The sequence below is a fragment of the Budorcas taxicolor genome, chromosome 7 (assembly GCF_023091745.1).
Source record: "Budorcas taxicolor isolate Tak-1 chromosome 7, Takin1.1, whole genome shotgun sequence".
NCBI lineage: Eukaryota > Metazoa > Chordata > Mammalia > Artiodactyla > Bovidae > Budorcas > Budorcas taxicolor.
The window spans coordinates 49127000-49239747 of record NC_068916.1 but is presented as its reverse complement, the minus strand read 5'-3'; the positions used below and the strand labels follow the sequence as shown (position 1 = coordinate 49239747).

At 39.7% G+C, this 112748-nt stretch overlaps 4 protein-coding genes, 1 non-coding gene and 1 pseudogene across 6 annotated transcripts; 4 read left to right on the top strand and 2 right to left on the bottom strand.

Moving 5' to 3' along the window:
* The first annotated feature begins 21454 nt into the window (after positions 1-21454).
* Positions 21455-37216, top strand: CDC23 (cell division cycle 23). The gene is made up of 16 exons (XM_052643324.1): positions 21455-21615; positions 21701-21773; positions 23531-23668; positions 25038-25080; positions 25593-25698; positions 25793-25925; positions 27707-27884; positions 27968-28065; positions 28205-28286; positions 32807-32960; positions 33215-33334; positions 33929-34004; positions 34307-34368; positions 35762-35840; positions 35918-36037; positions 36239-37216. The coding sequence occupies exons 1-16, from the start codon at positions 21455-21457 to the stop codon at positions 36407-36409; spliced, it is 1794 nt and encodes a 597-aa protein (XP_052499284.1). The 3' UTR covers positions 36410-37216.
* On the top strand, positions 23942-24056 carry LOC128051834 (small nucleolar RNA ACA64). The gene has a single exon (XR_008199763.1). It is a non-coding gene; the product is annotated as a small nucleolar RNA ACA64 (small nucleolar RNA).
* Positions 37217-37936: 720 nt separating the features above from the next.
* On the bottom strand, positions 37937-45571 carry KIF20A (kinesin family member 20A). The gene is made up of 18 exons (XM_052644163.1): positions 45410-45571; positions 43983-44072; positions 43762-43881; positions 42778-42916; positions 42490-42677; positions 42275-42404; positions 41901-42095; positions 41681-41792; positions 41508-41576; positions 41147-41290; positions 40839-41004; positions 40563-40727; positions 40294-40433; positions 40049-40151; positions 39581-39776; positions 39244-39335; positions 38877-39014; positions 37937-38254 (listed from the first exon to the last, which is right to left on the bottom strand). The coding sequence occupies exons 1-18, from the start codon at positions 45569-45571 to the stop codon at positions 37937-37939; spliced, it is 2667 nt and encodes an 888-aa protein (XP_052500123.1).
* A 1027-nt stretch (positions 45572-46598) lies between these two features.
* On the top strand, positions 46599-76566 carry BRD8 (bromodomain containing 8). 2 transcript variants are annotated; one of them, XM_052642725.1, is made up of 27 exons: positions 46599-46632; positions 47830-47926; positions 51930-51999; positions 53610-53659; positions 53895-54017; positions 54133-54213; positions 54659-54723; positions 55360-55496; positions 56637-56781; positions 57637-57846; positions 58229-58509; positions 58837-59289; positions 59602-59698; positions 59904-59950; positions 60728-60942; positions 61116-61208; positions 61396-61464; positions 62413-62590; positions 64750-64854; positions 65331-65375; positions 69890-70165; positions 70964-71230; positions 71850-72007; positions 74354-74443; positions 74542-74610; positions 75819-75996; positions 76516-76566. In XM_052642725.1, exons 1-27 carry the CDS (start codon positions 46614-46616, stop codon positions 76564-76566), a joined length of 3669 nt encoding a protein of 1222 aa, XP_052498685.1. In that variant the 5' UTR covers positions 46599-46613. The 2 variants fall into 2 exon arrangements, with proteins under 2 accessions (XP_052498685.1, XP_052498686.1); XM_052642726.1 differs by lacking the exons at positions 69890-70165; positions 70964-71230; positions 71850-72007; ... (2 more) ...; positions 75819-75996; positions 76516-76566 and adding exons at positions 56025-56243; positions 66958-67339.
* A 1244-nt stretch (positions 76567-77810) lies between these two features.
* On the top strand, positions 77811-101273 carry NME5 (NME/NM23 family member 5). The gene is made up of 5 exons (XM_052644371.1): positions 77811-77939; positions 83520-83725; positions 84677-84777; positions 91527-91645; positions 101199-101273. Exons 1-5 carry the CDS (start codon positions 77811-77813, stop codon positions 101271-101273), a joined length of 630 nt encoding a protein of 209 aa, XP_052500331.1.
* Positions 101274-101917: 644 nt separating this feature from the next.
* LOC128051020 (high mobility group protein B1-like) lies at positions 101918-102416 on the bottom strand (annotated as a pseudogene).
* Positions 102417-112748: the final 10332 nt, after the last annotated feature.

The window sequence follows — 112748 nt, the reverse complement described above, 5'->3', positions numbered from 1 at the left end:
TTGTCATTTCCTTCTCCAACGCATGAAAGTGAAAAGTGAAAGTGAAGTCGCTCAGTCGTGTCTGACTTTTAGCGACCCCATGGACTGCAGCCTACCAGGCTCCTCCACCCATGGGAGTTTCCAGGCAAGAGTACTGGAGGGGAGTGCCATTACCTTCTCCGAGATATACACTACTATATATAAAATAGATCTACAAGGACCTATTGTATAGCACAGGGACCCATATTCAGTATCTTATAATAACTTATAATGGAATCACTTTGCTATACATCAGAAACACTGTAAATTAATTAAACTTCAATTAAAAAAATATGAAGTCAAACTGGAGAAGGGTGAACTTCTAATCCAAAAGCTCTATGTCCTTAAAAAAAGACAAAAACTGGACATAGACAAGCGCACAGGGAGAATATCAGGTTAAGATGAAGTTAGAGATCAAGGTTGTGATCCTAAAAGCCACGATCACTGAAGATGGCTAGCAAATCACCAGCTAGTGGAGAAGCGGGCAACCCATCCTCTCACAGCCCTCAGTTCAGTTCAGTTCAGTTGCTCAGTCGTGTCTGACTCTTTGCTACCCCATGAATCACAACACGCCAGGCCTCCCTGTCCATCACCATCTCCCGGAGTTCACTCAGATTCACGTCCATCCAGTCAGTGATGCCATCCAGCCATCTCATCCTCTGTCGTCCTCTTCTCCTCCTGCTCACAATCCCTCCCAACATCAAAGTCTTTTCCAATGAGTCAACTCTTCGCATGAGGTGGCCAAAGTACTGGAGTTTCAGCTTTAGCGTCATTCCTTCCAAAGAAATCCCAGGGTTGATCTCCTTCAGAATGGACTGGTTGGATCTCCTTGCAGTCCAAGGGAGTCTCAAGAGTCTTCTCCAACACCACAGTTCAAAAGCATCAATTCTTCGGTACTCAGCCTTCTTCACAGTCCAACTCTCACATCCATACATGACCACTGGAAAACCATAGCCTTGACTAGATGGACCTTTGTTGGCAAAGTAATGTCTCTGCTTTTGAATATGCTATCTAGGTTGGTCATAACTTTTCTTCCAAGGAGTAAGCGTCTTTTAATTTCATGGCTGCAGTCACCATCTGCAGTGATTTTGGAGCCTCAAAAAATAAAGTCTGACACTGTTTCCACTGTTTCCCCATCTATTTCCCATGAAGTGATGGGACCGGATGCCATGATCTTCATTTTCTGAATGTTGAGCTTTAAGCCAACTTTTTCACTCTCCACTTTTACTTTCATCAAGAGGCTTTTTAGTTCCTCTTCACTTTCTGCCATAAGGGTGGTGTCATCTGCATATCTGAGTTTATTGATATTTCTCCCGGCAATCTTGATTCCAGCTTGTGTTTCTTCCAGTCCAGCGTTTCTCATGATGTACTCTGCATATAAATTAAATAAGCAGGGTGACAATATACAGCCTTGATGTACTCCTTTACCTATTTGGAACCAGTCTGTTGTTCCATGTCCAGTTCTAACTGTTGCTTCCTGACCTGCATACAGATTTCTCAAGAGGCAGGTCAGGTGGTCTGGTATTCCCATCTCTCTCAGAATCTTCCACAGTTTATTGTGATTCACACAGTGAAAGGCTTTGGCATAGTCAATAAAGCAGAAATAGGTGTTTTTCTAGAACTCTCTTGCTTTTTCCATGATCCAGCAGATGTTGGCAATTTGATCTCTGGTTCCTCTGCCTTTTCTAAAACCAGCTTGAAGATCAGGAAGTTCACGGTTCACATATTGCTGAAGCCTGGCTTGGAGAATTTTGAGAATTACTTTACTAGCATGTGAGATGAGTGCAATTGTGCGGTAGTTTGAGCATTCTTTGGCATTGCCTTTCTTTGGGATTGGAATGAAAACTGACCTTTTCCAGTCCTGTGGCCACTGCTGAGTTTTCCAAATTTGCTGAGCCCTCAGAGGGAACCAACTCTCCTCATACCTTGATTTTGGACTTCCAGCCTCCAGAACTCTGATACAATGAATTCCTGTTGGTTAAACCACCCAGTTTGTCGTACTTCGTTACCACATTTGCTAGGCAGCCCTAGCAAACTAACATTAATATGTGAAACAAACAAATCCAGAAATGCCGCCCCTCTGGCTTTCCCTGTGGCAATTCCTGCCCAAGCCCAGATAGTTAGACCTATATGAGCTTGCCCCAAACCACTTGTGTTAGAACAACTCTTGCCAGGTAGGCTTCCAAGCAGCAGGCAGAATGATGTGGAATGCCGTTGACCTATTAGTCCCAAGGAACACAGTAGTTTTAAGTCTGATCAACTGCAACCATGCAATTAACAACAACAACAAAAATTCCTGGCTAGGTCTGAAGAGCTTAAAAAAAGTTTGCAATTTAGCTATTTTATCCTAATGGTATTTTAATAAGTAATAACTGCTATACATTGATTGATTATTATTATGGGTTAGGGAGTTTGCTAAACACTTTATACCCATCATTTCTTTAAACCTCTCAACAACCTTAGGAAATAAGAATTATTATTATTTACATTTTATCAAGGAAGAAACTGAGACTCAGAGGATTAGCTTGTCTGTAAATGCATAGCTAGTCAGTAATGGAGCTGACCTCAGACCCAGAGTCCATGATTTTTCTTACCACACTCTTCTGTCTCCTGAGAGGGTACTGGGCCTCTATGCAGAGAAAGCGTATGGAACACTAGATCCCTCTCCTGTCTCCTTGTAATTGACATAAAAGCTACTGCTTGTTTTGCCTGCAGTTTCAAGCTCAAAATGAAAGAAAAGTGACTGGCACATAGTAAGTGCTCAGTAAGTGTTAGCTATTATTACTATTAATATTGCATTGTACATATTCTTCTCTGGCAAGGGAGGTGAATCCCTAGTCTATTGCTAACAATGAGTACTTAGAATTTTTCCTGAATGAACAAGACAAGTGGAGTGGGGGCCTGGAAAGTTAAGTTGATCTAGGAAGAAAATGAGAAGTGAGGGTAGGGAGCTTAGGGCTGGGGGTGGGGGGTGGTGAGGGACAGAGAAAGTAGTTGGCAGAAAGCCAGACACCACTTTGCTTTTGGTGTGGCTACCCCTGGGATTTCAGAGGTGGGGGTTGTAAAGCCTTTCTACTTCTGATTGGTCAGTTCACCTTGTTTTATCCTGTATTTTCTCCCTGTTGGGGTATTGAGAAGGCTGCAGCTTGAGGTTACTTAAAGCTTCCTGGAAGAATTCCAAGAAGAGGAGACATGCATGGGGTGCTGACAAAGGTTCTGGGAGTGAAGGACTGTGTGAACAAGAGTGATTGTGCACTGTCCATCTGCACCATGGCAAGGCCAGAGGGCAGTGGAATCAGGCAGATTTAGGTGGAAATTCCAGCTCTCCCATTTTAGCAACTGTGTGACTTATCTTCTTGAGTGTGTTTTCCACTTCTATAATAAAGATGGTAATGGTACCTATTGCATAAGCACTTAAAAGCCTAGTAGAATGCCTCATAAATAATAGCAGCTACTACTGTTATTGTTATTAAGGGTTAGAGTTTAATATCCTCTCTGTCTCCCAGCCTTCTCCTCTCCCTCCTATTCCCTCAGTCCTAAAAATTTGAGTCAAATACCTCCAAGTGCTCCTTGATACCTCTGCTTTCCCCTGGTCTTTCCGGTAGGGCCAGGATAATGGAAAGCATCCCTTCATTACTCTGGGATGGTCCTTTCTCCCTCACAGCCTAGGGAGGGTTGATAAAAGTCTTATCTGAGTCACATTCCATTACAGGATTAAATCAGACTTGCTCTGGGGCCTTCTGTCTGCTACCCTAGGCTGCATACCAGCAGCTCCTTGTTACTGCCTTTAGCCCAATCTGAGGTCATCACACTTCTTTGGGCCCAAGGGACCCTTGGAGGCAGAGGCTGAGGAGAGGCTCTGGTCGCCATCTGGGATCCATTTCAAGTAGCAAGGATTGACTAAGCATGGAGTTCAACAGCCCCGCACATACTAGGCACTTTGGTTTGCAGACTAGGAGGAAGGATGCTCACCTAGTCAGGTCCAACCTGAGGATAGAAATGGCAGGCTCCACGAGGGCAGTCGACAGGGATGAAGGAGATCAGCAAACAAGAGGTAATGGGGCAAAGGAATAATTGTGTGACTGTAGGCAAGTTGCTAAATTTCTCTGAGACTTAGTTTCTTCAACTCTGAGCTCATAATATTAGCATTTACTGCAAGAAGTTAATTTAGATGGATATACGTGTTAAAACAACCAGGTTTTAGAGATAAACCTGAGTATGGATTCTGGCTTGGCCACCTTGTGCCATAGCTATTAACTTCTCAGAACATCAGTTTTCTCATGGGTAAAAAGGAGGAAATAACACTTCCCTCTCAGGGTTGTACAGGTTAGAGAAATTTATGCATAGCAGTTAGTACTTACTGGTGCAAATGCATACCCTATCCACTGTGCTAGAACTGCTCAATGAATGAATACTCATGATTCTTCTTAGGCAATGTAGGTGGGAGTGGGTTTAGTCTTCTCGTCTACCTTCTCAATTAGAGAGGCAGCAGAGAAGATCCATTTCTCTTGCCCAGGTCTCAAGTGTGTATGTATGGGAGATGATGGGGTTTGGGGGAGAAGGTTGAGGATGGGATGCATGTCTCTGTGTGTCCCCTGGCAGAAAGAGCCTGGACTGAGCCAGATGCCACCTCAATGTGGGATCAACACCATGATATGTATACTGGACTTGGGACCAATCTCAGCTTGGAGGGCACAGCAGGAAGAGAGAAAGTGGGATTTCATTAGCCTCCAACACCCAGGCGGGCCTTAGAATGAGTGTGTACTCAATCATGTCCTATTCTTTGCAACCCCATGGACTGTTGCCCTCAGGATCCTCTGTCCATGGAATTTTCCAGGCAAGAATAGTGGAACAGGTTGCCATTTCCTCCTCTAGGGAATCTTCCTGACCCAGGGATTGAACTCGCGTCTCCTACATTAGCAGGAGGATTCTTTACTACTGCACCACCTTGGAAGCCCAGGGCCTTGGAGTGGACAGATGAAAGCTGGAATCTGTCTGTGAGACTATCCAACAACAGGGAAGGCCTGAATGCTCAGCACCCAGCTGCCCCAGCAAGGGCTCATTCCCGAGTCTGAGGTGCCACCTTAGGAGCTCCCAGCTAGTACTTCAGTCTCTCTTTGCTCAGATCTTTCATCTTTCTGGCTCCCTTTTCTTTCTTACTTCTTATTTTTATTTGCCACCACTCCATAATTTTATTGTGATTCTTTCCTGATCTAGGCCTAGTGGGTATCTGGCAAATGTGAAGGGACATCATACCCTATGCCTGTTGGAAACACAACAATCTTGGTGTAATGACTGTCTGCATGCCATGACCTCATCTCATTCTCAGAGTAACCCTATGAGCAAATTCTATTACTACCTTCCTTGTAGTTGAGGAAACTCTCATTCTATGAGACAAAACAACTTTCTCATGGTTATTTGGTTACAAAGTGGTTGAAGCAAGACTTGTTCACAGATGGAGTGATTTTTCCGCTCCAACTCCAGGTAAAGAGCATTCTTAAGTCTAAGCTGCGCTTTCTACACTCATGGATCCTGGGGAAGTGTGAGAGCTGAGCTGTTTTCTCAGGGGGACACCGCAACCTCTGTGGAGTGGGCACTGTGCCTCTAGAAACAGTGGGTTGATGGAGGGTCCTCTGATGTCTTCCTTAGGGGGCACTGAGCTCACAGGAGTGGGTATGCTGAAAGTGTAGATGTCTTCATCCAAGTTTTAAAAGGGAGCCCAGAGGTTCCTGAGGAACAGAAGAAAAATAAAGCAAAAATGGTGGAGGCAGTGGGTTACTTTAAAGTGAAGCCAGTGGATGCCCCCTGTTGTGGTAGCGATTGGGCTTCCCTAGTGGCTCAAACAGTGAGCATTCCATGAACAGAGGAGCCTGGAAGGCGACAGTCCATGGGGTCCCAAAGAGTCAGACACGACTGAACGACTAACATACACATGACAGTGGTTAGGCACATGAGCCTTGGAGTCTAACATTGGATTCGAGTGTCACATTGGCACCTGCTTCTGTGGGTGATCTTTTTACAAGGCATTTAAATTCTCAAAGCCTCAGTTGCTCCATCAGTAAAATGGAGATGATAGTGGTACTTTGTTGTTAAGATCAAATGATATCATGTTCCATAAAGCTCTTAGCCTAATGCCTGGACCTCAGTCAATTTATTTATAAAGATATTACTATTAATAAAATTAGACTAAGAGTAAATACCTATCAGAAGTGTTCTTTATCTTGATCTGAGTGATGGTTATATGAGTGTGTGTCTATGTAAAAAAAAAACACCTTGAATTGTACACGTAAGATCAAATTACTTTTCATGTGAGAAAATTAGTACATTCTATATTTTACTGTACATATCTTACACCTTATCAAAAAAAAAGAATGAGAAAAACAAAAGGAAGCTCTTGCAAGCTAGAATTAATAGAATGAAATGGTTCAAATAAAAAAATATTGCAGGCTAAGATGTAGAAAAAATGTATTGTGGAGGTATGTCAGGAAGTTAATAAAAACATTTTCTTCTCCTCAGATTTTGTAATGGTTATGGGATTTATCAGGTTTTTTTGTGTGTTTTTGACCACACTGCACAGCATGTGGGATCTTAGTCCATCCCCTGCTCCCAAGGATTGGACCTGTGTCTCCTGCAGTGGAATCAGGAAGTCCTAACTACTGGACCACTAGGGAAGTCCCTGTCAGTTTTGGGTTTTTTTTTTTAATGTGTAATTTCGTGTGTTTTCTTTTATTATCCTAAGTAAATATTCACTCTTGTAGTGAAAAAAAAAAAAAGTGAATGAGCCCATCTTTGGTAGTGCTGTGCATGGGGCCCTCTTGGGAAAGGAGAGAAAGCAGAAGTTGCTAGGCTGGATAAAGACAGAGTCACACCCAGCCTGCCCTTATCCCTCAACTGGTTGGAGCCAATAAATGGCCTGGATGTGGCGTCCTGTGGTTGTCCTGGGGGAAGCCTGCCTGATGGGAAGCCTGCTGTGATCAAGCTCAGCTTTTTGCCCCTAGAGAAGGAGCTCCCACTGTATCATCTTCCCCACTGGGAACAGCATGAGCAACACTGTGATGTCAGCCCAATCAATTCTCCCTCCTAACAGCTCTCAGCAGCGACCTGGGAGGTGAGGCATCCTTAGGGGGACTTTATTGAGTAATAGGAATTAAGAACACTGAGAAGAGGGGTCACCCAGGCTCTGGGCCCCTGATTAACAGGGCTGGTAGCAAGGCCTCCCATTACATCCTGGAGCTGTTACCTCGGGGAAATGGAACTGGACAAGCCTGCCTTCCCATTATGCAAAGAAAGGGCTTTTCAAGTAAATTTCCATTAAAGTATGAGCTTAGATCAGTGAAGATGGGGCCATAATAGCTGAGATGGTCATCACGGCTATTAAAAATACATTTTTTAACCATGTGCTCAGGCTGCCTTGTCATCTTCATATCATTTATCCCCAGAAGACTGTGACTCAACCTTTCCCAAGTTTCTCAGAGGCAGGTTAACATCCATCTGTATTTTCAACTTTTTAATTCTTTGACATACATCCTGAGTGAAATTTACATCCTTGACACAGCATATGGATATATTCAGAATGTGATAAAAAATTGGTCCTGGATTGAGATGTAGATGGGTGGTGGGCAGTAAGTAAGGCACTCCACTCACTGGTCATCACCTGTGGTGCTGGGCTTACATCTCCATTTAGACCATCTTGTTCTGCTGTTCCCTACACAGGACCTCAGACATACATAGTTCATTTTTAGCTCAATGCCTTCAAGTGGTTGTCTCTGCTGCCCTGGATACTCTTCCCCCATGCTCTATCAGGCTGACTCCCACTTATTCTCCAGGTCTTAGCTTGAACCTGTGTCTTCAAGGATGCCCTCTGACTCACTCCCCACCCCCAGACATGGTTAGGACTTTCAACTGGTTTTCTATCTTTGAGTAACAAACTCCCCTTAGCCATTTGCCCATGATTCTGCAGTTTGATTGGCTCAATCTTGCCTGGATAACCACTGTAGCTGCAGTGAGTTATTGAGTTGATTGACAGCTAGCTATTCCTGGGTAACTTTGCTCATATGTAGGGAGCCTCAGTCAAATTGGTGTAAGCAGCTGGGACAGCTGGAATGTCTGGGAAGCTAGGATGCTAACCTGGGGCTTCCTTACATGGTGGCTTCAGGGTAGCAAGAGAGTGTAAGTAGAAGCTGCCAGATTCCTTAATTCTGAAGTTCAGAAGTCACATAATGTCACTTCTACTGCATTCCGTTACTTGAAGAAAGTCCTAGGGCCAGCACAAATTCAAAGGCAGAGAAATAGACTCATTTCTTGATGCAGAGTCACCTTGCAAAAGGGCAGGTATCCAGGGATGGAGGGCTTACTTTGTCCATCATTTAGTACAGACTTAGTTCCCTAAGCATTTCCTTCAATGCTCTTATAACTGGTGTTGACTAATGTCTTGTATGATTGTTTACTTGTCATTTTTATTTCCTACTAGACAATAAGGTCTATGAATGTAGGGATTGACTATCTTGTTCATCACTCTATTCCCAGAGCCTGGAACATAGGGCTTAGTTGCTCAGTTGTGTCCGACTCTTTGTGACCCCACGCACTGTAACCCGCCAGTCTCCTCTGTCCATGGGGATTCTCCAGGCAAGTAAACTGGTGTGGGTCGCCATGCCCTCCTCCGGGGGATCTTCCCAACCCAGGGACTGAACCCAGGTCTCCCAAATTGCAGACAGATTCTTTACTGTCTGAGCCACCAGGTAAGTCCTAGTGGAAACTAAGTAGTTGTTAAATGAACAGATGGATGAATGAATGAATAAATAAGGTTCCAGGTGTCCCAAAGTTGCAGCTAAGGCTTTGGAGATAGTCTTGGGTTTAAATCCTTGTTTTATCACTTCCTAGGTGTTTGACCTTAGACAAGTTAACTTGATCTCTGAGCCTTAGTTTCTTTATATTTACAGATTAAAATAAACTGCACCTCAGAGTCCAGTCCTAACCAGAGGGTTTCAACTCCATGCTTGCTATCTTTCCTCTTCTTTGTGACCCTCTTAGCTTTCATACTCAATAGGTGAGGTTTCAACAGGTGCTAGTTTCCTTTCCCCAACTCCCAAGCATTGGAAACTGGGCTTTCAGGGCAAGTGGCCCTCAGAGTACCTCCTTTGAAGGTCCCCAGGAGTCTTTTTTTTTTTTTTGCAGTGCCGTGAGGCATGTGGAATCTTAGTTCCCTGACCAGGGATCAGACTAGTGACCCGTGGAATGGAAGCACAGAGACAGGAGTCTATTCTATATAGACCATTGCCCCAAGACTATTAATGGCTATAAACCAGTGGTTCTCAACTAGGAGTGATTCTGCCCCTCAGGGGATATTTGGCAATGTCTGAGACATTTTTGGTTGTCACAGACATTTTTGGTTGGGGAGAGGCATGCTCGAATCTAGAGGCTAGCAGCTAAGGATGTTAAACATCTTACAATGGACAGCCCTCTCCCAGCCCCAACAAAGAATTGTTGATCCAGGGGATCTTCTCAACCCAAGGATAGAATCCAGATCTCCAGCATTGCAGATTCTTTGCCGTTTGAGCTACCCGGAAAGCCCCAACAAAGAATTAAATGGTTGAAGGCAGGAGGAGAAGGGGACGACAGAGGATAATATGGCTGGATAGCACCACCGACTTGATAAACATGAGTTTGAGCAAGCTCCCGGACTTGGTGATGGACAGGGAAGCCTGGCGTGCTGCCCTCCATGGGGTCGCAAAGAGTCTCGGACACGACTGAGCGACTAAACTGAACTGAAACTGAAATATCCGTAGAGCTGAAACCATGATAGGAACTGACTGTTCTTTCCATCCTTATCGGGTTTAGATGTACTCGATTTTACTTGGTAGTAGTCAGCCTTCATCCTTCTTTAGCTCTGGTGTCTGGTGATGGCTGCAGTCCTGGACCTCACAGCTTTTGATTAACGGATTTTCTGCTTGGCAAGTTTGTTGAGGGGAAGGAGGAAATGACTCCATCTGCTGGCCACAGCTGGGATCACAGAAGGAGAAGGCAATAAGAGTTTTTTTCTGGCAAAGGCCTCATGTGTGTAAACCTTCAGTTCAGTTCAGTCACTCAGTTGCATCTGAGCAAGCGTCTTTTATGACTGCAATCACCATCTGCAGTGATTTTGGAGCCCAAGAAAAGAAAGTCTCTCACTGTTTCCATTGTTTCCCCATCTATTTCCCATGAAGTGATTGGACTGGATGCCATGATCTTAGTTTTCTGAATGTTGAGTTTTAAGCCAAGTTTTTCACTCTCCTTTTTCACTTTCCTCAAGAGGCTCTTTAGTTCCTCTTCATTTTCTGCCATAAGGGTGGTGTCATCTGCATATCTGAGGTTATTGATATTCAACCTTCACCGTGTTACAAACCCCTAGGGTTCCTGAAGAATGCTAGTTGGGACAGCACACAACTGGACGAAGTTGTTACTGAAGATGTTGTGTGTGACAAGCTTGGGGTTAGAATCTAGAGTTGAATTCAGTAACTTCTTGTTCTTTCTTCTTTTTAAGAAATTGTTTTAAAAGTTATCCCAGGGGTCCAGACCCAGGAATGGACATGATCCTAGAACTTCATTTTCTCAAAGGGGGTTAGTGTCCTGGGTTTAGCAGCACTTCAGCGAGGAAGGTGCTCATAGCTGCCTGGTGGGTGCTTGGTACACAGTTGCTGAACTGAATCCAGAGTTTAGGAGAAATTGCACCAGCATGCAGCTGCTTTTAATAGCCCTGTTGGGAAGAACATTTACTCAACCAGAGAAAGAAGAAGAGAAGGATAGAGGGAGGGAAAGGTGTTAAGTGATGCCTGGGTACTATATGTGTCATTTCATCTGATCCTCGTAACTACTTTGTATGGTCAATTACTGACCATTACTATCATCACCCCCATTTTATGTAATAGATGGAGAGGTTTAGTGACTTGCCTTAAGCCACTGCTAGTATATAATGGAACCACAGTTTGAATCCAGGTCTTTCTGGGCCAAAGAGACTAAAGTCCTATTTCCATTATACCACAAAGTTCTTCCATAACAGAAGTGGGTTTTTTTTTTTTTCATTTTTATTTATTTTTTTGACCGTGCTATGTGGCAAGCTTGAATCTTAGTTTCCCAACCAGGGATAGACCCATGCCCCCTGCAGTGAAAGTGGGGAATCTCAACCAGTGGACCACCAGGGAAGTCCCAAAATGATTTTTAAGTAATAATAAAAATGTAAACAACTACTATTTATTGACTTCCAACCATATGCCAAGGTCTGTACTAACATTTCACACAGATTATCTCATTTGAACCCTCTTATTAAATCTCACCATGAGCCTGTAAATTAGGTATTGTTCCTATTATTCCCATTTTATAGATCAGGATACTGCTGAAGTTCATAAGAATTCAGTGTCTTGCTCTAGGTTTCATAGCTGTGAAATAGCAGAGTGCAGGGGAAAAAAAAGGAATTTTTTCAAAGGATCAGAATGGAAGAAAGAATGTAAAGAAGAAGGAAAGGAAAAGAGCAAAAGGAAAGGAGGGGAGGTGGAAAGAGAGTGTCACTGGAGGGGCTTCTCAAGAACTGGTCACCTCTTTGGTCTTGGCCAGAGCAGAGGTGAGGAAAGCGATATCAACACTGGGAAAGCATCGCAGTAAGGTGCACACACTGCTGCCTCCCACCTTCAGAAGTTGACCTGCGGCAAATGTGGCTACCTGGTCAAGTGGAAGAGAAAATACAATGGAATGCCAAGTCTAAAAGACGAAATACTGCCTCAGCCAGTGAATGAGGCACCTAAAAATTGTATGATGAAGATTCAGGCATGAATTCCATGAAGGAACACTACCTAAACCTAAAGATGGCACCTTTGCAGCATCTTTGAAGCAACTTTCGCGTTTCAACAATTAGTCAGGAATTGAGTGTTCTGACTTTAAATTTTAAAAAAATAAATAAAAATGAAGATTAACTGTTGCTATATACTATATGTTATGTATAAGCATATTTATATACTATATCTGACATAATTGTATCATATCCATAAAATAGGGATAATAATATCTGCTTTGCAGGGTTGTCATGCAACGGATGGGCTTCCCAGGTGGCTCAGTGCTAAAAAATCTGCCTGCCAACGCAGGAGCCACAGGAGATGCAAATCTGATCCCTGGGGCGGGAAGATCGCTTGGAGGAGGAAATGGCAACCCACTCCAGGATTCTTGCCTGAAAAAAGTCCAAGGACAGAGGAGCCTGGTGGGCCACAGTCCATGGGGTTGCAAACAGTCAAACATGACTGAGCAACTGAGGAGACACACATGCAAACAAGTGATCTGATATGTAAAGATGCCAGCAGAGAGTAAGTGTTCAGAATAGCTTACATGTATCCAGTGTTCATTGTGTTAACAATTGTTCTGAATATATTACATGGATTATCTCATCCAGTTCTTACCCCAAATGAATAGCATGAATTATTGTTAAGATCCTCATTTTACAAACGAATGACCTAAAGGACATAGATTAAATGATACTCCCAAGATCTTGGGAATGGTGGAACTAAGGTTTGAACCTAGTAATATGGCTCAGGGCCTGAATTATATAGCTCTCCACTCAACTTGGAGAAGGAAATTATATAGCTCTCCACTCAGCTTGGAGAAGGAAATGGCAACCCACTCCAGGACTACTGCCTGGAAAATCCCATGGATGGAGGAGCCTAGTAGGCTACAGTCCATGGGGTTGCAAAGAGTCGGACACGTCTGAATGACTTCACTTTCACTTTCCACTCAACTATCTTCCAGTAAAGAACTCACTATTACCAGCATTTTACCTCCTGAGAGAGAAGAAGGTAAAAGGAAGCCTAATGTCAATTTGGAAATAAAATACCTTTGAACTGGGCTGAGACTGGTGATGCTGGAAGTGGAAGGAGATAGACATTAGGAGTTCACAAAGGTGTTGGGAAGGGGTCCACATTACTAAAGCTGATGATCATGATTTTAATTTTTTAAAAAACATTTAACAAATAAGATAATTATTTAAATTTTTTCTCTTGATAAAAGGGAACAGTTTGGGTCTTGAGTGAATGAAAGAATGAATGTGGGGTGGTTCCTGGTGATCAGAGGAACATGGAACAGTTTACAGCTGACCCTTGAATAACATGGGGGTTAGGGGTGTCGACCCACTAGTCAAAAATCTCAGTATAACTTTTGACTCCTCCCAAACTTAACTGGTAATAACCTACTCTTAACTGGAAACTTTATCTGTAACATAAGCAGTAGATTAACATATTTTGTATCTTATAGGTATTATATAGTGTATTCTTAGAATAATGTAAGTTAGAGAAAGAAAATGTTATTAAGAAAGGAAGTGAAACACATTTTACAGTACATATATGTATTTATTGAAAAAAATCTAAAAAAAAAAAAAAAAGATTTGCATGTAAGCAGACCTGCACAGTTCTAACCTATGTTATTAAAAGGTTGGCTGTATTACTCAACTGAACACTGGAAGCCTCCATGGTGGTTTTTACTGTTGTTCTGTTTAAGTCATATATACATTAAAAATTTACCCTTGATGGATAATGGTTAAAGTCTCCAAGCATAAGGAACCCTGATACTGAAATACTAGTTAATGAGGAGTTTACAAGTGATACTGCTACAGATTTGCCTTAAGGTACTCTTCACATATATCTGTGAATTGTATTCATCTAAAAAAAAAAATCTTGTGTAACACAAGAAATCTCTGGGGCTTAACAAAGCAGTGTTGCAATGAGAAATATATCCAGGGTCCACAGGGAGGGGAGAGTGGGAAGTGATGCCAATGGGTAGGAGGATTCTTTTTGAAGTGATGAAAATGTTTTGGAATTGGATAGTCATCATATGCTAAACCACTTACCTTTTTACTGTCTCCTTAGTTTTGCCTTTTCCAGAATGTTACATAGTTGGAATCATACAATATGTAGCCTTTTCAGATTGGCTTCTTTCACTTAATAAAAGGCATAGAAGTTTCCTCTCCAAGTCTTTTCATGGCTTGATAGCTCATATCATTTCAATGCTGAATAATATTCTATCTTCTGGATATACTAGTTTATTTATTCATTCACCTTCCAGAGGACATCTTGTTTCCAACTTTTGGCAATTATGAATAAAGTTGTTATAAACATCTGTGCACAGTTGTTTGTGTCAATAGATGTTTTCAGTTCCCTTGGTTAAATACCAAGGAGCAAGACTGCTGTGTCACATGGTAGTGTATGCTTAGTTTTGTAAGAAACTGCCAAACTATTTTCAAATGTGGTTGTACATTTTGCATTCTCACCAGATATGAATGAAAGTTCTTGTTCCACATCCTTGCTAGCATTTGATAAGCAGCAATCTAGATTTTGGCCATTTCAACAGGTATGTAGTGATATATTTATTTTTATCCATGAATACTGTATTTTTTAAGTTTTCTGCATTGACCATACATTATTTTTGTAATAGAAAAATGTGCTATCAAATAGTAATCTGCAAAGTCTTTGTAATAGCAAGGAGTGGCGGCATGGTGGAGAAATAAAAATTATATAGCATTACAGTGAGAAACATAATACAAAGTAATGATAGTATCAGAACAACTATGGCTTTAAAAATGGTTACAAACATGTGACAGTTATATCTAATTTATCCTTTCATTCACTGGGACAAAACACTCATTCACTGGCTACACCCAGAATGTGTTGTTTGTAGAGAACTGCCCGCCAGAAGCATCTTGAAATCATTTCTATTTTCTTGTTACTTAAAAACAAAACATAAAAATTATAAAATTATAGACGATTATAAAATAAACAATAACATATTAAAGGGCAAAGTATAATAATTATAAACAAGTCATAAAAGCATTATCTATCTTACTACCTATAATACCATAAACAGTTACATTTCATATTTATTCAATTTATATTCAGTACAGTCCATGGAATTGCAAGAGTCGGACATGACTTAGTGACTAAACCACCACCACCACCATATATCTATATCTATATCTACACACACACAGATAGATATGTGATATACTATAATTTTTGTGTTTGCTAACAAATCATTTTGTTAAATTATAAATTTAAAACAAATACAGTGTGAAACACTTGAAACAAGAAAAAAATAGAATTTTTACCTCATGTACTATATAGTATGGTGGGAAAAAGTTGACTTTAGAATAGTCTTTAATTATACACGTTAGGGACTTCCCTGGTGGTCCAGTGGCTAAGACTCTGAGCTCCCAGTGCAGGGGGCCCAGGTTCAATCCCTGGTCAGGGAGCTAGATCCCACATGCTACAATTAAGACCCAGAGTAGCCAAAAAAAATAAAATAAAATAATAATAATAATACAAGTTAATCTAAACATGCTTTACATAATTTCACTTATATATAACACACAAAGAATGGGTTCAAGACATTCCCAAGGGAGTTCAAAAAACCATATATTACTATGAAAGTGTTAAAGATAAAACAAGGTTGAAAATGTTCATGTAATACTTAGTAATGTTCACTTAATATTTAAGGGTTTTGGAATCAGAGCAGGGTTATAATCTAAACATTCTCCTTGGAAGACTGATTGAAATTCTGAACTTTCGTCTTGTTTTATCTGTAAAATTGGGATGGTGCAAATCATGCTGCTGCTGCTGTTTAGCCGCTAAGTTGTGTCCAGCACTTTGTGACCCCATGGACTATAGCTTTTCAGGCTCCTCTGTCCATGAGATTCTTCATGCAAGAATACTGGAGTGGGTTGCCATTTCCTTCTCCAGGGGATCTTCCCAACCCAGGGATCGAACCTGGGGCTTCTGCATTAGCAGCCAGGTTCTTTACTGCTAGCGCCAGCTAGGGAGCCCTCAACAAATATTAGTTATCTTCTCCCCTGCCCCGGGGTAAGAAAGAGGCTGGATAAAAATAAAAATTCAGACAAACTGAAGAAAGTAGGGAAAACCACTACACCATTCAGGTATGACCTAAATCAAATCCCTTATGATTATACAGTACAAGTGGGAAATAGATTCAAGAGATTAGATCTGAAAGACAGAGTGCCTGAAGAACTATGGATGGAGATTTGTGACATTGTACAGGAGACAGAGATCAAGACCATCCCCAAGAAAAAGAAATGCAGAAAGGAAAAATGCTTGTCTGAGGAGGCCTTACAAATAGCTGAGAAAACAAGAGAAGTTAAAGGAAAAATATATCCATCTGCATGCAGAGCTCCAAGAATAGCAAGGAGAGATAAGAAAGCCTTCCTCAGTGATCAATAAAGAAATAGAGGAAAACAATAGAAAGGAAAAGACTAGAGATCTCCTCAAGAAAATTAGAGATACCAAGGGAATATTTCATGCAAAGATGGGTACAATAAAGGACAGAAACCATATGGACCTAATAGAGCAGAAGATATTAAGAAGAGGTGGCAAGAATACACAGAAGAATTATACAAAAAAGATCATCATGACCCAGATAACCATGGTGGTGTGATCACTCACCTAGAGTCAGAAATCCTGAAATGCGAGGTCAAGTGGGTCTTAGGAAGTATCACTACGAATAAAACTAGTGGAGGTGATGAAATTCCAGTTGAGCTATTTCACATCCTAAAACAAGATGTTGTGAAAGTGCTGCACTCAGTATGCCAGCAAATTTGGAAAACTCAGCAGTGGCCGACTTCCCGGGCAGCTCAGATGATGAAGTGTCTGCCTACAAAGAGGGAGACCCAGGTTCAATCCTTGGGTCAGGAAGATCTCCTGGAGAAGAAAATGGCAACCCACTCCAGTATTCTTGCCTGGAAAATCCCATGGATGGAGGAGCCTGGTAGGCTACAGTCCATGGGGTCGCAAAGAGTCACACACAACTGAGCAACTTCACTCACTCACTCACACCAGTGGCCGCAGGACTGAAAACGTCAATTTTCATTCCAGTCTCAAAGAAAGGCAATGCCAAAGTTCAAACTACCATACAGTTGCACTCATCTCACATGCTGCCAAAATAATGCTGAAAATTCTCCAACCTAAGCATCAACAGTACATGAACCAGACATTCAAGCCAGATTTCGAAAAGGCAGAGGAACCAGAGATCAAATGGCCAACATCTGTTGGGTCATAGAAAAAGCAAGAGAGTTCTAGAAAAACATCTACTTCTGGTTTATCAGTTTAGTTCAGTTCAGTCGCTCAGTCATGTCCGACTCTTTGTGACCCCATGTACTGCACCATGCCAGGTCTCCCTGTCCATCACCAACTCTCGGAGTTACTCAAACTCATGTCCATTGAGTCAGTGATGCCATCCAACCATCTCATCTGCTGTCGTCCCCTTCACCTCATGCTTTCAATCTTTCCCAGCATCAGGGTCTTTTCAAATGAGTCAGTTCTGCGCATCAGGTGGCCAAAGTATTGGAGTTTCAGCTTCAGCATCAGTCCTTCCAATGAATATTCAGGACTGATCTCCTTTAGGATTGACTGGTTGGATCTCCTTGCAGTCCAAGGGACTCTCAAGAGTCTTCTCCAACACCACAGTTCAAAAGCATCAATTCTTCAGTCCTCAGCTTTCTTTATGGTCCAACTCTCACATCCATACATGACTACTGAAAAAACCATAGCCTTGACTAGGCAGACCTTTGTTGGCAAGATAATGTCTCTGCTTTTTAATATGCTGACTAGGTTGCTCATAACTTTTCTTCCAAGGATTCCAAGGAGCAAGCATCTTTTAATTTCATGGCTGCAGTCACCATCTGCAGTGATTTTACTACTAAGGATTTGCTCAGTCGTGTTCGACTCTTTGCAACCCCGTGGACTGTAGCCCACCACACTCCTCCGTCCATGGGATTCTCCAGGCAAGAGTACTGGAGTGGGTTGCCATTTCATTCTCCAGGGGATCTTCCCAACCCAGGGATTGAACACAGGTCTCCTGCATTGCAGGCAGATGCTTTAACCTCTGAGCCACCAGGGAAGCAGTGATTTTGGAGCCCCCAAAATAAAGTCAGCCACTATTTCCACTGTTTCCCTATCTATTTGCCATGAAGTGTTGGGACCAAATGCCATGATCTTAGTTTTCTGAATATTGAGCTTTAAGCCAGCTTTTTCACTCTCCTCTTTCACTTTCATCAAGAGGCTCTTTAGATCTTCTTCACTTTCTGCCATAAGGGTGGTGTCATCTGCATATCTGAGGTTATTGATATTTCTCCCAGCAATCTTGATTCCAGCTTGTGCTTCTTCCATCCCAGCATTTCTCATGATGTATTCTGCATATAAGTTAAATAAGCAGGGTGACAATATATAGCTTTGACGTACTCCTTTTCCTATTTGGAACCAGTCTGTTGTTCCATGTCCAGTTCTAATTGTTGCTTCCTGACCTGCATACAGATTTCTCAAGGGGCAGGTCAGGTGGTCTGGTATTCCCATTTCTTCCAGAATTTTCCACAGTTCATTGTGATCCACACAGTCAAAGGCTTTGGCATAGTCAATAAAGCAGAAATAGATGTTTTTCTGGAACTCTCTTGCTTTTTCCATGATCCAGCAGATGTTGGCAATTTGACCTCTGGTTCCTTGACCTTTTCTAAAACCAGCTTGAACATCTGGAAGTTCATGGTTCACGTGTTGTTGAAGCCTGGCTTGGAGACTTTGAGCATTACTTTACTAGCGTGTGAGATGAGTGCAATGGTGCAGTAGTTTGAACATTCTTTGGCATTGCCTTTCTTTAGGATTGGAATGAAAACTGACATTTTCCAGTCCTGTGGTCACTGCTGACTTTTCCAAATTTGCTGGCATATTGAGTACAGCACTTTCACAGCATCAGCTTTTAGATTTGAAATAGCTCAACTGGAATTTCATCACCTCCAGTAGCTTTGTTCATAGTGATGCTTCCTAAGACCCACTTGACTTCACATTCCAGGATGTCTGGCTCTAGGTGAGTAATCACACCATCGTGATCATCTGGGTCATGAAGATCTTTTTTGTACAGTTCTTCTGTGTATTCTTGCCACTCCTTAATATCTTCTGCTTCTGTTAGGTCCATACCATTTCTGTCCTTCATTGAGCCCATCTTTGCATGAAATGTTCCCTTGGCATCTCTAATTTTCTTGAGGAGATCTCTAGTCTTTCCCATTCTATTGTTTTCCTCCACTTCTGTGCACTGATCACTGAGGAAGGCTTTCTTTCTTTCTTTTTTTTTTTTTTTTTTTTAGGAAGGCTTTCTTATCTCTCCTTGCTATTCTCTGGAATTCTGGATTCAAATGGGCATATCTTTCCTTTTCTCTTTTGTTTTTCAATTCTCTTTTCACAGCTATTTGTAAGACCTCCTCAGAGAGCCATTTTGCTTTTTTGCATTTCTTTTTCTTGGAGATGATCTTGATCCCTGTTTCCTGTACAATGTCACAAACCTCCATCCATAGTTCATCAGGCACTCTGTCTATCAGATCTGTCCCTTAAATCTATTTCCCATTTGCACTGTATAATCGTAAGGGATTTGATTTAGGTCCTACCCAAGTGGTCTAGTGGTTTTCCCTACTTTCTTCAATTTAAGTCTGAATTTGGCAATAAGGAGTTCATAGACTACACCAAAGCTTTTGACTGTGTGGATCACAACAAACTGGAAAATTCTTAAGCAGATGGGAATACCAGGCCACCCTATCTGCCTCCTGAGAAATCTGTATGCAAGTCAAGAAGCAACAGTTGGAACCAGAGATGGAACAACAAACTGATTCCAAATTGGGAAAGGAGTACATCAAGGCTGTCCATTGTCACCCTGCTTATTTGACTTATATGCAGAGTACATTATGTGAAATGCTGGACTGCATGAAGCATAAGCTAGAACAAGACTGGGGGAGAAATATTAATAACCTCAGATATGCAGATGACACCACCCTTAAGGTAGAAAGCAAAGAAGAACTAAAGAGCCTCTTGATGAAAGTGAAAGAGGAGAGGGAAAAAGTTATCTTAAAACTCAACATTCAAATAAATTAAGATCATGGCAATTGGTCCCATCACTTCATGCAAATAGATGGGGAAACAATGGAAACAGTGAGGCTTTATTTTCTTGGGCTCCAAAATCACTGCAGATGGTGACTGCAGTCATGAAATTCAAAAACGCTTGCTTCTTGGAAGTAAAACTATGATCAACTCAGCTGCTGCTGCTGCTAAGTCGCTTCAGTCGTGTCCGACTCTGTGTGACCCCATAGATGGCAGCCCACCAGGCTCCTCCGTCCCTGGGATTCTCCAGGCAAGAATACTGTTGTGGGTTGCTATTTCCTTCTCCAATGCATGCATGCATGCTAAGTTGCTTCAGTCTTGTCCAACTTTATGCAACCCTCTGGACAGCAGCCCACCAGGCTCCTCTGTCCACAGGATTCTCTAGGCAAGAATACTGGAGTGGATTTCCATTTCCTTCTCCATGACCAGCCCAGACAGCAGATTAAAAAGCAGAGGCATTACTTTGCCAACAAAGGTCCATCTAGTCAAAGCTATGGTTTTTCCAGTAGTCATGTATGGATGAGAGTTGGACTATAAAGAAAGCTGAGCACTGAAGAATTGATGCTTTTCAACTGTGGTGTTGGAGAAGACTCTTGAGAGTCCCTTGGACTGGAAAGAGATCAAACCAGTCCATCCTAAAGGAAATCAGTCCTGAATATTCATTGGAAGGACTGATGCTGAAGCTGAAATTCCAATACTCTGGCCACCTGATGTGGAGAACTGACTCATTGGAAAAGATCCTGATGCTGGGAAAGATTGAAGGTAGGGGTAGAAGGGGAGGACAGAGGATGAGATGGTTGGATGGCATCACCCACTTGAAGGACATGAGTTTGAGCAAGCTCCAGGGAATTGGTGGACAGGGAAGTGTCTGGCATGCTGCAGTCCATTTGGTCGCAAAGGGTTGGACACGACTGAGGGACTGAACTGAACCGAAAGAGGAAGAACTCAACTGTGGCCATACATCTTCTTAAAAAAAATATATATATATATATATATATATATATATATATATATATATATATATATATACACAGAGAGAGAGAGAGAGAGAGAGTATATCAGACATCCTTGCTAGACACCATACCTCACTGTCATTCAGCGGCAGAGAATCTGCCCAGGAAGTACACTCCATCTTTAGTCCAATCACATCATCCTTAAAGTGCAGGGTAGGGCTCTCTCCCCTCTGCAAATTCTTGCCCTCCCATCTCTAGTTTCCCGTCCACCTTCTCTGTCCACTTTTCCATTCACTCATTCCTCTCTGCCCCGCCCAGAAATCGTGGCTTTGCCCACTCATTCTTGTTCTAACTTTCCCGCCCCAGTAGTTTTTCGCCAATCGGAGACGTAATTCTTTCTTCCTTCCCGACCTCTTAGTGACTTTACGAGAAGGAAGGTTTCTGATTGGTTTTTCTGTAGCAAGAGCTCGCCAATAACAGACAGACTTTTTTGGTTCAGAGGGTCAGGCAGTATTTTCGCTGATGATTGGTTGGGGTGGCCGAGACAGGAAAATGGCTGCGAGCTCCTCTATAGTGTCGGTGGCCGCGACGGCTTCCTCGGTTCCCGTCCTGCCATCCAGCTGCGATTTCTCAAATTTGCGGGAAATTAAAAAGCAGCTGCTACTTATCGCGGGCCTCACCCGGGAGCGGGGCCTCCTGCACAGTAGCAAGTGGTATGATGTCGCGGTCCGAGGGGACCAGGGTTGGATCCTCGGCCTTGGGGGGCTTGAGCTGATTCAGTTTGTGTGGCTGTTCTAGGTCTGCGGAGTTAGCCTTCTCCCTCCCGGCATTGCCTCTGTCTGAGCTGCTGCCGCCGCCGCCTATTACAGAGGTAACGACGTATTCACAGCGAGTGCTCCCCAGCATCACAAGAGATACTGAGTGCCCTGTCACCAGAGGGGAGCACACTGTGTAGCAGGGATGTTTGTAGAGGGAGTTCAAGCCATTCACAGAGATGGATATTTTAAGCAGTTTTATCTGTATGTGTTTGCTAAGCTTGGGAAGACTTGGTGCTCCAACTTAAGCTTTTGGAGGAATTAGTAAATAATGCTTGCTTAAGATTTCAGCCTTTTAGATTTTTACAGCTCAACCTCGACAGTATTCATAACGAGGAGAAGCATCGAAGGTTTTTAGAACAGTGTGAAACCGATTTTGGATCCAGACGGTTCAGGGTTCAAATCTCAGCCATACTCGTCACTTTTGACAGTTTACTTAATTAACCTCCTGAAACGCAGTTTCCTCATCAGTGAAATGTATATAATAGTATTTACTTTATGGGGATACTGAGAGAATTAAATGAGATATGAATACATTTTATGTATGATCTATAGTACATATGTTTACATAGTCTGTGTAGTCTGAAAGATTTTTGTCATAATCCATTGTTTTTCCTGAAGACGCCATTTCTTAATTCCACTGCTCCTCCAACCACACACACACACACACACACACACTTAAAAGCAGTAAATATTCATTAATCCAAAAGGTACAATGCATGACATATATACACTACCATGTGTAAAATATATAGCTAACAGGAAGATGCTGTATAACACAGGGAGCTCCACTCAGTACTCTGTGATAAATAGAGGGATGGTATGGGAAAGTGGGAAGGAGACTCAGAGGGAGGGGATATATGTATACTTCTGGCTGATTCACTGATGTATAACAGAAACTAACACAAAATTATAAAGCAATTATATTCCAGTTAAAAAAAAAAAGTCACACAAAGAATGTATAATGCAAGTGAGAGAGGTGGAAGAAGAAATAAGCAAATGATGAGTATATGTGAAAAGGGCCACCAGAATCCTAAGCTTGAATGGCCACATTTAGTACATGTTCATCCAATGAAGAAAACATGAATATAATTTTGGTTCCAGTTTTGTGCTGGCAATATTTGGGCAGGAAGGATGAAGAGAAAGAAATTATTAAAGTTTTAATCAACTTATCCCTAGAATTTGAGGGAATTGTATGTTTTTACCTCAAGCATGTATCATTTAATTTTTTTACATAGAGAATGTAGCTGTGTTTTTTGCTTTTACAGTATTAATATGTCAAAACTTGAAGACCAAAAAATACAATTAATTCCACAATATATTGCATTTATGTGGACATTTAAAAGTCTGGAGAAGGAAAGGAATGTCAGATATTAATAGTAGATATTTTTCATGACTTTTTTACTTTTTCCTTATATCATATGTGTATTATTGGCTCCATTTTACAGAAGAAGAAGTGAATACTCAGAGAAGCTAAGTAAGTTCCCTACTAACATCTTGAATCCAGGAAGTCAAGGAGTCAGAATTTAAATCTAGGTGCCTAACACTAAAGCATATACTACTTCCCACTACATTTGTAGACAATACAAATTTCTGAGTGCTGGTTTAGTTTTTTAAAGTTCTTTCCCCAACTTTTTATTTTGAAAGAATGTACTGTTACCTTACTTCATAAACTAATAAATAAGTATTGGGTTTGGGGGAGGAGGAAAATAATTATTATTTCTTACATCTTGAATTTAATAAATATGCTTCTTGGATTTGAACTTTTGTTATCCTGTTCTTAATCACTAACATAAGCTTGTCTCTTTTTTAGGAAGATGCCCAGGATATGGATGCTTATACCCTGGCCAAGGCCTACTTTGATGTTAAAGAGTATGATCGGGCAGCACATTTCCTGCATGGCTGCAATAGCAAGAAAGCCTATTTTCTGTACATGTATTCTAGATATCTGGTGAGGGCTGTTTTAAGATGTCATTCAGTTATCAGCAAAGCATCCATGTTTAGAATCCCAATAGAAAAAATTTAATCTTTAATAGTTTAGCAATAGTCTACTTGGTGAATATACTTTATAAATACTTAATAATAATAAAGAAGACATCATAAGAAAAGTAAAAAGAATAATGGTATGAAAGAAAATATAAAAATATTGACAATATTCATTATTGATAAAGGCAGGGGCCAGTAGACCATCTATTTCAGGAGTAAAACTTTATATGGTTTTGGCATTGGTTGAAAATCACCTGTGGCTATGGGTGAAATTTGCTGCCCAGAGCCACTGGTAGCCTCAGCTCACCACCCACGCCTCTGTGTGGGGAGGTGAAACCCAGACCCTGACATGTGTGGACTGCTCCTCTGGGCATGTGTGCATGCTGTGTGCTCAGATGCTGTCGTGTCTGACTCTTTGCGACCCCATGAACTGTAGCCTGCTAGGCCCCTCTGTCCATGGGATTACCCAGGCAAGAATATTGCAGTGGGTTGCCATTTCCTCCTCTAGGGGATCTTCCCGACCCAGGGATTGAGCTCATGTCTCCTGCTGCTCTGGGCAGATTATGTCAGTTTGAAATACTATGCCCAAATAATTCTTGAGAAAACTTCGCTTGTCCAATAGAAATACTTCAGTATGTGTACAGGGATATATGTACAGAGCTGTTCATTGAAGTATTTTCTGTAGTAGGCAAAAAAATTAAGAACCTAAATAACCATTAGTCAAGAAATTCATTGTGAATTTTTGCCTGAAGTTTTCTTTATTATAATGTTGTGAAATGATCTACTCCAGGACTCTCTTGAGAAGTAAATTCTACTCTAAGCAAGACCCTACGATTTCCCTGGTGGTACAGTGGCTAAGACTCTCTGTTCCCAATGCAGGGGGCCTGGGTTCGATCCCTGGTCAAGGAACCAGATCCCTCATGCTACAACTAAGGGTTTGCATGCTGCAGCTAAAAATCCCACGTGCTGCAGCTAAAAAAAAGATCCTGCATGCTGCAACTAAGACCTGCTGTAGCCAAATAAATACATAAATACTTATTTTTTTAAGCATATTTTTCCCTTCACTTATTTATGTATTTATCTAGTGTCAGTATGGACTCAAGGATACCTATTTTTTTTTTAATGGTTTATAATTCATTATTGTACTTTTATCGTTTTGGTACTCAAATTATTCCAGATTCGCAGTGGGAGCTCCTAAATAGTTGTTTAAAATTAGTGACCAATAGTAGATTTCATTTTGGACTTGAACATTTCAGGTCAATTCAGGCTGCTAATTTTAGAACAGGTTTCAGAATAAACTGAAAAAAGACCTACTTACTGATTTTCTCTTACAGTCTGGAGAAAAGAAGAAGGATGATGAAACAGTTGATAGCCTAGGTATGAATTTCTTTCTCTTACCTTTTGGGCTAAAGCAGAAGTTGCAAATTCTAATTCCTGTAGGAGCCAGGCAGGTAATATAAATGTGGCAAGTGGACTGAGGAGAAGTCTGCAAGCTGGAGGGCACAACTGACTGGTTGTCACCCAGCTGCCTCTGAGGGCTCCCTTGTGGGCTTGGTTTTGTCAGGGGCTTTCTTCCCTTGGCTTTACCCTGTTCCCTGCAACCTGAACCTGGAAATTTAGATTTTTAGTTGAGGCTTCTGATATTTAAATATTGATAATTAACTCAAAATTTTAAAAACCTGGTGAACCTAATAATATGACTGCAGACCAATTATCAGTTGCAGTTTCTGTAATAAAGTAAATGGACTGTGTAAGATGTCATTGGCCATTGGTGAACGTTGGCTGGAAGTTCCAGTTGTAACTTTGGTTGACGCCAAAGGGAGTATCTGAGTCTATGAAATAAAAAGCAGCAGTCTACCCTTAGGTCAGAAACTCTGTCTCTTTCCTAGGCCCTCTGGAGAAAGGTCAAGTGAAAAATGAGGCTCTTAGAGAATTGAGAGTGGAGCTCAGCAAAAAACACCAGGCTCGGGAACTTGATGGCTTTGGCCTTTATCTGTAAGTGTTAGAGTAATTTGGAACTTCTGAGAGAGATTCTTCTGAGTAGAGGGGAGATGTTATTAACTTCTGTGATCATTCCCTTCTTTTCTAGGTATGGTGTGGTGCTTCGAAAGCTGGACTTAGTGAAAGAGGCAATTGATGTGTTTGTGGAGGCTACTCATGTTTTGCCTTTGCACTGGGGAGCCTGGCTAGAACTCTGTAACTTGATTACCGACAAAGAGATGGTAAATTTGAGATGAGCTATGTGAAAAATCTTTTGCTTCAAGTCTTATGTAGTTCTTTAATAATCGGGTAGGGGGAGAAAAATTTTGCTACACCTTTCGTTATAGCTACCACTTTGCTCCCTCTCCTATGGTCTCTTTCACTGTTGGGATTTAGGTCTTTATTTGAAAGACTAATGTCTAGCTCTTGTTTGGTAGATGCTGTTGGATTTGCATCCAGGTGTGTTAGACTATCTTTTCATATTCATGCTTTCAGGTTCAAGTTTTACTGTAACTTGTTTTATAGACTAAATGCTATTATAGTTTCCTAATTCCAAAGATGCTATAGGAATAATTTCTCTTAAATCAAGAATTGTATTAAAAGCATATTTTATATCTCTTCTGAACGGTCATAGGACTCTGTTAAGATTTAGAAATTTGTTAATTAATGAAAGAATGTATATGAAATTGCTTTCTAAACTGCAGTTGTTGTATTAGTCATTGTTAGAGAACAGTGTCTACAGAGTTGTCTACAGAGTTTATTTTGCTGTTCTTCAGTAGTTAATAGAAGCAACAACATGCTTCCTTTTGTTGACTCTAAGGGACCAAGGGCTGGGTTGATTTCCCTTAATAATGACACATGCTACTGAATTTGAGTCTGAAATCTTAATCTTGGTTTACTTCTATTCACTTATCTCTAACTGCCTACCAGGCTTTCATTGAAAGTTTGTTTAGCTCTGAGCTTAAAATATGTAAAACCACATTTCTCATCTTGCCTCTTCAGTTCTCTTTCTTCCTCTCAATGTGATGGACTCTCAGTTACATTACTACTTCTCAAAATGTACTCAGTCTTGATGCCTCAAAGTCATATTTTGTCTCTTCCCTTTTTTTAATCTCCTTTTATCCAGTCAGTCATCAGACATTGCCACGGTTTCCTTCTTGTCTGCATCTCTTTCTCTTGGTTCTCTTTGCCATCTTGGTTATCATCTCAAAACTAGATTACTTAAAAGGAATAAATACTTTCTATCTAGCTTTCCTACTTTTGTACTTCCATTTCCAAGCTATCCTACATACTGTTTACAAACTTACCTTAAAGCACTCATATCATCATGTCATTCTCTTAACAAAAATTGCAGTGTTTTCACATTGCATCCCATTTCTGGTTGTAGCATAGCACCCGCTCTTAGTTCAGTCTTTTTTTTTTCACAGCTTCCCAACACATAGCCTCCCCTCAAACTGAACTAGTTGTCTCATCCTGTTTACCTACAATCATGACTTGTTCCTCTGTTGTTATCCTTACCTAGAATGTTGTCTTTTTTCTCTTCCTCTCCCTTTTTCTATTCAGTTTCTACCCATCCTCCAAGACACCTCAAATCCTATCTTTTTGAAGCTGAACCATTCTTCCCTATTCCCCCTATTATGTTTGTGAGTCTTATTCACTTAATCAAACAGCATCTCAGGTGGTGCTAGTGCTAAGGAACCTGCCTATCAGTGTAGGAGACAGAAGAGATGCGGGTTTGATCCCTGGGTTGGGAAGATCCCCTGGAGGAGGAAATGGCAACCCACTCCAGTGTTCTTGCCTGGAGAATCTCATGGACAGAGGAGCCTGGTAGGCTGCAAACTGTAGGGTTGCAGACTTCAACTTGACTGAAGTGACTGAATACACGCACACACCTGTTCATTATTAGGTGCTCTAATAAAATTTTGGTGATAAATTCTTTTAGAAAATAAAGATAGTTCCTTGATGTTCATTTGGGGGAGAGGTCACAGTGTATTAAGTATCTCCCTCTCTCTCCTGCTGCCAGCTGAAGTTCCTGTCTTTGCCAGACACCTGGATGAAAGAGTTTTTTCTGGCCCATATATACACAGAGTTGCAGTTGATAGAGGAGGCCCTGCAAAAGTATCAGAATCTCATTGATGTGGGCTTCTCTAAGAGCTCATATATTGTTTCCCAAATTGCAGTTGCCTATCACAATATCAGAGGTGAGTGAATAAGAATAGCGAAGTACCATCAAATCCTGAAGGTAGCACTGTATTGTTTTCTGAACTCTGTCTTATTTCTGCAGATATTGACAAAGCCCTTTCTATTTTTAATGAGCTAAGGAAACAAGACCCTTACAGGATTGAAAATATGGACACATTCTCCAACCTTCTTTATGTCAGGGTGAGCTGCTTCCTTTGCTTGGACTTGATTAAGCTCTTGTGCTTTGAATCTCCTGGGTTGGATTATCACCTCGTAGCATTAGATACAAGAAAAATAAGGGTTTCTTTTTCATGCGTAGATCATCTTTCTTTTCTTTCAGAGCATGAAATCTGAGTTGAGTTATCTGGCTCACAACCTCTGTGAGATTGATAAATATCGTGTAGAAACATGCTGTGTAATTGGTAAGAGTCATTTTTTTCTTTCAAGATTTATCTTTATTGTAAGTAATCCAAATAACAACAATATAAAAGTATCAAAAAAAAAGGAGGGGGGGCAGTAATCTGGCAGTCCAGTGATTAGGACTCAGATTCCACTGCAGGGGGCATGGATTCAACCTGTGGTCAAAGAATTGGGAGCCTGCCCAAAATAAAAGTGTCAAAGGTAATAAAATTATATACAGTAGAATGTCAAGGATCACTATAATCCCACTCCTAAGACTGTTTGGTGGATACAACTCCAGAATATTTTTCTGTGTAAATAGTAAAGATGGTATATGTGTAGGTATGATTATTTACAAAAATTGTGTCATTATATACACTGCTTTGTAATGTCCTTTTTTTTAACCTAAAATATATCTTTTTCCATCTTTTCATGGTATTACATCTAGAGTTGTATTATTTATGATGGCTATGTAATATTTTATTATATTGATGTGCTTTTTAAAAATTTAATTAACTTTCTATTGTGTAAGTTGTGGCTAGTGTTTCTCTTCAAGAAAGTTAGAGATACCAAGGGAACATTTCATGCAAAGATGGGCACAATAAAAGACACAAATGGTATGGACCTAACAGAAGCAGAAGCTATTACGAAGAGGTGGCAAGAATACACAGAACTATACAAAAGAGATCTTCACGACCCAGATAATCACGATGGTGTGATCACTCACCTAGAGCCAGACATCCTGGAATGTGAGATCAAGTGGGCCTTACTTGAAGCATCACTACGAATAAAACTAGTGGAGGTGATGGAATTCCAATTGAGCTATTTCAAATCCTAAAAGATGATGCTGTGAAAGTGCTGTGCTCAGTAGGCCAGCAAAGTTGGAAAAGTCATCAGTGGCCACAGGACTTTAAAAGGTCAGTTTTCATTCCATTCCCAAAGAAATGCAGTGCCAGAGTATGTTCAAACTACCACACAGTTGGACTCATCTCACATGCTAGCAAAGTAATGCTGAAAATTCTCCAAGTGAGGCTTCAGCAGTATGTGAACCAAGAACTTCCAGATGTTCAAGCTGGATTTAGAAAAGGCAGAGGAACCAGAGATCAAATGGCTGACATCTGTTGGATCATAGAAAAAGCAAGGGAATTCCCAGAACAGCATCTACTTCTGCTTTATTGACTATGCCAAAGCTTTTGACTGTGTGGATCACAACAAACTGGAAAATTCTTCAAGAGATGGGAATACCAGACCACCTTAACTGCCTCCAGAGAAATCTGTATGCAGGTCAAGAAGCAACAGTTAGAACCAGACGTGGAATGACAGACTGGTTCCAAATTGGGAAAGGAGTACGTCAAGGCTGTATATTGTCACCCTGCTTATTCAGTTTTTATGGAGGGTACATCATGTGAAATGCTGGGCTGGATGAAGCACAAGCTGGAGTCAAGATTGCTGGGGAAAACATCAATAACCTCAGATATGCAGATGACACCACCCTTATGGCAGAAAGCAAAGAGGAACTAAAGAGCCTTTTGATGAAAGTGAAAGAGGAGAGTGAAAAAGCTGGCTTAAAACTCAGCATTCCAAAAACTAAGATCATGGCATCCGGTCCCATCACTTGTGTCAAATAGATGGGGAAACAGTGGCTGACTTTATTTTTTTGGGCTCCAATATCACTGCAGATGGTGATTGCAGCCATGAAATTAAAAGACGCTTTCTCCTTGGAAGGAAAGTTATGAGCAACCTAGACAGCATATTAAAAAAACAGAGACATTACTTTGCCGATTAAGGTCCGTCTAGTCAAGGCTATGGTTTTTCCTGTATTGTACAATACATTGTAGCTGTTCCAACTGGTCAGAAAAGCTCATCTACTTAATCTTTGCACAGTTCAGTTCAATTCAGTTCAGTCGCTCAGTTGTGTCCGACTCTGTGACCCCATGAATCGCAGCATGCCAGGCCTCCCTGTCTATCACCAACTCCCGGAGTTCACTCAGACTCAAGTCCATCGAGTCAGTGATGCCATCCAGCCATCTCATCCTCGATCGTCCCCTTCTTCTCCTGCCCCCAATCTCTTGCCTATTCTGACTTACTTAGCATCTCTTGTGTCATCCCGACTGCTTTAGTAGTTAAAGCTTATACTCCTGCTACCACTGCTTCACTTCTGTTCTATTACAGAAGTTAACCCTTGGACAGTCTGCTTAAAGTTTGGTTATTTTTCTGTATCTAGTTCTGAATCAGTGGCAGAAGCAAAGGTATCTTTGTATAATAAAGACCTCCCATCTTTTTTCCAAAGCGAATATCAACTTGAATGATCTTATGTAATACAGTTGTTATAAATGATTTTTCCTGAATCAAACTGACACCTGAATCTAAACAAATTAAAAAAAAAAGACAAACACGTATATAGAAATAGTATTACTTGTTTTTTACCAGAGTGGAATCATAAAATTTCTCACAATTTGCTTTTCCATTTGACAGTTTATCATGATCTCTGTAAGTTAGTATATGCATATATCTAAATCCATCCTTTTATTTAGTTTATGCACATACAGTTTTTACATAAAGGAGGTTTTTGTTTTTTTTTTTTCCCTCACTGCACCCTTCATCCTTTAAAATACTTGTGTTAGCATGTTCCGGTACCACATGAAAAATATACATACACATGTGTGGGGTTTGGGCTTCCCTGGTGGCTCAGTGGTAAAGAATCCGCCCGCCAGTGCTGGAGAGGCAGGTTCAATCCCTGTGGGAGGAAGATCCCCTGGAGAAGGAAACGACAATCCACTCCAGTATTCTTGCCTGGGAAGTCCCATGGATAGGGGAGCCTGGCGGGCTACAGACCATGGGGTCATAAAAGAGTCGAACACGACTTAATGACTAAACAACAACAACAATGCAGGGTTTAACGGGCTGTTTGGTTACAAAAATAGGATCATATTGTACCCATTTCTCTGCATTTTACTCTTTTCATTCAACACTATCTCCTGAGAAATCATTCAGAAGTCTTGGTATATCTCTAATTTTTTTCTTCTTTTTAAAATAATTGAGGTATAGTTGATCTACAATATTATATTGGTTTCAGATATATACCATAGTGATTCTATATCTTTTCTGTACAGATGATCATATAATTTTTATTTTTCATTTTGTTAATGTGCTATATATCACATTGATTAATATGCAGGTATTGAACCATCCATGCATCCCTGGGATGAATCCCACTTGATCATGATGTATGATCCTTTTAATGTATTATTGAAATCAGTTTGCAAATACTTTGAGGACTTTTTTGTCTATGATCATTAGTGATATTGGCTTGTAATTTTCTTTTTTTGAGATATCTTTGGTTTTGGTATCAGGGTGATGCTGGCTTTGTGGAATGAGTTTGGAAATATTCCTTCTTCTGTAATTTTTTGGAATAATTTGAAAAAAAAATTGTTAGCTCTTTTCTAAATGTTTGATAAAATTCATCTGTGAAGCCATCTGGTCCCAGACTTTTGTATGTTGGGAGTTTTTTTAATTACTCATTCAGTTTTATTACTGGTAATTGGTCTGTTTATATTTTCTATTCCTGTTTTAATTTTTGGAGATTGTATATTTCTAGGAATATGTCCATTTCTTCTAGGTTGTCCATTTTATTGGTATATATTAAAGATAGCTTTATTAAGGGATAATTTGTATACCATAAAATTTACCCATATTAAGTTTACAGTTCATTGAGTTTTTGCTAACTTATTAAGTTGTGTAACCATAATTATAATCCAGTTTAGAAAATTCTGTCATAACCCAAAATTCTCTTGAGTCTATTTGCAGTCAGTCCTACTCCCATCCCTAGCAGATCTGCCTTCTGAGTGTGCAGTTTTGCCTTTTCTAGAAATTTTAAATGGAATCTTGGAATATTTAGTCTTATTATGTGGCTTTTTTCACAGAGCTGTTTTTTGAGGTTTGTCCATGTTGTAGCATATGTCAGTAGTTCTTTTCTTTTTACTGTCAAGAAGTATTTCATTGTCTGGATATATACCACATTTCATTTATGCATTTACTAGTTGAGACAAGTCAGATGGTCTTTATTCCCTTTCTTCAAATACATTTTTAAATAGAATCCTAAAATCTTTCATGTACTCTTTTTAAGACGAGTGATAATAGAACTTCCTTGATTCTTGTGGAAGAGAGGAGTTCAGAGTTCTACATTTTTAACCTCTCAGGTACTTCCTTAGGGACCTTGGAACATAGTTGGAAAACTACCAATCTGAAGCATACTCTAGGAATATCTTACCCTTTATTAAGAAAATATATGTATAAATGCTAATATCCAGAGGAAATAAAGTGAAGAAAACCTTTGTGGTGTTAGGAAACACTTTTTTTAAAATAAGCAGAATGTGTGATAGATCAAATATATTTTCCAAGGAAATGATGATATTGCCTATACAATTTGGCTTTTCTGCAAGGATTTTGGGGAATCAGTTCATGCCTACCTTGTCAAATGCTGCCTATTTTAGTGACTTATTTTAATCTTTTTAGTTATTCACAAATTTTTTTTTCCAATCAGGCAATTATTATAGTTTGCGTTCTCAACATGAGAAAGCAGCCTTGTATTTCCAGAGAGCCTTGAAATTGAATCCTCGGTATCTTGGGGCCTGGACGCTGATGGGACATGAGTACATGGAAATGAAGAATACGTCTGCTGCTATTCAGGCTTATAGGTAAGGTTTTAGTTGGACGGTGAGGTGGAGCAGATTGTTGTGATTTTAGGAACCTCTGGGAAGATCACCTGGAGAAGGAAATGACTTCCCACTCTAGTTTTCTTGCCCATGGATAGAGGAGCCTAACAGGCTACAGTCCGTGGGGTCCAAAGAGAGTCGGACACAACTGAGCAACTAACACTTTCACTTTATTGAGTCTGCAAGTCGCTAATTTTGATTCTGCCTCCTTACCAGTTTTCTCTTCCATTTCTTAGGCATGCTATTGAGGTCAATAAGCGGGACTACAGAGCCTGGTATGGCCTTGGGCAGACCTATGAAATCCTTAAGATGCCGTTTTATTGCCTTTATTATTATAGACGGGCCCACCAGCTTCGGTAAGTCTGACCACCACCTGATGATATGTTTGTTGTGGGAAGGGCTGACACTTTTCTTTCTCTGGATTAACTACTGAAGAATCACAGTGAATGGTTTTGACTTTTGGAGACCTAAGTTTAAACATGCCATATGTTGTTTGGTCATTTTTATGTAGTGTATTCTATTAATATGTTAATAGCATAACTGTGGGGACTTCCCTGGTGGTCTGGTGGTCAAGAATCCGCCTTGTAATACAGGGGATGTGGGTTCGATCTGTGGTTGGAGAACTAAGATCCCACATGCTGTGGAGCAACTAAGCCCAGGCGCCACAACTACTGAGCCTGTGCATCACAACTTGAGTCCCTGCCCTGCCGTGAGAGATCCTGCATGATGCAATGAAGACCCCCCCATGCTGCAACTAAGACCCAAGGCAGCCTAAGTAATTAATTAATTAATTTTAAAAGTAATGTAATTGTGAACATAAAATAATATATGAAGTATTGGATTAAAGCCCATTCCTTTCTCGGGTTTGAAACAGTTGTGGTGGTTCCTCAAGGGAGGACTTCAGTTATCTTTAGTCTTTGCTCAGGTTTCCTATTTCTCGTTCCTCACAGGCCCAATGATTCTCGTATGCTGGTTGCTTTAGGAGAATGTTATGAGAAACTTAATCAACTAGTGGAAGCCAAAAAGGTACCTGAAATTGGGTTCTGGAGAATTTATGTGGAAACCTAATGTTTGGGTGAGGGGTCAAGCTATTGGTGCTTAATGTTCCTTCATTTGTATCTGTCTGCATAGGGAAGTCTGAATATTTATAGGCTCATAGTGTGTATAAAGCAAAGCAGGGCTGACATAGTGGGAATGTTAATATGTAGCCTGGACCTCAGATCTAGTAAAAATGCTTTGTATTCTGTAAGTCTGAACTTCAGGGACCTGCGTGAGTCATGGCACATGGGGCAATGGTTGAAGTGACTAGTTTCTTTCTTTATTGACAGTGCTATTGGAGAGCTTATGCCGTGGGAGATGTGGAAAAGATGGCTCTGGTGAAACTGGCAAAGTGAGTGAAAGAGTGAAATGTTAGTTATATTTCTATTGGCTTCTCTGGTAGGTGGATTCTGCATGTTCTAGAGCCTCTTATCCATCATCTACATGAATGAGGGGATGTTCAGTTCAGTTGCTCAGTCGTGTCCAAATCTTCTTGACCCCATGGACTGCAGCACGCCGGGCCTCCCTGTCCGTCACTGACTCCTGGAGTTTCCTCAAACTCATGTCCATCGAGTCAGTGGTGCCATCCAACCATCTCATCCTCTGTCGTCCCCTTCTCCTCCCACCTTTAATCTTTCCCAGCATCAGGGTCTTTTCAAATATGTCAGTTCTTCGCATCAGGTGGCCAAAGTATTGGAGTTTCAGCTTCAGCATCAGTTCTTCCAATGAATATTCAGGACTGATTTACTTTAGGATTGACTGGTTGGATCTCCTTGTAGTCCAAGAGACTCTCTCAAGAGTCTTCTCCAGCGCCACAGTTCAAAAGCATTAATTCTTTGGCGCTCAGCTTTCTTTATGGCCCAGCTCTCACATCCATACATGACTACTGGGAAAACCATAGCTCTGACTAGACTTAGTTGGCAAAGTAATGTCTCTGCTTTTTAATATGCTGTCTAGGTCGTTCATAACTTTTCTTCCAAGGAGCAAGCATCTTTTAATTTCATGGCCGCAGTCACCATCTTCAGTGATTTTGGAGCCCCCCAAAATAGTTTGTCACTGTTTCCAACTGTTTCCCCATCTCTTTGCCATGAAGTAATGGGACCAGATGCCATGATCTTAGTTTTCTGAATGTTGAGTTTTAAGCCTAACTCAGGGTTGTAGTACAGTATATGAATACTGATCTGGAAACTTAGTCATCTTGACTCAAGAGAATGCTAGTACTTTTTGAAGGGGAATTGTTTTCCCATTTGGAAAATTCAAGAACTAATTGAAAGAAATGGAATTTTATGTGAGAGCAGTCTGGAGAAACTAATTTAGGTATCAGTCTGCTCCTAAGCCCCAGGAAAATACAGAATAACTCAGAAATGATAGGGAAAGAGGTTCTTAAATGCAATTACATTCCTACTAATTATTTTCTGGATTCTTACAAAAAATCTGAATTGCTTGGTATCTTTTTGACCTGTCTCAGGGTATTACCAGGCAGTTTTTGCAATGGTATATTATCCAGCTTAAGTATTTACTAACTTTCCCTCCATCACCAGAAGCAGAATGATTTGAAACTTTGATGAAGTAACCATCACTTCTGGGCACTAATATTATTCTGGGTCCCACTGTGTCATTTATGTCAAAATTTGTACTTGTCTATATATTGTCATTTTTTGATGTTACTTGTGTGCTTTTACTTTTTTGTATCGCTAGCTTGCTTTTCAATATGATTTGTACCTAAAGACCAATTTCTTTTGTAGGCTTCATGAACAGTTGACTGAGTCAGAACAGGCAGCCCAGTGTTACATCAAGTATATCCAAGATATCTATTCATGTGGGGTATGTGTCATTAGCTTGAGAATTGGGTTGCTGATCTTATTCTTATCACCTCAGTCATTCCTGCTTTCCTCATCTAGGAAATAGTGGAACACTTGGAGGAGAGCACCGCTTTCCGCTATCTGGCCCAATACTATTTTAAGTGCAAGCTGTGGGATGAAGCTTCAGCTTGTGCTCAGAAGTGTTGTGCATTCAATGATGTAAGTATCAGTACTTTAGTGAAAGACTTGGATTTTAAGTTTGAGGACATGACTTTACTGTGATCTGGGGGTGGAAGGTGGTTAAAAGGGTGAGTGGAGAGGTTACTTTGTTCTGAGGAACTTTATAAGTCAGTATTTTAGAACCTGGTTTTGAGAATAACCTTGGATATATTTTGATACATTTGCTTGACCTTGTTTCAGACCCGGGAAGAAGGTAAGGCCTTGCTCAGGCAAATCCTACAGCTTCGGAACCAAGGCGAGACTCCCTCCACTGAGATACCTGCTCCCTTTTTCCTCCCTGCTTCACTGTCTGCTAACAACACTCCCACACGCAGAGTTTCTCCACTCAACCTGTCTTCAGTCACACCATAGTTGGCTGCTTTCAAACCTGAACATTGCCAGACCCATATTAAGCCTTATCTCCATGTAAAGAACAGCCACGTCTATTTTTCCAAGGACCTTATTTCTCTTTGTTTGTACAACTCCTTGGGGACAGTTTATAGAATCACCTTCAGAGTAGACTGACAGAAGAATCCTGGCAGTAGCAGATACTGTCTTTTGCCAGTTTGAAGCACTTCTATCTCCCTTCTGTTCAGAGTGGCTACAGATCTTGGCCTTTTCCCCAGGTCTTTTGGCACCCCCACAAAACAACCCTTTAACAGCACTTTAGCACAGGCAAGTCTACAGGAACAAAATTTAAATGCTGCTGGGAGTGGGAGATTTCTCTAGAAAGGGAAGGAAGAAAGCCTGCCACTTTACCCTCTGCTGACAATAGGGCACTGGATACCCTAGGAAGGTCAGGGCACTGGATAGATACACATGACTCATCGTTCTTTGATGTGCTGAGCATGACTACTCTGATATCAGAGATTAGTTTTAAATGGATTCTAGCTGTACTTTTGTTCTCACTAGGAAGACATTCTTCCAAAACATGATTTTGGGGTGTCTCCTAGAAACTTTCAAATTGGAAGTAACAGAGTTGAACAGAGGGGCAAAAGGACTGTGTGTGGAACTATGGCCCCTACTAAGGGGAAACAATGTCTAGAGTTAGCTATACCCTTACTAAAGCAGAGCAAGGAGACAGGATTACAGAGTTTCACAGATATTTGGGTGTGTAACTTTTGTGACTATACAGATAAGAATAAACTCTTTAAGTTGGTCTGTTTTAATAAATATTTTTGACATAATTGTTTGTGTCTCTTCCCCCTGCCCCATCTCCAGCAGAATGATAACCTTCACCTGTCAGACAAGGTAAAAGTAATCATTTCTGCTGTATTCTTGGAGAGTTTCAGGCCTGTGCTCATGTGTTCCGTAGGAGGTAATATGCTGTGATTATGTCTGCTGTGATTGGTTTGTACAGTGGATACTATGGGTTATTCTGAGCTCAGGGCCCAGCCTTCCTTGATTCTTTTTCCAGAATAAGTTTGTTACCCATTCATCTCCTAATATATGACATTTCACTGCTTATTAAGGAAGGTTTAGAATATCTAATGTCCCTTGAATTCATTTCTTACTAAGATTTCTTGAGTTAGCTATATACCAGTTGCTGGTCTCCACTGCCATGCCTGTGCAAAGTTCCCAGGAGCCTGGATATTTGATTTTCAGTTTTTCTGCCCCTTTTATAATTTACTTCAATGATAATGCTAGATTTGGAATTCAGATTTAAAATGTGAATAATATCTTTATTTTAATATAATTTTTGTGTGCACAGAAACCATATAAGTAAAAAAGTGTAAGATTACATAGGTGATTATATTACAAAAGGGAGAAAAACTACTAGTGTCTGAATATTGCATTTTAGATAGAGTTTCAGGTATATATATGGTAAAGCTTTAAAGAAACCTATTTCTTAAACTGAGCAACAGACCCACCTGAGGGAAGTGCTCTCTCCTCACAACCTTAGTATTTTTTGCCAAAAGGCCCAGATTTGAGTAAAGGGGAACGCCGTGAGCGCAGGATTCGGGCATAAGGGCTGCAGTCTGTGGAACTTTGGCAGGTGGGTGTTCGGGGAAGTAAGTTACGAAGAAACGGTTTCTTCCCTGGGGGCTGCTGGTTTGGTTGCTGGTTTTCCTGGTTGGCACCGAGGCGCTTTTTGGTAGAAGCCTGGCCTTGGAGTTTCAGTACAGTATGATACTGCTCCGCGATGCATGCTGCCTTCTTCCGAAGGTCCAGTTTTACTAGCGTCATATTATTCTGCAACTCAGCCAGCGTCTGATCCTAAGGAAGATGAACAGAGTTATAGAAAACATTTCTGTCTGATCTATTAGAGAAACTCAAGAAGGCAAGGTAATACACACTATAGTTAATAAAACTTCTTTTTACAAAGATTAGCTCTGTATGGTCAGAGCTTTAATTGAATGGTGTGTGTGTTGGGGGTGGGTATTGGTTTTTAAGACCCAAACAAATAGCACTGAATAGAAGGACCTCTTCTAACACATCAGGTGGTATGAGCCTGAATTTTACTTAACCTCCAAGAACCTCAGTTCCTGGGTGGGTATCAAATTAGGATGTATTTTTTTACATTTCCATATATCTGGATGGAATCAGGGTGCATTTATTGATGACAGTGTCATAGGTTAACTGTTAGTGTTTTGTTTTACTATTGTATGTTACAGTTAAAGCATCTTGGATGAAATATGATAGTATCTCCCTCCCTAGGATAGTTATAACAGAAAAAGGTATAATTACTTAGCATAACACCTTGTACTTAGTGAATGGTTACTTTGCAAGGAAGAGAAACTCCCCTCACTAAAAGATTAGCCTAAAAATCTTTTTTATCTTCCTCACATATACTCTGACATGGGCTGATGGGAGAAAGTGATATATAGGCTGCCCCAACCTGTTTGATTAAGATGTCATCACAAGTGGCCAAGGCTTGGCGAAGTTTTCCTGCTCCAGTGTTGTGGCAACAGGCTCTTTCCGCTGACTGGAGAGACTCACCAAGTTTCTGAAGCTCTGTCCGCAGTAGCCTTATATTCTGAAAAAGGAAGAGTAGGAACCAAATTGTGGCCAAGACGTCACACCAAGTGACCTATAGGAGTCAGAGAACCATCTGAAGCAGAAGTAAAATTAGAAAGGCTAGCCATAAGAATGCAGTAGCCACTCTCCAGGATGGCACAGAAAGCATCTTGTCCTCATGTAAACCAGGGATACAGTACTGGAAACTGTCTTAGGTGAGAGCTTTGGTAATGGAGAAAGCTAATTACCTTCTGGCCCTCCTCTAACTTCTTGTCCACATCAACGATGAAAGGCTTGGCTGAGGGTGGGGGTTCTAACATTTTCTGGTACTTCTGCAGCTCTGAAGGGAAGAAACAGTAACCTCACATGTGTAGGCTTTCTAGCCTTGGACTTACCTCTTTAACTGAATTAACAGTAGTTTGCAAAAAACATAACAAGTGAGGCCATGTGCATCCTAGAATGAAAGGTCAGGGGGATGTAGCTTGGCAGTCAAGGAAATTATGTTGGAGTTGGCCCCAGAAGGCCTAAGTTTGAAGAACAGCTCTCCCTGAAATACTTCTGCTTGTGCCCTCTCTCCCTCTTCACCTTCAGTGGTGGAGTTTAGCTCTGCTTTGCATTGTTCCAGTTTAGCTTTAATCTCGTGGAGCTGTTGGGTGGAAACAGAAGCCAATCTTTGTGATCGCCGTAGGGACAGTTCAGACTCTGAGGGTTGATGGGCCACATGCTGCTGTCTGGCTTCCTGCAGGAGAGCTTCTAACTCTTTAATCCTCTCATCTCGCTCCTAAAGGGAAACAGAGAACACAATTCTGTTCAGAGTCAGACAAATCCTATAGCTATAGATGACTGAAGGATGAACAAAAATTTCCCTGTAAATTAGCATTTACACCATTTCTTGGCCAGTCAAACTCTAAATCAGTTCATCAAATATAGATTAACATAAAGCACTAAGGAGGCAAGAGAAAGGTGAATTACACATTCCGCCCCTACTTTATCTCAGGCAAGCTAGCGATGGGAATCTGAGCAGCTACTTGGGGCTGGTTCAGGGCAACTCACCTGAAGTTCTTCTTGGTAAAAACTTGTCAGTGACTCCTTGAGGATTGTTAGTTTGTCTTCATATAGTTCCTCTAGTAGTTCCTTTTGTGTGTCCAAATGTTCACTGTCAGAGGAGAAAAGAGAAGTCAGTGCAGATTCTGAGGAGTGAGCTTGGAAAGCAGATCTTGAGGCACTACTCCACCCTAGTCTCTACTCCCTACCCTATGGTCTCAGTGATAGAACAAGAGGGGTTACTTGGCTGGTACCTGCACCACTGTTCTCGTTGTTGCATCTGCTCCACCATCTCATTGCAAATTTCTTCACGGAGCTGCATCTCCAGCCGCAACTTTTCCTGCCGTTCTTTCAAAAGCAGTGCTTTCATGGCTTCTACCACCTGTAGGAGCTCCTAGGAGGGACACACAGGTCAGAGGTCATCAGAAGTCCATGCCCTAAAAAGGTACAGGTCCACTTGGAACATAGCATGGAAAATGTATAGTCATCAAGCTGCTGCACCAAAGTTTTCCTGCATTCTTACCTCCTTCCCATATGTGGAGATGTCAACTTCATTTTCAATGTCATCACCAAGGCCTGGGTCAGTCTTAGCTCCAGTCTCTAAGCTGGGAGAAGTGCGCAGACTGTGTTCCTTGAGGAATGAATGTATTGATGGAAATCCCAGTTGCACAGGTGGAGCATGCACAAGCTAGTGAGGGGAAAAAAATCTTAACTGAATCCATTACTAGTTCCTAGTAGCTTTCTGAAGTACAGGTACCAGCCCAAAGTGAGCACAATCATCCCACCTATAGCTTCGCACCTGGCTAGCAATGGCTGAGAACTTGGCCACATGAAGGGTCTCATCATAGGTAGACGCACAGGGATTCACATTGACAATCATGCAGGAGCGGCCTCGGCCTGTGAAGAAGCCTTGAAACACTCGAGTCAGCTTGCTGTCACGGAAGGGAACCAGGTTCTGCTTTGACCTGGCAGGGAATTAAAGAGAATAGTGCTGTGAGCAGAGCTCTAGCCCCTGAGGAGATACTAGCACTAGCCCCTGTGATGGTCAGGAAGTCTCTTAGCAAACTGCAGAGTGCCAGGCCATCTGGCTTGCAGTGAAAAGCTTACCGGTTCTGCTGGTTTTGGCGCAGAGCAGCGATACAGCGGCCCAGGGTATGCAGAGAAGTGTTAATGTTTCCTGCTTCCTTCAGCCGCTCGCCACTCTTTTGATCTTTGCAGCGCTCTGAGCCAGCGAGATCACAGAGTGATAACCTTGAGTGATGGACAGGATCTGACATTAGGACCCCACGTTATATGCTTTTTAGCCCCTTCATATAGTTCTAGGGAGGGGAGGACCTATGAAGAAACTCTGTACCCAAGGAAAGAGAACATGAATCTAATGGAAGTAATTCCTCTGAGGACTGTCTTGTCCCCTCCCCAACCACCATTTAAGGCCCCAAAGCCCAAATTTCTAAATGGAAAAACTTACTCGCTAATCTTGGGGATTATATCTCCTTCCCCCTGAAGGTGCAGGATCCGGATTGAGAAGATGCTATGACTAGAAGTTAAAAAAAATAAAAGTCACTGCATATCTTCTATGACCAGGTGGAGGACTAATGTTTCCTGAAACACAGTGAAAGGCTGACTCATTAACCTACTAACCTGCGGCTGGAGTTGTGGTTCAGGTGGGTGCTGGCAAAGCTCTGGTTTTTACGACCCACTTTCAGGAGCTTCCAGGCCTCCTCAGCATCCTGAACATGAATCCAATTGAGATCTGATGATGTAAAGATGAGCATACATAAGATGGGAGCACCTAACTCTTTTCCAAGTGTCTCCCAAGGTCCCCTCCAGGGTTCATGCCAGCCACCGTGCTTTCCCATACCTTTTACGTAGGGATTGCCATTCTGATCCTCACACAGCCGCAGAGTCTGCCTCTTGCGCTGCTGGCTAGGCGGTTCTAACAGGTCATAAAGCAGTTCATTGTAGATCTCAAAGAAGGAGATCCAGATGGAGAAGCGAAGATCTGCAGGGACACTTACAGGGGCAGTGTCTGGTTGTGCCCATCGGTGACTCATTTCTGGGGAAAAAGCCAATGTCCAGAGCATCAACTCAAGGGTAATCCACCTCTCCTTTAGCCTGCAGGGGCTGCAGAAAGTGGAACACAGGTTACAACCTCTGATCTTTACCCTTGAGTTTTGGGGAGCAGAAAATGGGTTCCTACTGTTAATTGGCACAGAGCCCAGTCATGGTACATACCATCCAGCTGGCTACTGCTGGGAAACTGGCTACTGGAGGAGAGCCCTGCAATGCCACTGTCAAAGCTGGTGCTGGTACCCATCCGGCTGTCAATGTAGACACTTTTCTTCAAGGAGGTGGACAGCTCCTCCTGGAGGGGTCCAGGGATAAGATAAGCACAAAACTTTCTGGAGGTTCGTCCCCTATCCCTGCCTCTGTGAACACCAACACTTTACCTCTTGGAGGCCTCCATTTAGTAGGGCCAGTTTCTTTAATTCCTCCTGCCGGATCTGCTTGCTGTCTAGCCACATTACCTCATTGGAGAACAAGGGCTTCAGATTAGGTGTTGGATGAAGCTGGCCTTGGAGGCTATTGAAGATCAGAGCCAGGGACCTGGGCAGGATCCCACCATCCTTGATGGTACCTGGAGGCATGCAAAAGATGGACAGTTGCAGCAAGCACTGTTCAACTCAGAGCATCAAAAGCCAAAGACAGTCAGCAGTTCTGTGAGGTCTAATACTCACCTTGAATTGTGTAGGTTTTCCCTGAGTTGGTGACTCCATATGTATAGATGAGCCAGTTCTGTCCTTTAAGTACATCCTTTACCATCTCCTTCACAGTCAGGTTGAAGAAAGATGCCTGTCCCACTTCTGGTCCAAAGATCTAGGGACAGACTCAATTTCTCAGAGGCCCATCCTTCATCTGGAGAAGGCAATGGCACCCCACTCCAGTATTCTTGCCTGGAAAATCCCATGGACGGAGGAGCCTGGTAGGCTGCAGTCCATGGGGTCGCTAGGAGTTGGACACAACTGACCAACTTCACTTTCACGTTTCACTTTCTTGCACTGGAGAAGGAAATGGCAACCCACTCCAGTATTCTTGCCTGGAGAATCCCAGGGACAGGGGAGCCTGGTGGGCTGCCATCTATGGGGTCACACAGAGTTGGACATGACTGAAGTGAGTTAGCAGCAGCAGCAGCATCCTTCATCTCCCACTTTTCCCTGTATCGAGCCAGAAAATACATCCCTTCCTGGGTGGTTGGCTCTGGAGACTACTCAAGCAGCTTCTTCCTGCAGTGCTACCAGTTGCTGCCTAAATACTCTCTGCCAGTCCATCTTTCATCCAAATCAACAAATACTTACAGAATGCTATCCACTAAGTCCAATGCTGCACACAATATGGAGCAACGTAATGGTCACAAGCATGGGCTTGGTAGATAGATGAATCTAGATTCAAGTCCTAACTCTACCAATGACTAGCTACATGGCCTCAGGAACATATTCAATGAGTCACAATATCCTTACCAGGAAAATAGGAACAGTGATGATAGTAACAACAGAGTTGTTGGGAATTAATAGTACATGACAAACTCACAACACGTAAGGGTCCCCAAAACTGTAGACATGCATATATAATGAACTCAGTCAAGTAAAATGCTTTCCTTCTGAAAAGGGAATAAAGTTGCCCCTACATGTTGGTCCCTTGTTCACAAATCAGTAACTCCATACCTGGGAAAAGGTGAATCTGTGGGTGGCCTGTCCAATTCCTCGTTCGTTGCTCTTCTGGGCAAAAGAGTCCTTGGGTGCCTGAAGGGCAAGGGTCTCCATATTCTCAATACAGACACAACCCTGAGATGGGGGAAAACAGTTGTCACAGAAGGAAACAATTCTGGGAACCTCTGCTGTACGTATCATTCCTTCTTTTAAATCCTCCCTCCTCAGAAACGTACCTGATCCTCCTGTCGTTCTAACTCCGAAGGTAACAAGGGCCTGACCCTCAGGTATACTTTCACCTTCTCTATACCATCTTCAGATGGAACCTGTTAGAATTCCCAGTCAGAATCACAGATTAATCTCAGTTACTTCTGAGCAGATGGGCAAACACAACATAGTCTCTGGGAATCATGCTAACACTATCCCAATTAACTTCAGATGACTCTGTGCCATTACTCTGGTTCCATAATCATTCCAACCCACATGGAGGTTTTCAGTACTTAATCACCATTCCTTGTCTCTTCAGTATCCTGCAAACTTGGCGTACCACAGATTATCTGCATCAGAAGTGGCTGACTGGTATGAAAAATCAGTGTGTGATATTCACAGTAGTGAAGCACTTTGCGTGTATGCTAAGCCACTTGTGTCCGACTCTGTAACACTATGAACCATAGCCCGCCAGGTTCCTCTGTCCATGGAATTTTCATGTGCTCTGTCCAAGAATACTGGAGTGGGTTGCCATGCTCTCCTCCAGGGGATCTTCCCGGCCCAGGGATTGAACCCATGTCTCTTACGTCTCTTGCATTGGCAGGTGGGTTCTTTACCATTAGTGCCACCTAGGAAGGCCCAGTTAAGCATTTTGGAGGCAGACATACCTGAATTTGAGTCCCAGTTTCATCATTTAGTAACTATGAGATCTTAAATAATCACACCCACCACGTTCATTTAACAAGTATTTATAGACATCTACTCTGGCCTAGAAATTCTAAGAGGCTCTGGTAGCCCACAGTGAAAAATATTACCAAGGCTTCTGCTCTCATGAAACTTCTACAGAAGAGAAGACTTCTGAGTGGAGCTGTTCTCAACTACGGCCATTTCCCTTTCAAGAGACATTTAATAATGTTAGGACAGGTTTCCTGGTTGTCACAAATGGGAAGGAGCTACTGAATTCTAGTGGGTAGAGGCCAGGAATGCTGCTTAACATCTTAAATTGCACAGGATAGCCCCCTATAACAAAGAATTATCTGGCTCCAAACATCCATAATGCTGCACCTGAGAAACAGCTCAGCAGAAAGTTAGTTTCCTTAAATGGAAGGTACGGTTGATATTAAAACCTGAATGTACATTTCACCTACTTAATGGTGATATGACCTTGTGCAAATTAACTAAAATGTCTGGGCCTCATGGTGAAGGAGAGACAAGGACTGCCTTTCCTCATAGGATAAATTGAGAGTAAGCGTTCAGTTTCATTAATGCAATGCAATTAATAGCTTTCTTATGGACACACAACTGTACATTTTTTACTTATCATGCTCTTAATTTTGAGTTGACCTGTCAAACTCAAGAATTGCTGATTTTTTTTTACCTCATGCTTCTCTGTATGGACAGCTAGTAGGCTGATTATATCACTTTCAGTTCCCAAGCCACTCTTCAACTCCTTTACCTGCTTGTCTTCCAGGGAGGTGGAGATGACAGAGCAGTCTGACAGCAGGTCCTTGCGTATAACAGATCCCAAATCTGCAGCTGTGGACTCAAACATGGGGGAGACTACGACCTCCTCATCGGACAGCAAGCCAGCTGGTGGAGAAAGGATGCCTTGCGACATGTCAGCAGGGGCAGTTTAGGTCTAAAAAGAGACAAGAGTGGGTAGGGAGGAGAACCTTAAGGGATAAAAGGGGCTGAAGAATTCAGCCTCTTTTCTAGGTAAGAAACAATTCCCTCGCCCCAGGACAACCTAGTCTCGCTGCCTGAATTCCTACTCCCTTCTCCTTTCAACTACCAGCAAACGGGAAAGAGAGAAAGAGTTAATCATTTAATCCAATCTGAGGCAGCATTTCGGACCGCGAACAGGAATGAACAGATATCTAACTCCGAAAACATAAGGCCAAGTTCCAAGTAGGGAGCCTCCCTCAGCTGTGTCAGAAGCCCTAGGCTCATTCTCTATACCTCGCTCCTAGGCCTACGGTGAGGACAGAATTATTAAGAACAGAAATGGCGGCAGTTCCGCTTTCTGAACGCCTAATCTGCCAGAGCAAAGGTGCCCCAACTTGGCTCAAGTTCAGCCGCACACTTACCTAAAGACGCCACACTTCTACGGGACCGGCTCACTCACACCCCACAGCCGAAACTGGGCTTTCGGCAGCTTGAGAGAACAACCCCACCCACGAAGCGCACCTTTGTTTCTGATACAATGTTTTAAATTGCGCGCTGAGTTCGTTCGGCCAATCAGATAGCGAACCTTGCACCTACCAATCAGTGCAAGGGGGGCGGGCGAAACCCGGAAACGGTTTTCTTAGGCTTGACCTCTCTGCTCAAATGTGGGACGGGTTACCAACTGTTGGATTTTGGAGCTGGGTCAAGTGGAACTTCCGTTTATCAGTTTTTCTTGAACCCTAGGCATTTCTTTTCTAAGAAGCCTGAAGGAAATCCTAAGGCTTCAGCCACCATTCTCTGTTCTTTCGCACATTCCTTCTCAGGAACTCACAAGAATACTTGATTTGGGGCGCTGGTTCATCCTAGGGTGGGGAGAGGGGACTACATTTCCCAGGACGCACCGCGAATAAACGCTGGAACTCTATCTCCCAGAATTCCTTGGGCTTCAATTCGCCAGAAATCTTCCTTCGGGGGTTGGAGACGTCGGGGCCAAGATGGCGACGGGAACGGGCAGTAAGTATCTGCCTTGCTCTTGCGTGGAAGGTGTTTGTAGAACCAAGGCCAGGCAACAGATCTGTCACACTCTCAGGGAGTAGAAGCAATGATTTACCTGAGAGCCCAGAGCCATCAGAGACTTGGGCTCGAGCGGCGCTGTTAAGGCCAGCGGTTGGGGGTTGAGGGCCCAGAAGCGTGAAGTCTTACACTTCAGTAAGGCCGCGGAGTTTTTTTGTTTTTAGAATTTTTATTTATTGGCTGCGCTGGGTCTTTGTCGCTTTCCGTGGACTGTTCTCTAGTTGCCGCGAGGAATGCTCCTCTCTAGTTGTGGTGTGCTCCTCTCTAGTTGTGGTGTGCAAGGCCACGGAGCTTTGAGAAAAGCAGCCCAAGAAAATTCTTGTATGTTTGTCAGCTCTGCGGGGTGAGAGGGAAAAAAGGTGCCTTAGAGGCTCCGGCGTGCGGACAGAGATGCTGTGAGCCATATGGAGTGGCCGGGGTCCCAAAGAGTCATTTTCTGATGAACATTTGTGAGGCCTGTACTCACAGAGAAATGGGGCATGTTAATCGTGAGCTTTTTCTGCCACTAGGGAAAAAATACATTTCGTGTATCTCAGCCATTTTCCTCTGTTTCAGGGACTGAGAAGGTCTTGTAGGCCTAACAGCTTGAGGGGAATGGGTGTAACTGAGAGAAGTAAACAAGTTTATGCTAAGAAGGAGGCGGGGCAGTAGCGGGGGTTGGCCGCTCGGAATCTTGGGAAATAAGGCCTGGGGTCCACTTTGGAATACAGCATTATTTTTTTTTTGGTCAGGGCAGAGCGGGAAGGTTGGTGGCTGGCAGGATCATGGGACCCACGTCCCCTCCAGTGAAAAGGCACAGACTTAACCACTGGACCACCAGGGAAGTTCCTGGAATAAAGCATTCTTAAAACTGGGTTTTTTGGAAGAACTGCCCTAAATTAACTTGACTTTTTTTTTTTAATATGGTAGAGTAACCATGGCATTTACAGAAAAATGTTTTGCCAGATAACCAAGTGCAGTTCTCAAGCAATGAATAGGCACCATCCTAGTGGTGGTGTTTACTTGAGAGGTGAAAATCAAGATTTGGTGATAGTGGCTCACTTTGTCCTTACAGGTTAGGACATTTTTGTATTAGACTTTTAATCCTCCCTGTGGGACTTAGTGCCTCAGTGGTTGTATCTAAATCTTTCCTTTCAGAACATAAGCTGCTGAGTACTGGCCCTACAGAGCCATGGTCCATCCGAGAGAAGCTTTGTTTAGCGTCTTCTGTCATGAGGAGTGGAGATCAAAATTGGTAAGGTATCTAGGATATCTGCTTCCTTGGGTATTAGAAACTGTTGTTTTTTTTTCCTTCATGTAAATACCGGTGGATTCCAGTAGTTAACGTTTAAGCAGTATTTGGTTAACAGCCTTCTTGAGATGCAATTACATATCACAAAATTATATTCACAGAATTCCCAGTATATTCACAGAATTTAACTTAATTTATTAAAATTATTAAAACTTATTAATATTTAATTTATTAAATTCACATAATTTAATATGTATCTGTAATAGGACCAATGCTAGAGTCTAATTTTACATTTTAAATACACTTGAAAGAAACCTCTTACCCCTTAAGGAATCACTCTACAAATCTCTTTGCCTCTCTAATATTTCCGCCTCCCTCACCAAACACTCATCTACTTTCTGTCTCTCTAGAGCTTATTCTGATCATTTCATATAGATGGAATCATATACTTTGTGGAACTCTGGGGCTGGCTTCTTTCACTTAGCATAATGCTTTCAGGGTTCATGCTGGAGTATGTATCAGTACTTTATTCTTTGTTTTGATGAAATTGTAGTTCCTTGTATGGGTTTACCACATTTTGTTCATTTGTTGATGAACATTTGAGTGGTTTTTACTTTGCTGAATATTAATGCCGCTGTGTGTGTACCAGCTTTTGTGCAGGCATGTTTTCATTTCTCTTGAAAGAGTGGAATTGCTGGATCATAGTTGAGTTCAGTCACTCAGTCGTGTCCGACTCTGCTACCCCATGGACTGCAGCACGCCAGGCTTCCCTGTCCATTACCAATTCCTGGAGTTTACTCAAACTCATGTCCATTGAGTTGGTGATACCATCCAACCATCTCATCCTCTGTTGTCCCCTTCTCCCGCCTTCAGTCTTTCCCAGCATCAGGTCTTTTCAAATGAGTCAGCTCTTCACATCAGGTGGCCAAAATATTGGAGTTTCAGTTTCAGCATCAGTCCTTCCAGTGAATATTCAGGACTGATTTCCTTTAGAATGGACTGGTTTGATTTCCTTGCAGTCCAAGGGACTCTCAATGGATCATATTATAACTCTTATATTTATCTTTTTGAGGAACTGCTTTCAAACTAAAAAGTGGCCTCGCCGTTTTACATTCCCACCAGCAATAAATGAGGGACCCAGTTTTTCTGCATGCTTGGCAAACATTTAGTCTTTTTGATTATAGCTATACTGCTGAGTGTGAAATGGTATTGTATTGTGGTTTTAATTTGTATTTCTTTTAAGTACCAGAAAGTAGGACTGTGTGTGTTTTCCAATCTTTTTTTCTACCAGGACATACTCTCATTTTTAACATTTGGTCTCCCCACCCCCGACTTTTTTTTTTTTCTCTCCGTATCTAAAGTTACCTTTTAATTGTCTTAAGTGTTTAAATTACTTAATAAACAAATTTGCATTTGTAGGGTTTATCTCTACTACTTTAAACATTCAAATGAGTTTATGAAAGCACCATTACTGATCACATGTAACACTTCAACAATTCTATATATTTTTCAAATAACTTTTCAAAGAGAAAACCAGAATACTCTAGGTAGCAGCTATTCTTGAGCTGGTAAACCCCAACAAAACAAAGCATGGTTATTTGCCGAATCTCAGATTGAACTTAAATATAACTCAACTATAAACTGAATTCATTTTTATACAAAATATTAATATCAAGTAAACTGGATTGAAATAGAATCCAATATGTATATTTTATTACAGTTTTCTTTAGTTTAAGAACACAAGTAAAAGTTTGAAATTTTAAATTGTATTTATGTTTTGAGGAGGTTCTTAAGATATAAAGTTCAAAATTCAAAATGGTATGCATCTGTATCTTATCTCCCAGGATTAGCAGTTCCTTGTGTGTTTCTCTGCCATTGAATTTTATACTTGAACAAATAAATATTTTCTTTTTTTTCTCTCCTTTAAAAAAAAATCCTTTATTTATTTTTGGCTGTGCTGGGTCTTAGTTGCTGCGCACGGGCTTTCTCTAGTTGCTGCGAGCGGCGGCTACTCTTCCTTGGAGTGTGCGTTGTGGTGACTTCTTTTGTTGTAGTCTGGGCTCTGAAGGCAGGGCCTTCGTTGCCCCATGACATGTAGAATCTTTGCAGAGTGGGAATTGAACCTGTGTCCCCTGAATTGGCAGACATATTCTTAACCATTGGACCACCTTTTCTCTCTTTAAACACAAGTGGCTTTGGAGTAGGTAATGGCATCCATTACATGGATGGAGGAGCCTAATGAGCTCCATGGAGTTGGACACGACTGAGCACTCATGCACCCACGCAATGTATAGTATAATTTTTACTGCTGTGTAAAGCAAATAAAGATCTTTCTCAAACATAACTGGTTGTATACTATGCACCTTTTACTTTGGCACTGCTGCCTTTTTTTTTCCTTCAACTTAGTATTATACCTTATAGATCATTGTATATCTTCATATGAATATCTAGGTCTTTTTAAAACAGCTGCATGATACTGTTTTATGGATATACCATAAGTTATTTAACTAGAACTTTGTTGATGGACATGTGCTAATAGAAATATAGTGTTGTATAGTTATTTGTGGATTTGTATCTTAGACAAACTGAAAGTGGAACTATTGATTCAAAGAACATATAAGTTAAAAAAATTTGTTAAGCATTTCAATTGCCCTACTCAGATTTGTTTCAGTTTATACTCCCATTGGTGATATGTCATACCTATTTTTCTGTGCCTTGGCTCATAGAATGTGTTGTTATGTATTTTTGATCATTGATAGTATAAGATCAAACTTTGAAGTAGTTCTTGTATCTTTCACTTGCATCTGTCCTATGATGAGTGAAATTAAATATCTTCTGTTAAAAAGACACCTGTATTTCCTTTTCTGTAAATTGTCTATTCCCATTTTTCTGACTATTAGTCTTTCTCTTTAATTTTACTGGTAGGGTGGGGAGGGTGAAGGTGGCTCCTTATATATTAGGGAGATTAGCCATTTATCTACATCTTGGGGTACATTTTTTAAAAACTAGTGTGCTGTTTGGCTTTATTTGATGTAGTGTTTTTACATTAAGGGTCTAAAATATAGTTTATTTATTAAAAGTTTTCTTTTAGAGCTCCTGGATTTTGTGACTTAATTAGAAAGTTCTTCCCTAGTCCAAGGTTATAAAATACTTTTCCTTTTTTTCCCCTAGTACTTCTGTGTACATTTAAAAAAATATTTAAATCTTGATTTGGAGGCTTTTCTTGATTTAAAGAAACTTTGTTATAAATCAGACTTTATTTTTTGCTGATAGTTGTCTACATAACAATGTTAAAGTGAATTTTTTAATAAACGAACTCTGTGAAACCATTATCCCAACACAGAATTTAAAAAGTCGTATAAGTGCATCATAGCAGAAAATTGTCTTTTTTTTCCAGAAAATACTGTTATAAATATGTTCTGTATCACCACATATATTTCATAGTTACTTTTATGGGTGTAATATTTTCTTGAGGGGAAGTACCATAAGTTAAATGTGCTGTTACAGGCATTTAGGAAAAACCTAACTGTTCATCAGTCTGATCAGCACACTTGTAGTTATCGCAGGGAGGATGTCGGTGCCTTCTTCCTGGTGCTTCTTTTGTTGAAATTATTTTCATATATTACATTCTTAAGAACTGTATTAGTAGATCAAAAGATAACTTTTGGGAGTCTGGAATATTGCTTCTCAAAAGATAGATATTTTCTAAAAGAACCAAAGAAAAAATTTCCCAAATGAACAGAAATGATACCTTAGTGTAGGTCCTCATACCTTCACTTCACTCAGGAAATACATCATGTAGGGAAACCGTTTATCAATGATATTTTCCCTCCAAAATGACTTTTCAGTAGCTGTGTCCTTTGCCATAGTCATGTATTCCAGAATGTTTCCCAGTAGCAGTTTTTTCTCCAGATTTTGTACTCTAAACCTTGAACTGTGGATGTATACCTTCTCTCTCTCTTTTTTTTTTTTCAATTTAGTGTGTGATGCTTTTTTCACTTTGTAGGGTATCAGTTAGCAGAGCAATCAAGCCCTTTGCAGAACCTGGCCGCCCTCCAGACTGGTTCTCTCAAAAAGTAAGTTCCCAAGTACATGTTCTTTTAGAGCATTTTTTGGGATATAAAGTGGGTTCCCTTCCAGGTCCTGCCCACCCCACCACCTGCCCTTCCACCCCTGTTTTTTTGTTTTTTTTTTTTGTCTTTAAGTATCTTGCTCATTTGGGCTTCCCTGGTTGCTCTGTGGTAAAGAATCTGCCTGCCAATGTAGGAGATACGGGTTGGGCCCCCGGTTGGGAAGATCCCCTGGAGAAGGAAATGGCAACCCTCTCCAGTATTCTTGCCTGGGAAATCCCATGGACAGAGGAGCCTGGATGGGCTACAGTTCATCAGAGTTTGACAAAAGAGTTTGACACAACCTGGTAACTAAATGACAATAACATCTTGCTTATTTATTTATTCTTATATTTGTTTCTTTTTAAAATTTTATTGAAGTATAGTTGATTTACAATGTGTTAATTTCTCCTCTCCACACCCTCCCCCTGATAACCACAAGTCTGTTCTCTGTATCTGGAAATCTGTTTCTGTTTCATACATATGTTCATTTGTATTGTAGTTTAGATTCTACATATAAATGATATCATATGGTATTTGTCTTTCTCTTTCTGACTTTGCTTAGTATGATCTCTGATTCTATCCTTGTTGCTGCCAGTGGCATTATTTCATTCTTTTTTATGATTGAGTAATAATTCCATTATGTGCATACATACACACTTCACTTTCTTTATCCATGCATCTGTCGATGGACATTTAGGTGGTTTTCATGTCTTGACTGTTGTAAATAGTGCCGCTATGAACATAGAGGTGCATATATATTTTCAAATTATTGTTTTGTCCAGATATATGCCCCAGAGTGGGATTACTGGATCATATGATAATTCTATTTTTTATATTTTGTGGAACCTCTATACTGTTTTCTATATTTACATTTCCAACAATAGTGTTAAAGGGTTCTCATTTCTCCATACCCTCTCTAACATTTATTATTTGTAAACTTTTTAGTGATGGTCTTTCTGACCGCTGTGACCAGGTCCTGCCCTTTTAAATCACAAGCCTTTTGTACCATGAAGAGTAGTTGAGAATACTTTTCCTTTTTCTCAGTATTTGCCAATCCATCCATGTATGCTCACACTATTACAAACTATTCTTTTCAGTGTAGCATAGGAGTGAAAAACCCAGTCTTGTACATTAGACAGATGCGAGTTTAATATGATTTTACTTAAAACTTTGAACCATGATCCTTAGTTTTCTGATTTGTAGAATAGAGATAAAAGTTGATTCAAGCTTGTTTAAAAGATTTTGTTGAGATAATACCTAGAAAACATTTAGTTCAGTGCCATGTATATGGTAACTACTCAGTAGATATTAGATATAAATATTGGCTCTTAGCTTGTCTCTCCCCAATACACAAATTCCATGCCAGAATTTGTATTACATATTATACAAATACATATTTGTATTCTGTATTATGGTGTTGATTGTTTTGAACTGATTTGATTGCAAAGTAATTTGTCCTAAGCTACTCATACCTTAAATATAGCTCTCCTGTCTAAACCTTAGTGTATTATGTTGAAATTTTAAAAAGTCGTCCGTTTTTAGGCTTGGTCATCATGTTTTCACTTTTTCCACAGCACTGTGCTTCCCAGTACTCAGAGCTTCTAGAGACCACGGAGACCCCAAAGTGAGTACAGGGCCAGGCATTTGAACCAAATCTCTTTAGTGGAGAATATTTACTGTAGAAGTCTGCTTTTTTTTAAAACAAAGAAATTATTTATATTATGGTATGATAAAATTGTAAAAATATAATAGTAATAATCTTTGGTTAGGTGGTGAAGATGCCTCAAAGAAAGCAAGTGGGAGTAGAAGTAACGTTCTTCTTATTCAAGTCTATATGTGTCTTTTAAAATTTTCCATAGACGGAAACGGGGTGAAAAGGGAGAAGTGGTAGAAACTGTTGAAGATGTCATTGTTCGGAAACTGACTGCCGAGCGAGTTGAGGAACTAAAGAAAGTGATAAAAGAAACCCAGGAAAAATATAGGTACATACCAGAGAGAATGCAAAATGGTTGGGAGAGACAAATGGGGCTACCTTACTCTAGTCAGAAATTTTAAAATAGATTAAAAAACCTAGTCTACCCACCTCTCATCCTACAGACGACTGAAAAGAGATGCAGAACTAATTCAAGCTGGGCACATGGACAGCAGATTGGATGAACTTTGCAATGACATTGCGATGTGGGTTATATTATTTTTCCATCTATACTCCTTCTCTTTTTGCCCTCTTTACTCCTTATGTAATCTGGTTTATTTCCTACATCTGCTACCCCTTTAGACTTGAGAGATTTTTGGAAAGGGACAGCTGCAGAGTGGCCTGGAAGCTGGGAGGGGGTGGTGAGTCTTAGAAGGTAATGTGATAGAACATTTCACGTGAGAACATAACTTAGTTCTAACTTAAAAGTGGCTCTAGTTTGCTGAGGTAAAGAACTGGTAGTTAGGTAGTATACTCAAACTTCCCTATTTTGCTGATAAAGTTTGTGTGGATTTTTTTTTTTTTTTTTTTTCCTTTAGGCTTTTCCTCTAAAAAGAGCTAGCCTGGCAAAAAAAAATTTCCTTGTGAGGGCACTATGAACTGTGGAGGAGCTAGAGTCGGCTAGGATCTAACCCTTAATTTTCTCTTTAGGAAAAAGAAACTGGAGGAAGAAGAGGCTGAAGTAAAGAGGAAGGCTACAGATGCAGCATACCAGGGTAAGGTGAACCTAATGACTAGCAGTTGACTGTGCAGTACTGCATGTTGATGGCAGGCGGAAAATATTTGTTAACACAGAATCCACTAATTCCAATTTACTTGCACACTTTCCTTTGTCATCTTCTCTTTCATCAGAATAAAAGTGTCCCTTTGTGTCCAGGAAGAAGCTCTTAGAAAGTGAGCTCTATTCAGAACTCACTTGACCTTGTGTTCTTTTAAGTACAAAAGCCTGATGATAACCTACTGAACATAAACAAGGTTTTAGAAGTCAGATTCTGTAAAAAGACTGAGAATAGCTCAGTCACTGGATAAGGGGGGAACTTAAGCATTTATAACTCTAGGAATACATGCTCTGAACCAATAAGGTCTTTCCTTGTTTAAAGCAGAATCTCAAGTTGTTGTAGAGGATACTGAGGGATGTTTAAACTACTTTCCTACTCTAGGAACTTTTGGGGTATACGAATTTGCTCATAGGAAAAATTAGGCTAAAAACTTGCAAAGAAAGCTTTCTAATCTAGATTCTTAACACTGCTTTAGTAATACAACATCTCTATTTGTCTTTTGTTGTATAATAGCAGAGTCTAGTTTTATTTTTTTAATCTTGAAGACAGAAATCCTTCTTTTTTATGTTCTAGCCCGTCAAGCAGTAAAAACACCCCCTCGGAGGTTACCTACTGTGATGGTCCGCTCTCCTATAGATTCTGCCTCCCCTGGAGGTGATTATCCACTTGCGGACTTGACTGCAACCACTATGGAAGAGGCCGCCTCTGGGGTGAGTGTATTTCCATCCACAGGAATTGATCAGCAAGGGGCAATAAGCCAGCTGAGAGCTTAATGAGGAAACCACTTTTGGCTTAGAGACCGTTTCCTCTCTTGGTCTGAATGCTGAAGACTCATCATGTTCTGTGCTTTAGGATAAGAATGGACCTAAAAACATTGAGCCTTTTGAACCGTTTTTAGAAATAGGTAAAAGACTAAGTTAAGGAATTACTTGTAAGTGTACTGGTCTTATGAAATTCTTGCTGAAATATAGGATGACTTCTTTGTAAATACAATATTGGTAGTGGGTAAGGAGTTTATAAAAGGCAAGTTGGGTGGAAAGATTGAGTCATTTTGGGTTTGAGTGGGTGGAAGAGAAAAATTTGGGAGGGAGAAAGGTGTGATTAAGAGCAAGAGGGGTTGAGGGTTTCTGGGCAGTTCCGCTCAGGACTGAAAGTAATAGATACACTAACCCATCCAGATTAGTAGGGAACCTTCCTGAGTTTGAGAAGTCAGATAAAGGTTCTCTGTTGTCTCTTAGGTAACCCCTGGGACTTTGCCGAGTACCCCAGTCACCTCGTTTCCTGGAATTCCTGACACCCTTCCTCCAGGCTCTGCACCCTTAGAAGCCCCCATGACCCCAGTAACAGATGATTCACCCCAGAAAAAGATGCTTGGACAGAAAGCAACTCCACCCCCTTCCCCTCTGCTGTCAGAGCTCTTGAAGAAGGGCAGCCTCCTGCCTACTAGCCCCAGACTGGTATGGAGACTTCTGTGGGTGTTTGAGAGCTGTGGTGATTTAGTAATTTGGAAGGGAGTGCCTGGGACCTAAAATATAACCTAAAATATACATGGAAAAAAAGTTCAAAAGAGGAAGAGATCTCCTAGTTAAATGTTAATTTAAAAACAAAACAAGTAGTTGATAGTATCCTTGGGTCCTGAGGTATCTGAAACCATAATTATTTTGATTCTCTTCTCCAGAGGACTCTTGTTCATAACATTTGAAAATTAGAGTTTCCCCGGGTCTGCAATTATTTTCTTTGGATATTAACTTTTAGTTTCATGAAGTTTGGCCAACTGCTGGAGCTTTTTTTGGGAAGTGGTAATAAAGGAAAGCTTGAGTGTAGCCTTCGCCTTTGTTCTTCCCTGGTAGGTCAATGAGAGTGAAATGGCTGTGGCCTCTGGCCACCTGAACAGTACAGGTGTCCTCTTGGAGGTAGGCGGGGTCCTTCCCATGATACATGGTGGGGAGATGCAGCAAACACCCAGCACTGTTGCAGCCTCCCCTGCTGCCTCAGGTAAGTCACTACTTTTCCGTTATCTACTTTGTTTTAGAAATGTTGAATATGGCATTGATTGCCCTTGGTTTCTAGCCTTTGTTATTAAGCAACTGTGAATCCTAGATTTAAAGCCCAACCTTGGAGCTGCATTACCTCTTAAGCCACATGGAGCTCAAAATTATAAATCCATTTCATCTTCAAATTACTGAATATCTTAGATGAACATGGTATAGATTGTATTAAGAATAGTGAAGTTAATGGTCAAGGTGCAAAGTCACAGAAGGGTGCTAGGGATACCTGAGACTAGTATAGGGAGACAAGATTTGGAACTAAAACGCTAGACTTAACAAGTTTCAGGCCTGCCATGCCCTGGGTTTGTGGCCTTGGATAGGTAACTTTAACTGTCGAGTTTCAATTTTCTGTTTTATTAGTTGCAATATACATACTTCTCATGGATGTAGTAAGAATTAAATGAGGTAGAAAATGTAAAGCAAAAAAGAGTTTTATAAAATGCCAAATGTTAGATTTTGGTGTTTGAGTGATGTTACATTTGAGTGGTTTATAGCATGCTTAACTTCAGCAGAAGTGACAGATTAACTCATACTGTTTTTGTTTGTTTGTTTGTTTTTAAATTGCCCCTCATCTTTCATATGAGTTGTGTATTCTAGTGCTTTGAGTCATTCCTAACTTGGCAGAAGATCTTAAGTGAGATTTGGAAAAGTAAGGATATAGATAATGAGCTTATTTAACAGAGGAGTTGCTTTCATCCTTTGAGACTAAAAATTTCCTTGTTTGAGTCTTAAAGTGGCTGTTATTTGCTTCTTGTTCATGTGCTTTCTTTTTACCTCGTTTGTGTGCCTCTTTGTCTGTTAGGTACTCCCACTCTTTCCCGGCTTTTAGAAGCTGGTCCTACACAGTTCACCACACCTCTTGCTTCCTTCACTACTGTTGCCAGTGAACCTCCAGTTAAACTTGTGGCACCCTCTGTAGAATCTGTATCCCAGGCTACCATTGTCATGATGCCTGCGTTGCCAGCACCATCCTCTGCTCCGGCTGTCTCCACTCCTGAGAGTGTAGCTCCAGGTGCGTCCTTGACCCACGCCCTGAGCAGCAACTAGATCCAAAGTTTCATTTTGAGCTTCATTTAGAGAAAGGTGACCAAGAGCATTAGCTTCTGTTCTCTATAGACGTGTACTATCTTTATCCTTACAAAAACAAGGATATGAGAAGAAGTGGGTGGGCATTTATTCTTTGGTGAAAAGGACTAAGTGTACACATATAAGTGGGCTTGAGAATGTGTTCTCACCTTTCTAGTTAAAACTGAGGAGAAGAAAATAAAGGCAGATGTAAGATAACTTCTACTGAGCTTAGGTTTATGGGTACTTGACATCTGAGCTTTGCCGTGATCTCCAGTTGGGCAGTTGATAACAAGCTTCTGAGATGGTTTTCTTTTCCTGTTATTCAGTGAGTCAGCCTGACACCTGTGTTCCCATGGAGGCTGTAGGGGATCCACATACTGTGACTGTTTCCATGGATAGCAGTGAAATCTCCATGATTATCAATTCTATCAAAGAAGAGTGTTTCCGATCAGGGGTAGCAGAGGCCCCTGGAGGATCAAAGGCTCCCAGCATTGATGGGAAGGAAGATTTAGATCTGGCTGAGAAGATGGATATTGCGGTGTCTTACACAGGTGAAGAGCTGGATTTTGAGACTGTTGGGGACATCATTGCCATCATTGAGGACAAGGTAACTATTTACCAAAGCCCCGAGGAATGTCTCATGGGTCCTGCATAGACTTCTCTCCTCAGCTTCTCCTTGCAGTAAGGATTACATAAACAGCTCTCCTTCCTCCCATCTCCATCTCTGTAGTACCAAAGCCCTTTGATGCTGACATACTAGTCATCTGCCCAACCTACTGGTTTGCACCAGACAGGTACCTGTACATTGGTTGCTGCTTCTTCCTGGAGGAGATGGAGAGAGAAGCTCAGATTCAGGCCATCTCATTGGGTGCTAATGAATTGAGGGACTTGGGCTTCTTTTTGTGACTTCAACAGTGTGTGTATTATGGGACAGGTAGATGACCATCCTGAAGTGCTGGATGTGGCCGCAGTGGAAGCAGCACTGTCATTCTGTGAAGAGAATGATGATCCCCAGTCACTGCCTGGCCCCTGGGAGCACTCTATCCAGCAGGAACGGGATAAGCCAGTACCTCTCCCTGCACCAGAGATGGCAGTCAAGCAAGAGAGGCTGGACTTTGAAGACACAGAAAGCAAAGGAATCCATGAACTGGTGGACATCAGGGAGCCCAGTGTTGAGATCAAAATGGAACCTGCAGAACCAGAGCAAGGCATTTCAGGGGCTGAAATGGTATCTGGAGTTGTTCCAGCCACAAATATGGATCCACCAGAACTCAGGAGTCAGGACTTAGACGAGGAACCCAGAAGTATAGCAACTGGAGAAATTACTGAAGCAGATGTTTCCAGTAGGAAAGGTGATGAGACTCCACTTACAGCAGTGAAGACAGAGGTATTTAAGATCAGGGGCTTGGCAGGGGGTTGGGAGAGGGTAGAGGGTTATACCTTATGTAAGAAGGGACAGTTTGGGCCTTTGGTTTTCCTGTTGTATTCCTGAGTTCTGACATGTTGGTGTCCAAAGCCCATAGGTATGATCAATGCTATATATATTTACTTAATCCTGTTCCTATTAAGGTGACAATTACAGTCATATTTCATGGGTAAGACTTAGAATTTCTTGTATAGTTTCATTATCATTGAAGAATAAAGTAGAAGCTATAGCGATTTACCAGGACTTAAGGTACTTATCTTTTTTGGTCTTCAGGCATCCCCTGAAAGCATGTTGTCTCCATCACATGTTGTCTCAAATACCATTGAAGATCCTTTAGAGGCAGAGACTCAGCACAAGTTTGAAATGTCAGGTAAATAAATAATAAAGCCAGGACATATATACTCTGTAACTAACTTTAAATCATTTGCTTTGGCTTCTGAGGGATTGTGGGTTGTGGGCAAGTAGAGGAGATAGAATAGGTCAGCATGGAAAGGAGAGCTGCAGGGGATTATTGTCCATAGGAACGGGAGGGCTAAGGTGGAAAAATCTTCAGGTAGTCTTTCTCTCCTCTGCAGACTCATTGAAAGAAGAATCAGGGACTATTTTTGGAAGCCAGATAAAGGTATTTCAGACTTTTCTTTATTCCTCTTGCTGTGTGACTAGATTTCCCTATAGCACTACCTTTTTAATGAATTTGAGTAAACTCACATCTTTATTCTCTGAGATGAGACTGGTTAAGGAGTTGCATGGGGAAAAGCTGCAGTGGACAGTTAGGCATAGTGGGAATACTGTGGCAACATATGCTCCTATCTGAAAGAGTTTGTGACTATCACACAGACCCTTCTTTGTGTATAATGCACAGAGAAGCTTTGATACATTCAGAAGATTTGGAGTGAGTAGGGATACCAGAGCCAGGGAGAGCATATAGGAAATCAGATTATTAGTTATACTATACAGAGAAAGTCATCCAAAGTTTTCTTTTTAGAATTACTAAAGCAGTAGTAACAAACAGACTTAAAGTAATGTGATGTGAGCTTGCTCCATCAGATGAGACACAAAATAAAAACTATTTTTGATAATTTGTACCCAGGGTCAGAGTTCCTCTCAAGAGCAAGGGGAAAGAAGGAACGCCTCTTAGCTTAGTCTTAAGTAAGTAGCTTTTTTTTTCTTCCTTTTAAAAAGATCCTGGGTCTTATTCTTTGTCCAGGTTCTAAATTACTTGATCAGTCAGTATCTGTAAGTAGATGCTAGTATAAGTGATAGAGGGCTCAGTCAGGATATAGTGTGAGGCCATTTTCTAGAACTGATCTGACCCAAAAGACAGATCACGTTTAATGATGCTTTGCTGGATAGTTTTGCTCTCCTTTCAATTTGTTGACTGGAACACACTATGTCTAAGGATGCCCCAGGTGAGGATGAGGAGGAAGATGGAGTCAGTGAAGCAGCAAGCCTAGAGGAGCCTAAGGAAGAAGATCAAGGAGAAGGCTATTTGTCAGAAATGGATAACGAACCCCCTGTGAGTGAGAGTGACGATGGCTTTAGCATTCACAATGCTACGCTGCAGTCCCACACACTGGCAGACTCCATTCCCAGCAGCCCTGCTTCTTCACAGTTGTGAGTATTAGCAATTCTTTCTTTGGGGTCAAGGCAGTGAAGGTGAGAAGTAGGAGAGGATCTTTTCTTTAGTCTTACTTTTTCATCTTCACTTTCTTGGCCTGAACAAGCATTTGATAAATAGAACTTTTTTTTGGACTTACACCAAGTGGGACTCTGCTATTTTATTTCAGCTCTGTCTGTAGTGAGGATCAGGAAGCTATTCAAGCACAGAAAATCTGGAAGAAAGCCATCATGCTTGTATGGAGAGCTGCAGCTAATCATAGGTGAGTGGGCTTTACCAGTTAATAGGAACATTTCCTCCTGCTCTTTTGGTAACTAGAAAAGTCTAAATAGGCTTATATATGATTGATAGTGTTGGCTCTTAAAACCTTCAGCCCTTTAGATCAAGTTCCATTACTTGAGCTTCTTGGAGGAAAAGTCAGTAATTGGCACCAAATTCTTTTTGGACAGGTATGCCAATGTCTTCCTCCAGCCTGTTACAGATGACATAGCACCTGGCTACCACAGCATTGTACAGAGGTAAGCCATGACCCATTCAGCCTACTGTCTTGGCCTGAACTTTTCCAGTCTTAGTGGACTTTTCTATAGACAGAAAGTTTAAAGCAAATTTTATTTGATGTAAGGATGACAGAATACTAAACTAATTATTTCATTGACTGGATCATTGAGTCTAAAAAGAATTAACCCCCTTTATTACCTTTCTCAATACTTATTTGACTGACTTTTTGTTTTTATGTTAAGTACTTGTTTGGGGTTTAAGTACTTGTTTTCAGTTCAGTTCAGTCGCTCAGTCGTGTCCGACTCTTTGCGACCCCATGAATCGCAGCACTCCAGGCCTCCCTGTCCATCACCAAATCCCGGAGTTCACTCAGACTCGCGTCCATTGAGTCAGTGATGCCATCCAGCCATCTCATCCTCTGTCGTCCCCTTCTTCTGCCCCCAATCCCTCCCAGCATCAAAGTCTTTTCCAGTGAGTCAACTCTTTGCATGAGGTGGCCAAGGTACTGGAGTTTCACCTTCAGCATCTTTCCTTCCAAAGAAATCCCAGGGCTGATCTCCTTCAGAATGGACTGGTTGGATCTCCTTGCAGTCCAAGGGACTCTCAAGAGTCTTCTCCAACACCACAGTTCAAAAGCATCAATTCTTCGGCGCTCAGGCTTCTTCACAGTCCAACTCTCACATCCATACATGACCACAGGAAAAACCATAGCCTTGACTAGACGGACCTTAGTTGGCAAAGTAATGTCTCTGCTTTTGAATATGCTATCTAGGTTGGTCATAACTTTTCTTCCAAGGAGTAAGCGTCTTTTAATTTCATGGCTGCAATCACCAGGGCTTTATATTTGAGTCCTGGCAGCTGGGACTGAAAGTATATATTAGGAAGTGTATGTGGTAATAACATATTCAAAGATCCTATTGAGTCCTCTTTCCCTCTCTGCTGCCATTTTCCCCTGCTCTGTTTTTTAGGCCTATGGATTTGTCAACTATTAAGAAAAACATTGAAAATGGACTGATCCGCAGCACAGCTGAATTTCAGCGTGACATTATGCTGATGTTCCAGAATGCTGTGATGTATAATAGCTCAGACCACGATGTCTATCATATGGCAGTAGAAATGCAACGAGATGTTTTGGAGCAGATCCAGGTACTTTGAGTATCCTGAGTGTTTTAAATTATTCAAGAGAAGGATTTATGTTGATATTGGGAAGGGGTGCTGGGATTTTTACTTGGAATAGCCATCAGGAACACAGTTACAATTTTCTTCTTGCTGTATTTATGTTGGTTTTCTCATGTTGGTTTGCTAAACGAGTTGTGAGGAAATATTCTACCTTTCTTGGGCATATATCAATAAAATTTTTACAAAATGGTGAATGTATATTTTTAAGTGACATAAAGTATGTACATGGTAGACAGCCTTTTTCATTGCAGGGAACCTACGTTTATTCTGTAGTTGCATTACCAGGTACCCTTTGGGTATTGAGCTTAAAAGGATGTTGTCTGTCTCTACAGAAAGATAGTGATTAGAGTCTAGTGATTACTTAAGTTGCTTCAGTTCATCTAGTTTTATTCTCTCATTTTCTTTCTTAGAGCATATAGATTTGTTTTTAAGGATTTTTAAAAATTGAAGTATATAGTTAATTTACAGTGTTGTGTTAGTCTCAAGTGGACAGCAGATTGATTCGGTTATATATATATATAATTAGTTTGGTGCAAAAGTAATTGCAGTTTTGCATTATTGAACTTTGCCATTTGATATTGGAATACATTCTTAAATTTGTTAAATAAATGTGGTTATGTTATACATCATTTTAATGCACGTTTCTTGCTTTTTTTTTTTTTGCTAATGACATTACTTGCCGTGTGTTTTATATTTATTTTAGACTATGGAAATGATGTTAGACAAAAAGCAAATTCAAGCGATTTTCTTATTTGAGTTCAAAATAGGTCGTAAGGCAGCAGAGACAATTTACAACCTCAACAACGCATTTGCCCCAAGAATTGCTAATAAACAGTGCAGTGGTGGTTCAAGAAGTTTTGCAAAGGAGATGAGAGCCTTGAAGATGAGGAGCTTAGTGGCTGGCCAGTGAAAGTTGACAATGACCAATTGAGAGCCATCATCGAAGCTAATTCTCTTACAACTACGCGAGAAGTTGCCAAAGAACTCAATGTCAACCATTCTATGGTTGTTCAGAATTTGAAGCAAATTGGAAAGGTGAAAAAGCTTGATAAGTGGGTGCCTCCTGAGCTGACCACAAATCAAAAAAATCATTTTGAAGTGTTGTCTTCTCTTATTCCACACAACAACAGCAGACCATTTCTTGATTGGATTGTGGCATGTGATGAAAAGTGGATTTTATACAACAGCAGGCGACAGCCAGCTCAGTGGCTGGACTAAGAAGAAGCTCCAAAGCACCTCTCAAAGCTGAACTCGCACCAAAAACAGGTCATGGTCACTGCTTGGTGGTCTGCTACCGGTCTGATCCACCACAGCTTTCTGAATCCCTGTGAAACCATTACGTCTGAGAAGTACGCTCAGCAGATCGATGAGATGCACCAAAAATTGTAACTCCTGCAACTGGCATTGGTCAATAGAAAGGGCCCAGTTCTTATCCATGACAACACCCAACTGCAGATCACACAACCACCACTTCAAAAGTTGAATGAATTGGGCTATGAAGTTTTGCCTCATTTGCCATATTCTCCTGACCTCTCACCAACTTATTACCACTTCTTCAAGCATCTCAACAACTTTTTGTAGGGAAAATGCTTCTACAACCAGTAGGAGGCAGAAAATGCTCTCCGAGAGTTTGTTGAATCCCAAAGCATGAGTTTTTATGCTACAGAAATAAACTTTATTTCTCATTGGCAAAAATGTGTTGATTGTAATGGTTCCTATTTTGATCAATAAAGATGTATTTGAGCCTGGTTATAATGATTTAAAATTCATGGTCTGAAACCACAATTACGTTTGCACCAACCTAATATATATGTTCTTTTTCAAATTCTTTTCCATTATAGGTTATTGTAAGATAACTAAGTATGGTTCCGTGTTTTATACAGTTAGAGCATAGAGATTTTGATGCTGTATTGTAGCAACAACAAAAACTTAGAGCCATTTGGCATTTTCTGATTGTTTATCATACCCAAGAATTAAAACCTAATGTGCTAAACTTCTAATTAGTAGATGTATTTGAATGGTGTTTGCAGAATGGTGCCATAGTCCTATTTACAAAGCCTAAGGTGTCTTCGTTCTTCCCTGATGGATCAGGTCTCTAGGGCCAACTCTGTTTCTTCTCCCTACAGCAATTCCTGGCCACACAGTTGATTATGCAAACCTCTGAGTCTGGGATCAGTGCTAAAAGTCTTCGAGGCAGAGATTCTACCCGCAAACAGGATGCCTCAGAGAAGGTGAGGAGACCAAGGAAGAGCATGTGTGCCGGTGTTCCAGTGATAGAAGTCTGAAGCATCCAGGGAACCTTATGTTACTACTTGGTACTGCCAGGCTTCTACATTCCAGTGGTATACAGACATCAAGATCTTAAAATGGTAGTTGTTTGCTCCCATCAAACATTGAAGAAACCTGCCGTGACTGAAAGACACAGTCACATAGGAGAAATTGTGGGCTGAGTGAATGAATTATTATCTCCTCTGGAAGAGTGCTCACAAGTTGGGAGAAATGACTTAGCTTGTAGCATTTGGGGACCATCAGTTCCTATTCCAGAGGCATAATGGCCAGATTGCTTTTGGATCTCTTTCCTCTTATTCTTGAGTTTTAAAATTTTGTCTTTGTGTGCGTGGTGCTTGTGTCTCTGTCCTGAGGTTTGGGTTGCTTGCAGCTGAGAGTTTCTGTGGAACCTGATCAGTGTTTGTTTGTCCTCTAACAGGACAGTGTCCCCATGGGCTCTCCTGCCTTCCTTCTCTCTCTCTTTGTAAGTATTGAATGCTGCAAGGGGTGGTGTTGCCACAAAGATTCTCAGCTCTTGCTGGGGGTGGGTGGCAGAGGGAAATCCAACGTGCAGACTGTGGCAATGTCTCAAACTTCTGTTTATTCAAGTCATCAAATAAGAAACTGCCTCTTCTGCATTCCTGTCTTTCTGCATGTGTGTGTGTGTGGGCTGGGTAGGGACTGTTTCAAGACTTCACTAAGCTGAAATGAGGTATTCTTGGTAAGGATCTAGGATGCACCTGCTCCTCATTTCTTGACTTCACCTTTTGACAGTTCTTTTTTTTTTAATAAATAGAATTGCTCAGAGCAGCAGCTGCTAACTGGCATTTAAAAAGATACTCTGCGCATGGGTTTTTTTTTTTTTTCTTTTCCTCTAATAATAAGTTGCAAGAGTGATGCCTGATACATAAACATCCAGTAAAATTTAAGATAAAGATCTCAGTAACAATGACCCCTACCTTTAGTAGTGGCTGGTGGAATTAGAGATAAGCTTAATAAAGCTAACCTAAAGACTTCTTTCTTTTCCTCTCTGATTTGAACAAACCTTTGACTGTGTTCATTACGAGGCACTGATTCATGATATAATGAAGGGATATCAGCCTAGAAAACCATATGATTTTAAAACTCACTGAATTTTTTCTTGGAGCTTTGTTTTCCTCATCTGTGTGATGGAGATAATATTAACCTACCTCACAGGGATGTTGTGAGGATAAAATGAAATAATAGGTGTGAAACTGGCTTGAAAAAAAAAATTAAAATGTTCTACAAATGCAAGGGTGTTATTTTTATACTTAATGTTGTCTCAGAGGCAGCTTGTGTTCATGAGCTCTAAGAAGTCCTTGCATATTAGAAATGTAAAAATGGCCTGGCGCAGCTGAAGTGTTCACTAGCTCATCTTACCTACAGGCCTCAGCCTGTACAACAGACAGAACACTGTAGTCTCCATTCTTTCTTACTGGCCTGCAACAGTGACTGTGTCCCGAACCAATTGACTGGTTGTTGCAAGGCTGGTTAATAGAATCTTTTATCTATTGAAGACAGCAAAGTATTGCACAAGAGGAAGGAGCTGGGCTGCAGGGAGAGAGCAGCAGATGGAAAGAAGCTTTCTGATTGTCCTGATCTCATGGAAAACAACTCAGGAGGTGCTAGGGAACTAGTGCCAGGGTCAGTCTGCAGGAAAGGCCTTTCTTATAGGGATCAACAGCTGGACAGGTATGTTAGCCAAGAATCTCACTATCCACTGCCCTTTCTGGCTCTCACACCCATCTTTTACTCTTGTTTCTTTGCACATCATTTGGGGCCTGGGTGGGATGACTCAGTCATTCTGTGGGACCCCAGGGCAGGAGCAAGGTACTCTGTCCTTTATTTCTTCTCACACACTACTCAAAGGTGCTTTTTAGCCCGCTCTGTGGAAGGACAGATAAATGCCCCTCATTCCCTGGATTTTTCTGTTGATTCTCCTCCCTCTTTCCTCCTAAAACCAAATCCCCAGCATACTTGTTGCACCTCTCTTACATCATAGGTAACTCATTCACACTCCCTTTCTTTATCTGCCTGTCATCTAGGATGGGGGAACCAGGGGGCGCCGCTGTGCCATTGAAGCAGATATGAAGATGAAAAAGTGAAGCCTCAGAGTATCTGCATTGAGCTGAACCTGAAACAGAAGTAAAGATAATGCTTGGGCTTGTGGCCCAGTTTCAGAAGTTGAAGTTACAGAAGAGGAGGTGCCTGGGCCACATGACATACTGGGAAAATCTCTCTCAGAGAGTTGGAGTAGCACAATTGCCTGTTTTAGGGCAAAAATCATGGTCTGTGTTAATATCCTAATGTGTTGCTAGCAGATTGTAGCTAGTTTGTACTGTCTTGTGTACAGACTTTAAAAACAAAAACCTGTGAAATGTGTATGTACACAATAAACTCTGAAAGATAAGAAAACTCTAGCCTTTGTTGTGTTCTTAGAGTATGTGAGTGGGAGTGTGAAACTTAGGATTTGTTCTGCATGATAACTAATCATTTATGGAATGAGATTGTTAGAGGGGGAAAGTGGTCTTATAATATGAACTGTTCTACTACAGGTCAGAGTTTGTAATATTTAAAAGTATTGCATTATGTAGTCAGGACTGTCTTACTCAGCTTTTCTTGAATGATTGGGAAAACAAGGTTTTCAGTGTTCTGTTCATGGCATTGTTTAAAGAAGATTAAAGCATGAATACAGATACCATTTTTATCCTCAGCATTTATTCTATTTATTGCTATCTTTGCAGGTGGTATCTTATTTAGTTTCAGCTGCACTGGGTCATTGTTGCTTTGTGTGGGTTTTCTCTAATTGCGGAGAGTGGGGGCTTCTCATTTTGGTGGCTTCGCCTTGTTCTAGGCATGCGGGCTCCAGTAGTTGTGGCTTGAGGGTTCCAGAGTGCAGGCTCAGTAGTTATGGCGCACAAGCTCAATTGCTCCTTGGCATGTGGGGTCTTCTGGACCCAGGGATCAAACCTTGTGTCCCCTGCAGTGGCAGGTGGGTTTTTATCCACTGTGCCTCCAGGGAAGTCTTGTAGGTGGTATATCTTGAATAGTATATTGTTATTTTTCTATATATTTCTATGTGTAGGATTCTTGTATATTTTAGAATTCATAACATTACTATTTGAAGATTTAACTCAGTAATCAAATTTATCACCTGAGTTTATTCCAACTTTTGTTCCTAAATAAAAATTAGATAAAAAATTAGTGAAATGAAGTATTTGTGAGCTTTTTATTAAAAACAGTTGGAGATTCATAGGGTATATCTAGTATTTTGAGCATTCTTGAGAAAGATATGGAACTTTATGATTGGAAATCATAGATCTTTTTTTGGCTTAAATAATAATATAAAGCTGGTTAGAATGCTAAGGACATAGAAGATATACATCTTTGTGAGTGATAGAAAGTTCAGTCAATCCAGGAGTTAGAAAACTTTAATTACAGTATATTTCCAAAGCGATATACAAACATGTATGTGATATAAGTCCTAAAAGTTGGGGAAGTTTGTGGAGGAGGAGGTCCATTAAAGGACACAGATTTTGGGTTGGTAGAGAATGTGATTCATAAGCTTAAGCAAGCTAAATTAAGGTAGAGGCATCTGAGGTGGGAATAAGAAGAAGACTAAGGATTGTATTAAGGAATAGTGAATTACAGGAACCAGGATAAAGGGACAAAATTGCGCTTGATTTATGGAGGACTTTGACAGACTGAGAAATTTATATTTGAGGTATCTATTGTAAAGCATTAAATAGGGAGACTATTTGTTCAGAGCAGGTTGGATTAAAAATAGAGAAACTGACCAGGAGGCTATTACATTTATTCAGGAATAAAGGATGGGCAGTGAGAAAAATTACTGTGAAAGAAAATTGGGAAGTGGACTTGTTTAATGAAAGTAAAAGAAGACTCAAAACAGGACTAAGGAAATAGTGATGGTAGGCATAAGGAATTTAGGGAGAGCAAATGGTTGCGGGGTGGGGGGCCTTCCTTTATAGCTCAGTTGGTAGAGTATCTGCCTGCAATATAGGAGACCACAGTTCAATTCCTGGGTCAGGAAGATCCCCTGGAGAAAGAGATAGGCTACCCACTCCAGTATACTGGCCTGAAGAATTCATGGACTGTATAGTCCATGGGCTCACAAAGAGTCAGACACAATTGAACGACTTTCACGTGGTTTGTGAGATGTTCAGAAAAGTGATGTTTTAGAAGAGTTGAAGGAGATGGTAGGGCACCTGAAGGGAATCGGCCTTTGGGTACATGGAGAAATGAGGCAAGAATGCATACAAAAAGTAAAAGTGGAGAGATTTGGAAGCCACCTTAATAAAGATGAAAGTTGAAATCTCAAAATAGCTACATTTCTTTTTTTTAAGACACAGTAAGGAAGCAGAGGCCCAAACAAGAACATAGAAAGTTGTAAAGGGAGAGCACAAAGTGGTAAGAAAACCAGGAGTGCAGTGTAATGAAAGCAAGGAAAGCTATTTTAAAAACTTGATGTTGCAGTTCTGTTTCTGAGAAGTGAAAGCTGAATGTCACTAGAAGGATGCTGCAGGTAATTGTAAAACATGCTTTGAGGATTTAATGGTTGATAGGTTAAAAATGTCTATAATGCTGAGGAAAATACCCCATGTGCATCTGATTTGTTGCCTTGCAATTGAGTTTAAGGTGATTTGGGATAGAGGAGTTCAGCTAGCTATGCTCCAGTTTTTTCTCTTCTTTCAGAGTATGAGGAAGTCTTAAGAACAAATACTTACTGGGTAGTATTTGTATTGTACTGTTTGACATAGGGCTTTTTCTTTATTCCCAATAACAGATCACTTTTTTCTCCTGATGTCTCCCTTCAGCTAGATATTACTCTTCCTAATGATGAGTAGAAAAAAATTTCTGACCCGTTACTTTTCTACCAAAGTTGGGAGATGGAAATGCCATAGAAATACTGATTTGAGTGTATGTAATGCATTTTTTTTTCTGTGTATTCATTTACAGATGGGGCATGACTGGGGTTGGTTGGATTCTGAACAAGACTATCCCAATGACTCTGAGTTGAGCAATGACTGCAGGTCCCTCTTCAGCTCATGGGACTCCAGTTTTGATCTTGATCTGGGCAGCTGGAGGGAAACTGAGAAGCCAGGGGCTGAGGAACTAGAGGAAAGCAGCCCAGGGAGAGAAGCTAGTGAGCTGCTTGTGAGGGACGGAGGCAGTGAGGAATCTCAGGAAGAGGCAGAGCAAGTCAGCCGCCAGAACCTCCTCTTTCTTTCTGAGGTAATGGGGAGCCATTATTTCCAAAGGTGGAAGTCTCAACTTCCTAAGAGAATGCTTACCCATACATATTTCTACCACTCTGTATATTGTTTACCAAAATATATATAAGGTCTATGTTGGCAGGAATTGAGCTGATTGCTATGTCTCTTGCACTTGGTGCTGATAAAAAACATGTCCCAGATATGTACTTTTTGACAATGTTCTAAGAGCCCAGTCATTACGAGCCTAAATCATAGGAATTTCTGTATGTAGGACTGTCTTAGGAGGATCCTTGCAATTCATTCTTTCATACTCACGTGAGGTGACACTTGCCCAGACTCCCCTTTAAGTTTATAATGTTAAGACTTCTGGGCAGTATTTTGCAGTGTTTTTATTTCCCTGGTTAAGGGCTGAGGACCAGGAATAAACAGAACTGGACAGAGAGTTTATGTGGCAACTATACACATTTAGGAGAACCTAGGTCAAGATCAGTAAAAATCTAGTTTGTGGCAGAGTTTTCAGCAGTTTTTTAGATAGTCATTATCAGTTGATTAGAGTTGACACTTGGGATGGAAAATTAGAACTTAAGCTTCTTGAGGCAAGAATCCTGTCTATCTTGTTTACTGTTAAGTCCCTACCAACTAGCCCAGTGCCTATGTATATAAGATATTTGACAAATTTAAAAAGACTGAATGAATCAATTAACCCTACCATTTCAGACTTAGTCGCAGTGGCAGCATAATGATGTGGCATTATTAATATGTAGATGATCATTTCCACTGATGTTCTTATACATCTGACAATAAACTATGGTTGCAGGTAGCTTATTTAATGGAGCCGTTGTGCATTAGCAGCAAAGAATCAAGTGAAGGCTGCTGCCCTTCATCTGGTACCAGACAAGAGGCAAGGGAAATTGACGCTACTGAAGGAAAGGGGGAGCCCTACAGAGAACCTAAAGAACTTTCAGCCAAGGAAGACCACTTAGTCGCTGAGAAGTCATCACTGGGAGAAAATGGAAGGCCAGAGGTGACTCCACCTCCCTCAGATATTTCAGCACTTCAGGAACAATCCGTAGAGAGCAAAGAGGTATAAGTGAATAACTTAAACCAGCTGTCTGATCGGTCCTGTGCACAGACAGGCAGAGCAGAATGTTTAGAGCACATAGGCTGACTCCGGAGTTCAATTACTTGGGTCTTAAATCGTGGTTTTAGCATCAGCTATGTAGGCTTAGGCATGTTAGTGAATATTTTAGAACCTCAGTTTTCTCTGCTGAAATGAAGTAATAGTGTTCTGTCTCAGGTGTGCTGTGAGGATTAGATGAATAATTCATGTGCAGCACTTAGCACAGTACCTGGCTCATAGTAAGCCGTCAGTAAAAGAATGCCATTATCATTAATATAATCTGACCAGCTAGAGTGGTTAGCTCCAGGGCAACAAGTAATGACAGTTTTAAAAGAAAACAGCATCTATGTAGACTTGAGTATATTGCTTTTTCATTTCTTGTGGGGCTATAGAGTCAGAGTTCTCTAAGAGTTCTCCATTGCATTAGGTCTAGCTAAACCACCTTTTTCTAACTTATTCTATAACTTTATTAACTGACCTCTTCTTACCTTAAGATCAGCCTTCTTTTACCCCATGAAAGAAAAATTACCTTGAAGATAGTAAATACCTTTCTAAACTTTGCTTTGTTTCTTGGCATTCCCAGGGGGGAGTTCAGCAAGAATCCAAAGAGGAGGACCAGGGTGAAGGGTATGTGTCAGAAATGGAGGACCAGCGTTCTTCAGGTGAGTGTGATGATGGCTGCAGCACCCAGGAGACTCCTCTGGTGGATATCCTTTTCAGTTGTGCTACCTCCTCAAAGCTGTAAGTATAGATTTTTATCCAAGATTGTTAGGATTCATACTTTTACTTGTCTTTATGCCTATTTGAATTTGTTGCCATGAGCATTGATTACTTTTGTAATTTGAAAAATAGAGTTGGAAAACACTAGAAATAGAATTAAATACAATTCTACTATACTGTTTCATCAACATTAAGAATTTCTTTCATAAGTAATGCTTGTCTCTATGTGTATTCAGGAAATATTGATGAGTCAGCTTGTCACTCAAATCTAATATATAAACTGTACTTTTAAAAATACTAAAACATCTCTTATTAACTTGAAGTTAAAAAGTGTTTCTAAGATATTATGTCCCTTGTTACTTTTTATCACAGGTCTTGGGAAATTGTTTATAATTTTTTTTAGCATAAAATAACTCTAAGGCCACAGAGCACGTTTTAGAATGTTAATTTTTTTTCAGTGAAGTGAATTTCTTTTTAAATCAGAAAAACAAGGTATTTCTAGTTTTGGTAACAAATAGTTCCTCTTCTGGGCCTAGTCTGGTGTCTATGTATTGAGAGAAGATAGCACGAACTGTTTTTTCTTCTTCACTACATCCTAGATCCATCCACATTATCTGTGGTAAGGCAAACCAATAATTATTTTAGCCTAAGGTCTACCACTGAACCATGCATATATATTCTTGTAAATAGTAGATTTCAAATTTTTGTTACACAAATAGAATACCGCTAAAAACCTAGATGTTGAAGAATTACTTCCTTTGCTTTTCTATAATTGCCTTTGTAAGTATGAGCAGGTGGCATGTGATGACTATCCCCCAAACAGGAAATTGCTAATCTGGGACGTTTTTTCTCATGACATGTCAGCATCTTGAAATGCAAACTCCACACTCTTATCTTAGAATTTAGGTTAAACATAAAATCTTTATTAGAAAGCTGTAGATACTAGTAATTGAGTCTTCTTGACTAGATAGCTTAAGGGGAAACAGGTATTTGAGTTCAGTGTTGTCATTGTGGAAGCTTAAAACTACTTTGGAAGATAGACATTCCCTTGGTCCCTCTCTTTTGGCTTCTTCCTTAGTCTGTACGGACTCTCACAGTAAAGTAGAACTTTTGGAGTACCACTGTTAAGTCTGCAGGTCCTTTTTACTCCCACAATTTTACTTGTAGTTGCTTGGCATGCATTCCCAAATAGATGGAAATAAAGGTAAGCAAGGGGTTGTTTCTTAAAATATTGCAAAGGTGATTGATTATGAAGTTATCGAGCTTATCATAGTACATTTTACATAATGGAAACTTAATATCTCTTTTGTGGATATATGAACAAAACTCTTTCAGAACTAGGGACTTATTGTTTATTCTGGCTGACTGACCAGAAACAAAGGAAGAGGTTTGCTTTGGGCTTTAAATGTCTTGTTCTTGTAGGGTTCTGGGCTTAAGGATAAATTGATTTTTGTGGTATATAATTTAGATACAAGTGAGATAGTGCATCATGAAAATGAATTGTTATATGGAGTTGTTCAAACTGAAGAAAGATGAAATATGAGTTGTGTTCAAATGGATGCACACAATATGGTACATAAAGCAAAACGAGGGTGTAAAACCTTATGTGTGAAGAGAGTCCGTTTAGACAGAGTAAGGCAGTTTATAAAGTATGAAGTGTAACATGATATTTAACTTTGGAGTAAATAGAAAACTTGCCAACTGGGAAAACTATAAAATGAAATAAAACGAGCAGTTGTACCTCTAAAGAAAAAACTAAATAAATTAGGCAGTTTAGCCCAGAGAAGGAAGGACCATGAGGAGAAATGAATTTGTCTTGGTATTTTAAAGTTACTATACAGAAAAGAAAATGAAACAGAAAAATATTTAAATTGTATAGCATTCAGGTGAAGTTTGAGAGAATTCCTTGGGATATGAAACCAAGTTTTTTCCCCCACTATGGAAACATGGGAGAAATACTTATTACTGTGACATATTTCTGTATAAAAAGAGGACCAGATTCATGTATCAAATACTCCTTTGAGCACTTAATATGTGCCAGGAACTTGGGAGACATCAGTAAACAAAGACTACACTCATAGACCAGTTGTTTAGAGTCATAGGTGCTGAAGTACAAGATTGCAAAAGGCACAGGCAGTTGCTTATAAGAATGTTACAACTTCATTTGCTAGTAGTGATCAGTAGAGAATACTTATAGTCTAGGGTCCTTTATGGAAGCCTTAAATATGTTTTCATTCCTGTGATGTTATTTCCTTCAGATGTTAGCTAGGGGCACTATGTTTTGGGGAAAAGTCATTGCTCATCTAGGGGGACCAGAACACCATATGTGAAATTACTGTTTCTTTTCTGTCCTATTTTATCCCGTAGGTCTGATCTATGCCATGGTGATCCTGTTCAGGATCACTTGCTATTTAAGAAGACTCTCCTGCCAGTCTGGAAGATGATAGCCAGTCACAGGTAGGACTCCAAGCCACTCTGGAAATTCATAACCACTCTTCTCATTTAGGGTGACTTTCTACAGTTTCTTCATTCTCTCTGGATTTGTCCTTTATCAGGTTCAGCAGTCCGTTTCTGAAGCCTGTGTCAGAAAGGCAGGCCCCAGGATACAAGGATGTGGTGAAAAGGTCAGTGGAAAAGGGGTCAAGAAAGGTTGGTTGCTTTTATATCTGTCTTTTCATACTTTATTTTGCATCTGTTAGATTATTTCCTTATTTCATTTACATTACTTAAGCTCAAGATATATTTTATAGCTGAATAAGTTCATAAAGTTATGATAAGCTCAGTCTTTATTTGAGAATGTAAGGAACAACAGGATAAAGAGGCTTTTTTTCATTATTGACTTTTCAGTAATATGATCCGTTTGTTATAATCTTACATTAGCCTTTGGTAGTTTTTGACACTTATTTTGGAGGAAAACTTTGAAAGGAAAACTGTATTCCTTCAGGCAGTTACAAGTATGCAAGGCAAAGATGGTAATCCAAATGGATTTTACAAACACTGGTTGATTGCAGTATTTTGGATTTTTATATCATGGTTCATCTAAAATGCTATCATAAACTAGTGTGTCAATGTATAAAAGATCATAAAAGAACCTTTGGAGACAGACTCCTTAATTCTGTAGATGGGAAAACTAAGACTCAGAGGTGATCATCACTTGTCTGTGATGAAAAGTGAATAGCAGAGCGAAAACTAAACTGGAGTCTTACTTACCTCCCAGTTCAGTCCTCTTTCTACTCTGCTGTGTCTTCTTTTATACATCCACTCTCTATTATGTCCCGTTATATAATATTTATCTTAATATTCATTTTGTCTTCATGAAAGGAGAAAAAACTCTGAGATTTTGATTATATAGTAAAAACTGTTGATTAAATACCTAGTGTATGACTACACATTGTAAACCGTCAATAACTCCCGTGTGACAAATTGGAGCTTTTTACAACTTTGATACCACCAACTGTAAAATGTAATGGCTGGTCGTATGGGCTCTGGAGTCAGGCTGCTTCTGAATTAGAATCTAAGTTGTGTGACTTTGGGCAAGTACCTAACTTCTTTAGATCTCAATTTTCTCATTGCCAATTGTGATCATGGTACTTACCATATAGGTTTATTGAGAGGATTAAGTGAGTTAATACAGAAAATACCTAGTATAGCACTCGACTTATTGTAAGCAGTCGTTATGTTAGCTGCTATTGCTATTTTTTATCTAATGGGGATTGTTATCTTTACTACTTTTTTCATTAAGAGCTGGTTAGTTTTTCAAGAAAGCATGTTAGGTCACCACATGTTCCACATGAAGGTTTGATTTCCTCTGGTTTCTCTTGGCCACCTGTAGACCCATGGACTTAACTAGCCTGAAAAGGAATCTGTCCAAGGGACGGATTCGCACCATGGCTCAGTTCCAGCGGGACCTGATGCTGATGTTCCAAAATGCTGTGATGTACAATGACTCTGATCATCACGTATACCATATGGCTATGGAGATGCAGCGAGAAGTCTTGGAGCAGATTCAGGTACTGCAGGTAGAGAGCTGCAAGAAAAAGGAGTGTAGTTTCTAGAATCTTTAGAAAGTCTTGTGAGAATAAGGGTGATGTTGAAATGACCTTGTTCTCCCAGAGTTTATGTTTAGAGGTGATTCAAGGCCCTGAAGGGTTGACATTGTAACTGCTCCTCTGTGGAACCAGCTTTAATAGATGGTGAAGTAAAATACTCTAGGTGACCTGGGGATAGATAAGGAAGTAATGGGTGCATCTACTTCCAGAGCCTAAAGTCAGAGGGCTAAACATGAACACCTGAGGCTGGAGTCACTGTCCATTTTTTGACACTATGTTGGTATTAATATATGTCCACATTGTCCCATCTGTAGAAGATAAGATATGGTAGCCAGAAGACATTTGAGGGTTTGTTTTTTGGGCAGCATCTTATTGATACTTTAAAGAAAAAAACATGGTTGAATCTCTGCAGAGAAAGAAATAAAATTGCATTCAAACCTCCATAAAGATTCATAGCTGCTATCTGCCTTGACCCTGTAGGTGCTGAGTATTTGGTTAGACAAAAGAAGAGACTTAAATAGTCTGGAATGAAAACTAACCAACCCTATGGATGATGGAAAACCTGTTTGGCTAACTTGGAGCTGCTTTCCTGAACTTTTCTGGATTTTGGACCTTTCTTTGAGACTCTGACTTACTGAAGATCCCAATACTTGCTTACCATTTTTCTGTTGTCTTTTCTAGTAAGAATTATACCTTAACTTACAAGCAAAGAGTTAAAGGTGTTTGTGGACATGATACAAAGAAAACACAGAAAACTGAGATCTGGGGTTATGCCAAATATGTTGCCCACATTTTCTGTAAGGTTAATTTAGAGATAAATAGATTAAACTTCTTTAAATAAATACTGCTCTTTAAATAAATGTTAATTCACAAGTCAAAAATTACCTTTTAATGAGTATAGAAGCTGGCAGTAGAGGGGATAGCATTGTCTGGTGAAATATGGAAGGTATCTGACACAGATTTTCTTACATGGAATGGAAGGTGCTGGGGGTAGGATGAGGGAGAGCACCAATGATTTATCTCATCATTTGTAAAGTGGAGATAATACAAGTGTCCTTTGAATGACTAGGAGGATGAAATAAAATAAATTATGAGGAAAATGTTAGAAAACATCTACTGCTTTTAAGATTTGCAAGGGGATAAAAATCGCTGTGGTGGGTTCCCTTTCTTGGCTAAAAGGAGCTAGCCAAAGACTGTGAAGTGCTCTACTGGAATTGGCCCTCTGCAGCCACCGTCTCTAAGCTGGGTTTCTGGTCTCCTAGCAACAATCTGTGACACTAAAGGAGCCCAGGCTAAGGTGAGTGCCCAGATGAGGGCCGGACTCTGAAGGAATCTGGGGGTGCAGCCCACAGAGATTCAGGGGACCCAGGAATTCTGCTTTCCAGCCGGGCCTTACCCTAAGCGTCCTGGTGGCGGGAGGGGGTGGAGAGAGGGTGTGTGTGTGTGCACTGTGGAGGGTGGTGCTGAGTGGCCTGGAGAGTTGCAGACCTAGTCTCTTCCTGGGCTCCTCGGGTCCTCGGCTTTGTCTTGCTCCTTGGGCTCTCCTAACTTAATGAAAGCACCTAGGAAAACCCATGGCAGGAGACAGAGTAAAAATCTTATTATTGAGACACTGCTTGTGGAAAAAACTCTGACAGTTTCCAGCTTTATAAATTAATAAAAATCAAGCACCTGATAATGCTGTTTAGTCACAATTACATTAAGTTGGGGGTGCGGGTGCATGTCATTGCAGTTGATTCGCGTGAAGGATCTTAAATTGTAGCTCAAAAGCCAGAATGGAGCTATCAATGCCCCCACCTCAGATCTACGTAGAAAAGACTCTGGCTATTATCAAACCAGATATTGTTGACAAAGAGGAGGAGATACAAGATATTATTCTCAGATCTGGATTCACCATTGTTCAGGTAACTTCTGGGCAGTATGATCATGTTTTTTTCCTCTCTACTGAACTAGACTTTTCTGCCTTAGCTTTTAGCTAAAATAGAATTAAAAATTCACTTTATCTTAAATAAAAGATATGTTTGAAAGCTCTTCTTCCTCATAGAGTTATATCCCTAAACTTGTTTTAGAATACCTTTGATTTTACCATTTGAAAATGTTTATGTATATGTGTTAGCCCAGTTCAATCCTTCGTCTTTAGCATGAAATTTAGGTTTACTCTTCTGAATATAAAAGTTATATGTGATAATTTTCCAAAAAGTATTTTCACAGTTTAAAAATATATAAAATGAGAAGTAAAGCTTCTTTTTCCCATCAACTCTCAATCTGCAGAGACAATCACTTAACACTTTATTTTCTTCCAGAATTTTTGTATGCATTTACAAATATGTTTCCCCCATAAAGCAGGACAGTCGCCCTCCCTGGACCCTCTTTACCCTCCCTCAGATAGCATGCCAGATCATTACTTCTGAATCTAACTTCTGTGTAAATACTCTTCTGTCCTAATAAACCACAGTTTATTTACTTGATCTTCTCTTGATGAATTTTTAGACTGTTGAGTTGTGTTTTTTTTTTTAAATTTAATGTTTTAAGCCTTTTCCTTGTTCTGCAGTTAGTAGTTTGAATATATAAAGACTATCAAATAGAATGGAATATTTTTAATTTTACTTTTTTGTACCATTCTTATTTGAAATTTCACTTTTTATTATATTTATTGACTGTCATATTGCTTGTTGAGTCTTTTAAAAAATAAAAAAGATAACTTCAGTCTTCAGAAGATGGGTTTTTAAATGAACTTAGAAGGATACGTGGAGGCTGAGGGTGAGATGCTACAAGAAAATTTAAGGGAGTAGTATAAGGGAAAGTATAAAGAAATAATTAATATAATTAAAAGATTCAGATAAAGATGAGCTTTTAAATAAATGTTAGGAAACTGGGTAGCCACTTAAAAAAAAAACTTGGATTCAAATATTACACTATATATACCAGGGTAAATTCCAAATGAATTTGACATTTAAATATTAAAAAACTAAACCATATAAACTCTAGAAGAAAAATGGCTGAATTTCTTTTTATTCTCGGAAGGGGACAGCCTTTTTACTGGGTACTGTAAAATAAAAGATTGATAAAAATATAAACATAAAAAACTTGAGCATGGCCAAATAAGCATAATAAGCAAAGGCAAAACACAGGTGACAAACTTGGAAAAAATACTTTCAACTCATAAAGAGTAATCTCCCAAATGTATAAAAAGCTCCTAAAACAGGATAAAAATTCGGTTGAAAATGGGCAGTACATGTGGATGGTCAAAGAAATAAAAATGCTTCTAAAACATGGTAAAGGATGCTCAATCTCTAAGCAGGAAAAAAGCAAATTAAAATGACACTGAACTACCATCTGGCAAGAATATAAAAGTAAATGACATAACCCCTATGGAAGGGAATCTGGCAATTATCTATCAATATTTACAGATGCATCTTCCCTTTGACCCAGCAGTACTACTTCTGGGAATCTCTCCTATTACTTGTGTATTAATATGCAGTGACATATATCTAGGTATTTTTTTGTAGCATTGTTTATTTACAAGCAAAAAATTGAAAATAACCCCACATTAGGAAATTGGTTAAATTCACCCTGATGAATTTGCCAAATTGAATACTATGCAACTAATTATAAAAAGAGCAATGAAGAACCTCTCTGTGTCCTGCTAGGGAAAAAAGCAAGATGCAGAACAATGTGTAGCTTTTTTCTATGATAGAAAGAGAAAAAGTAATATATATTCATGTTTGCCAGTATTTACAAAATGAATTTAGAAGAATTTAGAAGAATTTACAAAATGAATTTTAAATAAACAGTAAAAAATGGTTGCATATAGAAGGTAAGGAAGAACAGGCTGAATTAGGACAGGAATGGGAATGAAAATTTTCAGTATGAACCTTTTTATATTGCTTTGAATTTTTTAATCCCTGAAGTATGTTACTCATTAATTTTAGAAGAAAGACAAAACATACAAATAAGATAAAGTTTCCAATTTGATTTTTAAAAGTTTGAAAAGAATTAGTGAAAAAATAATTAAGCAGCAAGTGATAATTAGAAATTAAAACTTCTTATAAAAAAACAGTGTAAATGTTAATATTTAACACTTTCTCTAGTCAGCAATAAGTTTTAAACCAAAGAACATCTTGGTATGTAGTATGCTTCTTTTTGGTTTAATTATGATAAAATATATACAACATAAAATTTACTGTTGTAACTGTTTCAGTTCAAGGGCATTAGAGTACCTTCACATTGTTGTGCAACTGTGACCACTGACCATATCTAGAACTTTTTCATCATCTCAAACTGACACTCTGTACCCATTAACAGCTCTCTGCTTAGCCCTCTCCCCAGTCCTTGGTAACACTATTCTACTTTCTGTCTCTATGACTTTGCTGTTCCAGGTATCTCTTGTCAGTGGAATAATTTTTGTCCTATGTATTATATGCTTTAAAATAGGCTTTATTGTAGTTGAGAGTTCATTGAACTTGAGGCTTTCTTTTCCCATCTAGGAAAAAACCTTCTGAAAAATGATGTGTTCATTTAGTAGGTGGCAATCTTTCCTGTGTTAAAACAAACTATTGGTTCCTTTTTTTTTGATATTTAATTTATTTATTTGGCTGTGCTGGGTCTTAGTTGTAGCACTCAGGATCTTTAGTTGCTGCATGCAGGACCTTTTTTTTTTTTTGGTAGGGGCCACAGCAAACTCTTGTGGCATGTGGGATCTAGTTCCTTGACCAGGGATTGAACCAGGGCCCCCTGAATTGGGAGCGCAGAGTCTTACCCACTGGACCAATCTCCTTTTCTGATATTAAGTTCACTTCTCTTTGTGAAAATACTTTTGTTTTTTGTTTATTTACTTATCTTTTGGCCGTGGCTTGCAGGATTTAGTTCCCTGACCAGGGATTGAATCCATGCCCTCTACAGTGAAAGCACAGCATCCTAACCACTGGACTGCCAAAGAATTATCTCGTGAAAATATTAATCTAAATTACAAAAAAGTTTATCTGATCTAATTTGGAAGCAATTGATGGAATCATTGATTCAGTATCAGCTTTACTTTAAAATGAGCCCTCAGGTTTTAAAATTATGCTACATTAGCTGGCATACCTGCAAAAGATAGCTTCCCTTGCTTGTTAAGGGATATGTGGCAGTTAAGTGCTTACAGTGCAACAGATGAGATTTTTAACCCAGCAACAACAAAATTACTCGAACCAGTAGGCATAAGAATCACAAATACAGGCATGTCTTAATTTTAAAATAATAGAATCAACGATTATACTAAATCAAGTGCTGTTATCACTTCTCAGATTTCTTCTATTTCTTGACTATATGAATTTTAATATGAAAACAGATGTCAGCACCTTTTTTTTTTTAATAGTACTAGAGCTTCCCAGGTGGTGCTAGTGGTAAAGAACCTGCCTGCAGGAGACGTAGAGACTTTGGTTTGATCCCTGGGTCAGGACGATCCCTGGAGAAGGAAATGGCAGCCCACTCTAGTATTCTTGCCTGGAGAATCCCATGGACAGAGGAGCCTGGAGGACTGCAGCCCATGGGGTTACAAAGAGTTGACACGACTGAAGTGACTTAGTCCATAACTTCCATCAGCTTCCATAACTGATCCTTGACTGTGAGAATGTTAGTTTTTGTCCAGTAGAGCCTGTTCATAGCAGTGCTGAACTACCTAGTAAGCATCTTTCCAGGCTTCTTGAACTGGGGCAGTTTAGATCCCTCTCTACAAACAAAGCAATTTTATCAAGTTTCTGAAACCTGAAGACATAGGATAGTTTTGTGGGGTTTTTTTGGAAATACAAATTCTTTTATTCCAAGTGTTTAATGAGCAATAAATGTGGATCTTAGATAGCTGAATGATGGTAGATTTGTCATTTTTGCCTGTGATTAGATTTGGTTTCTCTAAACAGCAATTGAGTAAGCAGGAAGTGACTTGTGAATGGAGTTAAGATAGAAAAATTGGAAGAATGACTGACTTGGCTTCTATGATTTTTAAAAATTTAATGATTCATATAGCTTCTCATTTGTGAAAAAAATTAATATTTCTTTGTCTCAAACATTTTATTTTCTTTCAAATTAACAAGCTTAATGCTAACTACTTATCTTAAGCTCTTTCTGAGTCAGCATATTTATGGCAGAACCAGAATAAGGAAACAAGTGAAAACCTTGTTTACTGCATCATGTTGCACCATAATGAGACCAGTTCTCTAGAATAATGTAGGGAAATTTCACAAATAGTTAGGGAAAGATGAATTTGGAATATTCTAAAGTATTTTTTACTTTATACGAAATACGTATTAACAAGATATTGAAGATTGGCATGTTTTTACTTTAAGCAGAGAAGATTATTTTGTCATTAATATTGTTTTTGTGTTTTAGTCACTAAGTCCTGTCTGACTCTTTTTTGTGATCCCAAGGCCTGTAGTCCTCCAGGCTCCTCTGTCCATGAGATTTCCCATACAAGAATACGGGAGTGGGTTGCCATTTCCTTCTCCAGGGGATCTTCCTGACCCAGGGATCGAACCTGTTTCTTCTGCACTGGCAAGTGGATTCTTTATTGCTGAGCCACCATTAACATACCATAGGTTGAAGGAGGCTGCCAAACAAGAGTAGTTTTTCTTAAGTAATAATTCTTATTTACAGCCTACATTAAAAATTTTTTTTTATTTAATTGGAGGCTAATTACTTAACAGTATTGTAGTGGTTTTTGCCATACATTGACATGAATCACCCATGGGTGTACATGTGTTCCCCATCCTGAACCCCCCTCCCACTTCCCTCCCCATCCCATCCCTCGGGGTCATCCCTGTACTGGCCCCGAGTGCTGTGTCTCATGCATTGAACCTGGACTGGCATTCTGTTTCACATATGGTAATATACATGTTTCAATGCTATTCTCTCAAATCATCCCACCCTTGCCTTCTCGCACATAGTCCAAAAGTCTGTTCTTTACATCTGTGTCTCTTTTGCTGTCTCACATATAGGGACATCGTTACCATCTTTCTAAGTTCCATACAGATGCGTTAATATACTGTATTGGTGTTTTTCTTTCTGACTTACTTCACTCTGTATAATAGGCTCCAGTTTCATCTACCTCGTTAGAACTGATTCACATGCATTCTTTTTAATAGCTGAATAATATTCCATTGTGTATATGTACCACAGCTTTCTTGTCCATTTGTCTGCTGATGGACAGCTAGGTTGCTTGTATGCCCTGGCTATTGTAAACCATGCTGCAATGAACATTGGGGTACACGTGTGTCTTTTGTGGTCAGATTGGTACTATTTTAAGTTATTAGTGATTTGGGAAAGTCACTCAGTCGTGTCCAACTCTTTGTGATCACATGGATTATACATACAGTTCATGGAATTCTCCAGGTCTCCTTCATTGCAGGCGGATTCTTTACCAGCTGAGCCACAAGGGAACCCCATTAGTGAATTAATGAGGTGTTACTGAACTGTCAATAATGCTTTTGTTGACTTTGTTTCTCTTTTAGAGAAGAAAACTACATCTCAGCCCTGAGCACTGTAGTAACTTTTATGTGGAACAATATGGGAAAATGTTTTTCCCCAATTTAACAGCTTACATGAGTTCTGGACCACTTGTTGCCATGATATTAGCTAGATATAATGCCATCTCTTACTGGAAAGAACTCTTGGGACCAAGTAATAGCTTAGTAGCTAAGGAGACACACCCAGACAGGTAACTTTCCTAGGGGAGAAATGGAATACAACTATGAAAATGAAAAAAAATCTGATTTCATTGTAATAAGAATTTACTTTAATTTGAAAGTTTTCCTGAATAACCTGATTTTTTTTTTTTGGTGGTAATGCAGGGCTGGGTGGGGAAGGTCCATTCTGTGTTTTAACTACATAAATGTGTACTTTAATATCAAATACCACAAAAGGTCTCAGAGAATGTTTGATTTATGGTTGACTAGCCTTATTTTTCTCTCATTCTTGAATTAAACTGCCACTGGTATAGGAATTTTTATGGGAAAATTGGGATGGTATTTTGTTGAATGTTAGTAATAGAGATTAGAAACTCAGATTTTCAGCATTATCTTTAATGTTTAGAAACCAGAGGACATTGAGTTCTTGACACCTTTGAAAATACCATTGTTTTTTCAATTGTCACAAGATAACACCTCTTTTTCACCCAGATAACTATTTTTCCAGTATATCTCTCCTACATATTTAAATATATTTGACCCTCATGTAGATGCTACTGCTGCTGCTAAGTCGCTTCAGTCGTGTCCGACTCTGTGCGACCCCATAGACGGCAGCCCACCAGGGTCCCCCGTCCCTGAGATTCTCCAGGCAAGAACACTGGAGTGGGTTGCCATTTCCTTCTACAATGCATGAAAGTGAAAAGTGAAAGTGAAGTCGCTCAGTCGTGTCCGACTTTGCGACCCCATGGACTGCAGCCTACCAGCCTCCTCCATCCATGGGATTTTCCAGGCAAGAGTACTGGAGTGGGGTGCCGTTGCCTTCTCCATCATGTAGATAGATTTATGCTTAAAGTCAAAATAGATTAAAACCTCCATATGTGAGAAGTGGAGATGCTTCTGTAAAATTTCTAAGTAGAATACATAAGTAAAAAGTAAGGAAAGAATGTCAGATTGGGTGGTCATCATTTCTAACTTGCTTTCAGTCTGAGGGCGATTTATGGCACAGATGAACTAAGAAATGCACTTCATGGAAGTAATGATTTTGCTGCAGCAGAAAGAGAAATTCGATTCATGTTTCCTGCAGGTGAGTTACAAATGAGTAATTAGTTAATTGCATTTACTTGTTTGCTTTCTCTCTTAATTTTGGAGATGTAGCTGGGAAAGAAGATAACAGGGTTTATCTCCAGTATATTCTGTTGTATTTTCAAGTTGTAGTGACTTAACAATTTGAAGCCAAGAATAGAAAACTTAATGTTTTTCTCAGAATGAAATTGTGACCTCTAGGGAATCTTTTGAAAGAAAGGAGTTTACCTTTCTTTCCTTTATTTTGGACTGGGCATATCAAGGGTTTTTCTTCTTCTGTGTTATTACTCCTTTTAGTTATCCCTAAGTGCATTAGTCAAATTTGTTACAAATGAATAGAGACTCTTCTTTGGCATTTTTGATGGATTTGCCATATTCTCTAATAACAGTTTACTGTTTATCTAACAAACACTCATGCTTTTATGAAATTCATAGTTCTCCATCCCCCTTTTTTTGTTTCTATCCTGTGAAGTTATAAACTTTTTAGAAGTGGGTATCATGAGGAATGACACTGATGTTCTTATTTTTAGAGCAGAAAAGAAATTTGGTGATTTTCATTATATAGAAAAAAGTCAAAGCATTGGGCAGTTTTAAAAAAATTTTTTGGCCTTTTTTTCCTCTCAGTAATTTAGACCTATTCCTCAGTATTTTTCTGCTAAAGATTTATTCAAAGAAAACTGAAAATTGTCTTGGAGATTTAAAAGTTTGGATTTTTGAACAAACAAAAACTGTTTTAAAGATATCTATACACAAAAGGATTTGCTTACTACATACTTAATTCTTACTGTGACAGAAATTTCTGTCATATCTATCTCCTTAAGGTGTCTTTTTCTTTGGAGCTGTTTTTATTTTGGAATATTTACACAAAAGGAGATAGCATAGCAGCCATGAGATTAAAAGATGCTTGCTCTTTGGAAGAAAAGCTATGACCAATCTAGACAACATATTAAAAAGCAGGGACATTACTTTGCCAACAAAGGTCCATCTAGTCAAAGCTGTGGATTTTCCAGTAGTTGTGTATGGATGTGAGAGTTAGCCCATAAAGAAGACTGAGTGCTGACAAATTGATGCTATTGAACTGTGGTGTTGGAGAAGACTCTTGAGAGTTCCTTGGACTGCAGGGAGATCCAACCAGTTCATCCTAAAGGAAATCAGTCCTGAATATTCATTGGAAGGACTGAAGCTGAAGCTCCAATACTTTGGCCACCTGTTGGGATGAGCTGACTCATTAGAAAAGACCCTGATGCTGGGAAAGCAGGAGGAAAAGGGGATGACAGAGGACGAGATGGTTGGATGGCATCACTAACTCAATGGACATGAGTTTGAGCAAACTTGGGGAGATGGTGAAGGATAGGGAAGCCTGGCGTGCTGCAGTCTGTGGGGTCACAGAGAGTCAGACATGACTGAGTGAATGACAACAAAGATCACATAGTATAATAAGCCACTAATGAACCCAGCATTCAGTTTCAACGATTTTGGTCTGTCTGCTTTTTAAAAAAAAAAAAAAATTGAAGTATAGTTGATTTAGACCAGTCTTGTTTCATCTGTCACTCCTGCTTGTATTTCTCCTGCTTCTGTATTATTTGGGGCACATCTTGAACATGAGATGTTTTTTGATGTGGTAGATGTTTAGATCTTGTCCTACTAGTGAATTAGACTTTTTCTCCTTAGCTTTTAACTAAAATAGAGTTAAAAACTCATTTATCTTAAGTGGAACAAATTTTTTAGAAGCCCGTGTTACTCATAGGGTTATATCCTTACGCTGTTAGTTTGTATTGCTTTTGATATTATTAATTAATTAATCCTCTTAGACATTTGAGAAGCAGCAGTTGTAGGACAGATACAAATGATTACCTACTACACTACAGATGTCTTGCTATGAGAATGTGAAGTCCTTGAGAGAAGGTTTTTGGAGTTTGTGATATGAGCTCCTTCTTGCTTAGCAGTGAGGAACTATGTACAGAACCCTATATGGTAAGTCACTAAAGCAAGTTACAAAGATTCAAAGCTTTACTACGTTCCATTCATTCAGCAAGTTTTATTGAGTTGTGCCAGAAATACAAAAATGAATAAGATTTCCTTGCTCTCTCAAGATGATTTTATTTGAAAAGGCCAGAAAAATAAATATACAGTGCAGTGTATAACTTCTGCCATGTAAAAGCCTTTAAAAGTACAGTGAAAATTTATTTATGTGAGAAACATGAAAGCACGTTTTAGTTTCTCATTAATTCATCCAACTCTGTTGTCAAAAATCAGTTGGCCATATGTGTAAGTATCTACTTTTAGATTCTCAGTTCTGCTTCATTGATCTTTATAGTCTGTTCTTATGTCAGTACCATACAGTCTTAATATTGTGGTTTCATAATAGGATTTTTCTTTTTTATATATCTATATTTGTTTCAACTCTAAAGTGTGTGGCTTGAACACTACATTTCCACTCACAAAACTTGTTCTGAGTTATTTTTCAAATGGCTTTGCAACATGCCTAGGTAGGCTTATAATTTTGCTATTCTAAATATTATTTTCCTTCATAAAACAATCCCTATGTATGGATAGTGACTCCCATCAAGTTGGTTCAGTTTAACATACTAATTTCTAGGGTCCTGGCACATGCGGTACTATGACTGTAGGGGTTGGAAGGTTTAAAAAGTAGATCCCAGAAAATGAAAGTTGCTTTAATGAGTACTTTTCTTTTAAACATCAAGGTATATACTTCAGAACACTTTAGTGATGAGATTTGGTCCACTAAAGAATCTGCTTGATAGCTAAACACTTCAGACTGAGAAGTTAACATAGGTTGCATACACTTTACAACAAACACTACTTCTGTCTGTTAAAATAAGCTAACATGAAACTAGGAAAAAAAGCTAGCTCTACTTCAGTGCCTAAAGTATCACACTTAATAGAAATCTTCACTTTCCCCTAAAGCAGTTGTCATGCCATACATGTTTTTAAATGCTAATAAAAATAAATACTTGAAAACATGTTATTAGAAGAAATGGAGACAGAGTGTTGAACACGTAACCACTTAATCCTCAGGCAGAGCTTAGTCTACTTCTTCCATATGAGACGGGTCATCATCTCCTTCCAAGGGCGACGTCTCCTCAGTTATGGCAGCATTGCTGTTGTCGGTAGTGGGGTCATTCTCGTGGATACCAAGACCAAATTTGATCATTCTGCAGACCCTGTTAGCATGGGTCTGGGGATCCTCCAGACTAAAGCCAAGATAGGAGAGCCACTTCATACAGTAGGATTACCTGGTCCTTCAAAGACTTGTCATTATTATCAGCCTTTTGCTTCAGGGTCTTGATGATGAAATGGTCTAGGGTTTACCTCCAGGTGCTTCTTTGCTGCCAGGGCTTCCTTAGTGGCTCAGATGGTAAAGAGACTGCCTGCAATGTGGGAGACCTGGGTTCAATCCCTGGGTCGGGAAGACCCCCTGGAAAAGGAAATGGCAACCCATTCCAGTATCCTTGCCTGGAAAATCCTATGGTCAGAGGAGCTTGGCAGTCTACAGTCCATGGGGTTGCAAAGAGTCGGACACGACTGAGCAACTTCACTATCGCTATAACCTATTGTTGAGTTGTCTCTTAGGGCTTGAGCCTTCATGATTCTTTCCATGTTTGCTATCCAGCTGTGCGTGCTCATGACAATGCAGCACAGGGATGTCACCAGGAGGTTTGATACAACCATCTTTTTTGCAGAGGGTTTGAAACTTTTTCTTTTCCTGTTTCTTATTTATTTTGGGCTGTGCTGAGTCTTTGTTATTGTGTAGGCTTTTCTTTTCTTGCTGCAAGCAGGTCTGCTCTCTAGTTGCAGTGCATGGGCTTCTTATTGTAGTGGTTTCTCTTGTTGCAGAGTATGGGCTCTACAGTGCACGGGCTTCAGTAGTTTCTGCATGTGAACTCAGTAGTTGGAGTTCCCAGGCTCCAGAGCACAGGCTCAGTTTGGCACACGGGCTTCGTTGCTCTACAGCATGTGGGATCCTCCTGGACCAAGGATCAAACCCTTGTCTCATGCACTGGCAGATGAATTCTTTACCACTGAGCCACTAGGAAGGCCCTCTTCCTATCTCTTTTTCTCCTCATCTTCTGGAAGTTCCAGGCCCTCTTCAATGACTGACACTGAGGTCTCACCCTCAAACTTCTTTAGCTGTTGCACACAGTACTCATCTAGTAGCAGTTCCAGAATCTGGGCCACACTATTACTGCTTGGGTGCCTGACCCCTTCAATCATTAAGTAGTCAAGTAACCAAGAACAGGACTTCTTTTGAACCATAGCTCCAATTCATCAGTTCTTCTCAGAGAAACATCAGTTCATCTCAGAGGTACCAAGCATAGACAGAGCCAATGTTCCCAGGAGGAATTCTGATATTATTTGAAAATCCAAGTCTCCCAAGCCTCAGGGTACCAGCCGGGCTTGGCCTCCCTTCCCCAGCAGCCAAGTGTCAGTTGTTCCTCATTAAAGGTTTTGAAATCAGGTTAATGGAAAGTCTTCAAAATTCAAATAATAAATAGCCAGAGACAAATAATAAATGATTTTCAAAAATAGAGAAACAATCCAAAAATGAAGATAAACAATTTTATCCACAATAGCATCAAAATAAATAAAATATTTAAGAAATTTAACGAAGTGCAGTTCTTGTGCACTGAAGAGTACAAAACAAAATGTTGCTGAGAGAAATGAAAGAATATCTAAATAAATAGACATCCCCTTTTAGGGGCTTCCCTGCTAGCTCAGGTGGTAAAGAATCTGCCTGCGATGTGGGAGACCTGGTTTCAATCCCTGGGTGAGAAAGGTCTCTTGGAAAAGGAAATGGCAATCCACTGCCTGGAGAATTACATGAACACAGGAGCCTGACGGACTACAATCCGTGTGTTTGCAAAGAGTGGGACACAACCGAGCAACTAACAATTTCCTGGATCAGAAGAGTCAATATTGTCAAGATGACAGTTCACTCTAAATTGGTGGATAAATTTAATGCAGTCTCTATCAAAGTCTATGCATGCTTTTATGTAGAAATTAACAAGTCAATTTCAAAATGTGTATGGAATTACAAAGTATCTAGAAGAGCTAAGGCAATTTTGAAAGTGAAGAACAAAGTTGGAAGACTTCCACTAGCCTGATTTCAACCTATTATGAAACCACAGTAATTAAGGCTGTATGGTCCTGACGTAAGGATAGACATAAAGATCAATGAAGCAGGATTGAGAATCTAGAAGTAGATTCTTACATTTATGGCCAATTGATTTTCCATGAAAGTGTCTAGACAATTTGATGGGGAGAGGGTGATCTATTCAACAAATCGTGCAAAGACAACTGGATATCCACATGCGAAAACAAAAACCAGCATAGACCCTTGCTTCACACCATACACAAATAGACCTAAACATAAGAGCTAAAAACTAGCTTTGGTTTTTAGGAAGAGCACCAGCTTTTTCAAGGATTAGGAATATGTCCTAGAATATCTTTATAACTTGCTTTAGTGACTCATCATTTTGAGGGGTTTTTATATCATTCCTGACTGACTGCTAAGCAAAAGGGAGCTCATATCACAAACTCTTCTAACTGGAAGAAAATATAGAAAATCTTTATTACCTTGAGTTGGACAAAGAGTTCTTACATATGACATCACAAATATGATCTGTAAAATAAAATATTGATACATTGGACTACATCAAAATTCAAAGCTTTTCTTCTTAAAAAGTCATCATTAAACATATGAAAAAATAAATCATAGACTGGGAGAATATACTTGCAAATCATATATCAGGTAAAGCACTTGTATCTAGAATATATTAATATAAAGAATTTTTACAACTCAATACAAACAACTGAATTAAAAACTGTGCAAAAGATTTGAATAGGCATTTCACAAAAGATAACAGGCTAATAAGTACATGAAAAAGTGCTCAGCATAATCACTGAGGAAATGCAAATCGAAAGCACCATGAGATACCTTTGCTTACCCACTAGAATAGCTATAATCAATGGCAAGAATATAGAGATACTGGGACCCTTTTTGTTTCTGGTAGAAATATGTTTTTTGTTGTATTGCAAGTCTGGGTCACCTATAGTGTTCAAACAAAGCTGAAAAGACTAAAATTTCCTTAAATCTTAGATAATTTATTTTAACAATTGAAAAATAAGCAGCAATATTAATATATACTATCATAGAAATAGAACTTATGTGTATATTCGATAGTTTATAAGAGAGCAAGAAGCATGTATTATTCACTGTTATATCTGTGAAGTGAAGTGAAGTGAAGTCACTCAGTCATGTCTGACTCTTTGCGACCCCATGGACTAGAGCCTACTACGCTCCTCTGTCCATGGGATTTTCCACTGTGCAAACTGCCTCTATTTTGTTGACAGGAGTTAATTTTTGTGATGAATTAATCTAGATTATATATATTCTTTCAGCTTTTCATAACATTGTCCATTATGTATTTACTGTTAAAAAATGGAAATGGAAATGCAAAAAAGGAGATTGTTGAAAACATAATCAGAATCTTATGTGTGAGCACTATCAATATATTGATGTATTTTTTGCTATTTGTATGAGTCTTATTTGTGTGTGTGTGTGTGATTGTGTTTTTGAACGAACTATTCACTATGTATCTATTTCTGTTTACTTTTTTTAAAAACTAAGTATTTCTCATGTCATTAAAATTTCTTTGAATGTGTCCTTTTTAATGACTATAATATTTCATCATTTATGTTTTAACGGGAATACATTTGTATTTGCAGTGATTGTTGAGCCCATTCCAGTTGGACAAGCTGCTAAGGACTATTTAAATTTGTATGTAACGCCAACTCTGCTTAAAGGACTCACAGAACTTTGTAAGCAAAAACCAGCAGATCCTTTTGTAAGAAATCTTTTTATTCATACTGAAGAATACTGTCTATAGCTTTCAGAGTTAAAATAGTCTTTGAAATATATAGAAAGTCACTTAAAGCTATTTTATATACATTTTAGATACTTCCTTTTGTATGACATTTGATTACAGTTGACACTTGAGTAAGAGTAGGACTTAGGGGCACTGACCCTTTGCACAGTCAAAAGTCTGGCATACTAACAGCTCCCATGTGCAACAACTAAGACCCAGTGCAGCCAAAATAAATAAATACTTAAAAAAAAAAATCTGGCATATAATTTATAGTAGGCCCTCGAATCCTCAGTTCCTCTGTATCTGTGATTTCTGCATCCTGTGTTCAGCCAGTTGTGGATTGTGTAGTACTGTCGTATTTACTATTGAAAAAAGGCTCCACGTAAGTGGACCCCCACAGTTCAAATCTCTGTTGCTCCAGGGTCAACTGTGCTTATTTTCTTGCTGTGTTTTGACTCTTAAAAAACATTTTAAGTACATTTTCAATCATTGCATCCTTCAATTGCTCAGCATTGTTTTTGTGTATAATTTATATAATTAAATGATAAAATTAGATATATACTTGAATTTTGTTCATCATTTTTATTTCTCGTGATATCTAAATTTTCTGAATAGAAGATTTGCATTTATTCACATACTTGATGCCTCAACATTGCTCATTCAGGTGGAAGAACTGTTGAGTATGAGGACATAGGATGATCATCCAGGGCCAACTGTCAGCCTGGATCCTTCCTTATAGATACTCCCGCCCATCTGAAGAGTCTTAGAGATAATCAGGGAAGGTTATTTTAATATCAGCCCTACCAAAATAATATGTTTGGCCTTTGTTAGAATTCTCAAAAGGAATCCTTTTTGAAAGACAAAAGATTTAATCTTTCCCACATGTTAACATTACCACTTTTACCAAAAAGAAAAACATTGACACGTTATTTCTCTAATAATTCTCTTTCATTGTGAAAATAGTATTTATTTTAATTTAGTAAGAAACCTGAAACTACTGAAAAACGTAAAGAAGAGAAGAAAAAGATACTTATGGTTCCATTTCCTAAACATTGTCTTGAAGTCATCTTGCCTGGACTCAACTCTGATTCCAGACACCTAAATTCAAAGATGCTTGCTCCTTGGAAGAAAAGCTATGACCAACCTAGATAGCACACTGAAAAGCAGAGACATTACTTTGCCGAAAAAAGGTCCGTCTAGTCAATGCTATGGTTTTTCCAGTGTACGGATGCTAGAGTTGGACTGTGAAGAAAGCTGAGTGCCGAATAATTTATGCTTTTGAATTGTGGTGTTGGAGAAGACTCTTGAGAGTCCCTTGGACTGCAAAGGGATCCAACCAGTCCATTCTAAAGGAGATCAGCCCTGGGTGTTCTTTGGAAGGAATGATGCTAAAGCTGAAACTCCAGTACTTTGGCCACCTCATGCGAAGAGTTGACTCATTGGAAAAGACTCTGATGCTGGGAGGGATTGGGGTCAGGAGGAGAAGGGGACGACGGAGGATGAGATGGCTGGATGGCATCACGGACTTGACGGACGTGAGTTTGAGTGAACTCCGGGAGATGAGATGGACAGGGAGGCCTGGTGTGCTGTCTAGGTTGGTCATAACTTTCCTTCCAAGGAGTAAGCGTCTTTTAATTTCATGGCTGCAGTCACCATCTGCAGTGATTTTGGAGCCCCCAAAAATAAAGTCTGACACTGTTTCCACTGTTTCCCCATCTATTTCCCATGAAGTGATGAGACCAGATGCCATGATCTTCATTTTCTGAATGTTGAGCTTTAAGCCAACTTTTTCACTCCTCTTTCACTTTCATCAAGAGGCTTTTTAGTTCCTCTTCATGTTCTACCATAAAGGTGGTGTCATCTGCATATCTGAGGTTATTGATATTTCTCCCAGCAATCTTGATTCCAGCTTGTGCTTCTTCCAGCCCAGCGTTTCTCATGATGTACTCTGCATATAAGTTAAATAAGCAAGATGACAATATACAGCCTTGACGTACTCCTTTTCCTATTTGGAACCAGTCTGTTGTTTCATGTCCAGTTCTAACTGTTGCTTCCTGACCTGCATATAGGTTTCTCAAGAGGCAAGTCAGGTGGTCTAGTATTTCCATCTCTTTCAGAATTTTCCACAGTGTATTGTGATCCACACAGTCAAAGGCTTTGGCATAGTCAATAAAACAGAAATAGGTGTTTTTCTGGAACTCTCTTGCCTTTTTGATGATCCAGCAGACATTGGCAATTTGATCTCTGGTTCCTCTGCCTTTTCTAAAACCAGCCTGAACATCTGGAAGTTCACGGTTCTTGTATTGCTGAAGTCTGGCTTGGAGAATTTTGAGCATTACTTGACTAGCATGTGAGATGAGTGCAATTGTGTAGTAGTTTGAGCATTCTTTGGCATTGCCTTTCCTTGGGATTGGAATGAAAACTGACCTTTTCCAGTCCTGTGGCCACTGCTGAGTTTTCCAAATTTGCTGGCATATGGAGTGCAGCACTTTCACATCTTTCATCATCTTTCAGGATTTGAAACAGCTCAACTGGAATTAACATCACCTCCACTAGCTTTGTTCGTAGTGATGCTTTCTAAGGCCCACTTGACTTCACATTCCAGGATGTCTGGCTCTAGATGAGTGATCCTACCATCGTGATTATCTTTGTCGTGAAGATCTTTTTTGTACAGTTCTTTTGTGTATTCTTGCCACTTCTTCTTAATATCTTCTGCTCTGTTAGGTCCATATGATTTCTGTCCTTTATTGTGCTCATCTTTGCATGAAATGTTCCCTTGGTATCTCTAATTTTCCTGAAGAGATCTCTAGTCTTTCCTCTATTGTTTTCCTCTATTTCTTTGCACTGATCGCTGAGGAAGGCTTTCTTATCTCTTCTCGCTATTCTTTGGAACTCTGCATTCAGATGCTTATATCTTTCCTTTTCTCCTTTGCTTTTCACTTCTCTTCTTTTCACAGCTATTTGTAAGGCCTCCCCAGACAGCCATTTTGCTTTTTTGCATTTCTTTTCCATGGGGATGGTCTTGATCCCTGTCTCCTGTACAATGTCACGAACCTCCATCCATAGTTCATCAGGCACTCTATCTAACAGATCTAGTCCCTTAAATCTACTTCTCACTTCCACTGTATAATCGTAAGGGATTTGATTTAGGTCATACCTGAATGGTTGAGTGGTTTTCCCTACTTTCTTCAATTTAAGTCTGAATTTGGCAATAAGGAGTTTATGATCTGAGCCATAGTCAGCTTCTGGTCTTGTTTTTGTTGATTGTATAGAGCTTCTCCATCTTTGGGTGCAAAGAATATAATCAATCTGATTTTGGTGTTGACCATCTGGTGATGTCCATGTGTAGAGTCTTCTTTTATATTGTTGGAAGTGGGTGTTTGCTATGTCCAGTGCGTTTTCTTGGCAAAACTATTAGTCTTTGCCGTGCTTCATTCCGTATTCCAAGGCCAAATTTGCCTGTTACTCCAGGTGTTTCTTGACTTCCTACTTCTGCATTCCAGTCCCCTATAAAGAAAAGCACATCTTTTTTGGGTTTTAGTTCTAAAAGGACTTGTAGGTCTTCATAGAACCATTCAACTTCAGCTTCTTCAGCGTTACTGGTTGGGGCATAGAGTTGGATTACTGTGATATTGAATGGTTTGCCTTGGAAACGAACAGAGATCATTCTGTCGTTTTTGAGACTGCATCCAAGTACTGCATTCCGGACTCTTTTGTTGACCATGATGGCTACTCCATTTCTTCTAAGGGATTCCTGCCCACAGTAGTAGATATAATGGTCATCTGAGTTAAATTTACCCATTCCAGTCCATTTTAGTTCACTGATTCCTAGAATGTCGATTTCACTCTTGCCATCTCCTGTTTGACCACTTCCAATTTGCCTTGATTCCTGGACCTAACATTCCAGGTTCCTATGCAGTGTTTCTCTTTATAGCATCAGACCTTGCTTCTATCACCAGTCACATCCACAACTGGGTATTGTTTTTGCTTTGGCTCCATCCCTGCATTCTTTCTGGAGTTATTTCTCCACTGATCTCCAGTAGCATATTTGGCACCTACTGACCTGGGGAGTTCCTCTTTCAATATCCTATCATTTTGCCTTTTCATAACTGTTCATGGGGTTGTCAAGGCAAGAATACTGAAGTGGTTTGCCATTCCCTTCTCCAGTGGACCACATTCTATCAGCGCTCTCCACCATGACCCGCCTGTCTTGGGTGGCCCCACAGGGCATGGCTTAGTTGGGACTGCCCTAAGAAAGCTCATCTGAGCACCAGGCACACATGGGACTCACAGCCAGACATTGCTGGCAGGAGCTCACACCTCATGTGGCACAGATGTTGGGCCCTCCAACGCTGATGCCCGCCAGCGCCCCCACCACCAGCACCGTGGCCCAGAGCCGCCATGCTCGCATCTTGTCAGCCTGCCGCCGTGCTCCGTCTCGGCAGCATCCTCTATTAAAAAGTATAGACATCACTTTGCCAACAAAGGTCTGTATAGTTAAAGCTATGGTTTTTCCAGTGGTCATGAATGGATGTGAGAGCTGACAGTAAAAAAGGCTGAGTACCGAAGAACTGATGCTTCTGAGTTGTAATGCTGGAGAAGACTCTTGAGAGTCCCTTGGACAACAAGGAAATCAAACCAATCAATCCTAAAGGAAATCAACCCTGAATATTCATTGGAAGGACTGATGCTGAAGCTGAAGCTCCAATACTTTGGCCAGCTGATGTGAAGAGCTGACTCATTTGAAAAGACCCTGATGGTGGGAAAGACTAAAACAGGAGGAGAAGGAGGTGACAGAGGATGAGATGGTTGGATGGCATGTGATACCTCTAGCTTTGTTCTTGTTTCTCAAGATCATTTTGGCTATTGAATGTCTTTTGTGTTTCCATACAAGTTTTGGAATTATTTGTTCTAGTTCTGTGGAAAATGCCATGGGTATTTTGATAGGGATTACATTAAATCTTGTGGTTAGTATGGTTATTTTAACAATAGTAATTCTAATTCATGAATGGAACATATTTTTCCATTTATTTGTGTTTTCAGTTTCATCAGTGTAATAACAGTTTTCTTAGTACAGGTCTTTTACCTCCTTAGATTTATTCTTAGGTATTTTTTTAATGCAATTGTAAATGTGATTGATTTCTTAATTTCTCTTTTTGTTGATAGTATAGAAACAACACATTTCTGTATTAAATTTGTACTGTGCAACTTCACTGAGTTTATTAGTTCTAACAGTTTTTTGGTGGTGTCTTTAAGGTTTTCTCTGTATAATATCATGTTATCTTCAAATTGTGACAGTTTTACTTCTTCCTTTCCTGTTCAGATTTCTTTTATTTTTTTAATTAATTTTTTCTGATTGCTGTGGCTAGGACTTTTAACACTATGCTGAATAAAAGTGGAAAAAGTGGGCATTCTTGTATGATGTTACTGTGGGCTAGTCATATATGATCTTTATTATGTTGAGGTATCGTCCCTTTATACTCACTTGGCTGAGAATTTTTATTGTAAATGTATGTTGCATTTTGTCAAAAGCTTTTTCTTCATCTGTTAGGATGATTGTATGATTTTTATACTTCAGAATGTGATGTATTACATTGATTTGCAGGAATTGAACCATCCTTGCAGCCCTGGAATAAGTCCCACTTGATCATGGTATATGATTCTTTTAATGTATAGAATTCAGTTTTCTTTGAGGATTTTTGCTGCTATGCTTATCAGTGATACTGACCTATAATTTTCTTTTCTGGTGTTGTTTTGTCTAGTTTTGATGTCAGGGTAATCTTGGCCTCTTCAAATGAGCGTGGAAGCATTTTTTTCCTCTTCAGTTTTTTGGATTAGTTTGAGAAGGATAGGTATAAGAATTCTTTATGTATTGGTTATATCGAGCTTGTTCTATTAGCTGCAAAAATATTTCCTTTTTGTTTAACTTCTAATTTTGCCTTTTAAATAATATTCAATAAGTCAAACCTTAATTTTTTTTCTCATTGTGAGTTTTACTTTATCATCTAAGTTTAGAAAGTTCTATTCCATTGAAAGTTTTGCTAAATATTCACTTTTATTTTCTTCTAGTAATAGTTTTTTTCATTTTTAACTTTCCTATGTCTCTGGAATTTACTTTTATATATATCACAAAATGAAGATCTAAATTGATTTTTTTTCTGATCAGTTGTTCTTGTACATTGATTTATGAAGCCACATGTATCACATATAAAATTCTATATGTGAGCATGTATTCCATTATGTTGAGCTGTATGTTCTGATAACAGTACCACAATAAACAATTGTTTTTAACATTATTTTCAGTACTTCTGTATATACTTAACAATTTTTTTGTTTTTTTGGTGATAAATATAAGATAAACTTTGTCATTTTAACCATTTTCAAGTGTACAGTTCAGTGGCATTAATTATAATCACAGTTTTGTATAGCCATCATGACTACCTATTTCCAAAACTTTTTCATCACCCTAAACAGAAACTCTGTAACCATTAAGCGATAACTCCCCATTATCTTCTTCTGCCACCCTTTAGTAACCTCTAGTCTTTCTGTCTCCATGAATTTGTCTATTCTAGATATTTTACATGTTACATATAAGAATTATATAGTATTTGTTTTTGTGTGTGTGTCTGACTTATGTCACTTGTCATAATGCCTTTGAAGTTCATGTAGTAGCATGTACTAGAATTTTATCCCTTTTATATTGAATAATATTTGATGATATATATATATATGTATATATATTATTTATCCATTCATCTGTTGATAGATACTTAGATTGTTTCTCCCTTCTGGCTATTGTACATAATGTTGCAGTGAACACTGGTGTATCTGTTTGAGTACCTGTTTTCATTTCTTTGAAGTATGTACTCAACAGTCAATTTTCTGGGTCATATGATCATTCTGAGTTTAGCTTATTGAGTAACCACTAAGTTATTTTTCACAGCAGCTGCACCCATTTACATTCCCACTAGCGACGCATGAGTGTTCCAGTTTCTCCATGTCTTGGCCAACACTTGTTCTTTTCCTTTTTTTTTTTTTTTTTTAAACAATTGTAACCATCTTATTAGATGTGAAATAGCCTGTCATTGTGGCTTTGGTTTGCATTTCCCTAATGACAAATGATGTTGACCCTCTTTTCAAGTGTTTACTGGCCATTTGTATGTTTTCTTCAGAGAAATGTCTGTTCATATTCATATTCTTTGCTCATTTTTAATTGTTTTTGTTGTTGAGTTGCAGGAGTTCTTTATGTGTTATAGATTTTAAATCTTTATATGACTTGCAAATATATGTTCCCTTTCTATAGGTTGTCCTTTCACTTTAAAAAATAATAATTTTATTTATTATTTTTGGATCTTCTTTGCTGTGTGGGCTTTTTTCTAGTTGCAGCAAGAGGAGGCTACCCTCTAGTTTCAGTACAAGGGCTTCTCATTATGGTGGCTTATCTTGTTGGGAGCACCATGCCCTAGGGTGCTCGGGCTTCAGTAGTTCTGGCACATGGACTTAGTAGCTGCAGTTCCCAGGCTCTGGAGCACAGGCTCAATAGTTGTGGCACACAGGCTTAGTTGTTTCACAGCATGTGGCATCCTCCCAGATCAGGGATTGAACCCATGTCTCCTGCATTGGCAGGCAGATTCTTCGCTTTGAGTCACTAGGGGAAGCCCCATGTCCTTTAACTTTGTTGATAATGTCCTTTGATACATGAAAGTTTTGAATATTTAATACAGTCTGATTTACCAATTTTTTTTTGTTGCTTATGCTTATGGTGTCATATCTAAGAATCTATTGCCAAATTCAAGGTCATAAAGATTTATTGCTTTATTTTCTTCTAAGATTTTAATGAGTTTAACTTTTATATTTATGTTACTGATAAACTTTGAATTAATTTTTTATATTAAGTGAGATAGGGGTCAACTTCATTTTTTGTATGTGGAAATCTAATTTCTAAGTACCATATGTTGTGGAGACTGTATCTTTTCCATTGAATGGGCTTGGAACCATTGTCAAAAATCTGTTGGTCATATATATGGGTTTATTTCTGACTCTCAATTCTATTCCATTTATCTGTGTGTATATCTATATACCTCATTGTCTTGATCACTGTACCTTTATAGAAGATTTTGAAATTGGGAAGAACAAAATTGGAAAATTCTCCAGTTTGGTTTTCTTTCATGACTTTTTTAGCTATTTGGAGCTCCTTGAAATTCTGTATGAGTTTAAGGATTGACTTTTCCATTTCTGCAAAAACAGCAGTTGGAAATTTGATGCGAATTGTGTTGAATCTGTAGATCACTATGAGTAGCATTGACATCTTAGCATCTTAACATTATTAAATCTTTCTATCCATGAACATGAGATGTCTTACCATTTATTTAGATCTTTCAGCAATGTTTTAGGACACAGGTTGGTTAATTAATCCTAGATATTTTTTCAAGGCTATTATAAATGAAAGTGATTTCTTAATTTCCTTTTTGAATCATTCATTGTTGGTATGTAGAAACACAACTGATTTTCTGTATTGATCTTGTAAGCCGCAACTTTGCCATATTCATTTATTGGCTCTAGTAGCTTTCTTAGATTCTTTGGAATTTTTTATACAGGCATACCATGGACATGTTGCCAGTTAGGTTCCAGACCACGACAGTTAAGCAAGTATTGCAGTAAAGGAAGTCATATAAGTTTTTTGGTTTCCCCATGCATATATAAAAGGGTTACACTATTCTGTAGTCTATTAAGTGTACAATAATATTATATCTTAAAAAACACAATGTGTATAACTTAATCTAAAAACTCTTAACCATCATCTTAGCTTTCAGTGAGTCATGATTTTTTTTTTTGCAGTAAGATCACTGATCATAGACCACTATGTGTGTGTTAAGTCACTTCTGTTATGTCTGACTCTTTGTGACTCTATGAACTATAGCACGCCAGGCTCCTTTATCCTCTTGCCCATGGGATTCTCCAGGCAAGAATACTGGAGTGGGTTGCCATTTCCTCCTCTGGGGGATCTTCTCGACCCAGGGATGGAATCCACGTCTCTTATGTCTCCTGCATTGGCAGGTGTGTTCTCTACCACCACTCTACTTGGGAAGCCCTAGACCACTATAACAAATCTAACAATAATGAAAATGTTGGAAATATTATGAAAATTAGCGGACACAGAGACATGGAGACACAAAGTGAGCAATTGCTTTTGAAAAAAGGGTGCTGATAATCTTGCTCAATGCAGAGGGTTCAAAAACCTTCAATTTATAAAGGAAAAAAAAAGCTGTATCTGCAAAATACAATAAACTGGTGGAGGAATATTATACCTGTATATACAAGGGTCATGTTATTTGTGAACATAGTTTTACCTTTCTTTCCAATTTGAATCTATGCTTGACAATATTGTCTAATGTAATATTTATTGTTTCAATTTTTAGTGGTCATTTTCTTATTCTTAAAGTGATTTTGGAAACTTTTAAATTGATAGAGTATGTATTGAAGAAAGTATATGAACATTAATTAACATAAAGGTTTTTTTTCTTTTCCATAGATTTGGCTAGCTGATTGGCTGCTGAAAAATAATCCCAACAAACCTAAACTGTGTCATCATCCAGTTGCAGAATAATCTTACTAAAATAAAACCCTCAAAGAATAAATCATGAGCAGTCTTACTATAAAAGGCATGCTTCTACTTAAGAAAAAAGTAACTCCTAAGGGTTTATGTAACTACATGTGAAATTATTTCTTAAAAATAAATATTAAAAAAGAATATCTATTTTGTGCATCAGATAACATTATCTAAGATAAAACATTAGTTTGGGGTATTATTTTTTCTAATATGAAAATGGTATTAACATGAGAAGCACTTAGAATGTCAATAAAACAATTGCAACTTTTTATTTTTGCAGTTACAAAGTGGTGTTCAGTTAAGAGAACAATAATTCATATAGGATGCATCAGAGACAGTTGAAGATGGTAAAACTACCATCCCTATATAAAATTGATATTTGCTGTGCACCAACAAGAACCTACTTTACATTTCTTTGCCAGTGTATTAATACAACTCACATAATACATGAGGCAAAATTAGTATCTATTGAAAATACCACCAGGGCAGGGCTAGCTAAAGACACATTTGGTAGTATGTTAACTATATATACAGTTTAAAAATAAGTCTTGTACAGCTTTATAGTTCTTTTTTCTTTAGAAAAAGTGAGTTGTGCACAGGGAGGTTAAATGCTTTTAGACAAGCAGGAAACTAGAATCAGTTTACTTATTATCATCTTCAACTTCCTTCTCTTTCTCTTCCTTCTTTTCAGCCTTGATGACTATCTTTTTTGCTCCATGTTTTTTCTTTATCTTAGTAGCCTTCTTTTCATAAAGCTGTTTGTCATCTGCTGAAATGCTGTTCCACGTTTCTTCCAGTTCCTTTGCAACATTGCCAGTGGGTATGCTGGGATATTCTCTTTTGATTTGGAAGAACAGGAGAAAAACTGAAGGCAGCCTCTTGTATGCATTGGGATCCTTGAGCTTCTTTTTGTTTCTCCTTTAGGAGGAATGTAGGTTTTTATTTCTCTGTTATAAAGGCCTTGTCTACCTTTACTATGCCTTCAAAATTTTATTTTTCAACTGACATGGTCTTCCATCTCTCTGAGCACTTTTTGGAAAACTCTGAGAAGGTGACTGCGTACTTGTGCTCCTTCTGGCAAGTTTGCCCAAAGAATGCATATGATGGTGCTTTGTGGTCTCTTAGGGCGTCCTTTCCCATGCCTAGTTATTTTTCCTCCATGAGTCTCAAAGTCATCCATCACCCATCTACCTCTCCCTTGCCCTCATGCTGTCTTTATGGAGGTCATTTTGTTGCAGTGGCTGTCAGTTTAGGATATGATTTTAACAGTGATGTGGAGAAGGCAATGGCACCCCACTCCAGTACTCTTGCTTGGAAAATCCCATGGACGGAGGAGCCTGGGAGGCTGCAGTCCATGGGGTTGCAAAGAGTCAGACACAACTGAGCGACTTCACTTTGACTTTTCACTTTCATGCATTGGAGACGGAAATGGCAACCCACTCCAGTATTCTTGCCTAGAGAATCCCATGGATGGGGGAGCCTGGTGGGCTGCCGTCTCTGGGGTCACACAGAGTCGGACACAACTGAAGTGACTTAGCAGTAGCAGCATTTAGTAATAGAAGGCTGATATAAGATATTGCTTATTATTTTTTAATTTTGAGAAGATGTGGCATTTTAGTTATATTTTCCCTAGCCTATATTCTGTATTTACATGCATTATTAATGCATAGTTCAGAAAGCTTAGTTTAAAAAATGTTAAGTAGGGACTTCCCCAGTGGTCCAGTGGCCAAGACTCTGAGCTCCCAATGCAGAGGACCTGGGGTTTGATTCCTGGTCAGGGAACTAGATCCCACATGCCATAACTAAGACCCAGTTCAGTCAAATGAATAAATAATAAAATATTTTTAAAAATAAATAAAAAATGTTAAGTATATAAATAATTAGTTTTCTTTTGCTATCCTATGGGCGTGCCTGATAGCTCAGTTGGTAAAGAATCCACCTGCAATGCAGGAGACCCAGATTTTATCCCTGGGTTGGGAAGATCCACAGGAGAATGGATAGGCCACCCACTCCAGTATTCGTGGGCCTCCCTGGTGGCTCAACTGGTGAAGATGCATCTGCCTGCAATGCGGGAGATCTGGGTTTCATCCCTGGGTTGGGAAGATCCCCTGGAGAAGGGAAAAGATACCCACTCCAGTATTCTGGCCTGGAGAATTCCATAGACTATAATCCATGGGGTTGCAGAGTCAGACACAACTGAGCAACTTTCACTTTCTACTATCCAATAGTAGAATATTCCCCTGAAATCTCTCATAAGCAGAAAATGTAGAGTGAAGACTCAGTTACCTTAGTTAGTTCACGTCTTATTAACTGAAGCACAAAGTAAATTGAGATAAAGCCCAGATGCTCACTGACAGTTAAAAGCTATGCTGGCTTGATGCTGGGATGCTGAGTGTAGTTCCTTAGGAAGGAGCCTGATGGTGCTACACTTGTTGCTCAGTGTGCACACTGCTTCTGAATTCAGTTCAGTTCAGTTCAGTCGCTCAGTTATGTCCGACTCTTTGCGACCCCATGAACCGCAGCACGCCAGGCATTCCTGTCCATCACCAACTGCCGGAGTGTACCCAAACCCATGTCCTTTGAGTCGGTGATGCCATCCAACCCTCTCATCTTCTGTTGTCCCCTTCTCCTCCTGCCCTCGATCTTTCCCAGCATCAGGGTCTTTTCAAATGAGTCAGCTCTTCGCATCAGGAGGCCAAAGTATTGAAGTTTCAGCTTCAATATCAGTCCTTCCAGTGAATACCCAGGACTGATCTTTCGGATGGACTGGTTAGATCTCCTTGCAGTCCAAGGGACTCTCAAGAGTCTTCTCCAACACCACAGTTCAAAAGCATCAATTCTTCGGTGCTCAGCTTTCTTTATAGTCCAACTCTCACATCCATACATGACTACTGGAAAACATAGCCTTGACTAGACAGACTTTTGTTGACAAAGTAATGTCTCTGCTTTTTAATATGCTGTCTAGGTTGGTCATAACTTTCCTTCCAAGGAGTAAGCGTCTTTTAATTTCATGGCTGCAATCACCATCTGCAGTAGTTTTGGAGCCCCCAAAAATAAAGTCAGTCATTGTTTCCACTATTTCCCCCTCTATTTGCCATGAAGTGATGGGACCAAATGCCATGATCTTAGTTTTCTGAACGTTGAGCTTTAAGTCAACTTTTTCACTCTCCTCTTTCACTTTCAAGAGGCTTTTTAGTTCTTCCTCACTATTTGCCATAAGGGTGGTGTCATCTGCATATCTGAGGTTATTGATATTTCTCCTGGCAATCTTGATTCCAGCTTGTGCTTCTTCCAGCCCAGCATTTCTCATGATGTACTCTGCATATAAGTTAAATAAGCAGGGTGACAATACACACCCTTGACGTACTCCTTTCCCTATTTGGAACCAGTCTGTTGTTCCATGTCCAGTTCTAACTGTTGCTTCCTGATGAGCATACAGATTTCTCAAGAGGCAGGTCAGATGATCTGGTATTCCCATCTCTTTCAGAATTTTCCACAGTGTATTGTGATCCACACAGTGAAAGGCTTTGGCATAGTCAATAAAGCAGAAATAGATGTTTTTCTGGAACTCTCTTGCTTTTTCGATGATCCAGCAGATGTTGGCTGGTTCCTCTGCCTTTTCTAAAACCAGCTTGAAATCTGGAAGTTCACAGTTCACGTACTGCTGAAGCCTGGGTTTGAGACTTTTGAGCATTACTTGACTAGCGTGTGAGATGAGTGCAATTGTGCGGTAGTTTGAGCATTCTTTGGCATTGCCTTTCTTTGGGATTGGAATGAAAACTGACCTTTTCCAGTCCTGTGGCCACTGCTGAGTTTTCCAATTTTGCTGGCATATTGAGTGCAGCACTTTCACAGCATCATCTTTCAGGATCTGAAATAGCTCAACTGGATTTCCATCACCTCCACTAGCTTTGTTTGTAGTGATGCTTCCTAAGGCCTACTTGACTTCACATTCCAGGATCTGGCTCTAGGTGAGTGTGAGTGATCACACCATCGTGATTATCTTGGTCGTGAAGATCTTTTTTGTGCAGTTCTTCCGTGTATTCTTGCCACATCTTCTTAATATCTTCTGCTTCTGTTAGGTCCATACCATTTCTGTCCTTTATTGTGCCCATCTTTGCATGAAATGTTCCCTTGGTATCTCTAATTTTCTGGAAGAGATCTCTAGTCTTTCCTATTCTGTTGTTTTCTTCTATTTCTTTGCATTGATCATTGAGGAACGGTTTCTTAAAAACTCTCCTTGCTATTCTTTGGAACTCTGCATTCAAATGGGTATATCTTTCCTTTTCGCTTCACTTCGTTTCATAGCTATTTGTAAGGCCTCCTCAGACAGCCACTTTGGTTTTTTGCATTTCTTTTTCTTGAAGATCGTCTTGATCCCTGTCTCCTGTACAATGTCATGAACCTCCGTCCATAGTTCATCAGGCACTCTATCTATCAGATCTAGTCCCTTAAATCTGTTTCTCAGTTCCGCTATATAGTCATAAAGGAGATTCTGAATTTGCTCACTACAAAACAAATACTGAGTTCCCTATTTCCCTTTTGGCCTCTTTGGATTTATTTTGATTAGTGAAAGCAGATATGTGTAGGAATTTTTAAATAGCAGAGTTACAAAAGAACATAAACTTTTAAATAGAGGAGGATACCTAATGAAAAAGGTTAGAGCTCCATTATAGTTTTAATCAGTCATATATAACTATTTCCTCAATGTTAGTCAGTGCCCTCCACAGGTGACCAGACGGTAGAGTGACAACTCATTTCTGTTTGTATCACTGAAAATCCTGCACCCTGGGAGGCCCCTTAATCCTATGCAAAATGAAATGATTGGTCCCTCTACCAAAGTCTTTAATATTTCTCAATTATGTTTTTGTGATGAGATACTAGTTTCCAAAAAATGAAATATTTTCAGTTATTAAGAGTAAATAATTGGCCTTATCTCTTCTAAAAGCTAATGTCATTATAAAACTGAAGATGGAAATGAGGGCGACCAAAGAAGACACCTTAACCAAAAGCAGTGAGTAGATCTTGGCTGGATGCTGGTTTTAAAAATCAATAAAAGACCTTTAGGGGACAATTAAGGAAGTTTAGATTTGGAAATGGGAGAAGGCAATGGCAACCCACTCCAGTACTCTTGCCTGGAAAATCCCATGGGCGGAGGAGCCTGGTAGGCTGCAGTCCATGGGGTTGCGAAGAGTCGGACACGACTGAGTGACTTCACTTTGACTTTTCACTTTCATGCATTGGAGAAGGAAATGGCAACCCACTCCATTTTTCTTGCCTAAAGAATCCCAGGGACGGGGGAGCCTGGTGGGCTGCCGTCTCTGGGGTCGCACAGAGTCGAACACGACTGAAGTGACTTAGCAGCAGCAGCAGATTTGGAAATATTAGGTGATGTTAGGAAATAATTGCCAAATTTCAAGAGTCAAAATTATATAACCATGAAAAGAGAATGTCATTATCTTTAGGTAAATGCATTCTGATATATTTAAGGGTAAATTGTTTTATATTTGCAACTTATTTTCACATGATTCAGCAAGAGTTATTTTTATACATGTAAAGATAAAGTTAGCAAAATATTAACAATTATTCAGTCTAGTTGGTGGGCATCTTAGTTTACTATTCATTTTTCTGTGCTTTAAAACTATTCACAAATGAAGTTGAGGGGGAAAGATCAATTATCATCAAAATCTAGTGGTCAGTTTTTCATATTCTTGATAGGGAAACATTCAGATCCTATATAGCTCTTGATTAGATACAGAAATGAAACATACTAATCATTAATGATATGTTCTAGCCAGACATGTGTACCTTAACATTATCTAGCCTTTAGGTCAACCTTCCTTCTTACAGTAGTAGGAAATAATGTGGTCATCTAAAGAATACCATAAAGAAGCAAAAATTTACAAGATAGGATGTTCTGTAGGGCAGCTGCCCCAGTCTTTCAACAAATTGGTGTTAGGAGAAATGGGACTCTTAGATTAACAGAGATGTAAGATCCATAATCAGAATCAACACTTGTTTCCAGATTGAACCCTCATTTAGGCAGATAAGTGGCAAAGGACATTTTTGAGACAACAACTGGAAGATTTGAATCTAGATTAAGTATTAGATAAAATGAAAATGTGTTCAAAAGGTAAAGATTGTTAACTGAAGAAACATATTGCAAAGCAATATGTACAGAGTAGTCTCACTTTGATAAAGAAATACATATATGTGCGTATGTGTGGATTAAGTTGTAGAAGGATGCCCACTCAAATGTTACTGTATAATCTCTAGATGGTGATAATATACTATTTTTTTTCTTATGTTTATTTAGCTATATTTAAATTTTCCTACAATGTTCATATTACTGCTTTTGTCATTTTTTAAAAGAGTTTGGAAAGATAAGTGCCTCACTGGTTGCAACATTAAAAGGGTTAGCAACACTTCTTTATTAATAGACTATCTTCAAGGTATATATACAACTAAGATGCTTCACAAGTTCTCGGTCCTGATGTTTATATGAGTTTTGGAACATATTCCTTCTGGAACTGGTATGTCCACTGTTTTTCAAAATACCTTTAACATTCATGTTGGAAAGACAAGCTAAAAATCTTAAAAATACAGATAAATAGTGGATGGCTATATTTTGAACAATGGCCAAGAGCATATAGGAAAAAGCAAATAATTTGTTACAATGAGATTCCAGCTTCAGGAGGTTATTTCCCCCACAAAAGCCTCCTCTTGTGCAAAAAAGTGGCTGCATTGTATATGGCAGAAAAATTCTATACTGGAAGTCAGCTTCAGTCCCCATACCTGCCATTTGTTTTGTTTTTAAGTGGAAGAAAAAAAATAAAACAAACTTAATTTGAGACATGTTTTGGGAAAAAACAAATACATACAAATGGAAAACAATGTAGTTAGCCATAGGATTTTTAAATTTTGAACATATTTGAGGTCATTATTTCATAGATCAGTGTAACATAGTGTGTAACATAGAGTGAATAAGAAAAATGAGAAGACTGCCTTCTGACATAACCTGTGAGGTAATACCAAAGTCCTGTATACACATTTGTTACTAAGTAATGGTAATTTAAGTAATTTAATGCATTTATCTTGAATGATAGTGTGATATTCTTATTAATCAAGATACACCACTTCATTTAGTTCCTTTCTCTAGGACTCAAAAAGACCATAAAAGCAAGCAAGCAAGCAAGCATGCAGTTCTCTTATGACTTGAGATTAAATAGCAGTTTAGATCTGGGATGGCATCTAGAAGTGCCTCCCCCTACTCTACCAACCCCCGCTGCCAACACACATACACCCTTCACGGTCTTCTTAAACTTTGCCGAGAAATATGGTACATGTCTAACCTGGGTGTACCTACCTCAGCTTCTGAAGGGTTTTGAAAAGTAAACTAATGCTTAGTGTATCTGCCCTAGCTTAAGGGTGACACAATTCAACTTGATTTGAAAGTGTCACGGTTACTTACATATATATATATAATTTTGGACTTCCCTGGTGGCTCAGCTAGTTAGGAAGCTGCTTACAGTGCAGGAGACCCAGTTTTGATCCCTAGGTCAGGAAGATCCCTGGAAAAGGGAGTGGCTATCCATTCAGGTATTCTTGCCTGGAGGATTTCATGGACAGAGGAGCCTGATGGGCTACATACAGTCCATGGGGTCGGAAAGAGTTGGGCGCAACATTTTCACTTTTCATATATAATTTTCTTTATTTATTTATGGCTGTGCTGGGTCTTTATTGCTTTGCTTGGGCTTTCTCTATGCAGTCTGTGGGGGCTACTCTTCACTGTGGTGCAAAGGCTTCTCTTTCTGGTGGTTTCTCTTGTTACGGAGGACAGGCTCTAGGCGCACAGGCTTCCGTAGTTGTAGCATGCTGGCTCGGTAGTTGTGGCGAGGCATATGGAATCTTCTGGGATCAAGGATCAAACCCACATTCCCTGCATTGGCAGACAGATTCTTATCCACTGTACCACCAGGGAAGTCTGTGAACTGTGAACAGTTACTCTCAAGAAGTACTTTCCCATCTCAGAAATACTGCCGCTTCTTTCTTGTAGATAACTCTATATAAAAGTATTTAGGTTAAGCTTTGATTTTTCATTCAGAGATGAATTCCATTCATTCTTTCTTCCTTGTTTGCTGCTACTTTTACTTCAAGTGCTTTTTCTTGAGTTCCTTATTTTTGTTAAGTTTCCCTGGTGGCTCAAATGGTAAAGCATCTGGCTACAATGAGGGAGACCCAGGTTTGGTCGCTGGGTCGGGAAAATCCCCTGGAGAAGGAAATGGCAACCCACTCCAGTACTCTTGCCTGGAAAATCCCATGGATGGAGGAGCCTGGTAGGCTACAGTGCACAAGGTCAAAAAGAGTTGGACAGTCTGAGTGACTTCACTTTATTTTTGTTAGTCTGCTTTCTAATAACATTCACTATAATAATTGTGCTAACATTCACTATACTAGCCTTGGGAAGGACTGATGCTGAAGCTGAAACTCTAATACTTTGGCCACCTGATGTGAAGAACTGACTCATTGGAAAAGACCCTGATAATGGGAAAGATAGAAGGCAGGAGGAGAAGGGGACAACAGAGGATGAGATGGTTGGATGGCGTCACTGATTTGATGGACATGAGTTTGAGCAAACTCTGGGAGTTGGTGAAGGACAGGGAAGCCTGGTGTGCTGCAGCCCATGGGGTCACAAAGAGTTGGACATGACTGAGCAACTGAACTGATACTAACTTTGTGCCTTTCATTTAAGATCTATAATTGCTTTATAAAAGCTAATTAAATCTTAGAAACCCCTGAACTTATGAGAGCCTTTAAAAGAGAAATTTACTTCTAAAGGTAGAGTCCAGTGATTTCTGGCAATTTCAGATAAAGACTATAAGGAAGATAGCTTTCACCTCACTGAAGGATGTGACTAAAGAAAAAGAAATCCTTGTGGAGCAGTTCTGCATAGCTTTCTTTAGTCCATTGGAAAGGGGAGATGACTAAGTAATATGATGTCTGTTCCATTCCTGCATCCAAAGTGACCCAGAAAGTTCTCTCTCCTCATTCAAGGGTTGATGACACTGCTGAGATTGATGCCTTTTGTTCCCAGACCAAATTGTTTTTTATAGCCCACCCCCTGCCAGCACATTCCAAAGTGCCACTGCCATCAGCTCCAGAGGGAGCCCCTTCCTCAGGCTTCCTGGCCAGCAGCTGCACTGTGATGGCAGGGAGCTCGGAATGGGAGGAGAAAGCAGCTTGCAGACAAATGGGCAGCTAATCCGACCAACAGCCCATCACTAGAACCATAAAAAAAATTCCTTTTTTCCCCCCACTTGCCTCATCTGCATTTCTTGGCTGAGGTGGCGATGGAATGCTCCTTGGGAAAGTTATGGTTTCACATGGTCTATCAAGCAACCTCAAATTACCCCCCCTTTTTCTTTCTCAAACAATTAGTTACCCTAGTATTGTCAAATCACTACAACCTTACAGGTAGTAAAAGAACAATAAGGGAATAGTAGAAACAACTTTTAGCAGCAGCAGAAACAACTTTATGGCAATGAGACTGACAAATTAGATAAAGTCCTTAAAAGACACAGCTACCAACAGTGTCTCATTCTAAATGAGAATTTCTGGATCCTTCTTTAAACTTTGTGTCATTGTTTGGATCTCTCAGTGTTCAACTTTAGAAGCAGCCCTACTGAACTTACTTAATAAGCATTCTCAACTGTCCTACTAAGATCCAGTTGCTTTTCACCACAAGTTTTCTATTTTGGGGATAGAGAGGGTAAAGCTATTTTATTAGAATAAAATTAAAAATTTTTTATTTTATAAGAACATCTCGGGGATTAATCTTATTTTAATCAGGATTGTAAAATTCTGATCCTTCTGGGTGGCCTTTATGTTAGGGCCAGAATGACAACTTTGCTGGTCTTTATATAGTGTTCCTAGTGCTTAACAATGTGAGAATATTTCAGGGTGAGAGAGGATAAAGCTTATTTTATAAGAATAAGCATTTCAGGTGTTAATAAATCTTATTTTAATCAGGATTGTAAAATTCTGATCCTTCTGGGTGGCCTTTATGTTAGAGCCAGGATGACAACCTCACTGGTCTTTATATAGTTTTCCTAGTCCTTGACAATGTGAGAACATTTCAAGGTGTCTTTAACATATATATGTGATTAGAGCCTCTTGCACCATAAAATGGTTAGCCACGGACCCATATAAAACAGTCAGCCTACAATGAGGTTGAAGCTTTGGAAACATCACATCCTTTTCAGTAGTACTTGCTTTTATAGTGTCATTTAGCAAATGGACTGTGAAGAATTAGTCATGCCAAACTTCTAACCATCCGATGACTAGCTACAGAATAAACATCCCAGATGAAAATTTTTAGATTTTAAAGCTTTAGTCTTTCTTTTCAAAGTTTCAATTAAAATAAAATACTATATCTGCTAGGACCCCCAAGTTCTCATCTAACTTGTTTGCACCTTTCAGAGATACAAGATCAGCACTTACGTGCTACACGTAAGTAGCACACCATTATGAGTTCCTTCACGCCTCTCAGGGATGGTTTGAGAAAATGGAATCTTTGAAGCCACTGTAGTCTTTGTGGTGAGAAACATAATATGCTAAATTAAATCAACATGTGATGCTGTTAGGCACATTAATGAAATCACATTGTTATATTCCTCTTTCTGTTATGCATATTGTAGGTCCCAAACTGAACACCGTATTATATGTAGGAAGCCAGACCCTCTGTCTAGCTTCCTGTAGGTCTGGATGCCCTCAACTTGTCCTTGTCTCTTGAGTAGTTACCTAGGTCTGAGGCCTGACTCTGGGATCTCCTATGCAATCTGAGCTGGCCTTTTCACTGGATTCCATGCCCTTGTATCTTCTTAGAATACTTTTCTTCCTTTATAAGATCCATCTTTTTAACTAGCCTTTTCTTGATCGTTTACCTTTATCAGTGAGTTTGGTATTCCTGACTTCTACATAAGCTGCTATAAAGATTTTGGTATGTCAGTTATAGATTTTTTAAAAGATTTTTAAATTCTGAAACACATCGCAGAGTAAGAGTTAAAAACAGTGTGCCAGTGTTCTTCCTATTCTAATTGATCAGGGGAACCTGAGTGGAATGTACACATTGCCCATATAGAAAACAGGTTTCCTACTTCATGAGTAGTTGTTTGAAATTAAATTTCACTGCTTTGTGACAGAAAATACTGAGTACCTAGTGTATATATAATATGCTATAAAAATATTTTATAGTTGTTAATCTGGCATTCAGGGCTCCCACAGACTGGTCAGTGTTTATCTTTCAAAACATGTCTCCCCAGAACCTGCCTTATGGTTGCTGCTCTAGCTACAGTCATCTGTTTGCTCACGTTGCTCATTACTCACTTTGTTCATTTGCTGAAGCCATTCTCTTCCTTTACTCTGCTCTCCTATATCACGATACTAGATTCTCCTGTTCTTTTAGGCTTGTAA

Bases quoted from the DNA above. Each gene is read 5' to 3' on its own strand.
- CDC23 (XM_052643324.1), top strand. From the start codon at position 21,455: ATGGCTGCGAGCTCCTCTATAGTGTCGGTGGCCGCGACGGCTTCCTCG. The intron at 25,699-25,792 runs GTAAGTGTTAGA...CTTCTTTTCTAG, and splicing joins GATGGCTTTGGCCTTTATCT to GTATGGTGTGGTGCTTCGAA. The intron at 35,841-35,917 runs GTATGTGTCATT...TTCCTCATCTAG, and splicing joins AAGATATCTATTCATGTGGG to GAAATAGTGGAACACTTGGA.
- KIF20A (XM_052644163.1), bottom strand. From the start codon at position 45,571: ATGTCGCAAGGCATCCTTTCTCCACCAGCTGGCTTGCTGTCCGATGAG. The intron at 43,882-43,982 runs GTACGTTTCTGA...CCCCCATCTCAG, and splicing joins TAGAACGACAGGAGGATCAG to GGTTGTGTCTGTATTGAGAA. The intron at 39,777-40,048 runs GTGAGTTGCCCT...GTTTCCCTTTAG, and splicing joins TTTACCAAGAAGAACTTCAG to GAGCGAGATGAGAGGATTAA.
- BRD8 (XM_052642725.1), top strand. The intron at 55,497-56,636 runs GTGAGTGTATTT...CTTCCCTGGTAG, and splicing joins TGGAAGAGGCCGCCTCTGGG to GTCAATGAGAGTGAAATGGC. The intron at 56,782-57,636 runs GTAAGTCACTAC...TTTGTCTGTTAG, and splicing joins AGCCTCCCCTGCTGCCTCAG to GTACTCCCACTCTTTCCCGG.
- NME5 (XM_052644371.1), top strand. From the start codon at position 77,811: ATGGAGCTATCAATGCCCCCACCTCAGATCTACGTAGAAAAGACTCTG. The intron at 77,940-83,519 runs GTAACTTCTGGG...TTTCTCTTTTAG, and splicing joins CTGGATTCACCATTGTTCAG to AGAAGAAAACTACATCTCAG. The intron at 91,646-101,198 runs GTAAGAAATCTT...TCTTTTCCATAG, and splicing joins AAAAACCAGCAGATCCTTTT to ATTTGGCTAGCTGATTGGCT.